Below are 121,247 nucleotides of genomic sequence, written 5' to 3' on the forward strand. Positions count from 1 at the left end.
GGGTGGGGCCCAAGATTGAGCAGAAGAACAGGTTTCCTGGTGAGGTTGATGCCGCTGGCCCAGGGATCCCACCTTGAGGGCAGAGGGCTTTGAAGTTTTCATGCCTGATGAGGGCCAGGAACCCTTCTCAGTAGGCATTGAAGACGGGCAGAGTCACAGATCCCAGGAGAGATGTCAGAGGGATCCCAGTCAGGGCAAGCTATCATCACCAAGTACTTGTTGAACTATGTCCCGGGTCTTGACCTTGAAGGAGGGACGCGTTCGGGTTGAAAGCCGCCATGCCTGGTCAATCGCATCCCAGCCCTGAGCTAGCAGGGGCGGGTGTCCACACGGGGCCCCCTTGGTGGGATGTCGCCAGAGGAGTGGCCACTTAAACACGTCTGCCTCATGCAGAGGCTCCAGGAGCGCCCCTGCCTGTAGCGGTTCAGGGAAAAGTACCAGCTTGAGCTGCCTCCGCTCCTCTAGAGGGCGCGGAAGCCCGAGGCCTCCAAGAACTGCCTGCAGAAGCTCAAGGACTGCTAGCTATCCGCCCTGACGCCCAGCTCCGTGCGCGGCCCGGAGGACCTGGGCGCCCTGGACCACATGGTCAGGATGACCACCAGCCTCTAACAGCCCCGCCGTGGCCATCGCGTGCCAGACATTGTGCCCTGAGAGCACTCTGTGCGTGTGGAAGAGGACGGCTGGTGGTGCAGGAAATCCTGGCCGTGCAGGAAATTCTGGGGGCGCGGCGGGGGTGGGGGAGGGGGCAGGCGCAGGAGGCGGGGAAGAGGAGGTCGCAGAACAGCCTAAGCGGCCCGGCCCGGCGGCTTTGGGCTCCCTGGAGGGCTCCGCAAGAGTCGGCCTCCCACTTGCCCCGCTGCCGGGGTCCTGGGGCTCCGCCACCACTGCCCCGCGGAAAGCCAGCCTCTGCCCCTGCAGGGCTTTCAGCGGAGCAGCTTGTGGCCGGCGTGGTGGTGCCCCAGGTCAGCCTCACCAAGGCGCTGGCGCCCACCTTCCAACCCCGAGAGGTCGGCGCGGAAGGGCAGCACAAAGGACAGCGGCCACCTGCGGATACTAAAGTGGCCTTACAAGGTGGCCAAGCAGGAGAAACGCGAGGCAGAGGAGGCCTAGAAGAAGCGCCAGGCCAAGGTGCAGGAGAAGCGCCCGTCGCCCTGTAAAAAGAGGATATGAGAGTCCGCGGGTGCTTGACATGGGGTTCCAGGGCAGGCCGAGACCTCGGGGCTGGGCACCAGGGCCGCTCCCGGGACCGCCGGGCCGCGTGCGTTTCCACCCTGTCTCTAGGATGTTCCCAGGAGGGGGCTAGGGGAGCCACATCGATTCGCCTGACACCAGCCACCCTAGGAATCAGTACACCCAGTGGGCATGTTGCCTAAAAGGCTCCCTTTAGAGAACCTCAATTAACATTTAAAAAAAAAATCAATTTATTAGGCCGGGCGCGGTGGCTCACGCCTGTAATCCCAGCCCTCTGGGAGGCCGAGGCTGGCGGATGACCTGACGTTGGGAGTTTGAGACTAGCCTGACCAAAATGGAGAAACCCCATCTCTACTAAAAATACAAAATTAGCCGAGAATGGTGGCACATGCCTGTAATCCCAGCTACTCCGGAGGCTGAGTCAGGAGAGTCGCTTGAACTCGGAGGCAGAGGTGGCAGTGAGCCAAGATCACGCCATTGCACTCCGGTCTGGGCAACAAGAGCCAAACTCCGTTTCAATTAAAAAAAAATACAAAAAATCAATTTATTGAAGGGTATTTTCTGTGTAATTTTGTATTTTTAATCCTCATCCGATTTGCCAAGTTTTACAAGTGATAGGGCCCCATGTATCCAAGGCCGTTTTAATACACTTGCCTGAAAACCTTTTATTTAAAATACTGTTTCTAGCAATAAACATTTATGATATCTGTAGGAGTTTACACAGAAATCATGGGATTCTCTCCTTTTTGGCTGTTTGGTCTTTTCTTCTCATCGTGGGTGCACATACACACTGGATGTTTTTATTAATTAGATTAAGTGATGCCGGATATTTCTATTTGATGGAGGGATTGACTCGTTCAGCCACTTGATCAAGTGAGACAGAGAGATTGGATTTTATTGTATCTTTTTAAAAAGTATCCATACAGTCATATATTAGGGGAAAACATTTATCATCAAATTATAAAACAATGCAGAAATAACCATGTATAGATTGCCAGAATTAAACTCATTTTAAGCAAGGAGTTTTAGATAAACTGGATACAAAATCTTTAACATATTAAAAGTAGACATGAGATAAAAGTGTCATTTGATAAAACGGGGGATATGTAATAAATGATTACCAGAAATACAAACTTAAGCCTTATATGCTCTTAAGTAAATCAAATCCAGCCATCCTTAAAATGTAAACAAGGATGCAGCAAGAGTAAGGAGCCCCAAATGATGCAAATTACAGGAATGGGGAGGAGGTGATGTTTAGAACCAGCAAAGAGAATGCAATGGGAAGCAAACTTGTTTTAGGCAACTTCTCCTGGAGTGGACCAAGCAGCCCTCTCTTCCAGACTTATTTCCACAGAGTCCCTTATGTCGATTTTTCTTTTGTTTTTCCCTTGATGACTGCCCTTGTTATTTAGTTCAAGCTCATGCGGACCTCATGGAATTTCCAAGACGTGGGGCCTTGGCATTGTGGCACCTTCCTGCCACACATACATAATTCACAGCATTACCAAGTCCCCATGAGCCCTACCCTCACCTCTGTCAGCCGAGGACCCAGCCGGGCAGTGCCACATGGTCTCCCAGGCACGCTTCTCCAAGCTGCTTTCCCTGCTGCAAAAGTTCTCAAGGCACTGGTCTGGGCAGCTGAGCCCTGGGCTTGTCCTAAAGCTCCGTAGGTGACTACACTATAGCCCACATGGAGAGCTGCAGCTCTAACACAGGGATTTTGAGAGGCCTCAGTGGCCTTTAAGTGGTACTTCCAGGACACCCATCCTGAGCCCCCACAAAGGGCTCCACCTTCCCGAGAATGTCTAACTGTCATTGGAACAGCCAGGGTTAGGCAGCTTCTGCTAGGGTTGCCATGGCGTCTGACCCTTGGTGGGTTGCCAGACATTCCTTCCTGTTTCCGCCATGGGAAGTTGGCACTGGGAATGGTACGGAGCCCCCACTTCTACCCTAAGCCTTGGGTGTCTGCTGCTTCCAGGTCAAAACTGGACATTTCTAGTCCTGCCCAGCCACTATGGCACCACAACCCATGTTCATAGTCTCCAGGGATGTGTAGAACACCGATGACAGGACAGCAAACAACTGACGATTTCCCCAGGTCCCACGCTGTCCCAGAGTGGGCATGTCAGGGCCCTGCCCCCAATGTGTTCCAGTCTTACCCAGGTGCACAGAGTACCCTGGGACCAGCACAGGGCTTGTCCATTAATGCTCCTGGTGTCCACAAAACAGTTCCAGAGATACCTGCATTTTGAAAAGCCTGCTCAGCCAGCAAGTGTGGGGCAGGACCCGGATTTCTTTGGTAAATCTGAAGGCGAGCTGGCCACTTGCCTGATGAGTAGAAACTGCCTTTACCTGGCCAGTGTATGCAACTTGAGAGGAAATGACAGCTTCATGGGGGACTCTGGGGGGACTGGGGAGTCTGATGTCCTGGGGAGCTTTGGTATGGCCTCAATGGAAAGACCGGATTTTGAAAATCTGCCAGACCCAACTGAAAGAAGGGTCATCCCTGATTGGATCCCAGACTCTCTCTGGTCCCTCTGGACTCACTCTAGACGTGGCCTGCCTGTGGGCAGCCCTTTCCTTTGGCGCCTGAGGCACGTCCAGGTAGCTTCTGCAGCTGTGCACCTGGCTGCTGGCCCAGCACTTCTCATTTTTGCCACCTGGAAGCAGATTTGCTAGTAGAGGAATTTTCCAAGGGAAAGAAGTGTTGGCAAGCCTCTTTCCTCGACCTGTGGGGTGCTTATGCTCTTGGTTTCTTATTCTCTTTGGAGTGGGCAGCAGAGGGGACAGGGGGCCCTCCAGGCAGGCTCAGGGAGTATGGGAGGCCAGGGAGAAAAGTCGAGATGATAGGGAACTGGAGCCACCTTGAGGGGGGTGTCCTGGGGTCAGTATCGGGTTGATCAGATGAGCCAGTTTATATTTAAGCAATACTATTATGTTCAATTCTTTTTGGTATGGGGTTCCTCAGGGGAGTTGTGGTCATCTGGTCCCAGAGGTGGAGTGAAATGCCCCCTCATCTTCCTGAGCCATTTGGAAGCCCTTTCCTCTAGCCCTAGGTAGTGGTGACACAGGTTCCTTGGTCTCCGGTTGTGCACAGGGCTGGGAGGTGCAGGCTTCCTGTTACTTACCCACTCAGCACTACTGGGCATCAGGCATTCAGAGGTCTCACAGTTTCCTCTCCAAAATCCTGGTGTCCTTGGAGAATGTTTATTTTTTTTGTATATTTTTGTTTCTTTGAACTGCTGCATTCACTCCCTGAGGGCTCGCCCTCCCTGCACCCCTCATGTTTTTCAGGAAGGAGGGGACTGATGGGCATGGACCACCCTCTCCTCTCCTGTTAGTTACCACCACACTGTCACCCCGGCTTTATCACTACGTTCTCCCACCCCTGTGGCCTTGTCTCTTCTTCCTCATTCACTCTTCCTTCCTTTGCCTGTTTTCTTCTCCCAGGTGGTTAAGTTATTTATCATCCCTGACACCACCTATCTGGAGGTCTGAAAGGACAGAAAAGCCAGCACCTCTGTGAGGCAATGTGGTGTTATCAGGGTGGGACATCCTGGCTCCCAAAGTGACTGAACAGTAGGCCTTCAAGCATCTGTGCTGATGTGTAAGAATTCCTACACCACCGTGCCCTTCCCACCCCCTCCTCTTTGCTCTGATGGGAGGCCAGGTTTGCTCTCCTGCAATGACAGCCCAGCCCCTACTGTGCACAGGGAAGGGGCTCACGGTCCCTCCCTGCACCCTGATGTTTATTAACTGTACATAGGGAATTTCAAGTTGACAGCTACCTGCTCAGGGATTGATATATAAATATAGTTAGAGGAAAAGCTAAAGTCTATTTTACACTTTTTAGTGTTTGTGTAAATTAAGCTTAAACTGGACAGAATAAATATTTCTCAGACAATGTCGATGCTACTGATTACAAGTGAGATGCCTGGAGCTGGCCCCTTGGTGGAGAATTTCCTGGTGATTGGAGTTTGGAGACTCTGGCAGCAGAAATGGCTTTGCGGTGGGTGTGAAGTCACTTCAGTCCCTCTGAGTGGCCTCTTGTGGACGTGAACACATGTATCGACACCAGTGAAATCCATCTCCATGTGCGTGGAGGCGGCTGATGAGAATACAAATGATCCAGTCCTGGCTTTTCCCTCTAGAACCGGTTACTCCCAGTCTGATGTTGGAGCATGTGAACTAAGAGTGACTTTTTTTCTAACTGCTTCTGTGAATAAAGTGTTCTACAGTCAGCCAGCACTAAACTCTCCAGAAAGGAGGAGGGAACAGCGTGGAGACATTCATCTAGAATTACCTCAGTGTGCAAGGGCTGTCCCTTGACTGCACTTGGACAAAGCAGCTGAAACATCCTGTGCCTCTTTCTTCTCAAGCCCCTCCCGACAGTCTCCTGGCAACACTAGAGATCTCAAGACTATGGAGATCAGAATTGCAATAGCTTTGTCAGCTCAGCATTGACCACTCCTGAGACCTGAGGTTCCTCTTTGAGCAGGAGACAGGCAGTTCTCAATGTTGGTTGAAAAGTAGGATTTATGAATGCGGGAGGCCCGTGCTGGACCCCTCTGCTTGCTTCTCTCCCTGCTGTCAGCAGTAACCAGGTCCCTGGTGTGGAAGCGAGAATCCCCTGGGGTAGGGCCAGACCCCAGGCCTGAAAAAGATGCAACCCTTGCAGACTGTCAGGAAGAATCATGGGTAACAAGTGAATATGATGAAATGCATCCCAGAGAGGAAATGAAGGGACCCTCACTAAGAAGTGGGTCTGATTGACAGGTCTCTGGCAGCCCACAGGCAAGAGTATTACATCCCCTGCAGCCCTGCCATTCGCACTACATGATGTGGGAAGGCTGTCTGTTCATCCTTACTCTGGGGACCCAAGCCTGCTCTGAGGAGTGAGTCACAGCCCTGGTGTGTGCCTTGCATTGCTCTTTCCACAGGTGTCCCAGGAGACTCAAGCTTGCTCATTTCTGTCCTGACACAGCTCGCTGTCCCTGCAGTAGACAGAGTCCCCCTGTTCTGTGTCAGCTCCTAGACATCATTAGTCTTTCACGTGATAAAATGTGAGTACTTTTCCCTTGTACAGTATTTGGGGAAATTCTAACACACTCCCCAGGGATTTGCGCAGGTCCCTCCGGCTCACACAGTGGATAATTCTATGGATTCTGCACCTGGCAGTCAGCTCTCCCCCTTGGAAGCCCCCGGGGTCCCTGTTTCTGCAGGCCTGGTCCTTTTTTTCTACCCAAGTCCCATTTGGTCAGCACCTGCCAGGAACTGCCTGGAGGACCATGGTGTGGGGAAGGACAGGTGGAACCCCGACCACAACAGATCCTTCTAAAACAACAAAGTCACATTGCTGATGACAACCTCAGTGGGGTGAATGCCATCGCAGCAAGCATGCTGGGAGCTGCCAGGGCATTACTGCAAAAGCAGTTCTTCCCAAGGTGCCCTTTGCATCTTCCCCTCCTCGCCTCTCAGAGCATTTGGAACTTGCTTATGCATTGGAATGACTCTTAAATCAACTGCTCTTTTCTGTGCCTCTGCACTCACAGGTTCCTTCATTAACATTTTAAATAAGTGGCTAAAAAAACTCCTCTGCAGGTTGTTTTCAAAAGCAGGAGAAAGAAAAACACACACTACCTGAATTGATTTGACTAATTTTTGAGTGACTCAGTTCAAAGTCAGTATTGCATGCACAATGTCCTCATGCTGAGCCAGCCTGAAATAAGACTTGGTAAAAGGCACAGCCCTCAGTAGCTGGCGGTGTCACTGTGACAGTGTACACTATGGTGTGAGGGTCTGCACAGGCAAGCGTAAGTGTGTGCTCATACACACAGATAAAGTGAAAGGACACCGGGCTTTGTGCTGGCAAAGGTTGTGATGCTGCTGTAGCTTGCTGTGGGCCCTGGGCAGTGTCAGATGGGAAGTGCTTCTATGGCATGTTGTTCAATGTATTTAATGGGGTCTCCCATGGCCCGAAGACCCACTGAGAGCACTCTGCCCACTGTGGCGCAAATCACAGCTGGAGTCATCATAGCCCACGTCTTTTTTGAAAGGCAGTGTTGACCCAGTGTGTACTTTAATATTTTACAAATATTTTACAAATATTAAAGTATTTTGCTCATCAAATATTTTACTCATCAAATATTAAAGTATTGGAGTACTTTAATATTTTACTCATCAAAAGATGAGAAAGGATACCATCAAGTTATGATTTTAATAAATATCTTCAAAAGTCTGGAATATTTTTTCTCCTTTTTCTTTTTGTTTTTTTTCTTATGTTTTTGGAAATGTCTTGCCTGAAGTTGACTTTAATTCTAATATTCACTAAACTAGACTGGAAATGCACATTGCGTTGCCTTTATAATTTGATTCTAGATTTTAATGTATTACTGTCAATGTATATATATATACATAAATTATATTTATAATATAATATATAAAGTATCATTATATATTTTATATATATAAATATATATATTCTGGTTCTGTAGCCCAGGCTGGAATGTGGTGATGCAATCACAGCTCAAATCAGCCTTAAACTGCTATGTTCAAGTGATCCTTTTGCCTCATTTCCTCAATAAGCTGAAATTACAGATGTGAGCCACTGCACCCAGCCTATTAATTTATGTTTTTAATAAAAGCATAAGAATTATCTTTATGATAAATTAAGGAATAGAATATCTTTAAAGAAATAGTATATCTTTAAGGAAACACAAAATCTCCAGTAGTTATAGATCCTATGAAAACCACCATTACCACTAGCAATTTTGTGTATGTATATATAACACATACATACATCAATATATATAATATATGCATGACTTTTTTTCATATTTGGCAGTCACTGAAGAATAAAAATTAGAATTTATATTGGTGAAAAGTGAAATAAGTAATATTTGCTGTTTAGTGAAAACTTTGTTTAGCAACTTAAATGAAGCTGCAGAAAGTGTGAATTGGATAATAAAGATATGTCATGAGGGCTTCACAGATGGACAAATAGAGGTAAACTAGGAGAGTGATAGTGACACATGGAGGATGAGAGTATCATATATGTGCTTTACAAACAGCATAATGTGTGATTGGCTGTAGCACAAATTAGAGCTAAGTAGAGAAGATGAGGAGAGTACATATTCGAGGGTATAACGTTTGATAATTTTTTCAAAGTAAACAAATGAATTGTATTCAGGAAGTCAAACAATCCTCATTTTGGATGTGTAAGACATAAATTTACTTTGTTTTGAATGTGCAAAACTATATATTTTTGCCTGATCTTTAGTATTTCTCTTCTTTGGTGGCTGATTCATTATGATGTGTTTAAGCTGGAAACCACCACCAAACATGAAGAATCTCTTAAAATCAGCCAAAGTAAACTGTTTCATTGTGAGGGAACACTTCATAGAATGACAACAGACTGCTCCACAATTGTAAATGTAAGAATAAGACAGTGGACTAATATTTGCAAAGTGTCAAAAAATGTGACTGCCAATACAGAGATGAATGTGGATTGGAAATACCTTTTATATAAGAGGATATAAGGATGATCTTGTCACATAAGTATAATAAAAAAATAAAGGGGCTTTATACCTTACTAAGGGCTTCTAGAACAGTACCCATGAGATCTACTTGAAAGATAATTCCAACGCCTCTGCCACATTTGAATCTGCTTTTATTAATTGCTTTGTCTCTTAACAGTGTTTCCTTTATGTATCTTTTCTGTTTCTATATATGTCCGTTAAGTTTTACTCAAAAAGTGAACTATATAGAGTAGACTAATATAGAAAGCAAAACCCACATGTGTTCCCTTTTACTAGTCTGTGTATGTGTGTTTTGAGGGAGAAGGTGGAATCAATCTAATCAGGAGTTGATTTGATTTTAGGACTTGTTCCTCTTAGAGTTAACTCCGGTGCACCATAGGTTTCCTGCTCATCTAGCAATACTTTGTGTTTCGCATTGGACTAGTTTAGCAGCTTTTCTCAGTATCTGCTGTATCCTCATCCTTAAGTTTCCCTCCAAATTCCCCTCAGTCCCCCAGAAGACACTGCTTTGACCTGTTACTCAACAAGTTTTGCCTAGTTGGGGGTGGTGAAGAGAATAAAGAAGCATTCTCTGTCATTCTGATGAAGCTCAGTGACAGGTCGACACTGTTTCTGGGTCTTCATGGTTGGAACCCTCTTAATGATCCTATGCAACCTTCAGGTGTAGGTCTAGATCATCCACATATAGTTTTCCTCTTTTTTCCTTTTCCCCTTTCCAAAGTTCAATTAGTTTTACCAATGTCCCAAGGGCAATGGCATTCCTTATCTTTCCCTTTGTAGTTTTAGGTTTTGTCACACGGGAGAGATGGGGAGGTAATTAGAGGTCTTAAAATGTGATCTTCTCTGAATCTCTTCACAGACTGTAAAACAACGTATACACTGTGGAATACTATGCAGCCATAAAAAAGGATGAGTTCATGTCCTTTGCAGGGACAAGGATGAAGCTGGAAACCATTATTCTCAGGAAGCTAATACAAGGATAGAAAACCGAACACTGCATGTTCTCACTCATGAGTGGGAGTTGAACACTGAGAACACATGTACACAGTTGGGGGAACATCACTCACCAGGGCCTGTTGGGGGATAAGGGGCCAGGGGAGGGATATCACCGGGATAAATACCTAATGAAGATGATGGGTTGATGGGTGCAGCAAACCACCATGGCACAGGTATACCTGTGTAACAAACCTGAATGTTCTGCACATGTCCCCAGAACTTAAAGTATAATAATAAAAAAAGGTTTATGTCTTAATGTTGATGTTAACTTACCATAAATTAAATTGTGTGTGTGTGTGTGTGTGTGTATATATATATATATATATATGCATTTGAAAAATAGGCATAACATCAAATTCATTTATTTCAAGCTTATTTTACACATTAAAATATTTAAAATACATATTATATATAATTTTCTTCTGCATGAAAAATACTTACAGTTTCTCTCTTTGACTGAAATGATTCCTGTATCTTATCCTGTTTAATTTTTACGTTTTCTAACGATTGCCTTCCAAAATATTATTCAATATTCTAACTTCTAGTATCAATTAATGAAGTTCACAATTTATCCAAATATATTTATCTATAATATAACATTTGTGTGTTTCAATTCTTCTTCTTAAACTTCTCATTGAGATTCATTAATTTGTTGCATTTTCATCTTATCTTTGTTTTACAGAATTATTTTTTATGAAGAGATCACAATTTATTTAGCAATTCTACTGTTGATTAGTATTTATTTTGTCTCCAATTGGGAGCTACAATAAAAATTGATGCAATGATCAACACTGTGTTTATCTTGAAATACACATAGGCAACCTGTGGAATCTATTTTAGAGTGAAAATATCTAGCCCATAAGGAATGCTCATAGTCAGTTTGCCAAAATGTATTTCAGTTAACATCCCTCCAGCCATGAATAACTTTCACTGATTCTTTGTCTTTCACAACACACAATATTATGTGTCTTTAAATTTTGCTAATTTTTATGGAGGTCTGTACTTCAACTTATGGATTAACTTTTATTATTCTGAGGACTAACACAAGTAATCTCTTTTTCATATTTCTCCAGTTATTTATGCCTCTAATTTTGTGAAGTGCCTGTTCAAATATTTTCCCAATTTTATATTGGGTTCATTTTCTTTTATTGATTACATTCATTAATCACATGTATTGTATTTCATTGCATATATGTTGGGTTAAATAGTTTTCTCCACAATTCGTTTATATTTTAATTCTTGGATAGTATAGTTTGAAACACAGAAGTCATCACTTTTGATATAAACTAACTAAATTTTCCTTCTTAATTGTTACATTTTTGTCTTGGTTAGGAAATCTTTCTCTGTGAGAATATTTTATTGTGTTCCCTTCACCTTCAGAACGTGAATCCATGTGAATTGTGTATGGTTTGAGGTAGGGGTCAGTATTCAGTTATGTCCATTTGAATATTTAATTGCTCCAGTATTGTCCTGATCACCTTGTAAATTTCACTGTAGGAAAACACTCTAATAATGCATGAGCATTTGTATATAAGATGAGATTTAGAAAGATAAGCACAGCATAGGAGGTCAAATAAGATGACCTCAAAGTATAGATTCATAAATAAAACACATGGATAAGTATAATACTGTTAGATGAAGAGACAGAAAATATTGCCAGGTTACCATTTAGTCTTTTGCCTCCAAGTTTTTTCATGAAGCCCAAGATCCCTACTTTGTTCCCTTGATTTTAACTTCGTTTAGACAACTCTGTCATCTATTGTTTCACTTTGTGACATTCAGAAATAATGAAAAACCAGAGAATATATTCTATTCCATACATCATGGGTAATGATTTTTCAAAAACGATTAAACAAAGAACCAATACACATAGTTTTAATGTTTTCACCATTTTTAATAGAAGCACTATTAATGAGATTTGATGACATTAGAACGCAACTGAAGACATTAAATATAACTTATTTGTCCTGTTTGATGAGGTGCGAAAAAGAGGGCTTTCTGTGATAAATGGGTTCCCACAGCATGTAGACACACTTCTGACTTATCTCTCTTCAGAAGTGACTACAGCAAAAGATAGGCCTGAGAGGAGGTGAGAAGGAGCAATTAGGGATGGTGTATATCAGGGAACTTTGATCAACATCAACAAAGGTCATGGTTCTACCTTCACAATCCAGGAATAATCCTACTCGACTGGCAGGTCTTGGAACATATTGCACCACAAGTGGGGAGGTGGTAAAGAGACTGCAGTGAGCATCCTCCTTAACACATCCAAGAAGAAAGAGTCCCTCCCCTCCATCTATCTTATCATTCTGTCTCTTCTCTTTCCAATAATTGTTACAGACACCAAAAGCCCAATTCCAAGTGTCCCCCACATGAACCTCCCAATAATATTTGCCAGATGTGAAAGTCTGAGCACCCCATACAAGAAAACATTCAGATTTTGCAGTGAAATGGGGATCATCTTGAGGGTCACATCCAACATTCATGCTTCTCAAATCTCCATACAGGAAGATATGACTATTGGCTCTTTCAGGCTGCAGAGTAAAATCAACTACAAAAATAACAAAAAAAGTATAGATACATGTAAATAATAGAAATTAGAATTCTTGAGGGAAAATTTGTTCTACCAAGAAATTTGAAGTTACAAGGACAGGAGAATTTTGATTACAACATTTAATCAAGTATAAGGATGATTAATATTCTCTATAGGAAAAACAACATCCTAAAAACAGACATTGAAAATGTATTGAAAACTCAAAAATTGAGAGTTGAATATAAAACCAGCCTGTTTTAATCCAATTTCCAATGTAAAAGTGAAATGTTATATGCCCCGAATGCCCTTTAGCTATCAAGGTCATTATTAAAATATTTCTTGTTCTTAAATACTAGTGATATACTTTTGACAAGAATGGGAAGATTTTAGTTTATTCAAGCACTGCTCTAGATAACTGGATAAAAGTCCATATGTTCACATTTTAAGTGGTAACTTAAGGCAGATTTTTGCAAAATATTTCACCAGTCACTCTGTGGACTTCCCTGCTAGCTCTAGATCGAAACTGAATTTTAGATTTTACACGTAGGTCTTCATGGTGTAACTGAACTGAATTTATCATTTCTATATTTACTTCCTATTTACAAAATAATTTCTCCTCTCTTCTTGCATATTAAGTGGAATTTTTACACTATATCAATAATATACATTTATTGTAAGAAAATACAAATACTCCAACAAACTGCTGTGAACTCTATTCTCCAAAAAACTGTTTTTTAAAAATTCAAGTGAAATACAGTAAAGAAATGTAAAATTTTTATGTAACTTTGGATTATTAAGCTTCCTTCTGAGCATTGTTATATTTATTCAATTTTTTACTTCTTATCTCATTCCATTTACCCAAAATATAGCTCTATCCATGTGAGCCCAAAACATACTTGTTTTTCACTATGTTTTACTCTTCATGTTATCAATTGAACTATAAATAGAAACACAGATATAATAGGGTTGCATAGTCTTATCGCTCACTTCCTTCTGAAATGAAATAACGATTTGATGAAGGGTAAAATATTACCCCCATGATTCTAACAAGAAGTGATACACTGTGGGAATTGTGCCAATGGGCTGACACTCACCTCTGAATCCACTGAGCCTGTCCAGCAGTCCAGTGATGGGCCCTGCACTGAGCTCTGGATTCGCAGGCTGGGGCACTTGCAGCAGCAGGGACTCATACCTGCAAGGAGAAAGATGCAGTTACCACATCTACAGCCAAAAAGTACATAAAAATCAACTACTTTTATTTAAAAGACATTTCATGAGACTCCCTTTAACCCACAATTTGCTAATTCCAAAATTATCATTTTCTGTTTCAGATTCATTCTTATTCACAGTTCCTGATTTTCAAGCATGTTAGAAAAGTGTGTCTGAGTGAGAATTCATTTGGATCTTTCTTTTTTTTTTTTTTTTTTTTTTTTGTGACGGAGTCTCGCTCTGTAGCCCAGGCTGGAGTGCAGTGGCCGGATCTCAGCTCACTGCAAGCTCCGCCTCCCGGGTTCACGCCATTCTCCAGCCTCAGCCTCCCGAGTAGCTGGGACTACAGGCGCTGCCACCTCGCCCGGCTATTTTTTGTATTTTTTAGTAGAGACGGGGTTTCACCGTGTTAGCCAGGATGGTCTCGATCTCCTGACCTCGTGATCCGCCCATCTCGGCCTCCCAAAGTGCTGGGATTACAGGCTTGAGCCACCGCGCCCGGCTGGATCTTTCTTCTTATTGCTCCAAATTAGTAAGGATCATTAATCTTAAGACCAAGAGAATATTCAAAAATAAAATTCTGGGTTCCAGACTTCACCAGAATTTCCTGATATCACCATCTGGAAAGGTGGGGTTATTTTTAAGACTGCTGCATCTGTTGCTTCCTTCTCAAGGCCAGGGTGTTGAAATATGCTCCAGGCAGGGAGATCTGCCTTTTATAACTGAGGTTCTCTGGAGGCCTACACAGTTCAAACATTCCAAATAGTTTGTCTCATCTGTTTTTCAGAATTATATATTTAAATATAAACTAGAAATCATCAACACTTTTCACTACAAAAATACTTTCCCTTTTTCTCTCTGGCTTCCCCTGGTTGACTTTGTAGCCATGTAGTAAATGTAACATTTTCTCTTTCAAATATGCAGCTTTTTGAGCAATAAAAAGGAAATTAGGAAAAGAGATGCTCACTTTTTTATTCTTCTTTCTTTTTTTTCTTTCTTTTTAATTTTAATTTTTGTTTGTTTGTCTTTTGGTTTTGCAGAACTTTCATTGGACTGCCTAATAAAATCACTGAGTATAGCAACAAAAGAGAAGACAACATAGGGTGGGGGATGGAGAAAGTACAACCAGCACAATGTAATATCAATATCTGAATCAATTATGCCTTCAGTGTCAAAGTTCCTGCTTGGTATTTGTGGAAACTGATAGAGCATCTGCTAAAATCTTGGTATGCACTCACCTGTGTAATATGTCTTCAAAAGCCTGTAAGATAAAAAAGAAAAAGAAAGGCTTAGTGCTTTCCACATGATGCAATTTCCACTAAGTTCACTGTGAGATTTGGAGGCAGTTTCTGAGATGGTATTTTCCTACAGTTTTCCCTCCTGGAAAGCATTTTTTGTTTCTTTTCTCATGAAAATCCCAGTCTGTCATATGTCATGAATTAATGTACTGATAAAGTCTCAGTCTTGAAGACATTCTCTTTCCAAGTGAAGGAAGAGGAGGCCCCCAGAGTCTGTGCTCTGCTGTAACCATAAAGAAGCTACTCAGTCATCTTCCCTAAGCCCTGTTACCAAAATGAGTGGATCTCAAAATAATATTAATGTGATCCTAGATTCCCCAACTTCTCCATCATGCCGTGTCTCCAAATTAACCTAAGTGCAAATGAATCACTTCTCATTTTATCCACTTTCAAAAATCCTAAATATATCATTGACTTTTGATGGGAAATATTTCTTGGGGCTGTTACCTTGGTCATTCCACAAAGTTTTGTTGCTGGTGGATAAAGTAGGAGGGACCTTCGGTTGGTAGAATCCATAGGAGAGGCTCTAACCTCCCAACTGAGTAGCATTAGTTATAGAAACGTGTTTATAGAAACAAATCATGGAAGTAAAGTGGGGTTGGATTTCAGGAGAGAGGAAAAACACCCATGTATGTGAAAGTTCTACATCCTGATACCCCATGGTCAGCCCGTACCTGGAGTAGCTCCACATCTGCTTTATGGCACATTTGCTTCAGATCCTCATACATTCCTCTTAAAAGCTCCCTCGAATGTTCCATTCTGGCTTTGCTTTCATTGAGTTGCTGAAAAATGTCCTCGCCCTCCTTTTGCAGCCTCTCCAAGTGATGTTGCTCTTCTTCATGGAGAAATGCAGGCATCTTCTGATATTCAGCTCTGATTGCTTCTCTCCTTAAACTCACATAATCCTGCAGTGACAAGAGTCAAAATAGAAATGTTGTATCCATCTTCTCTTGAAGTTCACTGATTCCTCTTAGCATTCTGAACATCCAATATTTTAACCCTCAGTCTTGTCAATTCTCAGATTCCACAACATTTTATTCCTCTCCTTTTTTCTGCATTAATATCAACATAGGTGTTTCTGCCCAGTTATGTTTACTTGATTAATGATAAAATGTTTTCTAAGATAGTTATATAAAAATGGATTTCTCTCTTCCAACACACATTTATAGAAAGAAAACACAGTTCTTGCTTAAGAATTAAACTATCGAGCAATATTGGCTAGATAGGAAACCATTCTTTCTATTTTGGAGAATTGGGGCAATTTATGAAAACCCATTATATGAGAAATTATGCAATGATCACAGACTAGCATTGTCAACTCAATGCATTTCACCCAGCACCACATAGTCTAATTAGGTTTCATTTATTCTCATCCAAACTCACCCTAATCTGCAACATGGATTTCTTTGTGGTTCCTCAACCCCCCAAATAAATGCAAATGAAATATTACTGCACAGGCTGTTTCCTATATCTAGAATTATTTTAATATATATACATATTTCTCATATATGTACTCATATATATATTTCTCATATATAGCTATATATGGATATATGAGGAATATCTATGTGTATCTGTGTGTGTATATATATTCCTCACATATATCCACATATATATATACACACACCCTCACCCAGGTACTCATATATATTCCTACATTTATGAGGAAGGGGAAGGCAAACAGGAGGATATCTATATTTCCTCTTGATTGATATTTTGTTTCAGTGTGAATTTTTCCATGAGCCTTTTTTCTGACCACACTAATTAAAACCCAAACCCTCATCCCCAGTCCCTAACCTCTGTGCTTCTTTTCTACTTTCCTGCTTGATTATTCTCCAAAGACACTACTACACTCTAACACATCATGTACTTCACATATCTGCATGGTGACCATTTGCTTCTCTCATTTCAATTGCAAGATTTTTGTGTTTTCTTTCTTCTTTACTACTTAATTTTCTAAGTTGATATTTGACATACACTAGGTATTCATAAAATATTTTTCAATGAATTTATATTAGAATGAATTAATGAATTAATATTAGATATCATACCCTCAAGATAAATGTCCACAAAGACAAAATCATTTCTAGAATTCTTCTCAAGTCCTTAAAGTTCTCCTTATATTAAACACTAGTTCCCATATTTCTCACATATTTGTGTCTTCAAGACATGAGTGTACATTTCTCACCCCTTTTTCCATTACGTGTTATGACTTATTCAATATTAATTAGTTCTGATACTTAATTTCAGGCTTCCTCTAAATTTGCACTCTTGCTCCTTCTGCCTGATATTTAACTCACATTTCAAATATATTTGCCCACCAGGATTCAAATTCATGCTGACTCAGCCTTAGAAGGTTCACTTGAAATTTCCATGATGGCCAAATAACGCTTGTGCCCAGAAGTTATCCAGGCAGCCCATTGAGAATGCTGTGAAATGGCCCAGTTTCTTGTATTTGCTGGTGTATTGCTATAGGTTTGTATGGAGACAGATGAGCATGCTTGGGTAACATCTGTCGTCTGGTTAGAAATCCTACCAAAGTGTCACACTATCTTATATAAAAAATTAGGGTATTTTTTTCTCAAGTATGTTTTCCTTTTTTATTGAATTCCAGAAATATTATGGATTGAGATCAAGTTCCTATTTTAAGAGTCACCCATTTGTTCACCATAAGTTACTGGAGAAGGTAGAGTAACACGGTACTAACCTTCCAGCATCTGGTTCTGGTGGTTTCCATGTTCAGGTTTCTGTGATTTTCACAAGCTTTTTCCCATAAAGACTGCATTTTCTTCAGGAGCTTCTCCTGCAAAAGAGCCATGAATTGAAGCACAAATGAAGACACTAAAGTATCATTCACTCTCTGATATACGAAGGACCCCAAATGAGAGACAAATTGGTCCATAGGAAATAGTTTGCTTTGTTTCTCCAAATGTTTGTCAAATCTGAGAGGCGTGAAGCCAAGGAAGCTCATAACAGACGTGCTTAAAGGGACACAGAGATGGCATCATCCAATCTCCAAGGAAATAGACTTACAAGAAAATCTCACAATATTAAGGTTTGAGACAATTGATGTATCAAAATTATTTTATGTTCATTTATAGTGTAGTTTTAAATTTAAATTTTAAAATTTAAATAGTCCCTGACATAGTCAGGGACTGTGTCAGAATGTCAATAAATTTGGGTTATGAAACAAAATCATGGTTTCTCCTGTTTCTTTATGTGTGTGTGTGTGTGTGTGTGTGTGTGTGTGTGTGTGTGTGTGTGTGATTCACGTTCTTGTGAGTTAGGTGTGACATAAACAAAATAATCAGTTTCCTTAAGCAAATTGGGAGCCATGCCTGGATTTAAGTTATATTTTAAAGAATCACTGCCACCTTTATACTTTACTTTTTGAAGTGAAACCACCTCGCTTGAATACACTATAGTCCTGGAATTTGATATTAAGAATCTGCAGTTAGATAACTTCTCAATGCTTTCAACAAATTTTGCCCGTATTAAAAGTATTGTGAAAACTGCCTTTCAAAACTGTTTGCCTGAAAATAATTTCACAATAAATTTCCCCGTATGCCTGAAAAAGGACCATTGGCTGTGGCTGCAAAGACTGCTGCCACACAAAATGACAGCTTCAGGGCAGAACTCAGAAAGCACAAGGGAAGAAAGTGAGTACAGTCTGGCTCTGCGTAATGACTTTTTGACCAATAGCAGAATGCATACAAGATGGAAATTCCATAAGTTATAACGAAACTGAGTAAGTCCCATCTGATAGCGATGTTACAGCTGTCATAACATACACAATGCATTACTCATGGAAATGTATGATGAACAAAAGAAACAAACCAAACATATACCACGTGTTTCTAAAACGGATTATCTCTCCTCAAGAAGAACCTCAGGCAAGTTCTTCAGGAGATATTCCAAAAGAAGGCGTTGTTATCATGGGAGGTACAGTTCCATACATGTTATTGCCTCTGAAAACCTTCCCGTGGGCCAAGATGTGGAGGTGGAAGACAGTGAAGGTGCTGACTCTGACGCTGTGTAGGCCTTAGCTAATGTGCGTGCTTGTGTCCTAACATTTAACAAAATACTTTAAAAAAAATGCTTATACAACCATAATATAAAGAAAATATTTGCAAAAATCTGTACAATGTGTTTTGTGTTTTAAGCTAAGCATATTACAAAAGAATAAAAAAGTTAAATTAAAAGTTTAAAAGGTAATAATTTACAGTAAACTAAGGTTAATTTAATATTGAATAAGGAACATTTAAAAAATAAATTTTAGTCTAGCTTAAGAGTACAGAGCAATGTTTATAAGCTAATGTCCTAGGCATTCACACTCACTCACTCACTAACCCAGAGCAACTTTCAGTCCTTCAAGCTTTATTCATGGCGAGTGCCCTATACAGGTGTATCACTTTTTATCTTTTATACCATATTTTACAGTATCTTTTCTATGTTTAGATCTGTTAAGATACACGAATACCATTGTGCTACAGTTGCCTGCAGTATTCAGTAGAGTGACATGCTGTATAGGTCTATAGCCTAGGAGCAGTAGGCTGCACCATATGGTCTAGGTGTGTAGTATGCTATACCGTCTAGGCTTGCTTTAGCACAGTGATGAAATTGCCTTATGACGCATTTCTCAGAATGTATTCCCGTGGTTAAGTGAGTAATGACAGTACTTATAAGGTGCTTTCACATGGACCTTATGTTACTTCTTGAGTACTGTGCCCAGGAAGTGATGTGTGTATATCTGCAGTCCCTCAGAGTGAGGTTCCCAGATCCCAGAAGCAGTTCCCCCAAAAATTCCAGCAACAGGTACATCCTTCATTTTCATTTTGAAAGAAAATGTAATGCTCTCAGAATTGTGAACTTTACCATTTTGGTGCAGAAAAAAACTTGAGTAACAGAATCAGTGATGAGACTAGCTGTGAAAACAGAGAAGCTTTTTCAAGAAGTGTACTGTGAGCTATTAACCCATGAAAAGGACAAAGAATAATATCCCAGGTAAAAAAAAAATAAAACGAACACAAAATTGTTTTACAAAGATCTACCTGAATACTAAAATTTGGTAGAAACCATTGCTGTTATTTAGGAAGAAATACAGGGGAAAGAGAGGAAGGGAAAGATGGGGCTGGGAGACAGGAGTAGGGAGAGAGAGAGAACACAAACAGTAGACTTAAAAACTACAGATACCAAGACAATATGATTGAGTGTTTGGTATGAAGCAGAAGCGGCAGAGAAAACCACAGTAAGGCGTTATTTACAATGGAATTTTTAGGCCTGGCTTTTATTCTGTCAAGGTTGTAATGTTTTCCCTGGATCCATGCGCTAAATAACAGTCAACACCCACAAATTCTTTCATCATTAATGTTCAATCTAATCCTAATCCGGATATTCAATCTAATAAAAGCACGTACCACCGAATAACTTGGGGGGAAATCTGAATAAAGTCTGGAGTTCAGCTCGTCGTAACGTATCAATATTGATTTCCTAGATTTAACAAATGTACAATGAAAATGTAAGATGATTATTTTAGAGTAAAAATTAACCAGGTATGGGAATATGTAAGTCTCTATCATCTTCCCAACTTCTTATAAATCTAAAAAATTATGAAATAAAATCTGAAAGATTACGATGAAGGAAAACATCCACCTGTACTCCACAGCATATTTATATAATAAAAAAGGGAAGTTGTAGAAAGATTCATATACATCAAACCCTCAAATAACATCATTTCATTGTAAGTAATTTTGTTATAAAATTGATGAGAAAAAAAATCAATTACCAGCCATGGCCACTGTCCTTGTACAGTTTGTATGGTCACTCTGTGTCTGCGTATATACAATTACTGTGTATGTACAAATACTATATTTTATAAATATATGCCTAATATACCCATACACCCCACACCCATACACAAGGCTTTGAGAAAGGCACTTTGCTCTGGGAATGAGGCTTATGAGCAGTGAGTTTGGGAGTCAAATCCAGGCAATTTAGCTTCAAGACATCGCTCTTAACCATGCTACCACATTACTCTCGCCTGACTTTTTCACAGTGGAAAATACACAGTAGAAACCTCATGCCAATTCCAGGAAATGTAAGGACTCAAGAATTATTTTGACATGTGCAGGAAATGTTGCTTCTTGTCTTCTTTATCAGTATCCCTTGTTCTCTACAACTTTGCTTTTCCTCACCAAACTTTACTTTTCTGACACATTTATGAGTGCATTCCGGTAAAGAAAGAGAGTTTTACTTTGTGTCAGACACTGATAGAAACTCTCCTTCTCCATATATGCCTGAACTCGACTGTCCTCTTTCTGTTGCCATTAGTTAACCCCGAATACCTTTTACCCTTTTAGATTCATAAGGGTGTGACTGAGCAGTTTCAAAGGCATCAACTTTTGCTTTCTCCTCCTCCCTTAGAGTCCTGCATCTGCACTGCTGGTCTCAGACAAAACAGGCAACCCCTATTTCCCATTCTGGGATGTTTTAATGACCAACTTTTCTTATGTTGTGAATTTGAAGGGCAAGGACAGATCATTGGAAAGCGGATAGACAGGGACCTGTGTTCTGAGAACTGGGCCAGAAGACTGACAGAGGCACAGAAGAATTTCAGAGTGATTCTGGCAGGCATCATGGTTCAGTAAGGGCCAGAGGAGTGGAACATATGGGCACAGGGTGAGAGGCCTGTGACAGGACGCGGCCTATCTCTTTTGCAGCAGAATGTTAATAGACATTAGATTTTAGTAAACAGAGAACATATCTCTGAGTCAGCATCAAAAACTTCCACAGTCTGGAAGAATGAAGAGTCACAGGACCTAGCCTCACCTTACCTTTTGAGTATGAGAGTCTACAAGGCAGTGAGAATGGAAAAGCTTTTATCTGAGCTTCAAACCAATATCTGTCTCTTCAGTCCACACTTACTGGTAAGGTCCAGTGGATGACTCGGCTACAGGTTTCTGAACTTCTGGCTTTTGAGGGAAAGACTTTGTCACCCTCTATGCTGAAAGTATTCTATGTACTAGGAACCCCAGTCAGTGAATCTTAATATCAAGAAATCTTGGGAAGCACAAGGTATTCTAAAGGCTTACATGAATAGTTTGCAGCCACATACAGACATCAGAAGAGGGGTCCTGACAAGGATGCACTGACCTTCTTTATCTCACTGTCCTAGAATTACTGTGTCTGTACGTGGTCACCTTGAAGGAGATGGACCACCCCTTCCACCCCTCTACTCCAGTATCGTGTGCATCTACCTCAGTGATTTTGCTGTGTTGTGTTCATAATGATTGTCCAGTTGATACCAAATCTTGAAGAAAATTTCCAAAAGAATATTAACGTGGTTAATTGTCGATTGCCCCTTTACAGGAATCTGGAATCTGAATGGTGTTTCTATAAGGAGCTCTTTGGATCTCGTTTTACAGGACCCTGAATCTCTGGATATAGAGCCTCAATGTCCACTTCTTAGGAAGAGTAGGTGTAGTAGGTTATATTCCTCCCCCATTCTCACTAAAAAGTGCTAAAATATATATTCCGTCCCCCATTGTCTTTCTATGATGTAACTTCAAGACTGCTACTGCTGTGTGTGTTCTAGTCCCTTTACTTTGTGTAGGGTTGTAACTGCAGCTGATGTTTTACTCTGTAGCATAATGGTAGTATAGACTTCTCCTGACTCTGTGGGAATCTTCACTGTGGAAAATTATCTACTATGCTGTGAGCAAGGCCAAGCGACTACCTGGAGAGGTCGTTTGAATATATTCTAGGTAACAGCCCCAACCAAGGAACCCCAGACATCAGCCAGGATCATCTGCTGGACTGGAAGTAGAATGTTTGTTTCCATTATTTAATCAGTGATCATGAAAATGACCATTTGGTGGGTAGACAGACTCAATGGACTCACTATAAACTGGGTTTTCATCAGAACTGGGTTATGTTTGTTTTGTTTTTTGATTTGGTTTAATTTAGTTAGTTGTTTTTTTTTTCCCCCTGATACTAATATGTTTCCACTGTAACATGAGGTGATGGTTATGTCTCAGGTCTCTAGAGTATCAATGAGAATTCAGTCTGTGTGAATTGGAAGTATTAACACATTTAATACAGACAGTCTGCTCATCTGTCTATTTTTCCCTGGGTGATGCTGTTTGATTTAATAAATAGCAGAATTCCATGTGGGTTAAACTCTTTTGGTTCTTGCTCAGACATTGCTAGCAACTTCTCAGAGAAGCAATAGACTGTACCATTAGCCTATGTCTGTAGGTGGATATTCTACGTAGGTTTTTGTAGTGTGTTCTGATGTTCACACAATGATAAAATCGCCTAATAATGCATTTCTCAGAATGTATTTTGTCTCCATAGGATGTATGACTGTTAAGTTCCTATTCTAGCCCAAAGATTCAGTGAAAACTTCTGTGTAAAGTACATCTTTCCCCCTAAAGTGATGAGGTGTAGAATTTACTGTATTAAGAGGAGGGAACGTTCACACTTACAAGTGCATTGTACAAAATCCTGTCAGTCTGTGATGTGCAAATTTTGTTCCTGCATGAGATCATTAAGTTGGAAACATACACCCACATATTTCCAGAATTGCATCCAATAAATTCACAAACACTTGAAAATCACAATACATATTTTAGGAAATGGGCCATAGGAGATTATTTTAATTGTAAGAAAATGTACAAAAAGGTTTTGCATTTTACATATTTTCTATTTAATAGCAACAAAATGAAGTGACACTAACAGATAAAAGCCTGAACAGTATGATTTCTTTGTATCAACAGTGAAGGGATCCCTTGTATATGGAGTTACCAAACAGTCAGGGTTCTTAATCCTGATCATCTGTGGCCAGTGGAAAAGAAAGGCCTGACAGGAAAATTTAAGGAGCCAGCCGGGTAACTCCATATGAGGGAACTCCTGGTGACATTCAAAAAACTCACACTTCCACCTTCAAAATCAAGAAACACACCAACCCGGCCCAGAGGTTTCTCTACATAGTGAGGAAACAATGGGGAGGTGGTCAAGAGACTGAAACGATTATCCACCTTCACGCACAAAAGAAGAAATATGTCCTTAGATGTAACCATTGTGCTATTCTTCCTCATCCAGGAGTCCTTACAGACTCCCAGAGCCCAGTCCCAAGAGCTGTCCACATCCAGCTCCCAGTAGTGTTTCCCAGAGGAGAAGACCCAGGTTCCCCATGCAGCAAAATAGTCAGATCTGTCAGAATTCAAAGATCCACGTCTAAACATCAATCTTCTCACATCCCCAAACAGCCTGATATTGTGATTGGTGACTTCCCAAGTGAAGGCAATTTCCACTGTAGAAAAAAGAGAATGTTCAAGTGAAAAGTAGTTTATCAATTCTCATGTTCAGATAAGAAAGAGACTCTCACTAGAAAACACAGGTCAAGATTAGAAAGAAACTTCTGTCTGGAAAAATGCTGGAATCAAAGGGTGTTAGTATATCTGTACAAGTAATTAGCTAAACTACAATGACCACAATTTCTATAAACTCAAAAAGTATAAAGGGGAGGAAGGTCATGTCTATGTCTAGTTGAGCGACCTTTCGTAACAACTGAAAAACTGGAAGCTCTTGCCCTGCAGCCAAGTCCATAGCAATAAAATTAACCTCCATTGCCTCTTCTCTGTCAGGGCAGAGCAGGAGGCTGGGGACGGGAGATGAGGTGGGGAGCATTCCTAGACCCAAATAAAAAGTTACCATTTTGCCAGAAATATTATAATCTGTCACTGAAGCTAGCAAATTCATACTTAAAGAGAAAAATCTGAATCTGCCTTCTGAAAAGTGCAGATTCCTTGCAAGAATTATCTGACTTTCATGTCAGATTCAGACACAGGCTTCTTTCGTCTGCTAGATTTATCATGATCTATCCTGGAGTTCTATCTAAGGCCTCATCAACCACTAAATCACGTTTCTATGCTTCACAGATTCTCAGTTTTTGCGCTGTTATATAAGTTACTCATGTATGCTTTTGTGGATTAAAAACGTGACTAAAATTATAAATGCTGTGAAACTTCACCTGAAATGTATTTTAAAAAACACTGTCACTCAAATCAGTTGTTAACTGCACTAAATTTGAAATGGAAATGTCCTAAATTAATTTAGTTCTGTATATTTCATGTAATAATTGTATACATGGAATTGTATCAGGGAATGCTTCCTAAAGTCCTCAAGGGCCCTTCTGCATGTTTTATTTTTCTAAGAAATTTGTTATGTGGCTGATTCCTATTACATTTCACCAGATTTTATTTATTCTGGTCAGTTTGATGATAGTGAAACTATAAATAGAAATACCTATTCACAGACTATTCACTTCTTCTAGATGAAAGATGATTACACTGGTAAAGCTGCCCATAGAAAACCATAAATGAAGGCATTGCATGTTGATCCCACCAAGAGGGCGACACTCACCTCGGAAGCGGTTGAGCCTGTCCACCAGTCCAGTGATGGGCCCTACAGTGAGCTCTGGATTGACAGGCTGCGGCATGTGCAGCAGCACAGACTCACTCCTGCAAGGAAGTTGGTTGAGTTGGTTAAGTTTCCCATGTCTGTGTTTAATAGATTCCAACAGAAAATGCTTCATTCAAATCCACTTCTGATATGGTAATGTACCTTCACAATCCTAGGATGGGTTTGTGGCTCTTAGGGAATCTTTCTAACTATTCACTCCATTTCTAACCTACTGCCACTGAAAGATAAATGCCTCTCTCCCTATCTGCCACCAAATAGTTTATCTCTAATTAGGATTCTGAATCCTAAAAACAGGCAATTGTATTCTAGCAACCTCTGCATTGAACTATTCAAAACATAACCCCCTGAGTCACTTGGGAAACTAAGAAAAGGTTAATGTCTGATAAAAGGCATAGGTAACATTCAACACACCACACAAACACATGAGTACACGCGCATACACACACCATCACACTGGCACATTATGGTGTTAGTAAATTATGTTTTCATTTTGTTGGAAACAGCTTGATGTTTTCATGGCATGCCTTGTGCTCCAGCTTGCACTGATGACCAAAGACATACCTTGCCACGATGTCTCCCAAATCCTGTAGAGAGGGAGAGAGAAAGAAAAAATGACTTCTTTAGAAAGTTGTTATTCTTGTTGGGTGAGGTGGCTCACACCTGTAATCCCAGCACTTTGGGAGGCCAAGGTGGGTGGATCACCTGAGGTCAGGATTTCCAGACTAGCCTGGACAACATAGCAAAAACCCATCTCTACTAAAAATACAAACAAATTAGCTGGATGTGGTGGTGCATGCCTGTAGTTCCAGCTACTCGGGAGGCTGAAGCAGGAGAATTACTTGAACCAAGGAGGCAGAAGTTGCAGTGAACTGAGATTGGGCCACTGACTTCAGTCTGGGTGACAGAAGAAGACTCTTTCTCCAAACACACAAACAAAAAGTTGTTATTCTGCCTATCTGGTCTTTAGCTTTGAAAACTTTAGAATTGCCATATACTATCACTGCAACTCTTTTAAAATGTGTTCTCATCTCTAGCAATTATACCAGTAAGACCTATTGACAGAATCAATTTCTGATAAATTCAGGACCCTAAATTTGCATGAGAGAGAAAGGTGTGAGTAGTGACTGCGCATTGCTGCAGCTGTCTACAATGTAGTCTTTTTCAGGGCTAGCCCCCAAAGGTTAATATGGCTGAAATTAAGAGCATTTCAAACCTAGGACTTCCCAAAAGGAGGAAGAAGGAAATGTTAGTTTTTCCATAATTTCTATGGATTATCCACTGGAGACAAAAGTAGAATTTTCACATGAAATTTTTTCTTCCACGGTTTTAATGAAATGTGCTGGAGGAGGAAGCTTGTGGTAGAAAATGTTCTATGGAAATCTAGTTGCACAATTTCATAAAGGTTTATTTCGAAGATTAGGTTAGCAGTTATCGTTTATCTCTATATGGCTCTCACCATCAATGTGGGAGAAGAAGAAATAATGTCTTGGGTACCCAATGGAAGGCAAAGATGTAAAGGGCAGCTAATACAAAGTATCTCAAGGGGCATCCTCCATTCTTACCTGGAGCAGCTCCACATCTGGTTTATGACACATTTTCATTAGTTCCTGATACATTTCTTTCAAGTGTTTACTCTTTTGATCCATGTTGACCCAACTTCTCTGGAGTTGCTGAAAAATCTCTTGGTACTCCTTTTTCAGTCTCTCTAGATGTTGTTTTTCTTCCCTATGGAGAACTGGATGCAGCTTCCTATACTCATTCCTGATCATCTGTGCCCGTAAAACCACATCACCCTGTAGGGACATGGATTTTGTAGGTTACATACCCAGGCCTACTTCCACCTCACACAACCCAGAAATTCAACCTCCTCATTCCTTCTTTTATTTTCCATCATTTACAAACAGTATGATGAGTTAAACAAGAGCTTCCTTCAAAATTTATGTAATTCATCAATTCCCAAACACCTGCAAATTAGCGCTTCAGATTTAAATGTTTAAATATATGTCCTCTTAAATCTGAAATACCATTAGAAAACAAGTAAAATTTATGATTGATTGTCAAATTGTCATGGATAATATATATAATCTTTGTTACTCAATTAGTTTGTTGTTTCAAATCTCTGTACTTCACAGACTAAAGAATCACTGTCAGTAGAAATGATTTTAGTATATTATAATCAGAATCAGAAGCCATCACACAAAAAGGATCTTAGTAAAAAATTTAACCCCCATCTCTCAAACCGACTACCTCTTTTCTGTCTCCTATCTTTCTTCTGTCAAAAGCCATAGGCTCTGTATTGCCCTGCCATTCTAAGAACATGAATCTCCATTCCATTGTGTCTCTCCTCTCAATATTGACATAGTTATTCTCTCACTCCCCCAGTCATTTTTTACCCCTTCTCTGCAGCTTTTCATCATGTTACATTTTCTCCTACATGAACTGGCATCATCTGGGTCCTCTGCTATCAGACTTCACCAGCATAGGCACATTTCTTAAATGACTGTTCCTACCTGATTTCTTCCCTCTGGACAACATCATATTCACCATTAAATAACTTTATTTCTCAATTATGTACTATGTAATTAATATTACATAATTCATCTTATTCAGAAAACTCTGCCTGAAATATTTATTAATTTTAAGCACATACTTGCCCTTCAGAATTTATATTTATTTTTTACTTATCTGAAGAACATTTCCAAAAAACCTGAACAAGCATTATATTGAAGAGTCTGGTTGTTTTCCAGCCTATGAATAAACACAGGACAAAATCTGGCATATGTGAATTTCAACTCAAGTTGCTAATATAAATGTTGTCAGCATGCCTATCTCAAGCTGGTTGTGAGGACTCACGGTCTCATACTTACCCTCCAGAGGAGGGCTGTTCTTCTCTCCTCATTTAGATTTCTCTGATTTTCTTGAATCTTTTTCCATAAAATCCTCATTTGCTCTAAGAGCTTCTCCTGCAAAAGAATTATGAGGTTAAAAAACAGAAAGTCAAATACCATAGATTCCACACTCTGAATGATATACGCAGGCAAGGGATGTAATCTATAAATACATTAGAGAGAAGGGAAAAAAACAATTTTTTCACTGCTCATCCTCAATTGATATTTTCAGTTCTGAGGTTTCAGAATATAGAACAGTTTAGAAAACTGAAGAGTCAAGATTTCCTGTAACCTGGCTAATGTTCAGTGAAACATCCTGCTTCAGAACCCACTATGCTAGCCCCCTGATTTTGTAGTGTGCTATCCCCATACTCGTTTGTCCAGTAATATAAATATATTTCAAAAATACATTTCTTTGCACTTGTAGTTTTGGTTGCTTTTCAATGCCTTTAGCATTGAACTGTAGAGTCAATAATAAGAACATTTACTTAATCAGTCTCTTTTTGGGTGCAAGCTCCATGAAGGAACGTAGAGTTGCACATTTTATTCAAAATGTCATAATTGATACCAAGAACAGCACCTGGCACTCAGTAAAGAAGAGAGTAATCACCATGATGATTCTCATCGTCCTTCTAATCTCTTTAACTCTGCCACCCTCCAGCTTTCAGGTGATTGCAGAGCTATCTCTTACCCGGTGTTCCTCAGCGGCCCCTTCAATGGGATAGTGTGTGTGAGCCCCGTGCTCCTGAGAGTTGGAGCACAGCAAACAGAGCAGACTCTTTTCCACGTCACAGAACATCTTCTTTGTTTCCCTATGGGTCCCACATATTTGTTTCTCAGAGCTCAGGAATTGCCAGAGACTGGCTTTTCTCGCGATGGTCACTAAATTCTTCAGAAGAATATTGGTTTTGAAGTCCTGTTTCCGTGATGGTTCGCGGCATGCAGGGCAGTTGGCAGGACTTTGGTCTTCTTCCCAGGAAATGCAGAGACAGGGCCTACAGAAGCTGTGCCCACAGCAGATGGTGACAGGGTCTACCAGGTAGTTCGAACAGATGACACAGATGAGTTCCTTCTGGAAGGCATGTGAGAAGTCTGAGTCCATTTTCCTAAGGAAAGAAAACCACAAGAATTTATTCTCCTACCCTGAAGAGACAAAGATCCAAGCAAAGTTTGAATCAGGTTGTGATTGAATAATATCCTTTTTTTTCTAGAGAAGTATAGGATTTAATTTGCAATGACAGAAATAGGAAAAATGGAAAACTAAGGCACAAAGCGACATCAACCTCTAGAAAAAACAACTGTTCTCCAATCGACACATGTCCAGCTTTCCAAACTCTACTTTCTTGCATAGAAGAATGTCAGATTTTCTGAGGTGTTAGTGTCCACCAAATTGCTTAGGGTTCAAGGGTTTCATCAACCTATACTCTCAAGAGGTGAGTCTGAATAATCTGAAAATCAGTAACACTCTTAATTGCCAGTGATTGGTTTAGAGAAGGAAAGCTCACTAAGCTCTTCTACTCTCATTACTTTCTTTAACTACAACAACCATCTATACTGACTTTTCCAGAAGGACCCTGCTTGAAAATGTTAGAGCAGAACTCACACCTTTCTCCAAATCAGAAAAAGCTAGCCTTTACTCTCCAAGGTAAAACAGTCAAATCAAGGTAAGGTACCTCTCCAATCTAAAGCTAAGAATCATTGTTCTTCTAGGCTGCTATGTTAATTCAATCAACAAAAACTTTCTGGCATGTTTACTGTTCCTGCACTGTCTGTTAATTTGGGGATATACTGGTTAATATTACAACATCCTTAAAAGACAGATAATTAAATTTACAGAAAGATAATGATAATTGAAGCATTATCATTACTCTTTCACACAGTCAGAAAAATAGTGAGTATTATGCAATAATAATAGGCGCTAGAGTCCGGGCACCGTGGCTCACGCCTGTATTCCGAGCACTTTGGGAGGCCGAGGCGGCCGAGGCGGGTGGATCACGAGATCAGGAGATGGAGACCATCCAGGCTCACATGGTGAAATCCTGTCTCTTCTAAAAAATACAAAAAATTAGCCAGGAGTGGTAGCGGGCACCAGTAGCTGTAGTCCCAGCTACTCAGGAGGCTGAGGCGGGAGAATGGCGTGAACCCGGGAGGCGGAGCTTGCAGTGAGCCAAGGTGGCGCCACAGCACTCCAGCCTGGGCGACAGAGCAAGACTCCGTCTCCAAAAAGAAAATAGTAAAAATAAAACATTGGCCCTAGACAATAACTCAGCATTTTAAATGAATGTATGTTTTGCTAAAATAAAACTAAAAACCTAGGCCAGGCAAAGTGACTCCAGCCTGTAATCCCAGAATTTTGGGAGGCCAAGTCAGGCAGGTTTTTTGAGCTCAGGAGCTCTAGACTGGCGACAAAGCAAAATGTCTAGATCATTCTGTCTCTAAAAATACTTATATAAATTTTAAAAAATAGGCCCAGCGCCGTCGCTCACGCCTGTAACCCTAGCACTTTAGAAGGCAGAGGTGGGCAGATCACAAGATCAAGAGATCGAGACCATCCTGGCCAACATAAAGAAACCCCGTCTCTACTAAAAAAAATACAAAAATTAGATGGGCGTGGTGGCAGGCGCCTAGAGTCCCAGCTACTCTGGAGGCTGAGGCTGAAGAATCATTTGAACCTGGAAGGCAGAGGTTGCAGTGAGCCGAGATGGCGCCACTGCACTCCATCCTGGCAATAGAGCATGATTCCATCTCAAAATAGATTAATTAATTAATTAATTAAAATAGATAAATAGCTGAACATGGTGGCCCACGTTTAATCCATAAACCTATGGATTATGTTTAATATAATTTTAAAAAAGAAATGGAACCATTTTTAAAACTCAGAAAATGAGATCATTGCATTAAAAATAATCTAAGTTTGCAGATAAAGTCCCCAAATTTTGTTTTGGTTTGTAAGCTAATAGTAGCTCCTACTCTGGAATTTGTGTACTTACCTCAGAAATGTATCTATGTTCTCACCAAAGCTTGCTGTCGAATATGATGGATTCCACTCAGGGATGAGAGTCTCACAGTGCAGAGTCGGTAGCTTTTGGAAGTCTCCAAGGCCAGTTGCAAAGTTGCTCTGTGGGCTCTGGTGAAGAATGAGCTTGGCTCCTGAAGTATCCTTTTATGAATCTCTGAAGACCACACCCCTTTCTTCCAATTGATTGCATTTCACAGGGCGTAGGTGGGTGTTAACATAGATGATTAAGTTTCTTCAAAATAGAAATTTTATTTTTATTTCTATATAGATATATATTTTTTGAAAGGATTCTGGCTCTGTTACTGGCTAATTTTTTGTTTGTTTGTTTGTTTGTTTGTTTTTTCAGTTTTAGTCGAGAGGGGGTTTCACCATGTTTGCCAGATGCGTCTGGAACTCCTGACCTCAAGTGATCCGCCCGCCTGAGCCTACAAAAGTGCTGGGATTACAGGCGTGAGCCACCACACCCAGCCAATTGATTTTTTATTGTAACGTAAAAATTTAATCTAAGAACACCGTTGGCCTCCATTCCAGAAGGGATATTTCTCCTGCTCCTCATGCTCCGGATGAAGCCTTCCAAGGGTCTCTCAACAACCACAGGATGGAGGATTCCCTCCTATATTACCTGGCACTGCCCAACTCAAGTCAAGGGGTAATGGAGAGAAAGTCTAGAAAGCTCCATCTCAGGGACGTCCCTGGGCCAAGATAGTGTAGGACATGTTGCTCCAAGGTAAATTTAAGGAAGGAGACCACTACTACTCCTGCTGCCCTCCTCCCCCTACCTTGCCTAGTTCACAAGGCAGGAGGAAAGTGAGAAAGAAACAAAAGTAAGATAAATAGCCAGACAACCTTGGCACCAACACGCGGCCCTAGGAGTTAAACAAAGTAATAATAATAACATCAACCCCTGGCCTAAACTACTTGTGTTATCTGTAAATTCCAGACACTGTATGAAAAAAGCATTGTAAAACTTTTTGTTAGCTGAGGCATGTAGCCCCCAGTCACGTTTCCCACGCTTGCTCGATTTATCACGACCCTTTCATGTGGACCCCTTAAAGTTGTAAGCCTTTAAAAAGGCCAAGTATTTCTTTCTCGAGGAGCTCGGCTCTTAAGACGCGAGTCTGCCGATGCTCCCGACCAAATAAAAAACCTCTTCCTTCTTTAATCCGGTGTCTGAGGAGTTTTGTCTGCGGCTCGTCCTGCTACAAATAGAAATGTATTTCTACTTGACAAAGTAATGATGACAGGGCTTCATCTGAATGCGTTTATTCCACTGCTTATGGAGAGGAGTGACATGCCATTTGGACACATGAGAACATTCTCTGCCTAGTTACCAGTGGCTCCAGATCTTCATGTAGTCGTGGAAAACCATGCTTCAGATTGCAGAAAAGCAGCTCAGACCTCATGCAGACAAGAGTTCTTCTAGAACCACCTTGGCTATGCAAAAACTATCAGGTCCAGCAACAGTCTGAGCTGGATGAGAGATAGAGTAAAGCTCTCAGGAGCAGCAGAAGCTGTAAGGGAGGGAAAAGGCAAGGAAGAAACTCTAGATTTCAGGATGTCCCCTTTATATCTTTGAGAATCTCAGGACCCACAAGGCTCCTGTTTCTTTGTCTGACTCTTCTGGCATCCAGGAGTTTTCCTGGGTTAAACCATCCAGGGATAGGACAGGAGATGCCATTTGGTTTTAGGAGCAGAGGAGAGAAACTCAGTGGGAAGAGAGTTTCCAAGGGAGGAAAATTCAGTTGAGCAGGTTTATAAGGTCACAGGACTGGATATGGGTAGAGTCTAGTGTACATGTTTAGAAGCCATAGTTCCCCCAGATCTTCTGATTCTAACATAAGTACACAGAGCCAATCAAATGAAGGAGGGGCGGGTCAAGAGAATTCTAAGACAAGGGAAATGAGGGATGAGTATTTGCAGGAGGGCACTGTCAAAGTCAATAGACAGACATTCTCCCCTCCTCTTATATTCAGAAACAAGAAATGAAGCTTAAAAGTGTTGCTTGTGTTCTGTGCCAAAGGCAGCAGAGCACTTGTCTCTGGTCTCCATATACACTTGTCATATTTACTTGCAGTATTAAGAGTAAGATTTTGATTCCTTTCACACAGAATAAAATTCACCTACCATGTTTAAATTGCCATACATATAATGAGACTTTACTGATCATAAATAAGTTACTCTCAGCCTTGAGGCCTGGCTTAAATTTTCTCTATTCTCATTCCTTCTCCTTCATATCAGAAGCTTCATAATAGACAATGGGGGCAAATATGGTGTGGAGAAATAATCAGTTTGGATTTAGATATTTTTAATGTAGTTATCACTTCCTAAAAAGCTAGGAAAAAGCCAAAATACATGAAATAGCCACCTGCTTTAGTTTCTAGTATCCCTTCGGTATCTGCCGACAGGTATTCTATATTATATCTTTTCTGAATAAGATATTAAAAGTTCAGTTTTGTCTATGCTACTTTCTTTCTTTTCCTTTCCTGCTGTATTTTTCCCTAAAGCACTTATCACAATGTGCCAATCTATTAAAAAAATGTTTTTGTTTGTTTGTTTTTTTGTTTTTTTCTAGACAGGGTCTTGCTCTATCACCCAGGCCTAAGTGTGGTGAAATATCAGCTCACTGCAGCCTTGACTTCCCAGGTTCAAGCAATCCTTTCACCTAAACCGGTATCGGAGACCACAGAACTTGCCAAAACACCCAGCTAATTTTATTTATCTTTTCTTAGAGATGGGCTCTCACTTTGTTGCTGAAGCTGGTCTCTAACTAACTCCTAAGCACAAGTGATCCTACTGCTTCAGAATCCTGAAGTGCTGGTATTACATGCCAGAGTCACTGTGCCAGCTTCACTTTTTGAATGTTATATTTTGACTTGTTGACTTGTGTTTCTCACCCTACAACCTCACTAGCTCTTTAGGTGCAAGAAAATCTGTCTCCTTTTTTCATTTCTGCATTGGCTTAGAATGCTTATTAAGACACAGTAGGCACTTGATATATTGAAGAAAAAAGTAAGTAATATCCTTAAAGATATCACCTTTAAATAATCAGGATGACTTATGAATAATTAAGCTGATGATCTCTCTCTCTGTCTTTCAGACAGAGGTATTTGATTTATTTCTTAGTACATAGAAGTGTTCACAAAGAGCCACTGGATTTCTTTCTTAGTGCTTAGAAGACTCTTTAATAGCATTTGTTTTTGTCCAGGCACGATGGTTCATGCCTGTAATCCCAGCACTTTGGGAGACTCAGGCGGGCAGATTGCAAGGTCAGGAGATCGAGACCATCCTGGCTAACATGGTGAAACCCCGTCTCTACTAAAAAAAAAATACAAAAAATTAGCCAGTCAGGGTGTGGGGCGCCTGTAGTCTCAGCTACTCAGGAAGCTGAGGCAGGAGAATGGCGTGTACCCGGGAGGCGGAGCTTGCAGTGAGCCGGGATCACGCCACTGCACTCCAGCCTGGGCGACAGAGTGAGACTCCTTTCAAAAAAAAAATACATTGTTTGTTTTTACTTTTCCATCAGGAAATCTGTACTCCTTTCAGAATGCATATGTACTTTCATTTCATCTTTTCTCTTAGCAGTATTCATTTTATGTTTGAATCAATAAATAATCAATACAAATTCTTCAGCCATGCATTTAGGCCCCATCTTGAACTACCCTATTTTCTGCTATATCTCTAAGAACTGCGTCTCTCATGATATATCTGTAAATCGCATACGTGAACTCTATGGAATTCCAATACTATGATGGATCGTGTATATAGTTGCCAACCCCTCCTCCCCAGTTTACCTGCCTGAAATTCTCAGGAATTTCCTTTTTTTTTTTTTTTTTTGTAATGTAGTTTAATTTTATTTAGAAAACGAAAGAGAATATAGTTTTAAAACTTTTGACTTACATATACTCTTGACCCTTGAATAACACTGGTTGGAACTATGTGAGTCACTTATAATTGGAGTTTCTTCTGTTTTTGCCACTCCTGAGACAGAAACCCCTCCTTTTTCTCCTCCTTGTCAGCTTACTCAATATTAAGATGATGAAGATGAAAACCTTTATAATGATACGCTTCTACTAATTGTATTCACTGTTGCATTAATGAATAGTAAATATATTTTTCTTTTGATTTTCTTGATAACATTTTCTTTCCTTTAGCTATCCTTATTGTAAAAATACAGTATACATAGAACATATAAATTATGCATTAATCAACTGTTAACATTATCAGTAAGGCTTCTAGTCAACAGAAGGCTATTGATACCAAAGTTTTGAGGAAGTCAAACGTTACATGCTGATTTCTGACTTCATGGGATCGTGGCACTCCAACCACCAAGTTGTTCAAGGGTCAACTCTAAGTTTATTAAATTTTTTTTTTATCATTCAGATAATCTGAGAATCTCTTTGTGAACACTCAAAGACTTTATCTTTCTGTGAAACCCTGTGTTTATCTCATGCAATAATTATTGCATTCCATAGTGGTAGTGTATTTTCTCATACCTATTAATATTTTATATCATTCCCCAGGAAACGAAAAATATTTTAGCTGAATATGTTGATATTAGCAATAAATCCCAATGAAAAGTTTGCTTCCATGTTGAAATGATTAAATGGAACCCTTTTGCTATCGTTCTGCCGCTCACAGTAGCATAATAATTTATACCTTGGTAGTGCCCATTGCTCTAGTTGGTACACTGAAGCATGATACCCAGGCTTGGTACCCAGGTTTTTCTGATAATATTGTGAATTATATTAACCTTTCTGAAAGTGATAGTTATGTATTGCTAAAGTGTGCAAGAGCTGTCACAAATTCTGTACTTTATTGTAGTATTTTCATTTCTTGAATTATTTCTTAAGAAAAAGTCTCAATTTTGGAAAAGAAAGAGTGCTTTGAAAAAGATTTGAGTTGTAAAATAATAGCAAGTATTTCAAAATAACCTATTCCTAAGAGAACAGACATATTAAATAAGTTGATATTCACCAATTTGAACATTTTATAATCATTAGAATTGATTCGTTAGAGGCCTGGCACGGTGACTCATGCCTGTAATCCCAGCACTTTGGGAGGCCGAGGTGGGCAGATCACCCGAGGTCAGGAGTTTGAAACCGGTCTAGCAAGCATGGCGAAACCCCATCTCTACTAAAAAATACAATAAATAAACAAATAAACAAACAAAAATTAAAAACTAGCCGGGTGCAGTGGCAGGCACCTGTAATCCCAGCTACTCAGGAGGCTGAGATAAGAGAATGGCTTAAGCTCTAGAGGCAGAGGTTGAAGGGAGCTAAGGTCCCGCCACTGCACTCCAGCCTGAGCTACATAGTGAGATTCTGTCTCAAAAAAAAAAAAAAAAAAAAAAAATTATCAAAAATACAATATAAGAAGATATTTATAACAAAATATGAAGTAAGTAGAAAGGATGTAAAATTGTAAATATAATTTGATTAATTTCATTTAACAAATATAGGAACAACTTAAAGGGAGTTAATCAATTAGTATAATAATTGTGTTATCTTCAGATAAATATTGGCAGAATTGTTTTCTTATGCTTAACAATTCTTTCCAATTTTTTTATGTGGGTAAAAAGTCAGCAATGAGTACGAAAATTTAAGCAGACTTCAAACACGGCATATTCCATGAAGCTGCTTTTCTATCTTTAAAAGAAAAGTGATGTTTTCTCTCCCTGAAAAATGCCTCATCATTTGAATCATGGTTTGTTAAGGACACACAGCTTTTTCTTCCTTGAATTTCTCTATATTTGGTTCGTTTTCTCCAAATGATAGTAAAGATTACGTCTGTGTCTCTGTATGATGTTAACAATTCCTGAAACACCTAAGCAGTGCGTTGGACATAATAATAGTAATTTCTCACTAAGTAAATTCAGCTGAATGTTGAATTTCTCAACCAAAACTTTGAAATCTAATGAAGAGACATGTCTTCATCTTGCTTTTCTTGTGTGACTTCTTTCCCCTGTATCAAAGGACACAGGGTGTTAACACAGGATACAGAGAAAGAGAAGTGTGTGTTTGTGTGTGTGTGTGTGTGCATTTACGTATGTGTAGCCACATCAATTTTTGTATTTGTAGAAATGCCTTGTGAATTTGATTCAGAAACCCATAGCATTTTATTGAAATTATGTTTCATTTGATTGTCTTATCTGTTTATGGGAGCTGCTAACAGGTATTCTGGGTTTCACTTATCATACACTATTACAAAATCTGAGTTCATGATGTTAAATTCATAAATGTTGAATACAACTGAAATCCAAATTATAGAAGTTTTCCTATTATATGTTATTCCTGTTTTTCTTTTGTCAACGGGGTGCAGTGGAAAGAACAATATGGGCCTCCCATTTCAGTGTGAATTTAGGCAAGTTATTTAACTCCCGACCCATCGTTATCTCATCTGTGAAATGGGGCCACTACCCTGTCCAACTTGCAGAATTGCTCTGAAGATTAAAAATCACGTTATTGTATAGACATACAAAACAGCAATTGGCACATAGGAAGCCATCAGCCAGTTCTAAATGCTAACTGATAGTAAAACTAAATTATAAAAAAGTAGAGATAAAGTAATGAATATAATAATTAATGCTTTCTTAATGTAATAATTGTTTCTCATTAGTTAACGACATTGTGACAGAATTGGTATATTGAATTCAGTGACTCATTATTCTTCTACTCATAGCTTATGGATACATGATACACTTTCAATTAGATTGAATCATTCTTATTGCAATAGCAACCTCATCACTCCTTTTGGAATGTAAGTTCTGTGAAAGCTGGGAGTGTCTGATATATAGCAGGCATTCAGATATTGTAGAAAGACTGAAATAAACACCATGTTTTGTTTTCCTAATAGGTTTAGCTTTAAAAATAAGAATATTGTTAGTTATTACTTGGCAAATATTTATAATTTGCCAGGCATCTTACTAAACATTAGTAGATTATCTTATTTTAATGTTGATATTACTTCTGTGAGTAGATTACTAGGATACCTAAGGTGAAGAAAGTCTTGCCTATATTTATATATCTGGGTTTATCAGTGAATTATTTTTCCAATGTAAATAAAAATCACTACCATTTTTCCCATTGGCACATGCAGCTGTTTCTGTGCTTTCGTAAGCCTCAGCAGAATGTATTTTATAAGATTTAAAAATATGGTAGCTATGTATGCTATTGTTTTTAATTTGCATATTATAGAAATTTAAAATAGGCATTTCATGCTTCAACAAAACTGATTTGAAATGCACAGGTCTACTTAAGAACAATTTTTTGTTTGTTTGTTTTTGTTTTTTGAGACGGAATTTCAGGCTGCAGTGCAGTGGTGCAATCTTGGCTCACTGCAACCTCTGCCTCCCGGGTTCAAGCGATTCTTCTGCCTCAGCCTCCCAAGTAGCTGGGATTACAGGCATGCGCCACCATGCCTGGCTAATTTTTTGTATTTTTAGTAGAGACGGGGTTTCTCCATGTTGGTCAGACTGGTCTCAAACTCCAGACCTCAAGTGATCTGCCCGCCTTGGCCTCCCAAAATGCTGGAATTACAGGGGTGAGCCACCACGCCCGTGCCACAATTTTTTTAAAAAAAAATATAGTCAGCCCTTTCTATCTGTAGATTTCACATCAGCAGGCAAAGGTGGATAGAAAATACAGTTTTATTCACTGTAATCCCAGGTACTTAGGAAGCTGAGAAAGGAGGATTGCTTGAGCCCTGGAGTTTGAGGCTTTAGTGAGGTATGATCAAGCCACTGCACTCCAGCCCGATGAAAGAGTGAGACTCCATTTCTTCAGAAAATGAAATAAAATACAGTACTGAAGGAAAGAAACCCACACATATGGGGGCCAACTTTTTATTTGTAAAGATGGTAAACTTTATTTTGCCAAATTTTTTTTTGTTTTCAAACTTATATTTTCAAATATTAGTATTGCATACAGTAAATGATTTTGTTAAAAATATCACAAAGTAGGAAGGACATAAATCCAGAAAAAAGGCTTTTAAGCGAATAAATTTATTTCTATGGAATAAATCTCAACAATTATTTTTCCTTTAGCTTTGATATATTAGAACTTTTATCAAAGAATGACACTCATTACATGAGCTTGAATCTGAGAACCTCAGATGTGGCTAATAAAGAACTAATGAATAATGTAAAGTAAGAGAATTATGAATGCTTTTCTAAAAAACAAAAGTAAATAAAACAAAACTGTTACATTCCATTTGGACTCTTAACCATGTATTTCAGAAATATTTTCTGTTTTATATTATTGCCTACTTCACTGTCTTAACAATATGAAGACCAGGATGTCAAAGGGCATTAAGCATGTGGTGAGAGTTACATTATGGCCAGTTAATGCAAGGGAGGTCAGATGTGACTTCAGATCCCACATACACAGCTACCTTTCCTCACTGAGGCAGAGCAAGGTAATCCAGAAAGTCTCTGAGAATGCTGTACTTACATTATTCTGAAAATCACTTGAAAAGATGAAATATTAAATAATTTATACTAAAATCTGGATTATTATTCTGATAGATCAATTTGATTTGTTTAGTTGTTTGTACACATTCAGCTTGTTAATTCCACAGAAGAGAAGGGTTAACTTTTCATATATACGTGTCTTTTCTGCAGGACTTAAGTATGCACAAATTTTGATATCTATCAGGGTCTTGGAACCAATTCCCAGAGATGACTGATTAAATTCAGTTTTATTCTGAAATTTTTATTTTGTGTGTAGAGATACATTTCCATGAAGTTATAACTATGTTCATTTCTCATTCCAATATTATTAAGAATTATGAATGATCAACCGATATTTCTGTAACGAGCATTTATTGATCCTTAGGGTTACCAGATAGGGATTTTTATAGGTAGGAAAATGAAAAATGACTCCCTCTTATAATATCACTTTTTCTTTTTCTTTGGACTGTGGATAAATATCATAGTTGATTTCTTACAATCCAATAGAAAATTTCAAAATATATGTAGTAAATGATAAATATCATATTTTCTCAAACAATGTAATATAATTTTGCATAGCTTTATTTTCAGTATCTTTTTGTTTCTTCTTTTAAAAGAATATATGTTTATTTTAGAAAATGTAAAGATCAAGAAAGCAACAACAGAAAAGAAATATCTCCCTAATTCCATCAGAAAAATATAAAGTCATGGTTATATTCTTGTGTGTATAATTCTAGTCCCTTTACTATTTTAAATATATTTTTGTTTATGTATACAGAAAACTGAATAAATCTCTCCACATATAATTTATATAAGAAATATATATTTATTTATTCTTTTTCCCATTTTTTATATTTAGAGGTTTTTATCCCCCCTAAATGTTGACTATTGCAATTTTTTTCTGCCAAACATTGACTATCCCCAGGTTGATCTTATATATATTGTCGAAGGTGTTAGGTCATTGGACAGCCAGAAAAGGCTCCATCTTTCTGTCCAGGGATTATCAAAGGGTCAGGATCGGGAGTAAGAGCATGTTTGAAACAGTTTGATTGGTTGTCCAATGGCAACATATTTTTTAACTTACCCATCGCCCCCACTTATGTTGTTGTTGTTCTTAAGAAACAGGGTCTCACACTGTCTCCCAAACTGGAGTTCAGTGGTGCAATCTCAGCTCACTGCAGCCTCAAACTCCTGAGCTTGATCAATCTTTCCACCTCAACCTCCAAAATCACTAGGACTACAGTCACGTGCCACAATGCCTAACTAATATTTGTTCTTAGATTTGTCGAGACAGAGTATCCCTATGTTGCCCAGGATGGTCTACAATTCCAGGCCTCAAGCAATCCTCCCAGCCCAGCCTCCCAAATTTATGAGATTACAGGCATGAGCCACAGCTCCTGGCCTTATCTCTTTACTTTCATTTGTCCTTCCTTTCTAGGTCTGTTGTGTGAACCGTCTTAGCCCATTCTATAAACATTCTTCTGCCGTGGTCATGTGAAACAATACAAAATTGCTTTTGATGATTCTTCATGTTTTATGTTTAATATTCTAACATAGTAGTGTGATGTTTTTAAAAAGGACAAAAAACACAATAGAAGTTTGGCTAATCACAAGACTTTGATGATCACAGTTGTGCTATAATTTATTGTAATATAATAAAAATTCAGCACTTACTTGTAATGTGCCTTGGGACAAATCATTTAGTCACTTGATTTCTCAGACCTCAGTTTCCTCCTCTGTGAAATACTAATATCAACTGTATGTAGCTTATTTTAAAGAATTAGAAAAATCGTCAGTAATCACTTTAATACCGAGCGTGATTGCTGTGGTTACTATATCGTTGCTACTATTGTAGCATAGAACCACTTACCACTTTACATTTTTGTTTGTTTTGTTGGTTGTTTTTGTTTGTTTTGTTTTGTTTTGTTTTTGAGACAGAGTCTCGCTCTGGAGCCCAGGCTCGAGTGCAGTGGCACCATCTCGGCTCACTGCAACCTTCACCTGCCAGGTTCAAGCAATTCTCCTGCCTCAGCCTCCTGAGTAGCTGAAATTACAGGCACGTGCCACTGTGCCTGGCTAATTATTTTGTATTTTTAGTAGAGACGCGGTTTCACCATGCTGTCCAGGCTAGTCCTGAACTCTTGACCTCACGATCCACCCACCTCGGCCTCCCAAATTGCTGGGCATGCAGGCTTGAGCCACTGCACTCGGCCACAGGAGTCTTTAGAGATGATTGAATGTGGAAGTTCTGTTGACAAGTGGCTGATTCAAATTGTTAAATTAGAAATATTCAATGTTAGAATTGTAGAGTGCTCTTGCGTTTCTCCTCTATATAATTTGGGAAACTAGTAAACAGCACATTGTTTTATCAACAGGCATGTCACCTATGCTCCAAGCAGCCACAGCAAGTATTCAGGGGAGTAATTTCCAGGAATTTCTAATGCTCTGTTTGAAATGAAAAGCAAAGTGGACCCTTGCAAGGCTAGGGGAGAAGTGAAGAGAAACATTTCTGTTGCAGCCTTCACAGTGCAGGCAGTTTCAGAGTCTTTGAAACAAGTAGCCTATGGGGATTCTTTAGAGAACCTATATAGAATTTGTGTGGTATATCACTCAGAAAGAACCATGATAGGTTCTACTGATGAATTTTTAAATTAGCATATTAGACATAAAGCTGGATATTATATACAGTTATGTGAGTGTCCATATATATGTTTGCATATGTGTTTTCTTTTATTGTCTTGTAATGGATTAAAAAATTAAAAAATTAAAATTTATAATCATACAAGGTTATTCTGAAGTGGAAGACTCAAACTCAGTATTAAATCCAAGGGGAACAGACAAATATCAAAAAACTCTCATCTGGCATTATCGGGGAATCAAGTCTAATGTGTTCATGTCTCTTCATACATGGGAAAACATCAGTTTGTCATACAGCACAGTGCAGACTATGCACAACTACTCCAAGCCAGAGTTCTCACGCCCTGCCTGGGGCCCCCAAGGCTGAGAGGATCACGATCTCAGCACACTAGTTGGGACACTGGTTAAATTACACTTTTAGTAAATGTAATCTTTCTATAGCATAGGATAGCATTATTTTTTAATTGAAAATATTTTATTTATATAAAAGACTATCATGGAACATAGAAGTATAGAGAAAAATAATAATGAAATGAATATCTGTGAACTTACTAACCATATTAAGAAAATAACATTTCCAATATCTTTGGGTTCCCCATGCACTAATGACAGTTGTGTTTTTTCAGTTTCTTGAATTTTCTGTTTACCTTTATTTCCTGTGGTATTCTTTATAATTTTATCACACAAGGCTATATTATTTACATGTTTCATGGTTTGACTTTAGGTAGTTTTGAAATTTTTAAAATAAAATCATACCATGTATAGTTTTATGGTACTTGATTTTTTTTCACTGATCTTTAAGTGTTCAGACAGATAGATAGGTAAGTAGATAGATAGATGGATAGCATTTATTCAAATGAAAGTAAGATTCATGGTCCGTCACGAAAGAGAAAACATATAATAATGTGAATAGGGAAAGTTAATGTATAGAATGATTAATTATAACAGCAGCTGAGCAAGGAACTATTGTCTAGTAGAATGTAAGGAGAAGTCTAAATAATACGTGATGACACATATAAGGAATTGCCGTTGTTTCCGGGGTGAAGCTGGAGTAGTCAATGGAGAGTCCTCTCACCCCTTGGCCTCACTGAATGTTTAGAAGTTGCTGTATTGTTGCTCTCGAAAAACTTGCTTTAAATCCACACTTCAGAGCTCCCCAGAGACTTGCCTTCTGGGCCACTGGTGAAGCTGTTTATGAAGAAATGTCATGCCAGACGGGCTCCACTGCAAATATGGAAAAGGGTAGTATCAGGAGAAGCTCGTGGCTGCTGAGTTCTCATGGGCCCCAGTGAACTTCAGGAAGTGGGTGCTATAGCAGCAGCCTGAACTACACAATCTGGGCATTGGTGTATCCCTGTATGTCCTCCAGGCCAGACACTGGAGGTGTCATTTCCAAAGCAGATTGGAAGCACTTTTTTGTTATTTCTCTCCAAAGCTTTCTACTCACAAAGATTGACATCATAACACATGGCAAAGGAAAAGTATTTGAAGGATCCAGATCTATTTATGTAAACAAGCAAGAGTGAGTTTGTAGTGGATAACCCAAAGTTGGATAAACGGTGCATCACAAAATATATTTATTCATTTTCTACTGTTGTACATTTGGAATGATTTTTGTATATTGATTTTTGTGAACATGTCTCCTAATGCAAACACTCAATAGATTCTCATTCCTGACAGTATCTTCTGATAGGTGGAATGTCTGGGTTATATAATTTGTGGATCATCAATTCTACTGGGCAATGCCACAGCGATTCAAACTACTTTCACTTATTTATATTTCCACTGACAAGGTAATCATGTTATACAAAATAATAGAAGTATGGATGATTGTGGCAAGTTAAAGAAATACAAAGAACTCACCCTTACTAGAATCCAAGGCATTTGTGGGAAGAACAATTTGTACACTGAGCACCAAATACAGTAAGTACATTTTGGAAGACATCGAGAGGAGTGTAACTACTTTCTTGTAGTTTATCAAAATCCCATAATGAGGTTAAGCAGGTAGGAATATAGGCACATTTGCATTTCAGCAAGCATTCTGGCCTAGATGCAATTGGAGGATATCACCAGCAAGAGGACAGAACTAATATTCTCTTGTGTGTATGAGACAGGATCTCACTCTGTCCCCCAGGCGAGAGTCAGTGGCACAATCCCGGCTCAATGCAAACTCTGCCTCCTGGGCTCAGGCAATCGTCCAGACTAAGATTCCCAAGTAGCTGAGATTACAGGCGTGCACCATCATGCCTGTCTAATTTTTCTATTTTTTGTGGAGATGGAGTTTCCAATGTTGCCTAGGCTGACCTTAAACTTCTCAGCTTGACTGGTCAAACCACCTAGGCCTCCCAAAGTGCTGGGATTACAGGCATGAGCCACCATGCCACGTTCCGAAATCTTTTCTCATGACCACTGCTCTCACATAGACTTTACTATCAGAAAAGATAAGACTATGCTCATCCTTTGGCTTTTGGCTTAGGTATTGTTTCTTTTAGGAAGACTTTTAGGATGACTGTCCCTTCCTTTCCATCAACTACTAGACCATGAGCTCCTTAAGGACTTAGTCTTGTTTTTTATTTACACTTTTTAAAAATTTACTTTAATTTTCAGGATACATATGCAGAATGTGCAGGTTTGTTACTATTTTGGCTCGAATCCTTACCAGTAAGGAGAGTTCACAGTAGACACTCATTTTGTGAGTGATCAGAATAGTGCACATAAGAGACCCTCTGAGACATTCTGTGCTTTGAAAAGAAGAGTTGCACTGCACACTAGGATTTCCACAATGCCTTTGTTATGGGGTTTAGCTGAGCATGCTCACAGGCTTTTTGTCATGTCATTGATAGAGAGTTGGACAGTATGGTAGATGTAGGACAGTGTGCATATTAGTATTCAAAACAAAGGACTAAAACCTGCACAATGCTTGAAAGATTTGTGAACTTTTAATCAATTCTGCCAGCATGCGAGAAGCATCCCCCAAAAATATTGTATGTAATTTGGTGGCTTAGGAACATACTTTGGCAACGTATGTCATGTCACTGAAAGGAAAGCTGTTTTCAGAGACTGCCTGGTTTCAAACCCTAGCTCTCCTACTTCATTGGAATATGTCTTTGGGCAAATTATTGAAGTTTCCTGTTCTCACATTTCTTAATCTTTAAATCAGTATAACATATTATTTATCTCATGGGGTTGTTGTAGGAATTAAGTAAGTTAGAACATGTAAAGCACTCAGAACAGTTTTTATCACAGAGTTGGTAATCAATAAATGTCTGATATTTTCACTTGAATGACAGGGTATTTTTTAATTAGGCAAGGAAATACTGCTTTTTCTCTCTTACCTATCCTGCATGGTAACACAGTTGTAGTAAAATAGATAATAACTTTCTCAGTTACTAGCACTAAAATTTGCAATTATTTTGTATTCTTTTATTTGCATCTCATAAGTTGCTTATTGTTTATTTCTGTCTAATACAGGGCAGTCTACAAAATATAGAATTGAATTTTTACTGAGAAGTGAGAATGCTAGAAAGTCTTTCTTCTCTACACTTAGCTAGATAATATGCAACATTTTAAGAAGTGTTTGAAGCAGTTTTCAAAGAACAACATTTCTGGAAAAGTCTGTACGTAAGTATCTATGATTACCTTTTCTTAACTTTATTGGATGTATTTTTTGAAGCATAATGCTGATCAAATGACACTTCAGAAAACATACTAATTTGCAATGCCATGGACTGATTAAAAAGACAGCCACTTCATCTTTTCCTAGGATATGTTGGTTTTTATAAATTTTATAATTTTTTAAATGTCCATTAATAGATAAATGGTGATTTTCATATAGATTTTTACTTTTTCAACTTCTAGCAAGGTTTGTAATTTTTAGTTTATAGAAATGACCTAAATCCCCAAACATTAGATAATTTATGAATTTATTAAATCATGGTAAATGACAACAAAATCTATTAGCATGGCAACTGTGTTAAAAATAACTTTCATGCACTGTTAAAGGTAATTATGCACATCATTATTGTGTAAATAGCAGCCAGGTGCCAAGGCGCATGCCTGTAATATCAGCACTTTGGGAGGCTGAGATGGGCGGATCACCTGATGTCAGGAGTTTGAGGCCAGCCTGGCCAACTTGGTGAAACCTTATCTTGACTAAAAATACCCAAATTAGCCAGTCATGGTGGCAGACACCTGTAATCCCAGCTACTCGGGAGTCTGAGGCAGGAGAATCATTTGAACCTGGGAGACAGAGGTTGCAGTGAGCCAAGATCATGCCATTGCACTCCAGCCTAGGTGACAGAGGGAGACAACATCTCAAAAAAAAGTAATAATAATAATTATTATTGTGTAAATAATTAATACATAATTTTAAAAATATGAATACATAACATTGATATAGATAGTTATGTACATATATGTGTAAATTATCAGTTTTAAAATTATTGAAAAAGGTGAATTAATAAAAAACAGATTTTATTTTCATATAACACAGAAATAGTCATAAAATAGTAAAAATAAGAAAAACAGGCTGCTACAACTAATTTCATCAACCATTATATATACAATTATGTGAAACACAATTGAGTTCCTTGCTGTACATTTTTAAACAAGAGAGTTACACAGTACAGATGTGCTGGTAATCCCAGTTAATGTTTTATCTTTGAACATATTCAGATAAATAACGGCTAGGCACTTAAGGAATTATAATTTTAAAACAGTGAGAAACAAAATTTTAAAGTTAGCATGTGGCCCGGTGCAGTGGCTCACGCTTGTCATCCCAGCACTTTGGGAGGCAGAGGTGGGCAGATCACCTGAGGTCAGGAGTTCAAGATCAGCCTGAGCAACATGGTGAAACCCCGTCTCTACTAAAAGTACAAAAATTAGCTGGGTTTAGTGGTGGGTGCCTGTAATCCCAGCTACTTGGGAGGCTGAGGCAGGAGAATCACTTGAACTCAAGAGGCAGAGGTTGCAGTGAGCTGAGACCGAGCCATTCCACTCCAGCCTGGGCTACAGAGTGAGATACCATCTCAAAAGAAAACAAAGAACAAAAAAAAGCAATTAGCATGTGACAATATTTAATGAAATAATTGTTATAGTTAAAATATTTCTTTGAATAACCTGTGTTAAGTCAACTTTCTTGCCTCTCATTCCAAACTTGTCTGTTGAGCTTTGGGCCCCCAAGTGTGGTTTTTAATACTTAATAAACCTAATCAGTCAATTTACCCCTTTCTGTGCAATCTAATCAATCTCAGGAAGTGGGTGTGGTCTTTCCTGGGCCCATACCCTTTAAAAAGATGCTTGTCCAGAGACTTCTCTCTCCTTCAGTGAGGACCCACTGCATTTGTGACTGCTGTGCTTTGGAGCACCAGGAGTTACTTCTAATCTCGATATCTACAGAGCTTCTAGACTGAGACCATTCATAATAGCCTTGTGAGTATAAAATCTGCAGTAAACTCATCATGCTCACTTTTTCTCTTAAAAATACTTTAAATTTACCCGGCAGCATGCTTGGGTCTTTTCTAAGCAAACAAGTAACTGTCTTCATGATTTTACAGAAAATCAATGTAAAGTATCTTCAATTTGTAACATCTGGTTTGTGTGCCTTGCTATTTGATTCTTCTTATGTGACTATTTTCTGTATTGTTAGATTTTTTTTTTAAGTGTGAAAAGGTATATTTCGATAGTTTCATGCAATGATAGAACCCATAAAATACCTAAAATGTTCCCTAGAATGTTGGCATGTAGTAATGGTTATAATGTACACCAAAGTCAATGTTAAAAATGTTGAATTACTTTGTAACTTCTTATTGCAAAGGTCTTATTTGCTGTGTCTTCAAAATTTGCAGTTTGTAGACTAGATTTGAAAGCTGTTGAAAATAGTTTTAATTGGCCAGGCACGATGGCTCATGTTTGCAGCCTAGCACTTTGAGAGGCCAAGGCAGGCAGATCGCTTGAGGTCTAGAGTTAGAAACCAGCCTGACAAACATGGCGAAACCACGTTTTTACTTAAAATAAAAAAAAATTGTCATAGCATGGTGGCGGGTGCCTGTAGTATCAGCTACTCGGGAGGCTGTGGCAGGAGAATTGCTTGAACCTGGGAGGCGGATGTTGCAGTAAGCTGAGATCACGCCACTGCATTCCACCCGGGTGACAGAGTGAGACTGCATCTCAACAACAACAATAAATAAATAAATAAATAAATAAATAAATAAATAAATAAAAGGGAAAGAAAGAAAGAAGTAAAAAAAATAGATGTAACCCTCTGACAAGGGCTCCCAAGAGGCTGCAACTCCCAAGTCACTAAAAGGAATGGTGAATTGGTGGCCATGCTTCCATTAACTGCATTTCTGGATTTTCTAGTGTAGAGTGGAAAACCTAATACATGTCTTCACTTTTATTGTTATTTTACAAGATAATTAATTGTTGATTAATTCTTGTAAATTATTATAGCTTAAATATTCACTATTTCAGAATGTGAAAGTGTTCTCTCTAATCATCTGAATTGAATATGGGAAAAAATTTTCTAAATTAAAAATAATAGATATGATTTACGATTAATGTAGTGAAAGGAAAAGTTTTGATATTAAAGTTAAAAGGACAAATTTAATGATTGATAATTTTAGGAGCTGATAGTCCACTCTGATTAATCAATCTTAGATAAAACCTACTTCATTTATAATTGTGTGAGCAAACTTCATAGGTGAGTTTGCAGGCAGGGAGTACAGAATAATAGCAGAGATACTAAGTGTCTTTCATATATTATCATCATGGAATCGTTGAGAGAGAATGACAGAGACAGAACGAGATTAAGAATGTTCTTAAGAATGAGATTAAGAAATAAGAATCAGCTTATATAAGTGACTGAGAAATCATCTCAGCTTTTACCGTCTACCCAGGCTTTAAGCTTGCTAAGTAACTGGGAATGATTGAGAGCATGGCTTGTTTAACAAAATACCATGAGGGCTCTCATCTCATTTTCTCATTTGAATCGTAGTGGTTGTTCATATCCATAAGTTTCATACCCGTGGATTCAACTAATCTCAGAAAAAAATATTTACAGGAAGAAAAAAGCAGCTGTACTGAACAACATATCCCTTTTTTTTTTTTTTTTTTTTTTTGGGAGACAGAGTCTCACTCTATTACCTATGCTGGAGTGTAGTGGCATCATCTCCACTCACTACAACCTCTACCTCCTGGGTTCAGGCAATTCTCCTGCGTCAGCCTCCTGAATAGCTGGGACTACAGGCACGTGCCGCCACGCCCGGCTAAATTTTTGCATTTTTAGTAGAAACAGGGTATCACCATGTTAGCCAGGATGGTCTTGGTCTCCTGACCTCATGATCTTCACACCTCGGCCTTCCGAAGTGCTGGGATTACAGGCATGAGTAACCGCACCCTGCCAAACATGTACATATTTTTAACAATCTTCTTGCTGTTCCTAAACAGTATGGCATTACAAGTATTTATACAGCATTTACATTGTATTAGGCATTCAAAGTAATCTAGACATAAAGTGTTCAGGAGGATAGGTTTAGGTTACATGCAAATCCCACACCATTTACTAATAAGAGCCTGGAACATCTAAGGATCTTGGTATCTCAGGGATTCCTGGACCCCAATTTTCTATGGCTATTGAGGGAAAACTTTATAAATCCAGCATGTTTGCATTTACTATGTCTCAGTTTATACTGGAGCTAACTTATTAGACATATTGGACAGACTCAAGTAGACAAGGAAAATTGTCCACTGGCTTTTTTTTTTTCCTTTTCATCAGGGCAAATAAAAATAAGAGAAAGACATTCTCACTTTTTTTTTAAATTTTCAGAGATATGGATTCAGACAGCCTGCAAGCCTTCCAGAATGAGCTCATTTGCTCCATTTGCATGAACTACTTCATAGACCCGGTCACCATTGACTGTGGGCACAGCTTTTGCAGGCCCTGCCTCTACTTCTGCTGGGAAGAAGGCAGAGCACCAATGCACTGCCCTGAGTGCAGAGAAATCTCAGTGAAGCCCGACTTCAACACCAATGTTGTACTCAAAAAGCTGGCTTCCCTAGCCAGACAGACCAGACCTCAGAACATCAACAACTCACACAGTATCTGTGTGCTCCATGAAGAGACTAAGGAGCTCTTCTGTGAGGTTGACAAGAGATTGCTCTGTGGGCCCTGCTCTGAGTCACCAGAGCACATGGCTCACAGCCACAGTCCAATAGGATGGGCTGCTGAGGAATGCAGGGTATGTGATGCCTCTAAGGCAGTTTGATATGTATAGAGTCCCAAATAAGAATGATGAGGGCCAATGCAACGATGGTGATGAGAATGCAGATGGTGGAGGTGGTGATTATTCCATGTTAATCATAACACATAAACGTGTCCTTTCAATGTTGCTGACTAATTTAGCACTCTAATCATAGCTGTGTTGAGACTTCACTAAAGGAGGTTTCCTTAGAAACATTGTTCAAATGTGTAGAATGGAGCTGTGGAACAGGTGACCAGCACCAAGAACACTTTTCAAAGTCATGTTATATAAAAGCCAGTTTCTCAGAAAATTGATGATATTATCTGAAGGGTCCCTTAAAACTCTCTATTATATTTCTATGACTTTTCATATCCAAATTAATAGAACCAAATTTGTTTAACTTGGAAAAATCTGACCACTCCACTCTAACTTGAATTTGTGTTTCTTTCAATTACAGCCTTTTTATTTGATTGATAAGGGGATGAAATCTAGTATACTGTCTCCATTTTTGCTAAGCTTCTTGCTTCTTTTGCAGGAGAAACTTATAAAAGAAATGGACTATTTGTGGAGAATCAATCAAGAGACACAAAACCATCTAAATCAGGAAACTAGAAAATTTCGTTCGTTAGTGGTAAGAATGAAAATATTTCCTTTATTTTTACTCAAACACAATGTTGGCTTATACTTTTTAGCTAAATTCAAATTACCAGTTAAAAGATAGTGATTTCATCCCAAGAAAATGTAGTGATTTCAACTGATATAATAGGAATCGCAAATACAGAAGCCCACACAAGCTAGCCAAGTTAATTCTAGTATATTGGATAAATGGCATGATATGTATTCTAGTTCAAATTTGAAGGTTAATATAAACTTTTTCAGACACTGGAGATGAGGCAACATTTCACTAAGATTGGGTGTGAGGAAGAGGAAAGAAATAGAATAGTATATAGAGTAAAAATATAGTAAAAGTAAAAAAAAACCGTATAATATGATGTATGGCTAATTGTTCTTTAACATTTAGCGAATCAGACATGGAAAAATCCTAAAAGAGAGATTAATAGAGGCAATAATTGACTCAGTAAGAACTGTAAAAAAGGATCACAGTGACAGAAACCAGGAGTCTTTATATAGGTTTTAATTTAAAAAGGGAGAGAGAATAGGAATATTGAAAAAGATGGACAGAATAAAACACCAAATATTCAAGACTCTTTGCAAGAGTGAGGCAGAAAGTTTACAAATTGCTTGATTACACCCAGCATATAATTATTTGAACTTTTCTATTGAGAGTGAGAACATGTAATTCTTTTAACCAAACATCTCTGCAGGACTATGTGTCAATAAGGAAGGTGATAACCACTATTCAATATCAAAAGATGCATCTACTTCTCGATGAGGAGGAGCAACTGCATCTGCAGGCACTGGAAAGAGAAGCAAAAGAGCTTTTCCAACAACTACAAGACAGTCAAGTGAGAATGACCCAACATTTAGAAAGGATGAAAGACATGTACAGAGAGCTGTGGGAGACGTGCCATATGCCTGTCGTGGAGCTGCTCCAGGTGAGGAGGGAGGGTCCATCCTCAGAGACAGGAAGTCCTTGCTGGACATTGCTGCCAGGACATGCAAATGTCACCTGCATATGTCACTGCTCTAAGCTAAGTGACACATGCTGTCTGACTCCCACCATTATAGTACATCTGTCCAGTCACTTATTACTGGATACTTTGGTAATCTTTGGGAAATTTTTGCCATTTTAGGAGATCACATATAACAAAATTCTCTTCAACATAATTTAGAGTACTATCCACACAGAGAGATCATCTAAAATCATTAGAACTTGAGGCTAGGGGAAGGTTAGTAATACTCCATTTATATGCCCTAGTTCCTCCTCACTCTCTGATGTCCCATACAACAGTGATTTGCTAAAGCCATTGAGGGGTTTCCCCTTGCCTGGGCGAGGTTTGTGAAAGTTGCTCATCAATGTCCGTGTACTCTGTTTCTCATATGGTTCTGCTCTGTTTTTTACCAGTTGTCATGAGTGGTCAGACCTTTCCTTGGAAATAAGATTAGGAAATCAATGACACTGGAAACCTAGATATCTTTGCTTTACTCTACCATCTCTTGCTCAGCTCCTTTCTTCTTCATGCCCACTGATGATGCTTTCCATTATTTAGTTGAGGTTCTGTTATTAACGTAGCCTTGAATGATTACTTAGAGGGGAATGAAGAGAGATACACATTTTTAAAACACTAAAACAGAAAGAAAAAAGAGTATGAGAAAAGATGCAGAAGGAAAAATCTCTCATAATTAACATTGTCTTTTATTTTTTGCAGGATGTGGGAAATGTATCAGCAAGGTGAGTTTACACTAAAAAAATGCTTTTTCTGAGAAGTTCATTCTCTTGTGAATGAACGGGGTGTATACATTTTGAGGTACTAATATCATTCTCAGTGGCTATTTCCATTTTTGTTTGAAAAGAGAGCCTGAGGTCTTCTCTTTGGTCTGGAAAGTTTTCATCTTAAAATTTGTATGAATTCAAATATATGTAAAAACAGTTTGCCATTCTGAAGTTTGTTCTTCCCAGTCCATCCATCCTGTCCAGCCCTACCCCACAGATCTTAATACAAAATTACTTTGAGGAATCATAGAGGTGTCTTCTACTCTGGAGGGGTAGGAGATTAAAAAAAAAAAAAAAAAAAAAAGACTGAGGGAGGAGAGAGATTCCCTCTGGGTGTCCTGAGGAGGAAGGTTTTGTTCCTAAAAGTGTCAATGACCTGGACCTACTCCATCACAATACACCCAGTTCTAGGAAAGACCTCAGGAAAATGGTTGCCTCGGGACCCTCAGCAGCAGGGTGTTCAGGCTGGAATTATTCTCTTTTGTTTTGCACAAAAGATGAAAGCTTTTTGTCTCAGTGAATATTCTATGTTAGACAGTGACTAGCATTAGTGACAGCTACAGGCTCAGATCCCAAAGATTTTTGTTTGAGTTTTTTGCTCTCTGAAATGTTTCCAAGATTTTTGCATACCCTCAGGGGGTATGATGCGGAGAGGGACGCAATGTCTTTTAATGACTTTAGAAGTTGTGTAATGTCTGAAAACAACATATGTGGGGAAATTGGGTTTTTATGCAAAAAAAAAAAATCAGAAAAAGCAACCTCTTCTGGCCCTTGGAGTGTGGAATAAAATGTGCATGCAGTTAACCAAAACATGAATTCCTCAGAATTCATGTTTCCAGAATTCTGAGGAAACATGTTATATGAAAATATGATATCTTTGTATGATGGTATGATTAGCTCTGGGCCTGGACATATAGCTGAGGCCATTTTTTTGCAGGGCTGATTTGGCACAGATGCAAAAGCCCCAGCCAGTGTACCCAGAGCTTACTTCATGGCGCATAACTGGAGTCCTAGACATGCTCAACAACTTCAGAGGTAAGATCCAGCTGCTTAGCAGTCCAGCCTCAAATCATTTGCTTATTGCGTCCCTTGGTCGAGGCTTTTCCCATTTAAGTTGTATTATTTTTGACATGTAGGTAATACATAGTTTTCCAAAGCATGTGCATCTTCTCTACCTGCATAGTAATACTACAAAGATCAAAACTCAATTTCCTGAGTTAGAGTTTGATGAAAATGTAAAGCAAGGTACATACTTTGTCTGCAGAATAAGAGGACAAAGAGTATTCAGGTCATGTAGTTATGAAGACACTAGTTGTCACGGTGGCATCAGTATTTCGTGTTAGTTCAATTTAATTCAATTTTGAGGGTTAGATTTGGCATAATGGTTTTTAATTGGCTCTATTCCATGTGCATTTACATGCATTCTTCAAGTAACCTTTATTATTTACAAAATCAGAGCATTTTGATAAAAAAATGACTAAAATATCCATAATCAGGACAATTTTAATGCCATCATATACGTAACAACTGAAAGGTGAGGGATCTCTGAACATGGCCTAAGCATGTTACCTCCATTCAAGAGGGCAGGTCTAGGTAGCAGAGGGCAGGAATGCAGAGTAGATTGAATCAGGAGCTAAAGAGATATTGTAAAGCCAGAGTATCCCTTTCAGAAACTTATAAACTTTACATGTGTCAATTTCTACCAAAGTTTTGAGGTTTGAGACTATAACAGGCATAACTTACATTCCAATAAATACTCACATCATGGCAAAGTGATGTCTACCTGTTGATGATCTTAAAGACAAATAATACAAGAAGATTTTCTATTAAAGAAAAAAAAAACATTTTATATATGTCCTGAAAAAAACTATGCAGAAGTAGACATTAAATCATTACTTCGCCCAGTGATATGGTCACATTTTTTCTCTATTATTTAAGGAATAGTATATAATTGTATGTGCTGTAGAGTTTTAATGACATTTCATCTTCATGGATGCATGGCGCTGAACTTTCTTGGCTTCCTCTTTTCTGTATTTTCTTGGAAGAAAAGCAACTGAAGTGAATAATTGGGCCACAGAGCCTCTGTCCCTCATAGCACTCACTAATATAGTACTTTTTCCTTGTCAGTGGATAATGCTCTGAGCACGGAAATGACTCCTTGCTATATAAGCCTTTCTGAGGATGTGAGACGTGTGATATTTGGAGACGACCATCGCAGTGCACCCATGGATCCCCAGGGAGTGGAGAGCTTTGCTGTGTGGGGAGCGCAAGCGTTCAACTCTGGCAGGCATTACTGGGAAGTGGATGTGACCCACTCCTCCACCTGGATTCTGGGAGTCTGTAGAGATTCCACGACAGCAGATAGCAGTATCCTTATTGATTCTGATGAAACATTTTTGTTAATTTCCTCAAAGAGGAGCAATCGCTATAGTCTCTCCACCAACTCTCCACCTTTAATTCAGCATGTGCAAAGGCCTCTGGGTCGGGTTGGGGTGTTTCTGGATTATGATAATGGATCTGTGAGTTTTTTTGATGTTTCTAAAGGTTCTATTATCTATGGTTTTCCTCTTGCCTCCTTCTCTTCCCCTCTGAGACCTTTCTTTTGCTTTGGTTGTACATGAAAAGTTGGTTTCATGATGATTTATTGTGACCTCCCATATATGATGTAAATAGTGTCCTGAGACCTTATGTGTGAGAGCCTGTGAGCTCCTTGTAACTTCATGGAATGTAATTACTTTGTGGTTATACATGGTATAACCACCTTGAATGTGTACATTTGTTAATTAAGTTATTTTAAATAATAAATTATTGTGGAATCTTTACTAGAACATCAATAATGGCTTTTCTTGTGCAAGTTTTGTTGAGATTCATTCACTTACCGTGAAAGTCATGTTCTAATGTATTTAATTCAGAGAATGTTAGTATATCACACGTGTGCAGCCATCAGAACTCTCTACTGCCTGGGCACTTTTATCATTTCCAGAAGAATCCCAATACCCATTAACATTTATTCTCCATTCACCCTCCCCCATTCCTTCACAACACTTAATCTACTTTTTATGTTTTTGTATTCAGGTAAATAAAATCATACAATATAGGTTTTTTTAAATCTGATTTTTTTTTTTTTTTTTTTTTTTTTTTTGAGACGGAGTCTTGCTCTGTCACCCAGGCTGGAGTGCAGTGGCCGGATCTCAGCTCACTGCAAGCTCCGCCTCCCGGGTTTACGCCATTCTCCTGCCTCAGCCTCCCGAGTAGCTGGGACTACAGGCGCCCGCCACCTCGCCCGGCTAGTTTTTTTGTATTTTTTAGTAGAGATGGGGTTTCACCGTGTTAGCCGGGATCGTCTCTCGATCTCCTGGCCTCGTGATCCGCCCGTCCCGGCCTCCCAAAGTGCTGGGATTACAGGCTTGAGCCACCGCGCCCGGCCTTTAAATCTGATTTCTTTTTCAGAGATTATGTTTTCAGTTTTTACACACTGTAAACCATTTGTCTTACTTGTATATTTGAACAGGCTGGGGTAGAAAAATGAAGTGGTATATATCTTATCTTACAAAGAATAAAGAGTGCTTATTTTCTTTAAGTCTGACCAAGTTAAGTTGACCTCACAGACTTTATTATTTATCAGCATCCTAGTTATTAATCACATTTCAGCTCATACAACAGTTTCTCAGTGCTGGGTTGCTCTGCTATTACAAATTCTCTGAGTATATTATATCAGATTATAATATTCTGAAAACTCTTATTACTACCAGATTGAAAATTCCAAGGGGGTAATGGCACTATTTGTCTTCTTTGCTAATGCAATTTTTAGAATAGATTACACAATAAATAAAATGAATAAATGGATAAGTAGAGGAGTTATGTAATACTATTCTAACATTAAGAAACTTTCCAAAATATAAGTAGCAAAATAAGATAGAACATACTAATGAATATCTAATCAAAAAGTAAGAAATACATTGATTTTCAGATTCATATCAAAGACAATACTGTTATGTTAGGGTTTAAGATAATTGTAGCATAATTTTTTATAGGGTTGATTTCAATTGTCTTTGGTTTTTTAATATAAACCATTGAAAGAGGAAGGTTCCTATATAAGATGATGGGGAACAGGAACAGGACTTAGAATAAAGGAGACTCTCCTGATTTTAACTGACATATACTTTTAATCACTTACTAAGCATAAAGTGGTATAAACATTCTTATGCAGTAGGAAGAACAAAATTAGTTTAAATTTTAAATAAGAATCCAGATGATACAGAATGGAAAATTCTATAGTAGAATGTGATAGCTACGTCTCCTAAGGCACCAGCTTACCTGCTTTAACAAAGACCATAAATTTGACATGATTCAGAAGGTGCATTGCTCTCACATGTTTGTACCAATATAAGAGTTGGTCAAGAAGAAGACTAACATCTTCAACAAGTGAATTTTTTCTCTGTGTGCAGAATACTCCCATTTATTGCCATGACCCATGCAGCAGGAAAGCCAAAAGAAAAGTAGGAGGGACACGAGTATTTGGCTATAAGGAAATCACCTGGTGTTCTTCACAATGCTTTGATTCCCATCCTATAGGTTCAAAATTAGGCAGATGGCACACCAAGACGTAAGATATATCTGGTAATGCTGTTAACATTCAAAACAATATTTATTCTTATCATTTGATTCAGAAAACAAATTAAATGACTGGCACAACAGAAAATAACCCAAGAGATTTGTTCAATGAAACAAAGCAGAACCTCAACCAAAGAGATAAGGTGCTGCTTAAGGTTATCACCAGTCCTTAGTATTCGAGAGTGAGTAAACCCTGCTTTTTACCACTGTCAAAGTGTCCAGTGTTGTCCTTTTTAGAGCCTGGCTAGCTGAGGGTTATGTGGCAAGAAACATCTTACTTGTATTTTAGTCCCTTAAATGAATGATTTAGATAGGAATGATTCTCCAAATTTTGAAAATACTTATCAGAAATGTTCTCTTATTTCTTCACTCTATACCACACAGACTCTGTAATAATCTCTCTCTCTTCTGCCTCCACATGTTTATTGCAGAACATTAGGGGTTAGCAGAGAGAAAGCTTCTCACCCGCATCTTTTGGACTCACTGCTTTTTTCCAAGTGATCTGAGAAGATAAAATTATTCACCTTAGGGCTCCAACCCAGCACTCCTTTTTGATTTTCACGTATGTTTGTGAGCTTTTCTGTTGATGCTAAAACTCTACGCTACAGTCAATGCCTCATAATTTAATTACATTAGTTGTTCCTAGCTTTCAAGGAAAAATTTATTCCCGACATTCTTCTAATTTAGCTCAGATTCACTTTTGCAAAAAGACAGAATTAGCTACTTTACGATCGTTTAGTATTTGACTCTGATTTTGGAAGACGAAAAAGTGTTTGTGTCTATTTAGCATATTTTCTTAGACATTTAACCAAGATAATCTTATTCTATTGATTCTCCCAGAGATACTTTATTTACTCTCTTCACCTGTCAGGATTTATGTTAGACTATTCACCTGTCAGAATTTATGTTAGACTATCACCAAGAATTACTTACAATTGAAATAAATCAAAGAGAGACCACTAAGATCATTGTCAATCATTAATCCAGAAATCTTGAACTTCCTGAGTTGTTTATCCCTAAAAGAAGTTATTTATCTGCCATGCGCGGTGCCTCACACCTGTAATTCCATCACTTTGGGAAGCCGAGGTGGATGGATCATGAGGTCAGGAGATCGAGACCATCCTGGCCAACATGGTGAAACCCCATGTCTACTAAAAATACAAAAAAATTAGCCAGGCGTGGTGGCAGGTGCCTGTAGTCCCAGCTACTGGGTAGGCTGAGGCAGGAGAATGGCATGAACCTGGTAGGTGGAGCTTGCAGTGAGCAGAGATCATGCCACTCCACACCAGCCTGGGCCACAGAGAAAGACACTGTCTCAAAAAAAAAAAAAAAAAAAAAGTTATTTATCAATAGCCTGGTTACAGATTTTTTTAATACAATCATTTTGACTCTTTTCTAGTGCAGAAAGTAAAAATTGATAAAGAGGATAACTTGGAAAAAATCTAACAAAACTGAGACACATTCTTGATTAGCACTCTATTTCTGTACTAAATTTAGGAGACATGTAAATGGCAGTTTTCTCCAGTGAAATAAGACAGACACACAGAGAAAAACACTTCATGGCTCCACTCATATTTGAAATCTATTTTTAATAGCTCAATACATTAAAAAAGTTGGTTACATTGATGGGAATAAAATAAGTAAACGAAGGGCAAAAGTTGTAAAGGCGCAGTAATGTAGAATAAATGAATCTGATGCACAACCTGTAGGTATATTCGATAATCTTGTATTGTTTTAGGGAAATAGTCTAAGGGACTAGATTTTTGATGTTCTTATCATAAAAAAAGAAGCACAGCTAAGTGATATGATAGATTTGTTAATTTTCTTCATTATAGTAATCATTTCATTATGTATACGTATCTCAAAACAACATATTGTGCACCTTGAAAATATAAAATAAAACAAATTAAAAAATAAAGGTAATTTTGTTATTGTACGTAAGCTGAAAATAAGGGAAGACTGGGTCAGTAATAACACTGCTTTGCTAACTTAAGAGAAGTCTAATAAAATACTTTTCGTTTTGAAGTTATCTGTAATAAAAAAAATAAAAATTGATATAAGGCTTGTGACAGTGGCCATACTTATAATCCCAGGGCTTTGGAAGGCCAGGACAGAAAAATCACTTGAGGCCAGAAGTTTGAGATCAGTCTGGGCAACATAGTAAGACCTTATCTCTACCAAAAAGTAAAAAGAAAATTAGCCTTTCATGGTGGTGTGCACCAGTTGTCCCAGCTACTCAGGAGGCTGAGTTGGGACGATAGCTTGAGTCCAGGAGTATAAGACTGCAGTGAGTTCTGATCGTGCTGCCAGGCTGCCAGGCCCTGCCCCTGGAGTCTTTCTTTGAAAAGGCCTGGGGTGGGGCCCAAGATTGAGTAGAAGAACAGGTTTCCTGGTGAGGTTGATGCCGCTGGCCCAGGGATCCCACCTTGAGGGCAGAGGGCTTTGAGGTTTTCATGCCTGATGAGGGCCAGGAACCCTTCTCAGTAGGCACTGAAGACGGGCAGAGTCACAGATTCCAGGAGAGATGTCGTCAGAGGGACACAGAGGCATCACGGAATTAAAATGAAAATGAAGAAAGGAGCTGAGCATCTGTTTCATCACTTTCCTGCGCTGTTTTACTAAAGGGGCTGTTCTGGCCCAGTCAGGGCACGCTATCATCAATCACCAACTACTTGTTGAACTATGTCCCGGGTCTTGACCTTGAAGGAGGGACGCGTTCGGGTTGAAAGCCGCCATGCCTGGTCGATCGCATCCCAGCCCTGAGCTGGCAGGGGCGAGTTTCCACCCGAGGGCCCCCGTCGTGGGATGTCGCCAGAGGAGTGGCCATTTACAAGTTAGCTTCATGCAGAGGCTCCAGGAGCGCCCCTGCGGGTAGCAGTTCAGGGAAAAGTAGCAGCTTCAGCTGTCTCCGCTCCTCTAGAGGGCGCGGAAGCCCGAGTTCTCCAAGAACCGCCTGCAGAAGCTCAAGGACTGCTAGCTGTCCGCGCTGACGCTGCGCTCCGTGCGCGGCCGGGAGGATCGGGGCGCCCTGGATCACATGGTCAGGATGACCACGAGCCTCTTAACAGCCCCGCCGTGGCCATCGCGTGCCAGACACTGTCCCCCGAGAGCACTCTGTGCGTGCGTAAGAGGCGGCTGGCGCTGCAGGAAATCCTGGCTCTGCAGGAAATTCTGGCGGCGCGGCGGGGGGTTGGGGGAGGGGGCGGGCGCAGGAGGCAGGGAAGCGGAGGGCGCAGAGCAGCCCAAGCGGCCCGGCCCAGCGGCCGCGGGCTCCCAGGAGGGCTCCGCAAGAGCCGGCCTCCCACCTGCCCCGCTACAGGGGTCCTGGGGCTCCGCTACCCCCGCCCCGCGGAAGGCCAGCCTCTGCCCCTGCAGGGCTTTCAGCGGAGCAGCTTGTGGCCGGCGTGGTGGTGCCCCAGGTCAGCCTCAGCATGGAGCCGGCGCCCACCTTCCAGTCCGGAGAGGTCGGCGCGGAAGGGCAGCACAAAGGACAGCAGCCACCTGCGGATACCAAAGTGGCCTTACAAGGTGACCAAGGAGGAGAAACGGGAGGCGGAGGAGGCCTAGAAGAAGTGCTAGGCCAAGGTGCAGGAAAAGCGCCCGCCGCCCTGTAAGAAGAGGACGTTAGAGTCCGCGGATGCTTGACGTGGGGTTCGAGGGCAGGAGGAGGCCGCGGGGCTGGGCACCATGGCCGCTCCCGGGACCACCGGGCCGCGTGCGTTTCCACGCTGTCTCTCTAGGATGCTCCCAGGAAGGGGCTGGGGGAGGAGCCACGTTGATTCGCCTGACACCAACCACCCTAGGAATCAGTACACCTAGCGGGCATGTGGCCTTAAAGACTCCCTTTAGAATACCTCAATGAAGATTTTTTTAAAGATCGATTTATTAGGCCGGGCGCGGTGGCTCACGCCTGTAATCCCAGCCCTCTGGGAGGCCGAGGCTGGCGGATGACCTGAGGTTGGGAGTTTGAGACTAGCCTGAACAAAATTGAGAAACCCTATCTCTACTAAAAATACAAAATTAGCCGAGAATGGTGGCACATGCCTGTAATCCCAGCTACTCCGGAGGCTGAGTCAGGAGAGTCGCTTGAACCCGGGGGAAGAAGTGGCAGTGAGCCAAGGTCACGCCATTACACTGCAGCCTGGGCAACAAGAGGCAAACTCCATCTCAATTAAAAAAAAAAAAAAAAAAAAAAAAAAAAAAAAAAAAAAAAATCAATTTATTGAAGGGTATTTTCTGTGTAATTTTGTATTTTTAATCGTCATCCGATTTGCTAAGTTTTACAAGTGATAGGGCCCTTGTATCCAAGGCAGTTTTAATACACTTGCCTGAAAACCTTTTATTTAAAATACTGTTTCTAGCAATAAATATTTATGTTACCTGTAGGAGTTTACACAGAAATCCTGGGATTCTCTCCTTTTTGGCTGTTTGCTTTGGTCTTCTCATCGTGGGTGCACGTGCACACTGGATGTTCTTATTTATTAGGTTAAGTGAGGCCGGATATTTCTATTTGATGGAGGTATTGACTCGTTCAGCCACTTACAAGTGAGACAGAGAGATCGGATTTTATTGTATCTTTTTAAAAAGTATCCATACAGTCATATATTGGGGGAAAACATTTATCATCAAATTATAAAACAATGCAGCGATAAGCATGTATAGCTTGCTAGAATTAAACTCATTTTAAGCAAGGAGTTTTAGATAAACTGGATACAAAATTTTTAACATATTAAAAATAGACATGAGAAAAACGTGTCATTTGATAAAATGGGGGAAATGTAATAAATGATTACCAGAAATACAAAAGTAAGCCTTATGTGCTCCTAAGTAAATCGAATCCAGGGGTCCTTAAAATGTAAAAAAAGGATGCAGCAAAAGTAAGGAGCCCAGAATGATGCAAATTACAGGAATGGGGAGGAGGTGATATTTAGAACAAGCAAAGAGAATACAATGGGAAGCAAACTTCTTTTAGGCAAATTCTCCTGGAGTGGACCAGGCAGCCCTCTCTTCCAGACTCAGTTCCAAAGAGTCCATTATGTGGAGGTTTCTTTTATTTTTCCCTTGAGGACTGCCCTTGGTGTTTATTTCAACTTCATGCGGACCTCATGGAATTTCGAAGACGTGGGACCTTGGCATTGTGGCACCTTCCTGCCACACATACATAATTCACAGCATTACCAAGTCCCTATGAGCCCTACCCTCACCTCTGTCAGCCGAGGACCCAGCTAGGCAGTGCCACATCGTCTCCCAGGCACGCTTCTCCAAACCACTTTCCCTGCTGCAAAAGTTCTCAAGGCACTGCTCTGGGCAGTGTCACACGGGAGAGATGGGGAGGTAAATACAGATCTTAAAATGTGATATTCTGTGAATCTCTTCACAGACTGTAAAACAAATGTATGTGGCACATATACACCATGGAATACTATGCAGCCATAAAAAAGGATGAGTTCTTGTCCTTTGCAGGGACTTGGATGAAGCTGGAAACCATTATTCTCAGGAAGCTAACACAAGAATAGAAAAGTGAACACTGCATGTTCTCACTCATGAGTGGGAGTTGAACACTGAGAACACATGTACACAGCGAGGGGAACATCACACACTAGGGCCTGTTGGGGGCTGGGGGGCAGGGCAGGGATATCACTGGGATAAATACCTAATGTAGATGATGGGTTGATGGGTGCAGCAAACCACCATGGCACATGTATACCTATGTAACAAACCTGAACGTTCTACACATGTCCCCAGAACTTAAAGTATAATAATAAAAAAAGTTTATGTCTTAATGTTGATGTTAACTTACCATAAATTAAATTATGTGTGTGTGTATATATATACATATATATGCATTTGAAAAATTAGGCATAACATCAAATTCATTTATTTCAAGCTTCTTATTTTATACATTAAAATATTTTATATATGTATATAATTTTCTTCTGCCTGAAAAAATACTTAGTTTCTCTCTTTGATTGAAATGATTCCTGTATCTCATCCTGGTTAATTTTTAATTTTCCTAACGATTACCTCCCAAAATATCATTCAATATTCTAACTTCTAGTATCAATTAATGGAGTTCACAATTTATCTAAATATATTTACCTATAATATAACATTTGTGTGTTTCAATTCTTCTTCTTCTCATTGAGATTCATTAATTTATTGCATTTTCATCTTATCTTTGTTTTACAGAATTATTTTTTATGATGAGATCACAATTTATTTAGCAATTCTACTGTTGACTAGTATTTATTTTGTCTCCAATTTGGAGCTACTATAAAAATTGATGCAATGATCAACACTGTGTTTATCTTGAAATACACATAGGCAACCTGTGGAATCTATTTTAGAGTTAGAATATCTAGCCCATAAGGAATGCTCATAGTCAGTTTGCCAAGAAGTATTTCAGTTTACATCCCTCCAGCCATGAATAACTTTCACTGATTCTTTGTCTTTCACAACAACACAATATTATGTGTCTTTAAATTTTGCTAATTTTTATGGACGCCTGTAGTTCAACTTATGGATTAATTTTTATTGTTCTGAGGCTAATACAAGTAATCCCTTTTACATATTTGTCCAGTTATTTATGCCTCCAATTTTATGAAGTGCCTGTTCAAATATTTTCCCAATTTTATATTGGGTTCATTTTCTTTTATTGATTACATTCATTAATCACATGTATTGTATTTTATTGCATATATGTTGGGTTAAATATTTTTCTCCACTCTTCCTTTGCATTTTAATTCTTGGGTGGTATATTTTGAAACGCAGAAGTCATCATTTTTGATATAAACTCACTAAATTTTCCTTCTTAATTGTTACATTTTTGTCTTGGTTAGGAAATCTTTCTCTGTGAGAATATTTTATTGTGTTCCCTTCACCTTCAGAATGTGAATCCATGTGGAAATGAACTGTGTATGGTTTGAGCTAGGGGTCCGTATTCAGTTTTGTCCATTTGAATATTTAATTGATCCAGCATTGTCCTGATCACCTTGTAAATTTCACTGTAGAAAAACACTCTAATAATGTATGAGCATTTGTGTATATGAGATTTAGAAAGATCAGCACAGCATAGGAGGTCAAATAAGATGACTTCAAAGTATAGATTCATAAATAAAACACATGGATAAGTATGAAGAGACAGAAAATATTAGATGAAGAGGCAGAAAATATTGCCAGGTTACCATTCAGTCTTTTGCCTCCAAGTTTTTTCATGAAGCCCAAGATCCCTACTTTGTTCCTTTGATTTTAACTTTGTTTAGACAGCTCTGTCATCTATTATTTCACTTTGTGACATTCAGAAATAATGAAAAACCAGAGAATATATTCTATTCCATACATCATGGGTAATGATTTTCCAAAAACGATTAAACAAAGAACCAATACACGTGGTTTTAAAGTTTTCACCATATTTAATAGAAACACTATAAATGAGGTTTGATGACATTAGAATGCAACTAAAGACATTGAATATAACTTATTTGTCCTGTTTGATGAGGTGCAAAAAAGAGGGCTTTCTGTGACAAATGGGTTCCCACAGCATATAGACACACTTCTGACTTGTCTCTGATCAGAAGTGACTACAGCAAAAGACAGGCCTGAGAGGAGGTGAGAAGGAGCAATTAGGGATGGTGTATATCAGGGAACTTTGATCAACATCAACAAAGGTCATGGTTCTACCTTCACAATCCAGGAATAATCCTACCCGACTGGTAGGTCTTGGAACATATTGCACCACAAGTGGGGAGGTGGTAAAGAGACTGCTGTGAGCGTCCTCCTTAACACATCCAAGAAGAAAGAGTCCCTCCTCTCCATCTATCTTATCATTCTGTCTCTTCTCTTTCCAATAATTGTTACAGACACCAAAAGCCCAATTCCAAGAGTCCCCCACATGAACCTCCCAATAATATTTGCCAGATGTGAAAGTCTGAGCACCCCATACAAGAAAACATTCAGATTTTGCAGTGATGTGGGGATCATCCTGAGGGTCACATCCAACATTCATGCTTCTCAAATCTCCATACAGGAAGATATGACTATTGGCTCTTTCAGGCTGCAGAGTAAAATCAACTGCAGAAATAACAAAAAAAGTATAGCTACATGTAAATAATAGAAATTAGAATTCTTGAGGGAAAATTTGTTCTACCAAGAAATTTGAAGTTACAAGGACAGGAGAATTTTGATTACAACATTTAATCAAGTATAAGGATGATTAATATTCTCTATAGGAAAAACAACATCCTAAAAACAGACATTGAAAATGTATTGAAAACTCAAAAATTGAGAGTTGAATATAAAACCAGCCTGTTTTAATCCAATTTCCAATGTAAAAGTGAAATGTTATATGCCCCGAATGCCCTTCAGCTATCAAGGTCATTATTAAAATATTTCTTGTTCTTAAATACTAGTGATATACTTTTGACAAGAATGGGAAGATTTTAGTTTATTCAAGCACTGCTCTAGATAACTGGATAAAAGTCCATATGTTCACATTATAAGTGGTAACTTAATGCAGATTTTTGCAAAATATTTCACCAGTCACTCTGTGGACTTCCCTGCTAGCTCTAGATCGAAACTGAATTTTAGATTTTACACGTAGGTCTTCATGTTGTAACTGAACTGAAATTATCATTTCTATTTTTACTTTCTATTTACAAAATAATTTCTTCTTTCTTTTTACATAGTAAGTCAAATTTTTACATTGTATCAATAATACACATTTACTGTAAGAAAATACAAATACTCCAACAAACTGCTGTGAACTCTATTCCCCAAAAAACTGTTTTTTAACAATGCAAGTGAAATACAGTAAAGAAATGTAAAATTTTTATGTAACTTTGGATTATTAAGCTTCCTTCTGAGCATTGTTCCATTTATTCAATTTTTTATTTCTTATGTCATTCAATTTACCCAAAACATAGCTCTATCCATGTGAGTCCAGAACGTATTTGTTTTTCACTATGTTTTACTCTTCATGTTATAAATTGGACTATAAATAGAAACACAGATATAATAGGGTTGCATAGTCATATCGCTCACTTCCTTCTGAAATGAAATAACGATTTGATGAAGGGTAAAATATTACCCCCATGATTCTAACAAGAAGTGATACACTGTGGGAATTCTGCCAATGGGCTGACACTCACCTCTGAATCCATTGAGCCTGTCCAGCAGTCCAGTGATGGGCCCTGCACTGAGCTCTGGATTCGCAGGCTCGGGCACTTGCAGCAGCAGGGACTCATACCTGCAAGGAGAAAGATGCAGTTACCACATCTACAGCCAAAAGGTACATAAAAATCAACTACTTTTATTGAAAAGACATTTCATGAGACTCCCTTTAACCCACACATTTGCTAATTCCAAAATTATCATTTTCTGTTTCAGATTCATTCTTATTCACAGTTCCTGATTTTCAAGCATGATAGAAAAATCTGTCTGAGTGAGAATTCATTTGGGTCTTTCTTCTCATTTTCCAAATTAGTAAGGATCATTAATCTTAAGACCAAGGGAATATTCAAAAATAAAATTCTGGGTTCCAGACTTCACCAGAATTTCCTGATATCACCATCTGGAAAGGTGGGTTTATTTTTAAGACTGCTGCATCTGTTGCTTCCTTCTCAAGGCCAGGGTGTTGAAATATGCTTCAGGCAGGGAGATCTGCCTTTTATAACTGAGGTTCTCTGGAGGCCTACACAGTTCAAACATTCCAAATAGTTCGTCTCATCTGTTTTTCAGAATTATATATTTAAATATGAACTAGAAATCATCAACACTTTTCACTGCTAAAATACTTTCCCTTTTTCTCCCTGGCTTCCCCTGGTTGACTTTGTAGCGATGTAGTAAATGTAACATTTTCTCTTTCAAATATGCAGGTTTTTGAGCAATAAAAAGGAAATTAGTAATAGAGATGCTCACATTCTTATTCTTCTTTCACCGATTTTTTGTTTTCTTTCTTTTTTATTTTTATATTTTGTCTGTTTTTTGGTTTTGCAGGACTTTCATTGAACTGCCTAATAAAATCACTGAGTATAGCCACAAAATAGAAGACAACATGGGGTGGGGGATGGAGAAAGTATAACCAGCACAAGGTAACGTCAATATCTGAATCAATTATTCCTTCAGTGTCAAAGTTCCTGCTTGGTATTTGTGGAAACTGATAGAGCAGCTCCTAAAATCTTGGTATGCACTCACCTGTGTAATATATCTTCAAAAGCCTGTAAGATAAAAAAGAAAAAGAAAGGCTTAGTGCTTTCCACATGATGCGATTTCCACTAAGTTCACTGTGAGATTTGGAGGCAGTTTCTGAAGATATTATTTTCCTACAATTTTCCCTCCTGGAAAGCATTTTTTGTTTCTTTTCTCATGAAAATCCCAGTCTGTCATATGTCATGAATTAATGTCCTTATAAAGTCTCAGTCTTGAAGACATTCTCTTTCCAAGTGAAGGAAGAGGAGGCCCCCAGAGTCTGTGCTCTGCTGTAACCATAAAGAAGCTACTCAGTCATCTTCCCTAAGCCCTATTACCAAAATGAGTGCATCCCAAAATAATATTAATGTGATCCTAGATTCCCCAACTTCTCCATCATGCCGTGTCTCCAAATTAACCTAAGTGCAAATGAATCACTTCTCATTTTATCCACTTTCAAAAATCCTAAATATATCATTGACTTTTGATGGGAAATATTTCTTGGGGCTGTTACCTTTGTCATTCCACAAAGTTTTGTTGCTGGTGGATAAAGTAGGAGGGACCTTCGGTTGGTAGAATCCATAGGAGAGGCTATAACCGCCCAACTGAGTAGCATTAGTTATAGAAACGTGTTTTTAGAAACAAATCATGGAAGTAAAGTGGGGTTGGATTTCAGGAGAGAGGAAAAACACCCATGTATGTGAAAGTTCTACATCCTGATACCCCATGGTCAGTCCGTACCTGGAGTAGCTCCACATCTGCTTTATGGCACATTTCCTTCAGATCCTCATACATTCCTCTTAAAAGCTCCCTCGAATGTTCCATTCTGGCTTTGCTGTCATTGAGTTGCTGAAAAATGTCCTCGCCCTCCTTTTGCAGCCTCTCCAAGTGATGTTGCTCTTCTTCATGGAGAAATGCAGGCATCTTCTGATATTCAGCTCTGATTGCTTCTCTCCTTAAACTCACATAATCCTGCAGTGACAAGAGTCAAAATAGAAATGTTGTATCCATCTTCTCTTGAAGTTCACTGATTCCTCTTAGCATTCTGAACATCCAACATTTTAACCCTCAGTCTTGTCAATTCTCAGATTCCACAACATTTTATTCCTCTCCTTTTTTCTGCATTAATATCAACATAGGTGTTTCTGCCCAGTTATGTTTACTTGATTAATGATAAAATGTTTTCCAAGATCGTTATATAAAAATGGATTTCTCTCTTCCAACACACATTTATAGAAAGAAAACACAGTTCTTGCTTAAGAATTAAACTATCAAGCAATATTGGCTAGATAGGAAACCATTCTTTCTATTTTGGAGAATTGGGGCAATTTATGTAAACCCATTATATGAGAAATTATGCAATGACCACAGACTAGCATTGTCAACTCAATGCATTTCACCCAGCACCACATAGTCTAATTAGGTTTCATTTATTCTCATCCAAACTCACCCTAATCTGCAACATGGATTTCTTTGTGGTTCCTCAACCCCCCAAATAAATGCAAATGAAATATTACTGCACATGCTGTTTCCTATATCTAGAATTATTTTCATATATATACATATTTCTCATATATGTACTCATATATATATTTCTCATATATAGCTATATATGGATATATGAGGAATATCTATGTGTATCTGTGTGTGTATATATATTCCTCATATATATCCACATATATATATACACACACCCTCACCCAGGTGCTCATATATATTCCTACATTTATGAGGAAGGGGAAGGCAAACAGGAGGATATCTATATTTCCTCTTGATTGATATTTTGTTTCAGTGTGAATTTTTCCATGAGCCTTTTTTCTGACCACACTAATTAAAACCCAAACCCTCATCCCCAGTCCCTAACCTCTGTGCTTCTTTTCTACTTTCCTGCTTGATTATTCTCCAAAGACACTACTACACTCTAACACATCATGTACTTCACATATCTGCATGGTGACCATTTGCTTCTCTCATTTCAATTGCAAGATTTTTGTGTTTTCTTTCTTCTTTACTACTTAATTTTCTAAGTTGATATTTGACATACACTAGGTATTCATAAAATATTTTTCAATGAATTTATATTAGAATGAATTAATGAATTAATATTAGATATCATACCCTCAAGATAAACGTCCACAAAGACAAAATCATTTCTAGAATTCTTCTCAAGTCCTTAAAGTTCTCCTTATATTAAACACTAGTTCCCATATTTCTCACATATTTGTGTCTTCAAGACATGAGTGTACATTTCTCACCCCTTTTTCCATTACGTGTTATGACTTACTCAATATTAATTAGTTCTGATACTTAATTTCATGCTTCCTCTAAATTTGCACTCTCGCTCCTTCTGCCTGGTATTTAACTCACATTTCAAATATATTTGCCCACCAGGATTCAAATTCATGCTGACTCAGCCTTAGAAGGTTTACTTGAAATTTCCATGACTGCCAAATAACGCTTGTGCCCAGAAGTTATCCAGGCAGCCCATTGAGAATGCTGTGAAATGGCCCAGTTTCTTGTATTTGCTGGTGTATTGCTATAGGTTTGTATGGAGACAGATGAGCATGCGTGGGTAACATCTGTGGTCTGGTTAGAAATCCTACCAAAGTGTCACACTATCTTATATAAAAAATTAGGGTATTTTTTTCTCAAGTATGTTTTCCTTTTTTATTGAATTCCAGAAATATTATGGATTGAGATCAAGTTCCTATTTTAAGAGTCACCCATTTGTTCACCATAAGTTACTGAAGAAGGTAGAGTAACATGGTACTAACCTTCCAGCATCTGGTTCTGGTGGTTTCCATGTTCAGGTTTCTGTGATTTTCACAAGCTTTTTCCCATAAAGACTGCATTTTCTTCAGGAGTTTCTCCTGCAAAAGAGCCATGAATTGAAGCACAAATGAAGACACTAAAGTATCATTCACTCTCTGATATACGAAGGACCCCAAATGAGAGACAAATTGGTCCATAGAAAATAGTTTGCTTTGTTTCTCCAAATGTTTGTCAAATGTGACAGGCGTGAAGCCAAAGAAGCTCATAACAGACGTGCTTAAAGGGACACAGAGATGGCATCATCCAATCTCCAAGGAAATAGACTTACAAGAATTTCATGTGTCCTTTATAGAAATAGATCTTCAGAGGCATCACTTACCCGGTGTTCCTCAGCAGCCCACTCAACGGGACAGTGTTTGTGGTCTCGGTGCTCCTGAGAGTTGGAGCACAGCAAACAGAGCAGGCTCTTGTCCACTTCACAGAACATCTTCTTTATCTCTCTGTGAGTCCCACATATCTGCTCCTCAGAGGTAAGGAATTGCCTGAGACTGGCTTTTCTGGCAATGGAAGCCATATTCTTCAAGCGAATGTTAGTTTTCAGGTTTCTCTGCCATGTTGTCTTCTTGCATTTAGAGCACTGAGCAAGAACCGTGATGTCTTGCCAGTTGAGGTAGAAACAGGGCCTGCAAAAGCTGTGCCCACAGTCTATGGTGACTGGGTCTATGAAGTAGTTCATGCAGATGGGGCAGGTGAGTTCCCTCTGGAAAACTTGCAGGATTCCAGAATTCATGTTTCTGAGGAAGAAAGAGCAGCACGTCATTTTGGGGTCTGGGTTGGTGAAAATCTGTCAACATGTGGTGATATGTGATAGGAATATTTTCTTCTCAACAGTGCTCATTAAAGTGAAACAAACTATTTCCTCTGTAATAAAACTGAAAAATTTATACACAAGGAGAGTCTTCAGGCTTTAGAGCAGACACCACTGACTAGATGACTCACAACCTCTTCTACTCCTAGTTCCTGCCCATAACATGATGCAAATCTATTCAATAACATATTCCCTGGGATTGATACGAAACTTGGGTTTTAGTCTTAAGTGGTCTAGAATAAATCATGTTTGTCCCTATTCCTCTTTCAAGTAACTACTGAATGACTATGGGAGAGGAGTAGAAAACCTACACTGGGTAAGAAAACACGAGAAGATGGTCAGAGGGCTCTATGGCATATTTTCAGAAAGAGGGACCCAGAAGCCCGGCTCTTTGAAACAAAAGCAACCCCAAAACCAACCAACCGACCAGATAAACAAAAAGACAACAACTAAATCAGTCTATGTTCACTAAGAGAGAAAATAAATAATGAAAGATATTGAGTTATTTTTCTTGTGGCTTAAATTAACTTCCTCCTTGGGCTACTCAAACTATGAACTCAAATATTATCAGTTTTTTTAAAACTGAAATATGTACAATTATATTACTATGGCATTATTGTTATATTTAGGTGTTGACTTGACTGGATTAAGTAATATATGGAGAATTGGTGAAGCATTATTTCTGGGTGAGTCTGTGAAGGTGTTTCCAGAGTGACATGTGAGTTGGTGATCTGAGTGGGGAACAGCAGCCCTCAATGTGAGTGGACACCATCCAATCAGCTGGGAGCTCAGACCGAAAAAAAGGGCAGAGAGAAGGCCATTTGCTTTCACACACACAATTTATATATAGTTATAGTTATAGTTATGTATACATCCTACGGTTCTGTCTCTCTGGAGATCCCTGACCTCCAAATCTTTGCTTTGGCAGTTTGAAGGCATTTACCTTACTGTCTTTTACTAAGCAGTGTTGAATTTAAGTGCCAAAAGTGAAAATTTTAGAATTGCAAATATTTAGGCCTGGCACGGTGGCTCACGCCTGTGATGCCAGCACTTTGGGAGGCAGAGACGGGTGGACCATCTGAGGTCAGGAGTTCGAGACCAGCCTGACTAATATGCTGAAACCCCGTCTCTACTAAAAATACAAAATTTAGCCAGGTATAGTGATGGGCGCCTGTAATCCCCACTACTCGGGAGGCTGAGACAGTAGAATCACTTGAATCCAGGTGGTGGTGGTTGCAGTGAGCCAAGAGCCAAGATCATGCCATTGCACTCCAGCCTGGGCGGCAGAGCAAGATTCCATCTCCAAAAAAAAAAAAAAAAAAAAAAGCAAAAAATGCAAATATTTTTCAGAGGTCATCTGAGCCAATAACAACAATTAATACCTCATGTCATAAAATGAGTAGTAATATTATGAGTTACATATAATAACATTAAGTAGGTTTAAGACAGGTAGATATTTTTATCATTGTAATTTACTATTTGGTAATAAGTTGCACTCACCCCAGGGCTCTAAGAATGTTTTCTGCAGTGATTTTTCCAAAAAAAAGTTCTTTTAAGTACTCGCCAAGATCAGGAGCTCCTTCCCTGCAGAGCTGACTTTCCCAGGCCACCTGAATGCAGGTAACTCTAAGTGCTGTCCTCCTCTGGAGCAAAATGAGCTTCTCTCTTCTACATCCTTTTATATGAATCTTTGAAGACCACACCCACCTCTTTAGTGGTATTTAGCATATTAAGGAAGGTGGAGGGGGGGCGGAGCAAGATGGCCGAATAGGAACAGCTCCAGTCTCCAACTCCCACCGCGAGCGACACAGAAGACCGGTGATTTCTGCATTTTCAACTGAGGTACTGGGTTCATCTCACTAGGGTGTCCCGGACAATCAGTGCTGGTCAGCTGCTGCAGCCCGACCAGGGAGAGCTGAAGCAGGGCGAGGCATCGCCTCACCTGGGAAGCGCAAGGGGAAAGGGAATCCCTTTTCCTAGCCAGGGGAACTGAGACACACAACACCTGCTAAATCGGGTAACTCCCACCCCAATACTGTGCTTTAAGCAAACAGGCACACCTGGAGATAATATCCCACACCTGGCCGGGAGGGTCCCACACCCACAGAGCCTCCCTCATTGCTAGCACAGCAGTCGGTGATCTCCTGGCAAGGCAGCAGCCAGGCTGGGGGAGGGGCGCCCGCCATTGCTGAGGCTTAAGTAGGTAAACAAACCAGCTGGGAAGCTAGAACTGGGTGGAGCTCACAGCAGCTCAAGGAAACCTGCCTGTCTCTGTAGACTACACCTCTGGGGACAGGGCACAGATAACAACAAAAGCAGCAGAAACCTCTGGAGACGCAAACGACTCTGTCTGACAGCTTTGAAGAGAGCAGTGGATCTCCCAAAACGGAGGTTGAGATCTGAGAAGGGACAGACTGCCTGCTCAAGTGGGTCCCTGACCCCTGAGTAGCCTAACTGGGAGACATCCCCCACTAGGGGCAGTCTGACACCCCACACCTCACAGGGTGGAGTATACCCCTGAGAGGAAGCCTCCAAAGCAAGAATCAGACAGGTACACTCGCTGTTCAGCAATATTCTATCTTCTGCAGCCTCTGCTGCTGACACCCAGGCAAACAGTGTCTGGAGTGGACCTCAAGCAATCTCCAACAGACCTACAGCTGAGGGTCCTGACTGTTAGAAGGAAAACTATCAAACAGGAAGGACACCTACACCAAAACCCCATCAGTACATCACCATCATCAAAGACCAGAGGCAGATAAAACCACAAAGATGGGGAAAAAGCAGGGCAGAAAAGCTGGAAATTCAAAAAATAAGAGTGCATCTCCCCCGGCAAAGGAGCGCAGCTCATCGCCAGCAACAGATCAAAGCTGGATGGAGAATGACTTCGACGAGATGAGAGAAGAAGGCTTCAGTCCATCAAACTTCTCAGAGCTAAAGGAGGAATTACGTACCCAGCGCAAAGAAACTAAAAATCTTGAAAAAACAGTGGAAGAATTGATGGCTAGAGTAATTAAAGCAGAGAAGGTCATAAACGAAATGAAAGAGATGAAAACCATGACACGAGAAATACGTGACAAATGCACAAGCTTCAGTAACCGACTCGATCAACTGGAAGAAAGAGTATCAGCGATTGAGGATCAAATGAATGAAATGAAGCGAGAAGAGAAACCAAAAGAAAAAAGAAGAAAAAGAAATGAACAAAGCCTGCAAGAAGTATGGGATTATGTGAAAAGACCAAATCTACGTCTGATTGGGGTGCCTGAAAGTGAGGGAGAAAAGGGAACCAAGTTGGAAAACACTCTTCAGGATATCATCCAGGAGAACTTCCCCAACCTAGTAGGGCAGGCCAACATTCAAATCCAGGAAATACAGAGAACGCCACAAAGATACTCCTCGAGAAGAGCAACTCCAAGACACATAATTGCCAGATTCACCAAAGTTGAAATGAAGGAAAAAATCTTAAGGGCAGCCAGAGAGAAAGGTCGGGTTACCCACAAAGGGAAGCCCATCACACTAACAGCAGATCTCTCGGCAGAAACTCTCCAAGCCAGAAGAGAGTGGGGGCCAATATTCAACATTCTTAAAGAAAAGAATTTTAAACCCAGAATTTCATATCCAGCCAAACTAAGTTTCATAAGTGAAGGAGAAATAAAATCCTTTACAGATAAGCAAATGCTTAGAGATTTTGTCACCACTAGGCCTGCCTTACAAGAGACCCTGAAGGAAGCACTCAACATGGAAAGGAACAACCAGTACCAGCCATTGCAAAAACATGCCAAAATGTAAAGACCGTTGAGGCTAGGAAGAAACTGCATCAACTAACGAGCAAAATAACCAGTTAATATCATAATGGCAGGATCAAGTTCACACATAACAATATTAACCTTAAATGTAAATGGACTAAATGCTCCAAATAAAAGACATAGACTGGCAAACTGGATAAAGTGTCAAGACCCATCAGTCTGCTGTATTCAGGAGACCCATCTCACATGCAGAGACATACATAGGCTCAAAATAAAGGGATGGAGGAAGATTTACCAAGCAAATGGAGAACAAAAGAAAGCAGGGGTTGCAATACTAGTCTCTGATAAAACAGACTTTAAACCATCAAAGATCAAAAGAGACAAAGAAGGCCATTACATAATGGTAAAGGGATCAATTCAACAGGAAGAACTAACTATCCTAAATATATATGCACCCAATACAGGAGCACCCAGATTCATAAAGCAAGTCCTTAGAGACTTACAAAGAGACTTAGACTCCCATACAATAATAATGGGAGACTTCAACACTCCACTGTCAACATTAGACAGATCAATGAGACAGAAAGTTAACAAGGATATCCAGGAATTGAACTCATCTCTGCAGCAAGCAGACCTAATAGACATCTATAGAACTCTCCACCCCAAATCAACAGAATATACATTCTTCTCAGCACCACATCGCACTTATTCCAAAATTGACCACGTAATTGGAAGTAAAGCACTCCTCAGCAAATGTACAAGAACAGAAATTATAACAAACTGTCTCTCAGACCACAGTGCAATCAAACTAGAACTCAGGACTAAGAAACTCAATCAAAACCACTCAACTACATGGAAACTGAACAACCTGCTCCTGAATGACTACTGGGTACATCACGAAATGAAGGCAGAAATAAAGATGTTCTTTGAAACCAATGAGAACAAAGATACAACATACCAGAATCTCTGGGACACATTTAAAGCAGTGTGTAGAGGGAAATTTATAGCACTAAATGCCCACAAGAGAAAGCAGGAAAGATCTAAAATTGACACTCTAACATCACAATTAAAAGAACTAGAGAAGCAAGAGCAAACACATTCCAAAGCTAGCAGAAGGCAAGAAATAACTAAGATCAGAGCAGAACTGAAGGAGATAGAGACACAAAAAACCCTCCAAAAAACCAATGAATACAGGAGTTGGTTTTTTGAAAAGATCAACAAAATTGACAGACCGCTAGCAAGACTAATAAAGAAGAAAAGAGAGAAGAATCAAATAGACGCAATAAAAAATGATAAAGGGGATATCACCACCGACCCCACAGAAATACAAACTATCATCAGAGAATACTATAAACACGTCTACGCAAATAAACTGGAAAATCTAGAAGAAATGGATAATTTCCTGGACACTTACACTCTTCCAAGACTAAACCAGAAAGAAGCTGAATCCCTGAATAGACCAATAGCAGGCTCTGAAATTGAGGCAATAATTAATAGCCTACCAACGAAAAAAAGTCCAGGACCAGATGGATTCACAGCTGAATTCTACCAGAGGTATAAGGAGGAGCTGGTACCATTCCTTCTGAAACTATTCCAATCAATAGAAAAAGAGGGAATCCTCCCTAACTCATTTTATGAGGCCAACATCATCCTGATACCAAAGCCTGGCAGAGACACAACAAAAAAAGAGAATTTTAGACCAATATCCCTGATGAACATCGATGCAAAAATCCTCAATAAAATACTGGCAAACCAGATTCAGCAACACATCCAAAAGCTTATCCACCACGATCAAGTGGGCTTCATCCCTGGGATGCAAGGCTGGTTCAACATTCGCAAATCAATAAACATAATCCAGCATATAAACAAAACCAAAGACAAGAACCACATGATTATCTCAATAGATGCAGAAAAGGCTTTTGACAAAATTCAACAGCCCTTCATGCTAAAAACGCTCAATAAATTCGGTATTGATGGAACGTACCTCAAAATAATGAGAGCTATTTATGACAAACCCACAGCCAATATCATATTGAATGGGCAAAAACTGGAAAAATTCCCTTTGAAAACTGGCACAAGACAGGGATGCCCTCTCTCACCACTCCTATTCAACATAGTGTTGGAAGTTCTGGCTAGGGCAATCAGGCAAGAGAAAGAAATCAAGGGTATTCAGTTAGGAAAAGAAGAAGTCAAATTGTCCCTGTTTGCAGATGACATGATTGTATATTTAGAAAACCCCATCGTCTCAGCCCAAAATCTCCTTAAGCTGATAAGCAACTTCAGCAAAGTCTCAGGATACAAAATTAATGTGCAAAAATCACAAGCATTCTTATACACCAGTAACAGACAAACAGAGAGCCAAATCAGGAATGAACTTCCATTCACAATTGCTTCAAAGAGAAGAAAATACCTAGGAATCCAACTTACAAGGGATGTAAAGGACCTCTTCAAGGAGAACTACAAACCACTGCTCGGTGAAATTAAAGAGGACACAAACAAGTGGAAGAACATACCATGCTCATGGATAGGAAGAATCAATATCGTGAAAATGGCCATACTGCCCAAGGTTATTTATAGATTCAATGCCATCCCCATCAAGCTACCAATGAGTTTCTTCACAGAATTGGAAAGAACTGCTTTAAAGTTCATATGGGACCAAAAAAAAAAGACCCTGCATTGCCAAGACAATCCTAAGTCAAAAGAACAAAGCTGGAGGCATCACACTACCTGACTTCAAACTATACTACAAGGCTACAGTAACCAAAACAGCATGGTACTGGTACCAAAACAGAGATATAGACCAATGGAACAGAACAGAGTCCTCAGAAATCATACCACACATCTACAGCCATCTGATCTTTGACAAACCTGAGAGAAACAAGAAATGGGGAAAGGATTCCCTATTTAATAAATGGTGCTGGGAAAATTGGCTAGCCATAAGTAGAAAGCTGAAACTGGATCCTTTCCTTACTCCTTATACGAAAATTAATTCAAGATGGATTAGAGACTTAAATGTTAGACCTAATACCATAAAACCCTAGAGGAAAACCTAGGTAGTACCATTCAGGACATAGGCATGGGCAAAGACTTCATGTCTAAAACACCAAAAGCAACGGCAGCAAAAGCCAAAATTGACAAATGGGATCTCATTAAACTAAAAAGCTTCAGCATAGCAAAAGAAACTACCATCAGAGTGAACAGGCAACCTACAGAATGGGAGGAAATTTTTGCAATCTACTCATCTGACAAAGGGCTAATATCCAGAACCTACAAAGAACTCAAACAAATTTACAAGAAAAAAACAAACAACCCCATCAAAAAGTGGGCAAAGGATATGAACAGATATTTCTCAAAAGAAGACATTCATACAGCCAACAGACACATGAAAAAATGCTCATCATCACTGGCCATCAGAGAAATGCAAATCAAAACCACAATGAGATACCATCTCACACCAGTTAGAATGGCAATCATTAAAAAGTCAGGAAACAACAGGTGCTGGAGAGGATGTGGAGAAATAGGAACACTTTTACACTGTTGGTGGGATTGTAAACTAGTTCAACCATTATGGAAAACAGTATGGCGATTCCTCAAGGATCTAGAACTAGATGTACCATATGACCCAGCCATCCCATTACTGGGGATATACCCAAAGGATTATAAATCATGCTGCTATAAAGACACATGCACACGTATGTTCATTGCGGCACTATTCACAATAGCAAAGACTTGGAATCAACCCAAATGTCCATCAGTGACAGACTGGATTAAGAAAATGTGGCACATATACACCATGGAATACTATGCAGCCATAAAAAAGGATGAGTTTGTGTCCTTTGTAGGGACATGGATGCAGCTGGAAACCATCATTCTTAGCAAACTATCACAAGAACAGAAAACCAAACACCACATGTTCTCACTCATAGGTGGGAACTGAACAATGAGATCACTTGGACTCGGGAAGGGGGACATCACACACTGGGGCCTATTATGGGGAGGGGGGAGGGGGGAGGGATTGCATTGGGAGTTATACCTGATGTAAATGACGAGTAGTTGGGTGCTGACGAGTTGATGGGTGCAGCACAGCAACATGGCACAAGTATACATATGTAACAAACCTGCACGTTATACACATGTACCCTGGAACTTAAAGTATAATAATAATAATAATAATAATAATAATAATAAAAGAAAGGTGGAGACAGAGTTGATTAGGTTTATGCAATATTTAGTACACACCTTTTCATCACTGATTAAATTAGCATCACAGTATCATTGTAAAAACCACTGCTTGAATGAGGCATACCTATCATCAATCTTATCAGGGTAAACATACGCCAGAAATTAACTAAGATTGATTTATACTGTTTCTTGAGTTTCTTCCATGGCACAGGCTTTCCTCTAAGAGCACATTAATTCATGTTTATTCTAGAGAAAGGTTCTCCTTGTGGTGTGCAGTGGTACAATCTTAGCTCACTGCAGCCTTGAATTCCAGGGCTCAAGTAATCCTCTCACTTTAGCGTTCAAAGTAATAAGGACTAGAGTTTTATGCCATTGCACATAGCTAATTTTTTATTTATTCATTTTCTTAGAGATAGGATATGGCTATGTTGCCCAGTCTCGTCTCTAATTCCCGCCTTCAAGTTATCCTCTGACTTCAGCCTCCCCAAACGATGATAATACAAGATGAGCCACATCACCCAGTCATAAAGCCTCCTTTATCTACATGGTATTCTCAGAGTAGGCCAAAAGGAAGTAAAATTTCCATTTTTGTTTTTTAGCACTCTAAGAGTATTCACTAATTAATCAAATAACCCCAAATAATAATTTAGCCTCTTGTCAAATTTTCAAAAGTTTTGCCAATCTAGTGGGTAAAACACGAGTTATTCTTTTAACTACTTTCCTCCACATAGTGCATAATATCCTAGAATGGCTAGAAAAGTACCATGAGTATTGATTTTGGGATTATAAATATCTATTAGGATGTGGGCAAATTCACGATTACAGAATCCAGATGATGGGGAAAGACTATGTAGGCTTTTTTCTATTCCAAAGTTTGTTTTGTGAGATGAAACTCCAAAAGAAGGAAAAGATTCCAGAAGGGGACACCCAAATATCTTCTCACAGAGGAATTATTTGCCAGTGACTCACAAGATTTATGGTCAAGACTGACAGAACTGTGAAAACATATCTATCAGCCTTATATCAGTCAAGCAGAACTCTTAAGATATATGTACACTTAGGGAGATTCATATATGGACTTAGTACATGGAATTGGGTTACTCAATTGGGGGGCTGATGCAGGAAGTATAAGGTCTCTGGTACAGTCAATCAGGAAAAAACAATCTGCTGTTTGGATCCCAATGGTCATGGAATAAAGCTGGCATTTGGGAGCAACCGAAACAATAGAGATCCTTCACACTTTAGTCTTGTCCAAGGAATGTCTAAGTCTTCCTTCAGAGGACTTTCACTGGTAAAGTCAGACTTACTGGGGTAAACTTCCTAGTCCCAGAATTAGAACTTTTATTTACATCTGAAAACTGCTTTCCCAGCCAGGCCTAGGTTAGCATTTCATTGAATAAGAAGGAGGTGTGTATATGCTACAAAATAGTTGCTGCTGTCATTTCCCTCCTTGTAGTTAAAGCTAGCCAACTTGACACATGGAGCAAATCATTAAGAGGTTATATGGCATAAATTTAAGAAAGAGAAAATAAGATTCCATGTTCCTAAGTTTACTGTGAAGACCACCAACAGACTGAAAACCCTGAGTTATACATTCTGTGACTCAATACATTGAGGTAATCCAAGTGTCCACACAGAGATGAGATCAGCCCCGGGTGCATGGAGGGTACTGGAGGCTCAGCCCTGCACTCAAGAGTGGGAAGCCTTTGAGACCTTCGTTCATGGACTGGACCCTGCAGACATTCTCTGCTGAGATTCAGTGGCTTCCTGGTGGGGCTCTGGTATTCCATCACAAGGTCTGATGACTATGTGTATCAGGAAAGAGTTGGGGCAAGGAGAGAAAGGAAAAAGGGTAACTTCTAATTTAATTTCAACAACTTTTTGCAACACATAATTTACTCATCACAACAGTCAACTTTAGGCAGATGAAGTCTAGAGCCCTGGAAATCAGGAGCTCTCAATTCTAGACCTATTTCTGTCTACTGTGGCCTTATTAATGAAACAACTTATTTTCCTACACGAATTTCAAACCATGAAACAAATATGAGAATGTAAGACCCTTTAGAGTTGACATTTTGTAGGATCTAAAAGTCCTAACCAAGCCAGAAGCGGGATTAGAGATGGGTGTGGGCATTAGAGATGTGTGTATGGGCAAGAACAATATATGATGTGGACAAAGAGCACTCGAACCAATTTTGTACACTTCCTCATTTTCCACTGCATCCCCTTTCAATACAAAAGCCTCTTTTTCGGACCTGAGAGTCTGTTTCCATTCTAGCATCTGAAACCTTCCTCTACAACAAAGATTTCTATTGATTTACCATTCTAATTTTGAGAACCAGTAAGAGACTGTCTTCCTCATCTGGGTTTCATAACTCATGACAAAATTTTCATACAGGAGTTGGGGATCTATTTCTGCTTTCTCAATATGCATAGAAACCTGAATTTATTTTACTTTGGAAATGTTAATTTTTTAATGAAAATTCAATAAATTCTATTATAGCATATTATTCAAAATTCAACAGTTATAATTCCATTGAAATTGTAATTGCTACTTTGTTTTATTTGCTCACATGGAGAAACCTGTGCACAATTTTATCCATGCTAATGAAAATGCATTAATTTAATAATAAATTATATTTTGCTTTGTGAACTCTGAATGTCCAAGACTTTTAAAAAATCTTTTAAATTTCTTTCTTTGAAATCCCCGTTTATTAGATATTCTTCTGGAAACCCCAGTCATATTCTCTTCAAACCCCTTATTTATTTCTGTTAAGATAAATATGTTAGAATAAGGAAGGGAACAATGTACTCCATGGGCTTTGATGTACCACATACTTTGCTATTTCCCTAAACACACCTTCCATAATCCCAACAGGAAATGTAGAATATGTATCCCATTGTCCCAACTTCATATACGAACACATGAAGGGTAAGCAATCTCTTTTCTGTCCTGTTTCTTGTAGGGGAGGGAGTCAGGAATCAGTCTCATGTCACCAACTCCATAAATCCTCAAATATTTCAATGTATTGCCTTATCTAGAACCACAGAAACATGTAGAATTCCTTTTGTGTTTGTCCATCTGATTTTCAGCCTACATTTCGAGGTTTATTTATCTCATGAATAAAGCATTCAGTTGTTGAACACTTTAACATGATAGAAGCCTGTAAAAATCAGAATCAAATAACACAACAATTCAACATGTCTTCCTTTATGCTACCATAGCTTTTATGCTACAAGTGTTATGCCTTTAAATGTAAGAATGTATTAAATTTATTATTATAAAATAAATCAGAATCAAATAGATTATATTCCTTAAGGAAATAATGAAGGCAGCAATTGCAAACAGTACCATAGATGTTCGATTTGAAAGACTTTTTTTTCTTTTCTTATTTATTTTCTTAGAGACATGGTCTGGCTGTGTCACCCAGGCTATAGTGCAGTGGGTGGCTCCTAGCTCACAACAGCCTCAACTTCCTGGGGTCAAGCCATCCTCCATCTCTGCCTCCTGAGTAGAAAGAACAACTGGCAGGAACTACCATTCTGTTTTTTTGTTTTTGTTTTTGTTTTTGTTTATTTTTATTTATTTCTATTTTTTGTAGAGACATGGCCTTCCTATGCCACCCAGGCTGGTCTCCAACTCCTAGATTCAAAACATCTTCCTGCCTTTACCTCCCAAAGCAGTGGGATTACAGCTGTAATCCAACATTTCCGGCCTCAAAACATTTTCATAGCAGATTTAACAGAACATTTTCTTCTATGCTAATGTCTAAATTCAGTAGGCAGAAGATTAATGTCCTTTTTTCTTCCCATATCTGACTTAGTACCCCTTTCTTACACAGCCTACTGCCAAATTTGAATGCTTGTTTTCAATTTAACTGTTATGTTTCATAGCACAGAATAGTGTAATGAGTAATGTGAAGTAGAGTTCCCATCTTATTTCCTAGCCTGTGCCAATCTAACCGTAGATATTCTAAAATGGCTCATGATCTTACCCGTTTCCCTCCATTGGATTCCAGGTTATGAACTAATGAGTGTTGGGTTTAAAAAGTTTCAGGAATAGAGCAGAAAGTAAGACTAGCGCCTCTTATGGTTCTACCTACTCTAGAACCACTATTTTCACAGGAACTCTTATCGCAATGCTAGGCTCACACTGATTTCTCATCTGAACATGCTTGGAAATAAATATGTTAGCTCTTTCCCCTGATTTTAATTAAAACAAAATAAATCCCCACTCTACAGAAGCAGCCATCAAATATTTGCTTACACAAGCAATCACATCTATAGTTCTCATAATAGGTGTTCTCTTCAATAATCTGTTCTCTGGGCAATGAACAATAATAAACATTATTAATCAGTTTTCTTCCTTAATAATGATAATGGCCCTAGTGATAAAACTAGGAGTAACTCCTTTCACTTTTGAGTCCTAGAGGTAACTCAGGGAACCTCCCTAATGTCTGGTATACTTCTCCTCACATGACAAAAACTAGCCCCTCTCTCAATTATGTTTCAAATTTCTCCATCAATAAACCCGAACATCCTCCTATCTATCACATTCCTATCCATTATAGTGGGCCATTGGGGAGGACTTAAACACAACTACAAAAAATTCTAGCCTACTCCTCAATTACTCACATAGGTTGAATAATAGCGGTGTTAATTTGTAATCCAAATATTACTATACTAAACCTGATTACTTAATTTAATAATTACAGCATTTCTAGCACTCAAACTGAATATCAGCACCACTTCCCTGTCACTGTCTCATGCCTGAAAGAAATGAACATGATTAACACCCATAATCCCACTAATTCTACTATCCCTAGGAAGTTTACCTCCATTAACAGGTTTCCAGCCTAATGACTAATTATTCAAGAATCTACAAAAAACAATAGTCTTATTGCCCCAACCATTATTGCTATTATAACTCTACTCAACCTATACTTTTATATATGCTTAATTTATTCCATCTCAGTGACAATATTCCCCACATTGAATAACATGAAAATAAAATGACAGTGGAAAAAAGCAAAACCCACGCTACTCCTCCCTCCACTTACCATTTTTTCCATCCTCCTCTTACCCATGTCTCCATTAATACTAAATATCATCTAGAAATTTAGTTTAAATAAGACCAAGAGCCTTCAAAGCCCTAACTAAATAAATTACGCTCAATTTCTGTAACAGATCTAAGGACTGCAAGACTCTATTCTGCATCAATTGAACGCAAATCAACCACTTGAATTAAACTAAGCCCTTACTAGATTGGTAGAATTCAAACCCACGAAAATTTATTTATCAGCTAAACTCCTTAAGCAACTGGCTTCAACCCACTTTTCCCACTGGGGGAAAAAGGCGGGAGAAGCCCAGGCAGGATTGAAGCTGCTCCTTTGAATTTGCAATTCAACATGAGAAATCACCTTAGGGCTGGTAAAAAGAAGTCTTGACTTGTGTCTTTCGATTTATAGTCTAATGCTTACTAAGCCATTTTACAACCCCCGCCCCCCTCCAACGCGCGCGCACACACACACACACACACACATGTTCATCAATCCTTGATTGTTTTCAACTAACCACAAGGATATGGGAACATGATATCTACTATTTGGTGCATGAGCAGCGATAGTGGGCACCGCGGTAAGCCTTCTAATTCGAGCAGAATTAGGCCAACCAGGAACTCTGCTAGGAGATGATCAGATCTATAATGTTGTTGTTACCTCCCACGCATTCATTATAACCATTTATAGTTATAATTCATTTATAGTTAAACCAATTATAATTGGAGGCTTCCGCAACTGACCAGTCCCTCTGATAATTAGTGCACCCGATATGGCATTTCCCTGCATAAATAATATAAGCTTCCGACTTCTCCCACCCTCCTTCCTACTGCTACTTGCATCCTCAGCAGTAGAAGCCAGCGCTGCAACCGGCTGAGCAGTTTATCTCCCTTTAGCAGGAAGCCTGACACATGCAGGGGCCTCTGTGGATCTTACCATCTTCTCACTCCACTTGGCAGGTAGGTGTTTCTTCTATTCGAGGGGCCATTAACTTTATTACCACAATACTTAACATAAAACCCCCAGCCATATCCCAGTATCAAACACCCCTCTTCGTCTGATGAGTTCTCATTAAGGCAGTCCTTCTCCTCCTTTCTCTCCCAGTCCTAGCCGCCAGCATTACCATACTATTAACTGACTGTAACTTTAACATTACTTTTTTTAACCCCGCTGGCATGGGTGGCCCTATCTTATATCAACATTTATTCTGATTCTTTGGTCACCCTGAAGTTTATATCCTTATCCTACCAAGCTTCGGGATAATCTCCCATATCATAATGCATTACTCTGGAAAAAAAGAAGCCCTTTGAGTATGTGGGCATAATATGAGCCATGATATCAATTAGCTTCCTAGAGTTTATTATATGGGCCCATCACATATTTACAGTAGGAACAGACGTAGACGCACGAGCATGTTTCACCTCCGCCACTGTAATTATTGCTATCTCTACTGGCGTCAGAAGTCTTTAGCCGGTTAGCTACACTGCACTGCGGTAACATCACATGATCTCCTGCAATACTCTGAGCCTTAGGATTCATTTTCTTTTTCACAATAGGGGGTCTAACCAGCATTGTACTACCTAATTCATCACTAGATATTGTCTGACATGATACATATTACTTTGTAGCCCATTTCTACTATATCTTATCAATAGGAGCAGTATTCGCCATCATAGGAGGCTTTGTCCGCTGATTCTCCTTATTTTCACGTTACAGACTTAATCAAGCCTATGCTAAAATCCACTTCACCATTATATTTATAGGTATAATTTTTTTTAATTTATTTTTTATTATTATTATTCTTTAAGTTCTAGGGTACATGTGCATAACGTGCAGGTTTGTTACATATATATACTTGTGCCATGTATAAATTTAACCATTTTCCCGAAGCACTTCTTTGGCCTATCTGATATACCTCGACTTTACTCTGATTGGCCTATCCGATAGACCTCGACGTTACTCTGATTACCCAGATTCCTTCACCACATGAAATATTCTCTCATCCGTAGGCTCATTTATTTCAATAACAGCAGTTATATAAACAGTCTTTATAATCCGAGAAGCTTTTGCTTCTAAACGAAAAGTTCTAACAATTGAATAATCAACTCCTAATTTAGAATGACTTTACAGCTGTCCACCACATGGACCACACATTCAAAGAACCAATCTACGTTAAACTCTAGACAAAAAGGGAAGGAATCAAACTTCCAAAAACTGGTTTCCAGCCAGTCCCATAACCTCTATGACTTTCTGCATAAGATAGTAGTTAAATCCTTACATAACTTTGTCAAAGTTAAATTATAGGTTAGATTTTGTATGATTTAATGGCTCATCCAGTTCTATTAGGCCTTCAAGATGCTACTTCCCCTATTATAGAAGAATTACTTTCCATGACCACGCTCTTATAATTATTGTCCTAATTAGTTTCCTTGTTCCATATATTATTTCCCTAATACTCACAACAAAATTAACTCACACTAACAACATAGATGCCCAAGAAATTGAAACTGTCTGCCATTATCTTGATCTTAATTGCCCTCCCATCCCTATGTATTCTGTGTCAAACAGATGAGAGATTCTGTATCAAACAGATGAGATTAACACTTCTTTTACTGTCAAAGCAAATGGCCACCAATGATATTGATGCTATGAATATACAGACTGTGAATAATTAGCCTTCGATTCTTATTATAGTCCCAACAACAGACCTAAAGCCAGGAGAACTTCGACTCCTAGAAGTTGATAACTGAACAATCCTACCAATAGAAATTCCCGACTGTATATCAGTCTCCTCCGGATACATCCCGCATTCATGAACCATCCCCTCATTTGGCTTCAAAATGCAATTCCCGGACACCTACATCAAACTACCTTGACCGCTACTCTAACAGGCCTTTACTATGGATCGTGCTAAGAAATTTGTGGATCAAAACACAATTTTATACCAACTGTCCTAGAACTAACCTCCTTAAAATACTTTGAAACCTGATCCACATCCACACTATAACATCACTGTCAAGCTACTTAGCATTAACCTTTTAAGTTAAAGACTGAGAGGACCTACACCTTTCTGTAGTGAATGCCTCAGCTAGACACTGCCACATGATCTACTGTTATTCTCTCAATAATCATAACTTTAATCTTCTTTATTCAGCTAAAGCTATCAAATTACATTTACTATACACCTCCTGTACCACATATAATCAAGGCACAAAAACATAAAACCCCCTGATAATAAAAATGAATGAAAATCTATTTACCTCTTTTACTACCCCCACAATTCTAGGTCTACCAGCAGTAATATTAATCATTTTATTTCCCACTATATTATTTTCACCCTCCAATTATCTAATTAATAATCGATCAATTTCCATTCCACAATGATTAGTTCATCTTGTACTAAAACAGAGGATAATTACACATAACATTGGAGAACAAACCTGATCTCTTATATTGATGTCCCAAAATCTCTTTATTGTCTCAACCAATCTACTGAGGCTTCTATGCCATTCATTTACACCAACCCTACCCAATTATCAATGAAGCTAGATATAGATATAGTTATAGCGAACCCATTATGAGCAGGCACAGTAATTACAGGCTTCCGCTTTAAAAAAAAAAAAAAAAAAAAAAAAAAACTCCTTAGCTCACTTTTTACCACAAGGCACACCTATGCTATTTATCCTCATACTAGTAATCATTAAAACCATTATCCTATCCATTCAACCAATGGTATTAGCTGTGCAATTAACAGCCAACATTATAGCTGGCCACCTACTAATACATTCAACTGGAGATGCCACACTAGTACTATCAACTATTAATTTTTGCACAGCTCCAGCCACTCTCATTCTTCTGATCCTATTGACCATTCTCGGACTCACCATAGCCCTTATTCAGGCTTATGTCTTTACACTTCTAGTAAGCCTTTATCTACATGACAACACATAATGACCCATCATATAGTTAAACCCCGCCCGTGACTACTAACAGGAGCTGTTTCATCTCTCCTAACAACATCTGGTCTAACCAGGTGGTTTAACTTTAACTTTCTTATTCTTTTAACCCTAGGCGTATTAACCAACACACTATCAATCATGACACGGTATTATGTGTGAAAGTACATTTCAAGGCCACCATACAACAATAGTCCAAAAAGGACTCTGATATATGGAATAATTCTATTTATTATCTCAGAAATATTCTTCTTTGCTGATTTCTTCTGGGCATTCTACCACTCTAGTCTAGCCCCAATTTCAGAATTAGGAGGACATTGACCCCTAACAGGCATTTTTCCCCTCAACCCCTTAAAAGTTCCCCTCCTAAACACATCCGTATTACTTGCATCAGGAGTCTCAGTTTCTTCAGCTCACCACAGTCTAATAGAAGGTAATTGAAAGCAGATAATTCAGGCACTATTCATCACAATTACCTTAGGAATTTACTTTACCCTACTACAAATCATCTCAGAATGCTTCAAAGCCCCATTTCCTATTTCTGATGGAATCTGTGGCTCAAAATTCTTTATAGCCACAGGCTTTCATGGACTTCACGTTATTATTGAGTCAACATGTCTTACTATCTGCCTCCTCCACCAATTAAAATTCCACTTTACATCCAAACACCACTTTGGCTTTGAAGCCACCACCTGGTATTGACATTTCCTAGATGTAGTATGGCTGTTTTTATATATCTTTATCTACTGATGAGGATCCTACTCTCTTAGTATAATCAGTACATTGACTTCCAATCAGATTTGATAATATCTGAAAGAGAGTAATTAACCTGACACTAGCCCTAGTAACCGACACACTACTGGCCCTATGACTACTTATAATTATATTCTGACTCCCACAACTTAAAATTTATATAGAAAAAATCCAGCCCCTATGAATGTGGATTTTACCCAATAACCTCCTCCTGCCTCTGCTTTTCCATGAAATTTTTCCTGGTAGCCATCACTTTTCTCCTCTTTGATCTAGCATCCATAATACCCATCATCCTCCAAGCATTCGCTGCCTGTGAAGCCGCAGTGGGCCTTGCCTTACTAGTTTCAATCTCCAACACATATAGCCTAGATTTTGTACAAAATATAAATTTACTTCAATGCTAAAAATTATTATTCCAACAATTATACTGCTACCAATGACATGATTCTCTAAAAATACTTTGATCTGAATTTACATGACTACTTACAGCCTACTCATCAGCCTCGTTACCGTACTATATTTTAACCAGTTTAATGATAATTTATACAACTTCTCATTAATTTTCTTTTCTGACCTGCTGACAACACCCCTTCTAATCTTAACAGCTTGACTACTTCCTCTTATAATCCTGTCAAGCCAATATCACCTGTCCAATGAATCACCACCACGAAAAAAGCTTTATATTGCTATACTGTTTCCCTCAGATTTTTTAAATTATAACATTCACAGTCACACAACTTTATCTACATGACATATAAAGAGAATATTATATATTCTCTTTAAAGCTACACTACTTCCTACCCTAATTATCACCCGCTGAGGCAATCAACCAGAATGCCTCAACACAAACTCTTATTTCTTATTTTATACACTAGTAGGATCTCTTTCCCTACTTATTACACTCATCCATACTTAAAATACATTAGGTACACTAAATATACTAGTAAATATACTTACTGCCCAGGAGCTATTAGCCTCCTGATCCAGTAATCTTATATGACTAGCATGTATAATGGCTTTTATAGTAAAAATACCTTTATATGGACTTCACCTATAACTCCCCCAAACCCATGTAGAACCCCTATTGCCAGCTCAACAATACTTGCAGTGGTACTCCTAAAACTAGGCGGCTACGGCATAGTATGGCTTACTCTTATTCTCAAGCCCCTAACAGAACATATAGAATGCCCCTTTTCACGCTATCCCTATGAGGAATAGTCATGGCAAGCTCTATATGTCTACGAGAAGCGAATTTAAAGTCACTTATCGCCTACTCCTCTATAAGTCACATAGCACTTGTTATTACAGCTGTCCTTTTTCAAACCCCCTGAAGTTTTACAGTTTTATCCTGTAAAACTGATAATTGTTTATGGACTTACTTTATCCTTACTATTCTGCCTAGCAAATTGGAACTACGAGTGAGTCCACAGCCAAATTATATTACTTACCCAAGGTTTTCAAACTCTGCTTCCACTAATAGCGTCTTGATGACTTCTAGCAAATCTCACTGACCTTGCCCTACCCGCTATCATTAATCTAGTAGGAGAACTCTTTGTAACCATGGCTTCATTCTCCTGATCAAATATTACTATTGTGCTTATAGGACTTAATATACTAATTACTCCTTAAGTATGTTGACCGCAACACAATGAGGGAGACTTACATATTATATTAACAGTATTAAACCTTCCTTTACATGAGAAAATACATGGATATTTATACATCTTGCACCTATCTTCCTATTATCCTTATACCCTAAAATTATTATGGGATTTTCATGTTGTAGCTATGGCTTAACGAAAACGTTAGACTGTGAATCTAATAATAGAAGCCTTCAACCTCTTAACTGCCATGAAAGTACGCAAGAACTGCTAACTCATGCACCCATGCCAAACAATATGGCTTTCTCAGTTTTTAAAGAATTGGAGTTATCCATTGGTTTTACGAACCATAAACATCACTGGAACTCCAAATAAAAGTAACAAACATGTATTTTTCCACTACTATCATAGCACTAACTCCCTTAATATTACCAGTTATTACTACCTTAACTAATCCCTGAAAAACGTTCATATCTATATTTTGTAAAAATATCTGCTGCATGCACCTTCATCATTAGCCTCATCCCTACCACAAGGTTGTATATACAGACCAAGATGTCATTATCTCAAACTGACTGAATGACAATTCAAACTCTTAAACTCTAACTAAGCTTCAAACTAGACTACTTCTCCATAATATTTATCTCAGTAGCATTATTCATTACCTGATCTATTGTAGAATTTTCAATATGATATATAAGTTCAGACCCCAACATCAATCAATTTTTCAATATCTACTTATTTTCCTCTTTATGAAATTATTTCTGGTTACTGCCAAAATCTCTTTCAACTATTTATCAGATGAGAAGGTGTAGGAATCATATTGACTTTTGTTTGGTAAATGGTTTGATTGAGATAATTTGATAGCACTTTAGTGAAGTTTGGGACTCGAGTTGGCTCCATGTGATCAGGTAGTGATGAAATCTTCCGGGGGGAAGTGGATGCTTTGATTTAAGCTACATTTTGTTTTGTCCAAGTGCAGCTTCCAGTATCCTTACCATGTTCTGACTTAGCTCCTCTATATGTGCATAGAGAGTTTTTAGTGATAATAGTTTCTAGAGCAATATTTGAGGATGATGGTGAGCAGTCTGTCCATGCTTCATGGTCTTATTCAACTAAGCACTCTGCTCTTGGTTTCCTACTAAATCCTCCTTGGACCTTTAAATTTCCTAAAGGTTGTTGTAAGATTTTCTGGATACAGAAAATGTAGCCCATTTCTTGCCACCTCATGAGCTGCACCTTGACATAACATTTTTATGTAAATACTTGTGCTTACTCCATAACCTTTTTAGAGTTTGCTGAAGATGGTGGTATATAGGCTGGGAGCAAGAGGTGGTGAGGTATATCGGGGTTTATTGATTATAAAACAGGCTCCTCTAGAGAGATATAAAGCACCTCCCAGTCCTTCGAGTTTTAAACTGTTGCTTGTAGTATTCTGGGGAATCGTTTTGTTAATGTAACTATTAGAGTTTAGGGCTAAGCAGAGTGGAGTATCTAATCCCAGTCTGGGTCTTAGCTATTGTGTCTTTAGGCTATTAAAGCCACTTTCATAGCATATTTTCTTTCATCTGGAGTTCATTTTTTTTCTAATAACTTAGAGTTTAGCTTTATTTAGGGAGCTTAAACACTCCTTACGCCGAGTTCTATTAGGTTAACTTGGGTTGAGTATGGCCGCGGTGGCTAGCACGAAATTGACCAACCCTCGACATCAGTAGACCATAGTTAATCTTTTGTTTATTCCTAAAGATTTATCACTGCAGGGGCCTTTGAAAACAGTATGCTGAGAATAGATAGGGCTCAAGGACAGTATCTCCAACTGAACTTTTAATGAACTCCCGTAGGCGCCAAGAAGGCGGGTAGATAAGAAAGAATATAGAAACAAGGTACTGAGTAGAAGGTTACATGTGGGAGAAGAAAGTTTGTTTTGCATTGCATTAGTTCTGCTGACCTGAGGTTTATGGAGTATAAATAAAGTGAGGCGGAGGCTCACATGTTCTCTGTGTGTCTTTGTCTTTGTGTGTGTTCCTTCATTCCCCACAACCCCTGGTGCGGCCCCCAACAAGTGGCGCAGCGAGCAGGGTCAGCACGGGTGAGTAGGGGAGAACAAGAAGGGGAACCCCCTAGGAGCGGGTAAGGCTCAGATATTGTTAAGGGGAACCTTCTTAAGCTTTCATTATGGGAATTCCATCTCTCTGGCCTCAGAATATTTATGGCTGTTTCAAGGACTGTTGCTGTCTATGGGAGTAGAAATGAAAGAAAAAGACTTTGAAGCAGTTGTTTGCCCATGTTGAATAACATTGTTACTGGTTTCAGTATCAGACTAAAGTGTAGCTGAATCGGAAAAAATGGTTACAGGTAGTAAAAGCTTTGCTTAGAGCTCTCCAGTTAGGGGATATTATGCCTCTAAAATTGTGGACCTTGTGTAACTCTATCACTCAGACATTAGAGTTACTTGAGACTGATTCGGAGTGTGGTAATGTAGCCACAGGAGGAAAGGTATCTGAGGATTTGGAAAAATAAAATAAAATAAAATAAATCTGAAATGGAACCCATTTGTGCCAGGGTAGCAAAAGGGGGAGAAGAGAAAAAGCCAGCTCTTCCTTCTTCTAAGGGAAATTCTGACATGCAGTGTATTATGGAAATGCTTCAACAAATATTACAGATACATTCTTCTAATTCACCTTTGTGAGCTTTCCCTGTTTCTTTTCCTTCTGCCCTGTTAAAAGAGAATTTTCCAGTGCCTCCAACCCCCGGGCTTCCTTATCTTTACCTTTGTTTGGCAAAGTTTTCTCAGTGCCTTGCCCACCATTGGGGGAGGGAGAAAAGGAAAAGATTAAAAAAAAAAAATTTAAGGAGCTGGATCTGTTTCCAATTATTTGTGCTTCTTTTGCTCCTACTGCTCAGTTTTCAAATGGTGGCAATAATGTCCAATTTAATGCCTTACAAATTAAATTTTTAAAAGAAATGAAAGCTGCCATTTCTAACTATGAACCCCTATCCTTGGTCTTCTTGATATTTTTTCATCAGAAAATTTGATAATTTCTATAGACTGGAAGACTTTGGGGAAGGCTTTTCTTGATCGTTCTCAGTGGTTACAATTGCACAGCTGGTAAATGAACAAGGCGCATGTACAGGCTAGAAAAAATGTTATGTGTGATCCCCTAGGAGCCACTGAGGAACAACTCACAGGCACGGGCCAATATGCTACTCTTAGTGCTCAGGCTGGTCTAGAAGATGTTGCCCTTACTCAAATCAAGACTTTGTTTTTAAGGGCCTAAAATAAGGTAGAGATAACAGGAAAATCTTCCCTTTCCTCTGTGAAGATTTTACAGGGCACAAATGAACAATATTCAGATTTCGTAGCCCGTCTTCAGGGTGCTGTCTTGAAAATTGTGGGTGCTGACCTTGCTTCAAAAATTTTGTTACAAATGTTGTCTTTTAAAAATGCTTATGCTGACTGTCAAAAATTGTTAAAATCGTTAAAGGCCAATGGGGCCAATTTAGATAAATATATTAAAACTTGTGTTAGGGTTGGAAGGGCTATTTATAATGCTCAATTATTTGCTGGAGCTTTGTCTAAAGCCTTAAAAGGAAATAACAAACAAAGTGTTTGCTTTCAGTGTGGTAAACCTAGACATTTCAAAAAAGAATGTCATAAAAATTGAACACTTTTATCCCTCAAGGCAGAAAGCTGCCTTCAGAGGTGTACAAATGTTGTGGTAAAGGTCGACATTGGACAAATAAATGTCGTTTCAAAACTGATAAAAGTGGAAATTTACTGTCTCCTCTCCTGGGAAATGGGAGCCGGGGCCCACAGGCTTGGGGCCCCAACAATTTATGTCACCAGGTCTGAAAGTGTAGTTGGTTTATCAGTCTTTACAAATGAGAAATATAAGAAAGGAAAAGAATGCACAAACGAACTAGGTTTCTTGTAATAAATCACTAAACTAGTCAAAGGACCAAAAAATACAAGATCAGCGTGACTCTGAAGGATGTGAGATTATGGTTCTGCACTTGTTACATTAAAGAGCTAAAATAAATAGACGTAATATTAACAATAATAACAGTAATAATAGCCATAGTATACTGAGTACTTACTATGTGCCTACTACTGTGAAAAAATCTTCACTTGCATTTAGTTCTTCCAACATCCCTTTAAGACTGACAAATTTTATAATTATTACCATTTTGTAGACAGGAAAACAGAGTTAAGACAGTTTTATAAATGTATCCAAGGTCATATAGCTATTATATTTTGAAAATAATGACTTTCTGTCCCCAGAGCTTACATGCTTAACCCTTTCCTCTAGACTGCTCTATAAAGTACAAAAATGGTAGTCACCCTCCTTGGAATAATCGGAGGAAAGAAAAATCAATAACTAAGTAAAAGTTGTATCTCAGCACCAGATCCAATCCCAATTTCAAGTAACCATTTAGCCTTGGATAGCATCACTGGGTTTTGAAAACCAAAATCCGTTGAGTATTTTGTGGTCCACCATCTTTTACAAAGCAGATACTCTATTGAATAGTAAGCTACGAACTGAATTTCTGTACCTGTAATCACCTTATTTGTTTACAAATATTTGTTATTGACTAAATCTGCATACAATACCCAGTGAGCAATGGCCTGCAACATCAAGGAATAAATTCAAGTCCTCCTTAAGGATCCCACACCTTACCCCAGTTTCTCAGCTTTATGTGGCAACTAAGCAGAGCGCCGCTGCTGACTTAGTTATTACTCAGCCTTATACTTTGGTAAATGGTTTGATTGAGATAATTTGATAGCACTTTAGTGAAGTTTGGGACTCGAGTTGGCTCCATGTGATCAGGTAGTGATGAAATCTTCCGGGTGTAAGTGGATGCTTTGATTTAAGCTACATTTTGTTTTGTCCAAGTGCAGCTTCCAGTATTCTTACCATGTTCTGACTTAGCTCCTCTATATGTGCATAGAGGAGTATATAAATTAGCTATTAGAGTGTGTGGCCCTTTGCCAAAAGGACATGATGTTACTAATAAAATTCTTATTATGGTTCAAGTCTCACAATTTATATGCCTAGAGGCAGGGGAACGTATTCTCAATAGGGAGGGTTTGGTAGCACAGAAAAAACTGTTTTTTGGGAAACTTTAGTTTCTAATCAAAACCCCTTATGTTCATTGCACGTTAATGAAATAGTTTTTAAAGGGTTAATTGATACGGTGGTGAATATGTCTATTATTTGTTTAAATTAGAGGCCTATACAATAGGAAAAAAGACAAGTTTCAGTTATATTCACTGGCTTGGGTGCTGCTTCTGTGGTTTATCAAGACGTAGAGCCTTTAACCTGTGTCGGTCCTAAAGGTCAACAAGGTCAAGTGTTTTTTTTTATTTTTATATTGTTCCTATCAATATTAATTTTTGGGAACAAGATCTTTCACAACAATTTGCTGCTTTTTTAAACATTCCTCATATTTCCTCAGCTGCCAAAAATATGATGTTCAAAATGGGCTACAATCCTTTAAACTCATAGCCACCACTCCTATTTAGGTGAAACAGTGACCATTATTTAAAGAAATACTTAGGACTCTAAAAGAGTAAGTCAAAAAACAAATGGCCGAGGGGAATATAAAGCCACGTATTTCTGCATGGAATTCCCGTCTTTGTCTTGTCTTAAAACTATAAATGTTTACATTAAACCTAGGGAAAGTTTACAGCCTGGTCTTCCTAATCCTGCCCTTATCCCACAAAGTTAAAAATTAATGGTCATAGATCTCAAAAATTGTTTTTTCTCTATTCAGTTACAACATCTTTTTTCTATTCTAGAAGGAGACAGTCACTTGGACAGCTCACGTCATTTAACTCCTTTGGCTTTACAGGAACTCCAGCTTATGGAAGAGCAACTTCAAAAGGCTCATTTATATTATATCCTTCCCGATGTTCCCCTTTCCCTTTGTTTATTTCATACTTTACATTCTCCTACAGGAATGATTCATCAGACCAATCGGCCGCTAGAATGGATCTTTTTGTCCAATAAAACATCTAAACGCTTGGCTACTTATATCGATTGTTTAGCTGAACTGATCATCAAAGGACGGCATCACTGTCGACAACTTTGGGGAGGAGATCCTTCCTTAATTATCTCTCAATTCACTCATAGTCAGACCATTTATCTTCTTGCAACTTCTGATTCTTGGCAAGAAGCTTCATCAATCTTGAGTTACAGTTTATCCTTATCCCTCGGTGCAACAGGGAGAATTGTTTGCTATTCTCATGGTCTTACTTGATTTCCCTACTACTGGTTGTAATATTGTTAGTGATTCTCAATATGCCGTTTATGTTACTTCTTATATTTCTCAGGCCACTTTACCTCTTTGTGCTATTTCTTCTCTTCAAAAACTCTTTTCCTTGTTATTTTCTACTTTGAGCCAACGTGGAGCTCCTTTATTCATCACTCATCTTCGTTCTCATTTTCAACTGCCTAGACCATTAGTTCATGGAAATACTCAGATTGATTCACTTCTAATTGGCCACTTGCAGGCTGCAGAACAAGAACATGCTCTACATCACACTAATAGTTCTGGCCTTCAACGACAGTTTCATTTAACTCGTAAACAAGCTCGTTCTCTTATTCGAGCTTGTCCTTTCTGTGCTCCTTTGAGCATTCCATCCTTCCATCCTGGAGTTAACCCGAGAGGTACTCAAGTTAATCAAATTTGGCAAATGGATGTTATACATATTCCTTCTTTTGGACGATTAAAGTATGTTCATCATACCATTGATACTTTTTCTCATTTTCAATGGGCCACTCCGTTGCCATCTGAGAAAGCTGATTCTGTTATTACACATCTCTTAGCTTGTCTTGCCATTATGGGCATTCCTTTTATACTTAAAACTGATAATGCCCCTGCTTATGTCTCTCATAAATTACAAGTTTTCTTACAGCAATACAATATTCAACATATCACCGGGATCCCGGGCAACAGTCAAGGTCAAGCCATCATTGAGCGTGCAAATTTAACTTTAAAAACTCAACTATTAAAACAAAAAGGGGGAAATGAGCCCCCCCCCAAAAAAAAACAGATTTTTTTGAAGGTTAACCTTTCTACCTTAATTTTTTTGATTTTGAAGGTTCTTTTTACCTTAATTATTTTTTGAATCAATGGAGACAATTGCAAGACTCCGCTGTCGTAACCCATTTTTCCTCACCTCCCTCGGTGATAGTCCCCGCTGACAATTTAAAGATTTGGTATCCTAATGAAGAAGGTAAGTATGTTCAAGGGCAAGTTCTAAAACAGGGACGGGGCTATGCTCTTGTCCTTACAGGGAGCGGACCTGAGTGGTTTCCTACAAGATGATTGAAACCCTGTTGAAAAGAAAACTGGATTCAGTATGCATTTCTTCCTTTGTTGGATGTGCCTCGGCGGGGGACTTATTTCCCTTAGTGAGGCTTTGTATGAATATTGCACTTATATTCCCTTTCCACCCTTGTATCAGGGAGTCACCTGGGGAGAGGCGGAAATTAAGGTTTTCACCAATGACACTACTTGAATGCCGTCCCCCTATATAGACAAGGACAATATAGAACGGGAAACGGAAATTATAAACAACACATACCAATTTGGAGTGGAAGAACTTCCAATATGCATGGGAAACAGTTCTCATTGTCTCCGAAAATCGTATGAAGCCTGGGTTGTTCGCTATAATCATAGTTATGTGGCTGCTAATACTGTTATTATAATCATACTATATATAGTAATGGAACTATTCCTAGTTCTTTACCTTTTTGTCCTATTCCAGAGGTTTCTCCTAATATTGAGGTGCTGGAGTGACAACTATGTCGGGGAAATAAAACCCGGATTTTATTAGAATACAATGGGATGCAAATAACTGATTGAAGTGTGCACGGTGATTTTCAAACAAAATTTAGTCACATATCTTTGAAATGGCACCGGGTAAATAAAAGTATTGCTGCTAACAATAATGAAACCTTGGTATGGTGTGAAGGAGGCCTAAGTACAGAGTCATCTTTGGAAGTTGTTAGCTGCAGGCGATGCCATTAGCACTTTTGTGGGGAATATGTCTCTTAATCTTTCTAACCCAACTAATTCCTCTCATATTCAGTTATATCGGAATACCTCTCGATATATTATTGCTTGTGTCCGTAAGCCCTACCTATTATTAGCAGGGAATTTGACATGGGATAATAATACGGGAATTGTTAATTGTACAAATACGTGTACATTTTTGTCTTGCCTCAATCATTCTTGGTGGCACAACTTTGCTGGGGATATTTATATCCTCAGGGCTCGTAAGGAAATTTGGCTACCTGTTAATCTTACGCGACCGTGGGGGGCATCACCTCTTGAAACTTATATTTGGACTTCTCTTCAGCGAACCCGCCGTGCCCTTGGACTTATAATTGCCTCGGTGATGAGTCTTGTTGACATTGCCTCCACTGCGGCTGTAGCAGGGCTCGCTCTTCATCAAAGCATACAAAATGCTGAATTTGTGCAGCAATGGCATGAACAATCTCACCGGTTATGGCTTCAACAACGAAACATTGATTCTCAACTTGCTGAAAGATTAGACAACATGGAGCAAGCATTGACATGGCTTGGAGATCAGCTCACTGTACTCAGTACTCAGGTAACATTACAATGTGATTGGAATTCCACTCAATTTTGTGTAACGCCTGTGCCTTTTAACATCTCTCAAAATTGGACTGTAATCCGAAAATTATTAATTGGCCATAAAAATATTAGTTTGGACATTCAAGAGCTCACTCAGAACATTTCCGAAGCATTTTGACAACAATTACATGTGCTGTCTGGAACTGTAACCTTGCAGGAGCTGGGGCAGTGCCTTGCTGCCTTTAACCCATGGACTCAGATAAAAACATGGATTTCTACAATCTCTGGAAGTATATTGCTTTGGGCACTTGGTTTGGGTCTACTTCTTTTGGTGATTCGATGCTCCCTCCGTCCCCATCAAAAACAAAAGAAAACACAGGAACAAATATGGGCTACCTTTTTAGGATTGAGGCAAAACAAAATTAAAAGGGGGGAAATGCAGGGGCCTTTGAAAACAGTATGCTGAGAATAGATAGGGCTCAAGGACAGTATCTCCAACTGAACTTTTAATGAACTCCCGTAGGCGCCAAGAAGGCGGGTAGATAAGAAAGAATATAGAAACAAGGTACTGAGTAGAAGGTTACATGTGGGAAAAGAAAGTTTGTTTTGCATTGCATTCTTTCTGCTGATGTGAGGTTTATGGAGTATAAATAAAGTGAGGCGGAGGCTCTGAGCGCGGCCGCCATGTTCTCTGTGTGTCTTTGTCTTTGTGTGTGTTCTTTCATTCTCCACCACCCCCGGTGCGGCCCCCAACATATCACTGCTCTTTCCCATGGGGGTGTGATTGAGCAAACTGTTTTGAGTTGCCTTTTTGTGTGCTTGGTATCTGCTCCTTTTGATCTGGGGGATCTAGACGGCATTTCCACTGGGGTGGGGATGCTTACATGTGTAATCTTACTAAGAGTTAATAGAAAGGCCAGGACCAAACCTATTTGTTTATGGGGTTGTGGAGACCCATCTAGACATTTTCAGTGTACTGCTTTTAATAATTAAGCAACATTAACTGCAAAAATAATTACGTGTAAGATTAAAATGTGAAGGGAAAAAGTAATTATGAATCGCAATTTTCAGTTCTGAAAATTTAGAGTCTTTAAAGTGGAATTGACAGAGGCTTGACTGAGAGAATATTTATAATTAGGGTATAACTGATTTAGGGTATAATATGCGGGGTATCACTTTCAGAGGGGTATGCTCTACGTCCTATACTAGTATTAGGGTGAAACTTTAGTTATTATATTTATTATACGAAATGGAACCTTAATTTAGTAGGAGGGTCTTAAGAGTTTTTTAGGAAAATTACATCAATTGAAGGGTAGCTGTTGGGATATTGATGGTTAAAATACAGTTTTTGGACTCTGACTGGGTTGCATTTAGTTTCTTGTTTTTGGGGTTTGGCAAGGGCACATTGACCTGGGTTGGTGATAAGTTCAGAGATGAGGGGATGAAGGGTTTGCCGATTTAATCGGAAGTAGTTCTTGGAAGTGAGTGGATGTGCGTGGGCGTATGCACCTATTGATTGATTATTATGTCCATCAAGCATGAATTAATAATCACCTCATGGTTGGAATGCCAGTTCAGAATATTCAATATAAGCTCAGCTTCTACAATTGATTTGGCAGAAATAAAATCCAAGTTCATCTACAGCTTATTTAGAGGGGACCAGGTCTTCTGCTATGGTGAGTGATAGCACCCCCAAAGTTAAAAATACCAAACGCATGGCAGTGCTCCCATGACTGGTTAATAGGGTGATAGTCATTAGTCCATAGAGATGTCTTACGTAAGGGAAAAGTGTGGGCGATCTTAATTTTATGGCCCTGAGGTAAGAACCAGATGGCAGGTATAGTTTCAATGTAGTCTCCCCCAAGTGTAATGGACCCAGAGCGAGGAGGGTAGTACTCATGAGCAGGATGGTGATTTCTCGGAGGTTGTAGGTTAAGAGAGCAAAGTTTGGTGGGGGATATCCATATTGATGAGAAATTTCTTGACTGGGACGTGCTGTGGCCAATGAATGAATATATGTACTATGTAATATTAAGGATTGACAGTACTAATTGGGTTAAATTTGTATTGTACTGTTAATATTAGTAGGTTGATGGAGGGATTTCTAATACATGCTTATATGCATGTGGGTAAGCTTTTAATGCACTTTCATGCAGGAATGGCCTCAGTATCCTGACCGTGCAAAGGTAGCATAATCCCTTGTTCCCCAAATTGGGACTTGTATGAATGGCCACGTGAGGGTTCAGCTATCTCTTACTTTTCATCAGTGAAATTGACCTATCTGGGAAGAAGCGGATGTAGATAAATAAAACGAGAAGACCTTATGGAGCTTCATTTTATTAATGCAAATAAAAACTCAAAAAGCCTACAGGCCCTAGCCAGTATCCCTGCATTAAAAATTTTGGTTGGGGTGACCTCAGAGCATGACTCAACCTAACTAAGACAGCACTATTCTAAGTGTATCAATATATATCGATCCAGTAGTTTGATCAATGGAATAATTTACCCTAGGGATAACAGTGCAATCCTATTCTAGATTTCCATAACAACAATAGAGTTTATGACCTTGATGTTTGATCAGGACATACTAATCATGCAGCTGCTGCTATTAAGAGTTCATTTGTTCAACGATTAAAGTCTTAGGTGATCTGAGTTCAGATCAGAGCAATCCAAGTCTGTTTCTGTCTATTTAAGATTTCTCCCAGAATGAAAGGACAAGAGAAATAGGGTCCACTCATAAAGTGCCCTTTCCTCATAAATGACGTTATCTCAATTTAACAAATCATGATATACCTTACCCAAGAACAGGGTTTGTAAAGATGACAGAGCCTGGCAATTGCATAAAACTTAAAACTTTATAATCAGAAGTTCAACTCCTCTTCTTAACAATATGCCCATAATTAATCTTCTCCTACTTATTTTTCCCACTCTAATCGCCATAGCATTCCTTACACTCATTGAGCGAAAACTCAGGCTACATACAACTATGCAAAGGGCCTAACATTGTAAGCCCTAATGGACTGCTTCAACCATTCGCTGATGCAATAAAACTTTTCACCAAAGAACCCCTATGGCCCTCAATATCTACTATTACCCTTTGTATTATTGCTCCAAATCTGGCCTTTTCTCTCTCTCTCCTATTGTGAACTCCCCTCCCTATAGGAGGTCCTCTAATTAATTTGAATATAGGCCTCCTATTTTTACTAACCATATCAAGCCTAGCCATCAACTCTATTCTATGATCAGGATAAGCATTCAAATCCAAAGTATGCACTAATTGGCACATTACAAGTTGTAGGCCAAACAAGTTCACAGGAAGTAACCCTAGCCATTATCCTGCTATCAATTCTACTGATAAGAGGCTCATTTAACTTATATGCACTCATCACAATGCAAGAATTCCTTTGACTGCTCCTACTATCATGGTCCCTTGCCATGATATGACTTGTCTCCACACTAGCAGAAACTAATCGAGTCCCTACATTATATATATTTTATAATATTTATATATTTATATTTTATATAATCTATATTTTATATATTATATATAAAATTATATATTAATTTTACACCCTGTGTAGAGAGAATTTTGTTTCTATGTCTATCCATAATAAAATACTATGTCTGTCCATAATAAAAATACTAGTGAAAAGTAGGAATTATAATCACATAAGAGATAAAGGAAAATCTGTTAGTATCAATATATTAATATATATAGATGGTGTTTGTTTTTAAAGGGTTTAGTAAAAGGCATTCTAGTTTTCTAAGCTATTTCCACTTTACAATATATTTATTTTTCTCTCTTTCATGATTGGAAAGTGTGCAACAGTATGCGTCCCTATGCAATCATCCTTGATTACATCTAAGGGAGTTTCTGCAGTAATAGCATTACAGAGTTAATATATTCATCTAGGTATTACAGGGTAACCAAACAACATTCCAAATTCTTTCACCAGCAAAGCCCAGTGTAATCCTAATCCAGGTAGCCACTCGAATTTATGCAATTAACTCAGATACATAAATATAGACATATATTACATATGTATATGTCCGCATGTGTGGATGCACTTACATGATTATAAATACCATCGAATTTTTCTCTCAAACAGTATTTTTGTGGAGAATGATGTATATTCACTAGTTCATCAAAAATATGTTTAAAATTCTTAGATGATTACATTTGTTACAGTGACTAGCTGGATTAGAAATAGATTGGGTTAAAAATGATGAAAGAATTGGGGAGAGGGGGCAGAGTGTTGGCTGTTAATTAACACATGGATCAAAGGAGAGCACTGATGTGTTTAGAAGCCACAACATTGACAGAGTAAAAGATAGACCTAAGAATCCAACTGTAAATCTCTTTACTGTGGTATTTTCTGCATTTCTGCTCCATAACACACATCTTAACCACTTTGTCTTGGTATCTGCAGCATTCTATTTTAGTCTAAATAGCATTTTCTCTCAAATTCATTGTTTCTCTCACCTTCATCTTCCTTCCCTTCTTCCGTCCAGCTGTATTTTTTCACTAGAGAACACTAGATATGTTTATGTAAAAAAGGCCAGAAACAGAGGCTCACGTCTGTAATCCCAGCACTTTGGGAGGCCAAGGCAGGCAGACCACCTGAGGTCAGGAGTTTGAGACCAGCCTGGCCAACATGGTGAAATCCCGTCTCTACTAAAAGTACAAAAATGCATTGGCAGTACACGCCTACAATCCCAGCTACTCAGGAGCCTGAGGCAGAAGAATTGCTTGAAACCGGTAGGCAGAGGTTGCAGTGAGCAGAGATCGTGCCACTGCACTTCAGATTGGGCGACAGACACCCACTAATAGGAAATTTTGAGAAAAAATGATTATATATACGTAGACAAACAATTATATGTTTACCAAGCAATGTGAAATGTAATGTATATCTAATATTTAGAATATATGATCAATATTCCCATAATCATGTCTGATGTACCATCCTCCACATTTGAAAATAGGTAATTCCCAAGTTTCAATGACAAGCTGTTGTCATAAATGAGCTATCATTATTAAAATCTAAAATTGGACAGAATTAATACATGATATTATCAAATATTCTGACAGTGTAAACTAGGTACCATCAGTTACCATTTGAAATGTTGGTATAAATTTCATGGAGAATGTTATTGGGAAACTGCATTAAAATCCTTACACATAAGTTTGCCTCTGAGCCAGCAATACTAGTATTAGGAAAGAGTTCTAAAATCTTCACTGGACAACAGCAGGCAAATATAAATTCTAGCCTCAAGTATTTCTATCTATGCTTCAAATAATACACATGCAGCAGATAAAAAACCTTCTTTCCTATTTCTTTGTTTCACAATGATTGAATCTTGTAACTTCAGGATTTTAATACATTGTATTTCTCAGTGTTTTGGCAGGTGACCTGCGTTGAGAGCCCTCAGCTCTTCTCTCCATCTTCCTTCCTGTGGCTCTACTTTCTGCTCCCAGCATCCCAAACATCAGTCAGCAAAGCTACGTGACTTGTGCTTCTAACAAAAAGAAGAAAACAAGAAGAGAGGAGGAAGAGCAGGAGTGGGAGGAATTTTTTGAAAACTTATGAATTTACTGCAATGCTGCAGTTTGAAGTTTACAGAATAGTGCAAAAGATATAAATGTAAATAAACATATTTACAATGATAAAATATTGGATTTAGCACCAGCATCTACAGGTTACCCCTTCGGTCAAACATAGGAAATATCTCATGAAAGTAGAAATTAGCGTAAGTGAAACAATTCATCAAAATAAATTCAGGATTATGAATACTTATATTCAGCTATTTATTCCTTATACCTGTCATATTCTACTTGGAGGTGGTGGGACATAAACACTGTGTGTCCCCTTCTGATATACAGAATAACAGGATTTAGCTTAAACTGATATTTTCATAATTTTATCAACAGACTTCAATCGTATTTTTTAATACACGCACTATAAAGCTATGTAATCCAGCTTAAATATCCATTGTCCACAATGTTGGGAACAGAAGAGTTTCAGTTTTTGGATATATTTGGATTGTGGAATATTTGCATATACATAATAACATATCCTGGGAATTGACCCAGGTCTAAACACAAAATTCATTTATGTTTCATATAGACTTACGCAGATAGCCTGACAATAATTTTAGACAATATTTGAAATAATTGTGTTCACAAAACAACATTTGTGTGCACATATCATTTTATAACCCTTTATGAGTGTGCCTGCCTGGGGAAATCTAGGTGGACACAGAAAGATACATTGCAGCTTAAGAGCTTGGAAGATTCTTTCGTCTATTAGGGATATGTTTCTGACTGCCATCTTTCACATGAAGCCATGCGTGGAATATTTCACCTTTTGTGACATGTCAGAGCTCAGAAAGTTTTGGATTCTAGAGTACTTTGGATTTGAGATTTTTTGATTAGTGGTGCTTACCCTGTATACTATTTCATCTGCATCTTCTTCATGTAGGAATAAAAATTGCATTTTTTAACTTATATTACAGAACGCCGACTTATGCATATTAGATTTCTTCATATTTTGATGGAACGAAGATTCTCAGGTTATATGAATGCCTTGCAATAATTTGTATAATCTGTCCATTTGATTTAGGGCTAATTTGTCCTTTATGAAAAGATCTGCGTAAGTTTGGTTTTGCAGAAGCTAAGATTTTTGGTAGCTGTCGAAGAAATTTAAGGTGAATGAGTTTTAGTTATTCTCCGCATCCCTTGTTTAAACTCAATGCTACCTTATAACAAACACAAGTCCTAAACTAAATCTGGCTACATGAACCACATTTTATTAACTAAACATTTACTCATGTTTATAAGAAACAAACTCATCCAAACTGTTTTGTAGGTTTCAGAATGTTCCATTCCATGAACTTCTAAGTTTTTCAAACATAACCTTGCCAAGATTACTGAGGCAGAATTCTACTTACTTTATAGTCAACATCAGGCATCCAGAGTCCTTCTTGGTTCATGATTTGCACAAGAACAATTAAAAATTTAGCTAGAGCATTATCTGTAAGGGTGAAAATTACAGGGCCCACAGGATTCTTAATTCTTCCAAAGATAAAAGGTATCTCTAAAATACTTTAGCTTAGAAACATATTTAATTTTACCACTCAGAACCCATTTTAACATTCCTCATGCCAGATAAGAGACCTGTAATTTAAGTCCGTTACGGACATTCACCCATACTACTTATGGTGCTGGATGTTGTATGAATTATGAGATGCACTGGTAATAGTTGCCTGTCAGGCTGGAGTTTCCCGACTTCTATGCGATCTTACCATTTCTGTGCTTCAGACTGTAATCAAAATTCTAGCAGTGTGTATGCTATATTTTAACCTAAATAACAAATACAACAAATGGTTTCACACTGTATATCCTGAAGTATTTTAACATCTGTGAAAAATATTGTAGATGTCAGCAAATATTAGAACAATGTCTGATACAAAGAGGGGGCTCAATGAATGCTAATTCCATGTTATTAATTCATTAATTAAGGAACTTATCGTTGTGTAACTACATCCAAATAGAGTAATATGACGACAAGCTTAGATGCAGAGTTAAGAATATTGAGCAAGAATGGATTAAGAGGTTGTGAGGTGTAGGTCACAGAGAAACTTAATTTCTATAATTTACTGAGTCATGTTTGAAAGGACTTGTATGCCAACTAGGCACACAATTTTTTGTATTTTTAGTAGAGTGGGGTTTCACCACATTGGCCAGGCTAGTCTTGAACTCCTGACCTCAGATGATCCCCCTGCCCCGGACCTCCCAAATTGCTGGGATTACAGGTGTGAGCCAGCCCACCTAGCCCTTTTTCCCTATTCCTAAATGTTTTCTCATAATTTGTTCCTTACATACTTCTTTGCTGGAATACTCAGACCCTTCTTTGCCACTCATAAACTAAAATGACGGTCCAATTCAAGTATCATAGGAATAGTTCAAGTAAATTTTTTTATAACTAGCCAAGAAAATAAATGGTTAACACACAGGGACTAGGGAAGCCCAGAGGAAATGCTGCTGGATCCATTATGGACCCCAGACAGTGCATGGGTTATACTTAAAAGACACTCTATTGACCCCAGATGGGGAGAGCATTTCAGGCAGAGACTCACAGGTGCAACTGATGAGAGAGGATAGAACATGAAGTGCATTAGAGGAATTGCCAGAAATTGGGTAAAATTGGATCAAAGGAATGTGACCTTGTGATCTCCCCCATGGGACTGAAGAATGTTAGAGTGGTTGTCGGAAAGACGCTGTTCTGAAGGCAGAAAGACATTTAGGCACCTATTGTAGAAATCCAGATAAGAACGTAGAAAATAAAAATAAAGCAATAGTCAAAAATAATTTCACGAAATATTTGTAAATCAAGAAAAACCTGATTTTGGAAATATTTTCTTGTAGACAAGAATAAATAATTATCTAAGGCAATCCTTTATACTGTGACTTAAATCCCAGGAAGATGACCATGTTCCTCAGGTTTTGAGATATGGAATAAATGATGAGATAAAACAGAACATGTTGAATGTAAATGATTATGGAATATACAGCTGACGATGATGTGATATGATACATTATCTACATGATGCATTGGAATGAGGTGAATGATGTAGGCACTGACATGAGCTTTAGGCTATTATTGACCTTCTGTTTTCCTGAATCTGTGTTACTGTCCTTACTTGCACTAAATGGTTTAGCATTACTTGTTTTGGGGGCTCTTTTGCTAAAATCTTCATATAGGTTCAAGGCTTTCTGAGGAAACATGTTGCCATCAGTTGGAACACGTTTCTTGTTCATGCCTTCTACACACACATTTAATGACCATTTTTTTAAAATCTTAAATAAGCACTTATTACACACTGCGGCTGTAACTTCTGCAGTTTGAAATGCAATAGCAAAACTAGTATAGATTTGTTTTTCCTTCTTCACAATTTAATGAGTAAAAGATTCAACCCACGACCTCAGCATATATATTTTTCATTTCTTTTTCAGTAGAAAACTTTTACCTTCTCACTTAAAAGAAGCACTTTATTATGACTTCTCTTTAGCATATTTGAATCACCAGCATCACTACTCATGTGCCTGGGGACGCTATACAATAAGAAATGAATTATTTCAACACAAGCACTACCATACCATGGCAGTTGAAAAAAGTGATAACTGAGAGGTTACGGATGATTGTGGTGGTGTAAATCATGTCCTAGGTGGGACAAAGCAGGAATGAAAAAGATTTCTTCATGCTATTCAGAATAGCAGGGAACTTAAAACTTAGAAGCTGTTTATTTGTGGATTTTTTTTAATTTAATATTTTTTGGCCAAGTTTTGATCCCTGGTAACTCAAACCTCAGAATGAAAAACTGTGGATAAGGGGGACTACTCTACCTAACCATAGACACATTTTCTCCATGATTTTCATGTGGTTAAACATAAAATAAGCTGATAAAATACACAAGTAAAATAGAAAATAGATTTCTACAATTGATGTTTTATAAATGTTTTTGAAATTAGAAGAAAAAACTTTTTAATGTAAAATTAGCTTTAGGAAAAAGCTTGTTGAAAGTGTGGATTCTAATATATTCTTGTTTTTGAAATGAATATTAATTAAAGCATAATTAGAATTTTTCTTAAATAAACAAGAAGGTACAGAATCAAAAATTCTTTGATGATGCAAAAAAGATGTTTTACGTATTTTTACTGACTCTCAAGTCTTGCAGGTTGTTTCAAGAGTGCACTGAGGGTACATGTACACTTTTCTTCTTTCAGGGCTATGATAATGTATCTTTTGTATATTAACTTCTCGTGGCTAAGAATGTTGAACGCATTTGGAAAACACTGTTGACAATTGTACCATTTACTTCCCTGCTCAACATTAAATTTGTAAATTAGCTTAAAAGATTTGATTCTTTTCATTTCAAATAACAGATATCATAAGTGATTTTTACTGGCAGGTGGTTTTAAGGAGTATAACTCAGGATAGATATTAAGATATACAAATTAAACAGGGGTTCTTTTTGTGATGTTTTACAAACATTTCAAATTAGTTAGGCACGTACTGTTTACTAAGCCTTATCCTCCTTGAGTAGAATGTACAAATGAAAACTGTAATTTTTGACTTCAAACACTCAGTCTAATGAGGAAGATTGACCAGTAAACGTCATCAGTAAGAGGCTGTATTATTTGATTTAAAAAAAAAGTGCTAGCACTAAAATTTGACAGATACATACAAAAACTCAGAATGTGCTATTACTGTAGTTTAAATGAATCCCCTAAAGTGTGAAAACATAATCTGCAGTGCAATTGCATTAAGGGGTGGGGCCTAATTAGAGGTGATTAGGTCATGAAGACTCTTCCTTCACGAACAAACTAATGTCATTAGTGAAAGGGAGTAGATTAGTTCATCTCAAGAGTGGTTTTATCGTAAAAGTGAGTTTCTCCTGTTTCTTTGTGTGTGTGTGTGTGTGTGTGTGCGTGTGTGTGTGTGTGTGTGTGAATCATGTTCTTGTGAGTTAGGTCTGACATAAACAGAATAATCAGTTTCCTTAAGCAAATTGGGAGCCATGCCTGGATTTAAGTTATATTTTAAAGAATCACTGCCACCTTTATACTTTACTTTTTGAAGTGAAACCACCTCGCTTGAATACACTATAGTCCTGGAATTTGATATTAAGAATCTGCAGTTAGATAACTTCTCAATGCTTTCAACAAATTTTGCCCGTATTAAAAGTATTGTGAAAACTGCCTTTCAAAACTTTTTGCCTGAAAATAATTTCACAATAAATTTCCCCGTATGCCTGAAAAAGGACCATTGGCTGTGGCTGCAAAGACTACTGCCACACAAAATGACAGCTTCAGGGCAGAACTCAGAAAGCACAAGGGAAGAAAGTGAGTACAGTCTGGCTCTGCATAATGACTTTTTGACCAATAGCAGAATGCATACAAGATGGAAATTCCATAAGTTATAACGAAACTGAATAAGTCCCATCTGATAGCGATGTTACAGCTGTCATAACATACACAATGCATTACTCATGGAAATGTATGATGAACAAAAGAAACAAACCAAACATATACCACGTGTTTCTAAAACGAATTATCTCTCCTCAAGAAGAACCTCAGGCAAGTTCTTCAGGAGATATTCCAAAAGAAGGCGTTGTTATCATGGGAGGTACAGTTCCATACATGTTATTGCCTCTGAAAACCTTCCAGTGGGCCAAGATGTGGAGGTGGAAGACAGTGAAGGTGCTGACTCTGACGCTGTGTAGGCCTTAGCTAATGTGCGTGCTTGTGTCCTAACATTTAACAAAATACTTTAAATAAAATGCTTATACAACCATAATATAAAGAAAATATTTGCAAAAATCTGTACAATGTGTTTTGTGTTTTAAGCTAAGCATATTACAAAAGAATAAAAAAGTTAAATTAAAAGTTTAAAAGGTAATAATTTACAGTAAACTAAGGTTAATTTAATATTGAATAAGGAACATTTAAAAAATAAATTTTAGTCTAGCTTAAGAGTACAGAGCAATGTTTATAAGCTAATGTCCTAGGCATTCACACTCACTCACTCACTAACCCAGAGCAACTTTCAGTCCTTCAAGCTTTATGCATGGCGAGTGCCCTATACAGGTGTATCACTTTTTATCTTTTATACCATATTTTACAGTATCTTTTCTATGTTTAGATCTGTTAAGATACACGAATACCATTGTGCTACAGTTGCCTGCAGTATTCAGTAGAGTGACATGCTGTATAGGTCTATAGCCTAGGAGCAGTAGGCTGCACCATATGGTCTAGGTGTGTAGTACGCTATACCGTCTAGGCTTGCTTTAGCACAGTGATGAAATTGCCTTATGACGCATTTCTCAGAATGTATTCCCGTGGTTAAGTGAGTAATGACAGTACTTACAAGGTGCTTTCACATGGACCTTATGTTACTTCTTGAGTACTGTGCCCAGGAAGTGATGTGTGTACATCTGCAGTCCCTCAGACTTGAGGTTCCCAGATCCCAGAAGCAGTTCCCCCAAAAATTCCAGCAACAGGTACATCCTTCATTTTTATTTTGAAAGAAAATGTAATGCTCTCAGAATTGTGAACTTTACCATTTTGGTGCAGAAAAAAACTTGAGTAACAGAATCAGTGATGAGACTAGCTGTGAAAACAGAGAAGCTTTTTCAAGAAGTGTACTGTGAGCTATTAACCCATGAAAAGGACAAAGAATAATATCCCAGGTAAAAAAAAAAATAAAACGAACACAAAATTGTTTTACAAAGATCTACCTGAATACTAAAATTTGGTAGAAACCATTGCTGTTATTTAGGAAGAAATACAGGGGAAAGAGAGGAAGGGAAAGATGGGGCTGGGAGACAGGAGTAGGGAGACAGAGAGAGAGAACACAATCAGTAGACTTAAAAACTACAGATACCAAGACAATATGATTGAGTGTTTGGTATGAAGCAGAAGCGGCAGAGAAAACCACAGTAAGGCGTTATTTACGATGGAATTTTTAGGCCTGGCTTTTATTCTGTCAAGGTTGTAATGTTTTCCCTGGATCCATGCGCTAAATAACAGTCAACACCCACAAATTCTTTCATCATTAATGTTCAATCTAATCCTAATCCGGATATTCAATCTAATAAAAGCACGTACCACCAAATAACTTGGGGGGAAATCTGAATAAAGTCTGGAGTTCAGCTCGTCGTAACGTATCAATATTGATTTCCTAGATTTAACAAATGTACAATGAAAATGTAAGATGATTATTTTAGAGTGAAAATTAACCAGGTATGGGAATATGTAAGTCTCTATCATCTTCCCAACTTCTTATAAATCTAAAAATTTATGAAATAAAATCTGAAAGATTACGATGAAGGAAAACATCCATCTGTACTCCACAGCATATTTATATAATAAAAAAGGCAAGTTGTAGAAAGATTCATATACATCAAACCCTCAAATAACCTCATTTCATTGTAAGTAATTTTGTTATAAAATTGATGAGAAAAAAAATCAATTACCAGCCATGGCCACTGTCCTTGTACAGTTTGTATGGTCACTCCGTGTCTGCGTATATACAATTACTGTGTATGTACAAATACTATATTTTATAAATATATGCCTAATATACCCATATACCCCACACCCATACACAAGGCTTTGAGAAAGGCACTTTGCTCTGGGAATGAGGCTTATGAGCAGTGAGTTTGGGAGTCAAATCCAGGCAATTTAGCTTCAAGACATCGCTCTTAACCATGATACCACATTACTCTCGCCTGACTTTTTCACAGTGGAAAATACACAGTGGAAACCTCATGCCAATTCCAGGAAATATAAGGACTCAAGAATTATTTTGACATGTGCAGGAAATGTTGCTTCTTGTCTTCTTTATCAGTATCCCTTGTTCTCTACAACTTTGCTTTTCCTCACCAAACTTTACTTTTCTGACACATTTATGGGTGCATTCCGGTAAAGAAAGAGAGTTTTACTTTGTGTCAGACACTGATAGAAACTCTCCTTCTCCATATATGCCTGAACTTGACTGTCCTCTTTCTGTTGCCATTAGTTAACCCCGAATACCTTTTACCCTTTTAGATTCATAAGGGTGTGACTGAGCAGTTTCAAAGGCATCAACTTTTGCTTTCTCCTCCTCCCTTAGAGTCCTGCATCTGCACTGCTGGTCTCAGACAAAACAGGCAACCCCTATTTCCCATTCTGGGATGTTTTAATGACCAACTTTTCTTATGTTGTGAATTTGAAGGGCAAGGACAGATCATTGGAAAGCGGATAGACAGGGACCTGTGTTCTGAGAACTGGGCCAGAAGACTGACAGAGGCGCAGAAGAATTTCAGAGTGATTCTGGCAGGCGTCATGGTTCAGTAAGGGCCAGAGGAGTGGAACATATGGGCACAGGGTGAGAGGCCTGTGACAGGACGCGGCCTATCTCTTTTGCAGCAGAATGTTAATAGACATTAGATTTTAGTAAACAGAGAACATATCTCTGAGTCAGCATCAAAAACTTCCACAGTCTGGAAGAATGAAGAGTCACAGGACCTAGCCTCACCTTCCCTTTTGAGTATGAGAGTCTACAAGGCAGTGAGAATGGAAAAGCTTTTATCTGAGCTTCAAACCAATATCTGTCTCTTCAGTCCACACTTACTGGTAAGGTCCAGTGGATGACTCGGCTACAGGTTTCTGAACTTCTGGCTTTTGAGGGAAAGACTTTGTCACCCTCTATGCTGAAAGTATTCTATGTACTAGGAACCCCAGTCAGTGAATCTTAATATCAAGAAATCTTGGGAAGCACAAGGTATTCTAAAGGCTTACATGAATAGCTTGCAGCCACATACAGACATCAGAAGAGGGGTCCTGACAAGGATGCACTGACCTTCTTTATCTCACTGTCCTAGAATTACTGTGTCTGTACGTGGTCACCTTGAAGGAGATGGACCACCCCTTCCACCCCTCTACTCCAGTATCGTGTGCATCTACCTCAGTGATTTTGCTGTGTTGTGTTCATAATGATTGTCCAGTTGATACCAAATCTTGAAGAAAACTTCCAAAAGAATATTAACGTGGTTAATTGTCGATTGCCCCTTTACAGGAATCTGGAATCTGAATGGTGTTTCTATAAGGAGCTCTTTGGATCTCGTTTTACAGGACCCTGAATCTCTGGATATAGATCCTCAATGTCCACTTCTTAGGAAGAGTAGGTGTAGTAGGTTATATTCCTCCCCCATTCTCGCTAAAAAGTGCTAAAATATATATTCCATCCCCCATTGTCTTTCTATGATGTAACTTCAAGACTGCTACTGCTGTGTGTGTTCTAGTCCCTTTACTTTGTGTAGGGTTGTAACTGCAGCTGATGTTTTACTCTGTAGCATAATGGTAGTATAGACTTCTCCTGACTCTGTGGGAATCTTCACTGTGGAAAATTATCTACTATGCTGTGAGCAAGGCCAAGCGACTACCTGGAGAGGTCGTTTGAATATATTCTAGGTAACAGCCCCAACCAAGGAACCCCAGACATCAGCCAGGATCATCTGCTGGACTGGAAGTAGAATGTTTGTTTCCATTATTTAATCAGTGATCATGAAAATGACCATTTGGTGGGTAGACAGACTCAATGGACTCACTATAAACTGGGTTTTCATCAGAACTGGGTTATGTTTGTTTTGTTTTTTGATTTGGTTTAATTTAGTTAGTTGTTTTTTTTCACCCCTGATACTAATATGTTTCCACTGTAACATGAGGTGACGGTTATGTCTCAGGTCTCTAGAGTATCAATGAGAATTCAGTCTGTGTGAATTGGAAGTATTAACACATTTAATACAGACAGTCTGCTCATCTGTCTATTTTTCCCTGGGTGATGCTGTTTGATTTAATAAATAGCAGAATTCCATGTGGGTTAAACTCTTTTGGTTCTTGCTCAGACATTGCTAGCAACTTCTCAGAGAAGCAATAGACTGTACCATTAGCCTATGTCTGTAGGTGGATATTCTACGTAGGTTTTTGTAGTGTGTTCTGATGTTTACACAATGATAAAATCGCCTAATAATGCATTTCTCAGAATGTATTTTGTCTCCATAGGATGTATGACTGTTAAGTTCCTACTCTAGCCCAAAGATTCAGTGAAAACTTCTGTGTAAAGTACATCTTTCCCCCTAAAGTGATGAGGTGTAGAATTTACTGTATTAATAGGAGGGAACGTTCACACTTACAAGTGCATTGTACAAAATCCTGTCAGTCTGTGATGTGCAAATTTTGTTCCTGCATGAGATCATTAAGTTGGAAACATACACCCACATATTTCCAGAATTCCATCCAATAAATTCACAAACACTTGAAAATCACAATACATATTTTAGGAAATGGGCCATAGGAGATTATTTTAATTGTAAGAAAATGTACAAAAAGGTTTTGCATTTTACATATTTTCTATTTAATAGCAACAAAATGAAGTGACACTAACATAGATAAAAGCCTGAACAGTATGATTTCTTTGTATCAACAGTGAAGGGATCCCTTGTATATGGAGTTACCAAACAGTCAGAGTTCTTAATCCTGATCATCTGTGGCCAGTGGAAAAGAAAGGCCTGACAGGAAAATTTAAGGAGCCAGCCGGGTAACTCCATATGAGGGAACTCCTGGTGACATTCAAAAAACTCACACTTCCAGCTTCAAAATCAAGAAACACACCAACCCGGCCCAGAGGTTTCTCTACATAGTGAGGAAACAATGGGGAGGTGGTCAAGAGACTGAAACGATTATCCACCTTCACGCACAAAAGAAGAAATATGTCCTTAGATGTAACCATTGTGCTATTCTTCCTCATCCAGGAGTCCTTACAGACTCCCAGAGCCCAGTCCCAAGAGCTGTCCACATCCAGCTCCCAGTAGTGTTTCCCAGAGGAGAAGACCCAGGTTCCCCATGCAGCAAAATAGTCAGATCTGTCAGAATTCAAAGATCCACGTCTAAACATCAATCTTCTCACATCCCCAAACAGCCTGATATTGTGATTGGTGACTTCCCAAGTGAAGGCAATTTCCACTGTAGAAAAAAGAGAATGTTCAAGTGAAAAGTAGTTTATCAATTCTCATGTTCAGATAAGAAAGAGACTCTCACTAGAAAACACAGGTCAAGATTAGAAAGAAACTTCTGTCTGGAAAAATGTTGGAATCAAAGGGTGTTAGTATATCTGTACAAGTAATTAGCTAAACTACAATGATCACAATTTCTATAAACTCAAAAAGTATAAAGGGGAGGAAGGTCATGTCTATGTCTAGTTGAGCGACCTTTCGTAACAACTGAAAAACTGGAAGCTCTTGCCCTGCAGCCAAGTCCATAGCAATAAAATTAACCTCCATTGCCTCTTCTCTGTCAGGGCAGAGCAGGAGGCTGGGGACGGGAGATGAGGTGGGGAGCATTCCTAGACCCAAATAAAAAGTTACCATTTTGCCAGAAATATTATAATCTGTCACTGAAGCTAGCAAATTCATACTTAAAGAGAAAATCTGAATCTGCCTTCTGAAAAGTGCAGATTCCTTGCAAGAATTATCTGACTTTCATGTCAGATTCAGACACAGGCTTCTTTCGTCTGCTAGATTTATCATCATCTATCCTGGAGTTCTATCTAAGGCCTCATCAACCACTAAATCACGTTTCTATGCTTCACAGATTCTCAGTTTTTGCGCTGTTATATAAGTTACTCATGTATGCTTTTGTGGATTAAAAACGTGACTAAAATTATAAATGCTGTGAAACTTCACCTGAAATGTATTTTAAAAAACACTGTCACTCAAATCAGTTGTTAACTGCACTAAATTTGAAATGGAAATGTCCTAAATTAATTTAGTTCTGTATATTTCATGTAATAATTGTATACATGAAATTGTATCAGGGAATGCTTCCTAAAGTCCTAAAGGGCCCTTCTGCATGTTTTATTTTTCTAAGAAATTTGTTATGTGGCTGATTCCTATTACATTTCACCAGATTTTATTTATTCTGGTCAGTTTGATGATAGTGAAACTATAAATAGAAATACCTATTCACAGACTATTCACTTCTTCTAGATGAAAGATGATTACACTGGTAAAGCTGCCCATAGAAAACCATAAATGAAGGCATTGCATGTTGATCCCACCAAGAGGGCGACACTCACCTCGGAAGCGGTTGAGCCTGTCCACCAGTCCAGTGATGGGCCCTACAGTGAGCTCTGGATTGACAGGCTGCGGCATGTGCAGCAGCACAGACTCACTCCTGCAAGGAAGTTGGTTGAGTTGGTTAAGTTTCCCATGTCTGTGTTTAATAGATTCCAACAGAAAATGCTTCATTCAAATCCACTTCTGATATGGTAATGTACCTTCACAATCCTAGGATGGGTTTGTGGCTCTTAGGGAATCTTTCTAACTATTCACTCCATTTCTAACCTACTGCCACTGAAAGATAAATGCCTCTCTCCCTATCTGCCACCAAATAGTTTATCTCTAATTAGGATTCTGAATCCTAAAAACAGGCAATTGTATTCTAGCAACTTCTGCATTGAACTATTCAAAACATAACCCCCTGAGTCACTTGGGAAACTAAGAAAAGGTTAATGTCTGATAAAAGGCATAGGTAACATTCAACACACCACACAAACACATGAGTACACGCGCATACACACACCATCACACTGGCACATTATGGTGTTAGTAAATTATGTTTTCATTTTGTTGGAAACAGCTTGATGTTTTCATGGCATGCCTTGTGCTCCAGCTTGCACTGATGACCAAAGACATACCTTGCCACGATGTCTCCCAAATCCTGTAGAGAGGGAGAGAGAAAGAAAAAATGACTTCTTTAGAAAGTTGTTATTCTTGTTGGGTGAGGTGGCTCACACCTGTAATCCCAGCACTTTGGGAGGCCAAGGTGGGTGGATCACCTGAGGTCAGGATTTCCAGACTAGCCTGGACAACATAGCAAAAACCCATCTCTACTAAAAATACAAACAAATTAGCTGGATGTGGTGGTGCATGCCTGTAGTTCCAGCTACTCGGGAGGCTGAAGCAGGAGAATTACTTGAACCAAGGAGGCAGAAGTTGCAGTGAACTGAGATTGGGCCACTGACTTCAGTCTGGGTGACAGAAGAAGACTCTTTCTCCAAACACACAAACAAAAAAGTTGTTATTCTGCCTATCTGGTCTTTAGCTTTGAAAACTTTAGAATTGCCATATACTATCACTGCAACTCTTTTAAAATGTGTTCTCATCTCTAGCAATTATACCAGTAAGACCTATTGACAGAATCAATTTCTGATAAATTCAGGACCCTAAATTTGCATGAGAGAGAAAGGTGTGAGTAGTGACTGTGCATTGCTGCAGCTGTCTACAATGTAGTCTTTTTCAGGGCTAGCCCCCAAAGGTTAATATGGCTGAAATTAAGAGCATTTCAAACCTAGGACTTCCCAAAAGGAGGAAGAAGGAAATGTTAGTTTTTCCATAATTTCTATGGATTATCCACTGGAGACAAAAGTAGAATTTTCACATGAATTTTTTTCTTCCACAGTTTTAATGAAATGTGCTGGAGGAGGAAGCTTGTGGTAGAAAATGTTCTATGGAAATCTAGTTGCACAATTTCATAAAGGTTTATTTCGAAGATTAGGTTAGCAGTTATCGTTTATCTCTATATGGCTCTCACCATCAATGTGGGAGAAGAAGAAATAATGTCTTGGGTACCCAATGGAAGGCAAAGATGTAAAGGGCAGCTAATACAAAGTATCTCAAGGGGCATCCTCCATTCTTACCTGGAGCAGCTCCACATCTGGTTTATGACACATTTTCATTAGTTCCTGATACATTTCTTTCAAGTGTTTACTCTTTTGATCCATGTTGACCCAACTTCTCTGGAGTTGCTGAAAAATCTCTTGGTACTCCTTGTTCAGTCTCTCTAGATGTTGTTTTTCTTCCCTATGGAGAACTGGATGCAGCTTCCTATACTCATTCCTGATCATCTGTGCCCGTAAAACCACATCGCCCTGTAGGGACATGGATTTTGTAGGTTACATACCCAGGCCTACTTCCACCTCACAGAACCCACAAATTCATCCTCCTCATTCCATCTTTTATTTTCCATCATTTACAAACAGTCTGATGAGTTAAACAAGACCTTCCTTCAAAATTTAAGTAATTCATCAATTCCCAAACACCTGCAAATTAGCCCTGCAGATTTAAATGTTTAAATATATGTCCTCTTAAATCTGAAATACCATTAGAAAACAAGTAAAATTTATGATTGATTGTCAAATTGTCATGGATAATATATATAATCTTTGTTACTCAATTAGTTTGTTGTTTCAAATCTCTGTACTTCACAGACTAAAGAATCACTGTCAGTAGAAATGATTTTAGTATATTATAATCAGAATCAGAAGCCATCACACAAAAAGGATCTTAGTAAAAAATTTAACCCCCATCTCTCAAACCGACTACCTCTTTTCTGTCTCCTATCTTTCTTCTGTCAAAAGCCATAGGCTCTGTATTGCCCTGCCATTCTAAGAACATGAATCTCCATTCCATTGTGTCTCTCCTCTCAATATTGACATAGTTATTCTCTCACTCCCCCAGTCATTTTTTACCCCTTCTCCTCAGCTTTTCATCATGTTACATTTTCTCCTACATGAACTGGCATCATCTGGGTCCTTTGCTATCAGACTTCACCAGCACAGGCACATTTCTTAAATGACTGTTCCTACCTGATTTCTTCCCCCTGGCCAACATCATATTCAACATTAAATAACTTTATTTCTCAATTATGTACTATGTAATTAATATGATATAATTCAACTTATTCAGAAAACTCTGCCTGAAATATTTATTAATTTTAAGCACATACTTGCCCTTCAGAATTTATATTTATTTTTTACTTATCTGAAGAACATTTCCAAAAAACCTGAACAAGCATTATATTGAAGAGTCTGCTTGTTTTCCAGCCTATGAATAAACACAGGACAAAATCTGGCATATGAGAATTTCAACTCAAGTTGCTAATATAAATGTTGTCAGCATGCTTATCTCAAGCTGGTTGTGAGGACTCACGGTCTCATACTTACCCTCCAGAGGAGGGCTGTTCTTCTCTCCTCATTTAGATTTCTCTGATTTTCTTGAATCTTTTTCCATAAAATCCTCATTTGCTCTAAGAGCTTCTCCTGCAAAAGAATTATGAGGTTAAAAAACAGAAAGTCAAATACCATAGATTCCACACTCTGAATGATATACGCAGGCAAGGGATGTAATCTATAAATACATTAGAGAGAAGGGAAAAAAACAATTTTTTCACTGCTCATCCTCAATTGATATTTTCAGTTCTGAGGTTTCAGAATATAGAACAGTTTAGAAAACTGAAGAGTCAAGATTTCCTGTAACCTGGCTAATGTTCAGTGAAACATCCTGCTTCAGAACCCACTATGCTAGCCCCCTGATTTTGTAGTGTGCTATCCCCATACTCGTTTGTCCAGTAATATAAATATATTTCAAAAATACATTTCTTTGCACTTGTAGTTTTGGTTGCTTTTCAATGCCTTTAGCATTGAACTGTAGAGTCAATAATAAGAACATTTACTTAATCAGTCTCTTTTTGGGTGCAAGCTCCATGAAGGAACGTAGAGTTGCAAATTTTATTCAAAATGTCATAATTGATACCAAGAACAGCACCTGGCACTCAGTAAAGAAGAGAGTAATCACCATGATGATTCTCATCGTCCTTCTAATCTCTTTAACTCTGCCACCCTCCAGCTTTCAGGTGATTGCAGAGCTATCTCTTACCCGGTGTTCCTCAGCGGCCCCTTCAATGGGATAGTGTGTGTGAGCCCCGTGCTCCTGAGAGTTGGAGCACAGCAAACAGAGCAGACTCTTTTCCACGTCACAGAACATCTTCTTTGTTTCCCTATGGGTCCCACATATTTGTTTCTCAGAGCTCAGGAATTGCCAGAGACTGGCTTTTCTCGCGATGGTCACTAAATTCTTCAGAAGAATATTGGTTTTGAAGTCCTGTTTCCGTGATGGTTCGCGGCATGCAGGGCAGTTGGCAGGACTTTGGGCTTCTTCCCAGGAAAGGCAGAGACAGGGCCTACAGAAGCTGTGCCCACAGCAGATGGTGACAGGGTCTACCAGGTAGTTCGAACAGATGACACAGATGAGTTCCTTCTGGAAGGCATGTGAGAAGTCTGAGTCCATTTTCCTAAGGAAAGAAAACCACAAGAATTTATTCTCCTACCCTGAAGAGACAAAGATCCAAGCAAAGTTTGAATCAGGTTGTGATTGAATAATATCCTTTTTTTTCTAGAGAAGTATAGGATTTAATTTGCAATGACAGAAATAGGAAAAATGGAAAACTAAGGCACAAAGCGACATCAACCTCTAGAAAAAACAACTGTTCTCCAATCGACACATGTCCAGCTTTCCAAACTCTACTTTCTTGCATAGAAGAATGTCAGATTTTCTGAGGTGTTAGTGTCCACCAAATTGCTTAGGGTTCAAGGGTT

General features: G+C 38.7%; 5 protein-coding genes and 1 long non-coding RNA gene across 7 annotated transcripts; 2 read left to right on the top strand and 4 right to left on the bottom strand.

Moving 5' to 3' along the window:
* Positions 1-11,598: 11,598 nt before the first annotated feature.
* Positions 11,599-29,240, bottom strand: LOC706715 (tripartite motif-containing protein 51). The gene is made up of 6 exons (XM_028833672.2): positions 28,830-29,240; positions 17,473-17,568; positions 15,440-15,670; positions 14,706-14,728; positions 13,353-13,450; positions 11,599-12,276 (listed from the first exon to the last, which is right to left on the bottom strand). The coding sequence occupies exons 1-6, from the start codon at positions 29,238-29,240 to the stop codon at positions 11,777-11,779; spliced, it is 1,359 nt and encodes a 452-aa protein (XP_028689505.2). The 3' UTR covers positions 11,599-11,776.
* Positions 23,393-25,376, bottom strand: LOC144334591 (tripartite motif-containing protein 43B-like). Its single transcript, XM_077964905.1, has 2 exons — positions 25,191-25,376; positions 23,393-24,078 (listed from the first exon to the last, which is right to left on the bottom strand). Exons 1-2 carry the CDS (start codon positions 25,360-25,362, stop codon positions 23,597-23,599), a joined length of 654 nt encoding a protein of 217 aa, XP_077821031.1. The 5' UTR covers positions 25,363-25,376; the 3' UTR covers positions 23,393-23,596.
* Positions 29,241-50,069: 20,829 nt separating the features above from the next.
* Positions 50,070-55,496, top strand: LOC106995677 (tripartite motif-containing protein 64C-like). Its single transcript, XM_077964776.1, has 6 exons — positions 50,070-50,477; positions 51,016-51,111; positions 51,806-52,036; positions 52,811-52,833; positions 53,813-53,910; positions 55,003-55,496. Exons 1-6 carry the CDS (start codon positions 50,070-50,072, stop codon positions 55,494-55,496), a joined length of 1,350 nt encoding a protein of 449 aa, XP_077820902.1.
* A 9,385-nt stretch (positions 55,497-64,881) lies between these two features.
* On the bottom strand, positions 64,882-72,961 carry LOC106993426 (tripartite motif-containing protein 51). Of its 2 annotated transcripts, XM_077964906.1 has the most exons (7): positions 72,815-72,961; positions 70,826-71,240; positions 70,449-70,544; positions 68,416-68,646; positions 67,681-67,703; positions 66,636-66,733; positions 64,882-65,559 (listed from the first exon to the last, which is right to left on the bottom strand). In XM_077964906.1, exons 2-7 carry the CDS (start codon positions 71,234-71,236, stop codon positions 65,060-65,062), a joined length of 1,359 nt encoding a protein of 452 aa, XP_077821032.1. In that variant the 5' UTR covers positions 71,237-71,240; positions 72,815-72,961; the 3' UTR covers positions 64,882-65,059. The 2 variants fall into 2 exon arrangements, with proteins under 2 accessions (XP_077821032.1, XP_028689736.2); XM_028833903.2 differs by lacking the exon at positions 72,815-72,961 and having other exon boundaries at positions 70,826-71,279.
* Positions 72,962-92,598: 19,637 nt separating this feature from the next.
* Positions 92,599-109,127, top strand: LOC144334592 (uncharacterized). Its single transcript, XR_013404553.1, has 2 exons — positions 92,599-92,695; positions 104,609-109,127. It is a non-coding gene; the product is annotated as an uncharacterized LOC144334592 (long non-coding RNA).
* Positions 109,128-115,295: 6,168 nt separating this feature from the next.
* On the bottom strand, positions 115,296-120,939 carry LOC144334537 (tripartite motif-containing protein 43). The gene is made up of 6 exons (XM_077964777.1): positions 120,529-120,939; positions 119,817-119,912; positions 118,512-118,742; positions 117,510-117,532; positions 116,889-116,986; positions 115,296-115,777 (listed from the first exon to the last, which is right to left on the bottom strand). Exons 1-6 carry the CDS (start codon positions 120,937-120,939, stop codon positions 115,296-115,298), a joined length of 1,341 nt encoding a protein of 446 aa, XP_077820903.1.
* Between the last annotated feature and the right edge of the window lie 308 nt (positions 120,940-121,247).

Source organism: Macaca mulatta, chromosome 14 (genome assembly GCF_049350105.2).
Source record: "Macaca mulatta isolate MMU2019108-1 chromosome 14, T2T-MMU8v2.0, whole genome shotgun sequence".
Lineage (NCBI taxonomy): Eukaryota > Metazoa > Chordata > Mammalia > Primates > Cercopithecidae > Macaca > Macaca mulatta.

Excerpts from the sequence above, each read along its gene's own strand:
- LOC144334591 (XM_077964905.1), bottom strand. The coding sequence starts at position 25,362 with ATGAAGCATTTTCTGTTGGAATCTATTAAACACAGACATGGGAAACTT. Across the intron at positions 24,079-25,190 it reads CAGGCTCAACCGCTTCCGAG|TGGAAATTGCCTTCACTTGG; the intron begins GTGAGTGTCGCC and ends TTTTTTCTACAG.
- LOC706715 (XM_028833672.2), bottom strand. The coding sequence starts at position 29,240 with ATGGACTCAGACTTCTCACATGCCTTCCAGAAGGAACTCATCTGTGTC. Across the intron at positions 13,451-14,705 it reads TTTGAAGACATATTACACAG|GTATGAGTCCCTGCTGCTGC; the intron begins GTGAGTGCATAC and ends TTCTCCTTGCAG. Across the intron at positions 12,277-13,352 it reads CAGGCTCAGTGGATTCAGAG|TTGATTTTACTCTGCAGCCT; the intron begins GTGAGTGTCAGC and ends TTATTTTTGTAG.
- LOC106995677 (XM_077964776.1), top strand. The coding sequence starts at position 50,070 with ATGGATTCAGACAGCCTGCAAGCCTTCCAGAATGAGCTCATTTGCTCC. Across the intron at positions 51,112-51,805 it reads GAAAATTTCGTTCGTTAGTG|GACTATGTGTCAATAAGGAA; the intron begins GTAAGAATGAAA and ends ACATCTCTGCAG. Across the intron at positions 53,911-55,002 it reads CATGCTCAACAACTTCAGAG|TGGATAATGCTCTGAGCACG; the intron begins GTAAGATCCAGC and ends TTTCCTTGTCAG.
- LOC106993426 (XM_028833903.2), bottom strand. The coding sequence starts at position 71,266 with ATGACGTGCTGCTCTTTCTTCCTCAGAAACATGAATTCTGGAATCCTG. Across the intron at positions 70,545-70,825 it reads GGGCTGCTGAGGAACACCGG|GAGAAACTCCTGAAGAAAAT; the intron begins GTAAGTGATGCC and ends GCTCTTTTGCAG. Across the intron at positions 66,734-67,680 it reads TTTGAAGATATATTACACAG|GTATGAGTCCCTGCTGCTGC; the intron begins GTGAGTGCATAC and ends TTCTCCTTGCAG.
- LOC144334537 (XM_077964777.1), bottom strand. The coding sequence starts at position 120,939 with ATGGACTCAGACTTCTCACATGCCTTCCAGAAGGAACTCATCTGTGTC. Across the intron at positions 119,913-120,528 it reads GGGCCGCTGAGGAACACCGG|GAGAAGCTCTTAGAGCAAAT; the intron begins GTAAGAGATAGC and ends ATTCTTTTGCAG. Across the intron at positions 116,987-117,509 it reads TTGGGAGACATCGTGGCAAG|GAGTGAGTCTGTGCTGCTGC; the intron begins GTATGTCTTTGG and ends ACTTCCTTGCAG.